The following is a 137,600-nucleotide window of genomic DNA, read 5'->3' on the forward strand; positions in this document are numbered from 1 at the left end:
TGCGCCACAATATTTCAGTAGACGCATCGATGGAAGCACTCGTCTGTCCCTAATAGCTTTCCATTTGCTATATTATTTATGTCGGCTGCCCACTCGTGTGTCGAGCCGGAGATAAAATCCAAGCTCGTTCCCCTTTTTACAATGAATCTTTTCCGATTACAAATAGCATCGAGAGAGAAGCTTAAGGGGGTAGTGGAGGGGATGGAGCACATATGGGAAGAGAGTACTGTGCTAATTTCTCCTAATGGCCCCAATGCAGCTCCACTGTACTGCTTCCATCATCAAGGTAAAAAGCACAGGAACAATCCTGGGCGAAAGAAAAAAAAAATTCTATGCTCGAGCAGCTGTAATTTTCTTTGCCCTATTACATTTAGTAATGAAAAATCCTTTTTGATGGCTCAAGCTCTCTTTTAGGGGGCCTGCATCCAAATGTGCCAGAGGCTTGAGGATGTGAGTCATTAAAAGGAAGAGAGGGGAAAAAAAGAGGAAATTGAACTTAAACTATATGAAAGTTTGGCTTTTTCTTTGTCTCATCTGGATGGAGGAGATTATTTGTGTGTGTGTGAGGGTGCTTTGAAAAAAAAGGAATGAACTAAGGACTCCTTTTGGTTCTTAATGGAGTTTGCTTTTAAGTTTTTAATAGTAGCGCTACTGTGGTTTACATCCCCCTCCCAAAAGATGAAATAATAGTCGGCATTTCATAGGCTATAGATTGTGACACAGAAGTATAGAGCCAAAGGTTTTTTGTTTGTTTGTTTTTTGTTTTTGGGGCGGGGGGGCAGAACATCCAGCAATGGTAACAACAAACTCAGAATTTGATGCAAAGCCATTAGGAGTATTACAAAAATGCTTCGATTGCGGCTCCGGCCTTCCTGTGTGGAGACTGTATGTTCTCCCCGTGAAGCGTGGGTTTTCTTCTGGTACTCTGGTTTCCGCCCACATTCCAAAAACATGCATGGCAGGCTGATTGAACGCTCTTAATTGTCCCGAGGTGTGAGTGTGAGGGTGGATGGTTCTTCGTCAATGTGTGCCCTGCGATTTGCTGGCAATTAGTTCAGGGTGACCCCGCCTACTGCCCAAAGACAGCTGGCATAGGCTCCAGCACGCCCGTGACCCTTGTGAGGGTAAGCGGATTACAAAATGGATGGATGAATCAATAGATAGATAGAAATGGACCAGATGCCACTGGAGGTACCAAGGACAAAGCGAAGGCTCAGCGGGATCCACCCTTTTCCGTTGCCGGTCCGTCTCTTTGGAATGACCTCCCGCGAAACATTAGGCAAGCCACCTTTCTGCTCATCTTTAAAACTCGTCTTAAAACACATTTTTATTCTTTGACTTCTGACTTAGCATTGGCTTGTTTTACTGCTTTGTGCTTTTATTGTTTTTATGTTCTTAATTTAGTCTTGCAACCGTCTTTGTTGTTATATGAATATTTTTTTGCTACATGTACAGCACTTTGTATGCACATGTGGTTGTTTTAAAGTGCTGTATCAAATACGCACCGCTGAGTTGAGTTGACTTCAGTACTTTCTCGGAATAGTTGCATTGGAAAAATTAATTCTATAAGTCGAGACAATTTTGACGTGTATTTCTTGTACAGAAACAGGACTTTTCGCCCATTAACTTATTCATTTTCACAATTTTTCTCTCTTTTCAGCATGCTCCTTGTATAAAAGCCATAAGGTTTGTAAAAATGTTTTTTTCCTTCCACAATTAAGGAGAGACAATTAATCCTGTCTGTGACCTTTCAGCGAAGGCTCAGGTGAGTAATCATTAACAAGGCTAAATGGAATAGCCCATTATGGCACCACAGGGCAACTCTGAAAGAATGCAGACAAGCGATTGACAAGCCCACAATGCAACGGGCCGCTCCCGCCGCGCGTGCTCATATACGACCAAGTCATTACTACCATTTGAATACCAGCGCGCCGGAACAGCCAAACAGTCGTTGAAAGAGACGAGCGCGAGGTAGCGCATGTAAAGAGACCAATGAGTGATTTTTATGACAAGGAAGAGAATGGTTTGCTCCCCCACTTGTCCTTTTTTTCTCGCTCTCTTCCACAGAGACGAAGCTACCTGACAAGCTGGTCATTAGAGAGGTAATTTGACAAGCTGTGCAGAGTGCTTTTCTTTCTTACACCTCTCCAACATCACCACCTCTTGTTTCTTTCCTTACTTATTATTATTAAGCACAAGAAAAGAAATCAGAAGGTGGACAAAAAGTGGAATGAAACTAAGTTTCAAGGGCATCTGGATATCATTCTTGTACTCTCACCCTGTATGGGCCTTTAATACATAAGATATTCCAGCGAGGTAAAGAGATGAAAAAAGTGATCAAGTGAGAAGGACTTTGCTAAATTTTCCCCAATTGCTATTCCTGATATAGCGGATTTTCTTTTTTTAACCAAACCCTGTAAACCACAGATGTCAAAGTCACGGCCCGGGGGCCAGATCTGGCCCGCCACATCATTTTATGTGGCCCGCGAAAGCAAATCAAACATGGCATCTTCCATGATGCTTGCTAAATTATGTACCAAAATTACAAATTTTCATATATAATAAATAAGAGATTTGGAAGCATTTTCTTGTTGTGAAACACCCCATTACAGTAACTTAAACAATAGTTGAATGAACTGTTATTCTTGACTTCGTAATATGATTTCAGTCATAATAGCCCTCCAAGGGAAATGGTAACTAAAATATGGCCTGCGACGAAAATGGGTTTGACACCCCTGCTGTAAACGATTGCCAGTCTGACCACAGAACACATTCCACAAAGATGGCCAAAATACATCTTTGCAGACAGATTGGGCTCATCTCCAGTCTTTTAATTGCAACGTTCCTAGCTCCTCGCTTTTCAAAATTCGGGATGGGAATATTCATTGACGACGGCCTGTCACGCGCTGAAATGTAATGCTAGACGGGGAGTGGATTGCGATAAGGACACCTTTTACATTGACACATTGGAAGCAGTCATTTGAATTTGCTATGTAGAAAAAGGAAAGATCAAAATGGAGGGAAAGATCAAAATTAGACCGGTCAAATGAAGGCAGTTTGTTTCCCCGAAGTGAGCAATCACAACATCGTTAATTACTGGATTGTCAAGAGGACTGCCGACTCTTAAGAGGACTTTGATGCTGGAGTATTATAATTACTCTGTCTGGATGGATGAAGGATGTTGGCTGCATTCAACAATGAGCTTTGTCTCGTGATGGCAAAGATATGTTGCTTTTGGTTGACACAATACGTCGATCACTACTTTAGTTGTGTAAAATATAATTCATTAAATCATTTGTGTTCAGACAAACTCTTCTTGGTGTATTGTAGGTCAAAGCCTTTGACTCTAGCTTAGCTTGCTAGCTGCTAACAAAGAGAAGATTTCTTATCTGGAGTAACATCAAGTGTGTTGTGGGAGGGAAACATCTAAAACCTGCTGGATACTGGCCCTTGAGTTGACACCTGTGAGCTAGGAAGTTGCAATTAGAGAAATGAGATTAGCCCATTGTGCTAAAAACACTTAATTTTGTCCAACAAGAACACTCACTTCTATAGTATATGACCAAGGTGTAGAATAACCAAGGAAAAATCCTGATGCAACACATTGTACAAGTATGGCCTCCATGTAACACAAAAAGTGTATTCTAACCAACTCAATTCTTGATCAATCAACAATTTGGAGAAGATCATCAGAAAACTCTATACAGTATTTCTCTATTTGTCCTGCGACAACATGCCACATTGACAACAATATGTTTTGCAGTGCAAGCAAGATTAATTGACACTACTATCATTTCAAACGCATGAACAAAGCATGATTTACTGTCACTGTCTGTCATGTTTTATTCATACAGGAGATTACTGCAGTTGATTTCTCTGGTCACATTTGAGAGACTGTATTATTTGTGGCATCATTTGCCGGTCTCACCTGTGTGTGTGTGTGTGTGTGTGTGTGTGTGCGTTTGTATTCATGACATCTCAGGACAATTTTATGATAACACACCTTCACAATGAGGACCTGTGGAAAAATGAGGACATTTTTCGCGTCCTCATATTTCCACGCAGTCTACACTACTCTAGAGCTCACGAGGATACTCCCACACCAAAAATAAGTGATGTCCTGAAAGAGCACAATTTTCAGAAATTGTGTGTTTAAGTGTGTTTAACTTTCGACTCACTTTTCATTTGGAAAACTAGTGGCCAACTTCGGTACTTAACACACTTTTAACACACTTTCAGTGACGTCATTGTGCAGGACCTCAAATGTCATCTTTTTCGGACTGACTCACACATTTTCCCCGCCCTCGTCCTGATAAGTCACATCAATTAGCAGTCACACAAAATCCAACATGTGAAGCAGCCAGACAATCCTACTCTCAAACACGACCACGCGTGGATGACCATCGGGTAAGCAATTCCTTTTCATTTATCTTACCGTAACATAGAAGTTGTTCAATATAACCGTGTTTAACAGTGCCCACCAAAGGTAATATCATTCAATAAGACAGCTAGCTAGCTAGCTAGCTCGATCGTTAGCATGCTAATAAGCTTCCAGTAAAAGTAATGTGGACATGTCCTGCAGGCAAGGTTCTGGAAAACTTTTCTAAATCTTTAACAACACAGTCTGTGGAACTTGGTTTTGGTACCATATGTTTATTTCAGTGCAGTATTTGTTTTATTCGATTGCAGTTAATTTGAATTAGTTAGTACAGGTAGCCTAATGAAAGTGGGCCAGGCACTTCTAGCATTTACGCTAAGCCCGGTGTATTTACACTGTTTATTCTTGTGCTGATTCAATTGTACACCGTTTCAATGAAAAAAACAAACAAACGTTTGCAATGAAATTATAGCAGAATTCAGCTTTGTTGGTACATTTGGTCAAGACAATATTGTGTTACTCTATTTTAATTTTACATTGTTATCTGCCTGACAAATGGTTTGCCCGAATCTATTAGTCTGACCAGCAAATGTTTGATGAAGTGAATTTTTGTATTTTTGAGGAAGAAAATAATATTCCTTTGGCTCAGTACTTTTTGAGCCAAAATAAGTGCTGCCATAATATTGTGCTTGCTTGTCTGGCTGACTTCTTCTCACTTTCCATTGTAGATGTTTACTGGTGGTGATAATGTCACAAAGAAGAACCAGACTGAGCCCTGAATCTGAGGCTGGTCCTTTTATCTGGAGTCAACAAGCCTTGTTTGAAAGCCCAGTGGATCAATGATTATAAAGGTATGCTATCAATCTACCTGCTATCTAATTCTTATGGCTACCGCAAGCACATGACAAGAGCTGCAACCAAAGCCTGTCACAGTGACAGATTTTATTCGTACATTGTATTTACCCCAAAAATGTCACAATAAACAGCATATTTTTTATGCCATTGATCATATTGGAGCAAAAATAATTGAAGTACTTTTGAAGAAAATGTTTAGCAGCCATTATCATTCAATTATTGAGAATATTGTATTGCCATGTAGAACTAGGAATATCTTGGAATGAAAAAATAGAAATAGAAATTATTCGGCTTCTGTTAAAATATTGTGCTTCACCAAATATCACAATTCATAAAAACGCATACCATCCGTAATAGTCGAGGAAAATTAGATGCCTTTAAACTTCCTTCATAATGCTTATTTCACCTGATTGAAGAAGGCTGTGGTAGCTGTTTGACAAATCCACATTTTTATCAGCAATTTGTACTGCCCATCAAAAGTCTCTACTTAGTTGAAAACAACGAATGGTCACCGGAATTATTTTTCAGTCATTACATTGTTTTAGTCTGAAAGAGTATGTTTCGGGTGTTGTCTTTATTATTTGAACTCAGTCATGTCTGTTGTCCTGAAATTGTTAGCTATAAGAGCTGTACAGTGGTAACTACCATAAAGAGCCGGCTTGTGCTGTGTATGAAGTTTAATTTATTCAAAAGTCATGTAACTACGACATATTTCTGACACTCTATGGTTGCTATAATGTTGATTTTCATGATTTCAGTCATGCCCTCATACTTCCCAGTTACTGTAGAATACTTTTTAGAATATTTCTGATACTGTAATGTTGCTGAAAAACCTGAGTGTGATCAGGTGAAATGACTTTTGTCTGGACCTAACACTGGAGAGCCTGTGTTCGAATGTCCCGTAATGGCACCGTAATGGTGTTATGTTGCAGACACCAAGTGACGGGATCTTGACTGAACCTTCTGGAGACCAAGAAGGGAGTGAGAGATCCACTTCATCCTTACAACAGGTTACTACTTCTTATCATGATATACTAGGTTTGAGTTTTCAGCTTTCTTTGACAAACACAGGAGAAGTTATAAATCAGAAACATGGACTCTCCATGATTTCAGTCGTCATGTCCTCATATTTCTTTAGACCTGAAAAACCTGAGTGTGTTTCAGGTGACATGACATTTGTCTTAACCTAACTCTGGAGAGCCTGTGTTCGAATGTCCCCATATTGCTGTTCCACAGAACTGAACAGTGTTAACTTTCTATAGTGTGGTATATTCATCCCAAACTCTCCCGTGAGCAATGTTCAATGATAATTAATATTTATTCATTTCTTAACTGGTCAAAATGAAAAATGGTGAATATTTTGACACCGTAATGTTATGTTGCAGACACCAAGTGACCTGACTGAACCCTCTGGAGACCATGAATGGAATGATAGATACACTTCATCCTTACAACAGGTTACTACTTCTTGTCATGATATACTAGGTTTGAGTTTTCAGCTTTCTTTGACAAACACAGCAGAAGTTATGAATCAGAAACATGGACTCTCCATGATTTCAGTCGTCATGTCCTCATATTTCTTTAGACCTGAAAAACCTGAGTGTGTTTCAGGTGTCATGACTTTTGTCTTAACCTAACTCTGGAGAGCCTGTGTTCGAATGTCCCCATATTGCTGTTACTCAGAGCTGAACAGTGTTAACTTACTATAGTGTTGTACATTATTCCCAAACTCTCCTGTGAGCAATGTTCAATGAGAAATAATGTTTATTCATTTCTTAACTGGTCAGAATGATGAATGCTGAAACTTTTGACACCGTAATGTTGTTATGTTGCAGACATCAAGTGACAGGTACCTGACTGAACCCTCTGGAAACCAAGAATGGAGTGAGAGATCCACTTCATCCTTACAACAGGTTACTACTTCTTATCATGATATACTAGGTTTGAGTTTTCAGCTTTCTTTGACAAACACAGGAGAAGTTATAAATCAGAAACATGGACTCTCCATGATTTCAGTCGTCATGTCCTCATATTTCTTGAGACCTGAAAAACCTGATTGTGTTTCAGGTGACATGACTTTTGTCTTAACCTAACTCTGGAGAGCCTGTGTTCGAATGTCCCCATATTGCTGTTCCACAGAACTGAACAGTGTTAACTTTCTATAGTGTGGTATATTCATCCCAAACTCTCCCGTGAGCAATGTTCAATGATAATTAATATTTATTCATTTCTTAACTGGTCAGAATGAAGAATGCTGAATATTTTGACACCGTAATGTTATGTTGCAGACACCAAGTGACCTGACTGAACCCTCTGGAGACCATGAATGGAGTGAGAGATCCACTTCATTCTTACAACAGGTTACTACTTCTTATCATTATATACTAGGTTTGAGTTTTCATCTTTCTTTGACAAACACAGGAGAAGTTATAAGTCAGAAACATAGACTCTCCATGATTTCAGTCGTCATGTCCTCATATTTCTTCAGACCTGAAAAACCTGAGTGTGTTTCAGGTGACATGACTTTTGTCTTAACCTAACTCTGGAGAGCCTGTGTTCGAATGTCCCCATATTGCTGTTCCACAGAACTGAACAGTGTTAACTTTCTATAGTGTGGTATATTCATCCCAAACTCTCCCGTGAGCAATGTTCAATGATAATTAATATTTATTCATTTCTTAACTGGTCAGAATGAAGAATGCTGAATATTTTGACACCGTGATGTTATGTTGCAGACACCAAGTGACCTGACTGAACCCTCTGGAGACCATGAATGGAGTGAGAGATCCACTTCATTCTTACAACAGGTTACTACTTCTTATCATGATATACTAGGTTTGAGTTTTCAGCTTTCTTTGACAAACACAGGAGAAGTTATAAGTCAGAAACATAGACTCTCCATGATTTCAGTCGTCATGTCCTCATATTTCTTCAGACCTGAAAAACCTGAGTGTGTTTCAGGTGACATGACTTTTGTCTTAACCTAACTCTGGAGAGCCTGTGTTCGAATGTCCCCATATTGCTGTTCCACAGAACTGAACAGTGTTAACTTTCTATAGTGTGGTATATTCATCCCAAACTCTCCCGTGAGCAATGTTCAATGATAATTAATATTTATTCATTTCTTAACTGGTCAAAATGAAGAATGCTGAATATTTTGACACCGTAATGTTATGTTGCAGACACCAAGTGACCTGACTGAACCCTCTGGAGACCATGAATGGAATGATAGATACACTTCATCCTTACAACAGGTTACTACTTCTTGTCATGATATACTAGGTTTGAGTTTTCAGCTTTCTTTGACAAACACAGAAGAAGTTATAAATCAGAAACATGGACTCTCCATGATGTCAGTCGTCATGTCCTCATATTTCTTTAGACCTGAAAAACCGGAGTGTGTTTCAGGTGATATGATTTTTGTCTGGACTTAACTCTGGAGAGCCTGTGTTCGAATGTCCCCATATTGCTGTTACACGGAGCTGAACAGTGTTAACTTTCTATAGTGTCTTATATTAATCCCAAATCCTTCTGTGAGCGATGTTCAATGAATAACAATGTTTATTCATTTATTAACTAATCAGGATGAATAAATTTGAATATTTCTGACACTGCACTGTTGCTATGTTGCAGACACCAAGTGTTCCGATCCTGATGAAACCTTTTGAAGATCAAGAAAGGAGTGGAAGATCCACTTCTTCCTTACAACAGGTTACTACATCTTATCATTATATACTAGGTTTGAGTTTTCAGCTTTCTTTGACAAACACAGGAGAAGTTATAAATCAGAAACATGGACTCTCCATGATTTCAGTCGTCATGTCCTCATATTTCTTCAGACCTGAAAAACCTGAGTGTGTTTCAGGTGACATGACTTTTGTCTTAACCTAACTCTGGAGAGCCTGTGTTCGAATGTCCCCATATTGCTGTTCCACAGAACTGAACAGTGTTAACTTTCTATAGTGTGGTATATTCATCCCAAACTCTCCCGTGAGCAATGTTCAATGATAATTAATATTTATTCATTTCTTAACTGGTCAAAATGAAAAATGGTGAATATTTTGACACCGTAATGTTATGTTGCAGACACCAAGTGACCTGACTGAACCCTCTGGAGACCATGAATGGAATGATAGATACACTTCATCCTTACAACAGGTTACTACTTCTTGTCATGATATACTAGGTTTGAGTTTTTAGCTTTCTTTGACAAACACAGCAGAAGTTATAAATCAGAAACATGGACTCTCCATGATTTCAGTCGTCATGTCCTCATATTTCTTTAGACCTGAAAAACCTGAGTGTGTTTCAGGTGTCATGACTTTTGTCTTAACCTAACTCTGGAGAGCCTGTGTTCGAATGTCCCCATATTGCTGTTACTCAGAGCTGAACAGTGTTAACTTACTGTAGTGTTGTACATTATTCCCAAACTCTCCTGTGAGCAATGTTCAATGAGAAATAATGTTTATTCATTTCTTAACTGGTCAGAATGATGAATGCTGAAACTTTTGACACCGTAATGTTGTTATGTTGCAGACATCAAGTGACAGGTACCTGACTGAACCCTCTGGAAACCAAGAATGGAGTGAGAGATCCACTTCATCCTTACAACAGGTTACTACTTCTTATCATGATATACTAGGTTTGAGTTTTCAGCTTTCTTTGACAAACACAGGAGAAGTTATAAATCAGAAACATGGACTCTCCATGATTTCAGTCGTCATGTCCTCATATTTCTTGAGACCTGAAAAACCTGATTGTGTTTCAGGTGACATGACTTTTGTCTTAACCTAACTCTGGAGAGCCTGTGTTCGAATGTCCCCATATTGCTGTTCCACAGAACTGAACAGTGTTAACTTTCTATAGTGTGGTATATTCATCCCAAACTCTCCCGTGAGCAATGTTCAATGATAATTAATATTTATTCATTTCTTAACTGGTCAGAATGAAGAATGCTGAATATTTTGACACCGTAATGTTATGTTGCAGACACCAAGTGACCTTACTGAACCCTCTGGAGACCATGAATGGAGTGAGAGATCCACTTCATTCTTACAACAGGTTACTACTTCTTATCATGATATACTAGGTTTGAGTTTTCATCTTTCTTTGACAAACACAGGAGAAGTTATAAGTCAGAAACATAGACTCTCCATGATTTCAGTCGTCATGTCCTCATATTTCTTCAGACCTGAAAAACCTGAGTGTGTTTCAGGTGACATGACTTTTGTCTTAACCTAACTCTGGAGAGCCTGTGTTCGAATGTCCCCATATTGCTGTTCCACAGAACTGAACAGTGTTAACTTTCTATAGTGTGGTATATTCATCCCAAACTCTCCCGTGAGCAATGTTCAATGATAATTAATATTTATTCATTTCATAACTGGTCAGAATGAAGAATGCTGAATATTTTGACACCGTAATGTTATGTTGCAGACACCAAGTGACCTGACTGAACCCTCTGGAGACCATGAATGGAGTGAGAGATCCACTTCATTCTTAGAACAGGTTACTACTTCTTATCATGATATACTAGGTTTGAGTTTTCAGCTTTCTTTGACAAACACAGGAGAAGTTATAAGTCAGAAACATAGACTCTCCATGATTTCAGTCGTCATGTCCTCATATTTCTTCAGACCTGAAAAACCTGAGTGTGTTTCAGGTGACATGACTTTTGTCTTAACCTAACTCTGGAGAGCCTGTGTTCGAATGTCCCCATATTGCTGTTCCACAGAACTAAACAGTGTTAACTTTCTATAGTGTGGTATATTCATCCCAAACTCTCCCGTGAGCAATGTTCAATGATAATTAATATTTATTCATTTCTTAACTGGTCAGAATGAAGAATGCTGAATATGTTGACACCGTAATGTTATGTTGCAGACACCAAGTGACCTGACTGAACCCTCTGGAGACCATGAATGGAGTGAGAGATCCACTTCATTCTTACAACAGGTTACTACTTCTTATCATGATATATTAGGTTTGAGTTTTCAGCTTTCTTTGACAAACACAGGAGAAGTTATAAGTCAGAAACATAGACTCTCCATAATTTCAGTCGTCATGTCCTCATATTTCTTCAGACCTGAAAAACCTGAGTGTGTTTCAGGTGACATGACTTTTGTCTTAACCTAACTCTGGAGAGCCTGTGTTCGAATGTCCCCATATTGCTGTTCCACAGAACTGAACAGTGTTAACTTTCTATAGTGTGGTATATTCATCCCAAACTCTCCCGTGAGCAATGTTCAATGATAATTAATATTTATTCATTTCTTAACTGGTCAAAATGAAGAATGCTGAATATTTTGACACCGTAATGTTATGTTGCAGACACCAAGTGACCTGACTGAACCCTCTGGAGACCATGAATGGAATGATAGATACACTTCATCCTTACAACAGGTTACTACTTCTTGTCATGATATACTAGGTTTGAGTTTTCAGCTTTCTTTGACAAACACAGAAGAAGTTATAAATCAGAAACATGGACTCTCCATGATTTCAGTCGTCATGTCCTCATATTTCTTTAGACCTGAAAAACCGGAGTGTGTTTCAGGTGATATGATTTTTGTCTGGACTTAACTCTGGAGAGCCTGTGTTCGAATGTCCCCATATTGCTGTTACACAGAGCTGAACAGTGTTAACTTTCTATAGTGTCTTATATTAATCCCAAATCCTTCTGTGAGCGATGTTCAATGAATAACAATGTTTATTCATTTATTAACTAATCAGGATGAATAAATTTGAATATTTCTGACACTGCACTGTTGCTATGTTGCAGACACCAAGTGTTCCGATCCTGATGAAACCTTTTGAAGATCAAGAAAGGAGTGGAAGATCCACTTCTTCCTTACAACAGGTTACTACATCTTATCATGATATACTAGGTTTGAGTTTTCAGCTTTCTTTGACAAACACAGGAGAAGTTATAAATCAGAAACATGGACTCTCCATGATTTCAGTCGTCATGTCCTCATATTTCTTCAGACCTGAAAAACCTGAGTGTGTTTCAGGTGACATGACTTTTGTCTTAACCTAACTCTGGAGAGCCTGTGTTCGAATGTCCCCATATTGCTGTTCCACAGAACTGAACAGTGTTAACTTTCTATAGTGTGGTATATTCATCCCAAACTCTCCCGTGAGCAATGTTCAATGATAATTAATGTTTATTCATTTCTTAACTGGTCAGAATGAAGAATGCTTAATATTTTGACACCGTAATGTTATGTTCCAGACACCAAGTGACCTGACTGAACCCTCTGGAGACCATGAATGGAATGAGAGATAAATTCTCAAAATTCTCAAATTTTCAAAATTCTCATTATTTCCTGGAATATCTTATTTTGATTATTTTATTTTTCCATTTTTAATAAATAATGCCTTCTTTTACAGGTGGGAATAAGAGACGCACGTGGACAGATTATGAAGTGAAGGCTGTTGAGCGACATGTTTGATTTCATAACAAGCCATAAAGTTTCAGGTAAAACGAGCTGTGAGTCCTGTCTCCACGCAGAGCCAGCAGCTCTGAACGACAGAGGCTGGGTGTCCATCAAAAACTACATCCACAACAGGATATAACTGCATTAAAAAGGGAAATGAATGGCTAGTCCATTGAAATGCGAGCACGTCTGGGTACATTTCAGTTCAAGTTAAGTAAAGCAATAGCAATGGTGCATTTAGGGTGGGATGGTCAATTATGGATTTCATATTTGTTGTTGGATACTGTGTTTCACGTTTGTTGTTTCATGATCTTCAAGAGCAATTTGGAAAATCCTTGAAGATGTATGAACATGTAAATTATACTGTATATCAGGCATGTCCCGATCTGGGCCTGGAGGGCCACTGTCGTGCCTGTTTTCCAGCTCTCCCGGCTGCATCACACCTGTTTCAGATGATCAGTTCATCAGTCAGCTCTGATGCAGCATTAGAACATCCTGGGAGAGCTGGAAAACAAAAAGACAGCGGCCCTTGAGGACCGACCTTGGACACTCCTGCTGTATATAAACGTACGTACGATATACAAACTTCTCACAAAAGATAGGCTTATTAGGTTTGAGGCGATATTTCGGAAAAACCCTAAAACATTTGAATTCATCCTATTTCAAGAATTTCAATACTTTTTGAGAAGTTGCTTTTGTCTAACGGTAGCTAAAGAAGTTGCTACACACATGGCACAATATATGGCCAGATTCATTAAAAATTCTTCATCGCAGTATTCACATTTTGACATAATCTTCTTCAGTTCAAACAACCCTCATCTATTGCAGTGCTTTGTGTCATGGAGAGGAGGTGGCATGTTTTCTGTGTTCATAATTTCATATTGTCAGCAATTAAAAAATAAGAAAGTGGACTGACCACATATTTAACCGTCTCTTCTTCTTCACAGCTTATTTTACTATCTTGTATTATTAATGTGAATATTTGAGGGATGACGGGTATAACGACTGTTTGGCACATTCGCCTCACAGTTCAGCAATTGATATTTGAATGTTTGAATCTGGGCATCCTTCCTTTGTAGAGTTCTCCCCATGCCCGAGCATGACAATTGGACACATGTGCCTAACATATACTGTTGGTATGTAACATGAGTCAATTTAAAAATACACACTTTACTCTTAGCTGGTCTTCATAAGTCATATATACTTGAAAATGATGTGTATCCAGGGGGCTCAAAATTCACAAAAACATGAAATGGTAGTGTGTTTGAGGTGACTGTCTCCATAATACACAAAAACCTGTCAATGTCCTCATATGTAGTAGTTTTGTCATAAATAAAAAAAAAATTACGTCCTAGCCAAAATCTGAGTAGATGACTGTCTTCCTGATTTTTTTTCATGGTTACCATATTTTTTTGGAGCCTGTAGGACCACGGGAAAGGCATGTACCCATATGTCGGGTGAACAAACGGACGTCCTGAAAATGCACCAAAACACGTATGTGTGTGTGTGTGTGTGTGTGTGTGTGTGTGTGTGTGTGTGCGTGTGTGTATGACTTAATGTCTTCTGCTTGATGAGCCCAGATACAAAAGGAAAGGTCACGCATACATGCAGGATGCCATCTGGAAAAAGAGGCATTTAAACTCAAAGAAGGGAAGGAATTTTGGTTGTCACATAGTTTTGGATGTATGCGGCTTCAAGATACAATGAGAGATAATCGTTGTAAATTGGGGGTTTGTGCAAACTAGAAACATGTCCATGTAAGTGCAACCTAACGGACACACATTGAAGTAATGTTTGTTGACTTACACATTCTTCCTACTGCTCAGAGAAAAAAAAACTGAAGTTGTATTATTCTTTTTTAAAAAAGTGACAGTATGACAGCATTGTTTTCACAACTGCAATCATCATTTGCACTTCACTCTCAAGTGTCTCCTCACTTGTCTACTTTTTTCATCTTATGGGGCCTCAATATGGTTCTTACTTGTAAACATCTGAAGAGGTTTTACAACCTAGCTTTGCAATATTCTTTGCTAGGAATGTGATTATAATCAGTATTGGAAGAGTGGGGCAGATTCTTTTATTTCGCTGTAAAGTGACAACAATTGGATTTGATATGAAAAGAAGAACGCGAGAAAAGATGTGAACAGTGCAGCTTTTTTTCTCCCAGGTATCTACCGGATTAGAAGACCACATTATTTGAAAGAAAATACCTCAGTCTATATTTTAACAGGGAAAGATGCATGTAGGGTTTAATTTTTGAGAAGGTGAGTCGAACCCCTTCCGCATCTTTCCTCGCTGTTGTTTTGGCGGCGTGTTTTGGGTCATTTCAGGGGTGGGGGGTTTACCAAAAGTGGCAAAGTGTGAAGGCCAACGCATGGAAAATGAAAGGATGCACCACTATTTCTCCATACAAAAGGCAACTATTAAACTCAATGTAGGCTGTGTGCGCATATTTTCTGGACACCTGGGTAAGTGGCCTTGTGGGTCTCAAGGCTGCAACACAGGACATTTTGTTGCCAATCAAAAGTTGTGAAATTCAAGTTTGCACAAAACTGATATTAAAATATAAAAGGAAAATGTTGTGAACAGATTATTGGATATTGTTATCGAGTGAACCCCCGCCCTCTTGTGGTTTGCTATTTACAATTTCACCAATGTATATATTTTTACAACGAAACCCATCCCAACTTGATAAACTCACCAATTGTAATTTTTGGGGTGTTTTTTTCCCCCCTGTAAGGCACCAAGATGTCACAAGATAGCACCAAATCCCTTCAAGTTGTAATTGGTTTCAAAGAAGTACTGTACAATAAAGACAGCTCAACCAGAGACGAATTTCTTTGAACGTCGAAGGAGAGCTAAGTTAGTGGACATTACAGAGAGTCCAAGAATTTGAAGCCCACGTCTGGGTCGCACCAACAAGTTTTCATTTATTCCAAGATTTACTCTAATCAGAGATGAGTTAATCCGGTTTAACTCGGCTCCTTCTTCATCACGACCAACCGATTCAGAGTCCGCATCACTGCTGATGCTGCACAGATCCACCTGTCGATCTCCCACTCCATTCTCTCCTCACTTGTGGACAAGACCCAGGGATACTTGATACAAAATATACTCGAGTCTCTATATGACTTTATTCTTAGGAGATTTTCCTGTATTCTGGGTTTTAATTTCAGGAAGGGGGTTTGCTTTTTTGCAATATTGGGATTGTGGCAATGACAATGAACTGTGCAATTAACTGTCTATGATGTCAATCATGTCCATGTATACTCTTTGTGAGCGGACGTCTCCCTCGCAGAATACGATGACCTGCGGATGCTTCTTGAGAAAGGCTCTTAGTGGTCATGGCCGGAACAAAGCTAGCTAATGCAAGATGTCTATGGAGAAGGTCCTAATGCGCCTTCAAGGGCCCTCCACCTGCGCTATGCGGCGTAGGTCGCCATGGAGATTTGCCCGTTTTAGCAACAAGAGACACTTCGGCAAGAAAACTGTCTCAGCTATCACGATTCCATTTAGCCACTCACAAGGGATCATGTAAACATATACGTACAGTACATATACATACTGTACATACATATATATATATATATGAAGATATTTTTTATTTTTATACACACACACACACACACACACACACACACACACACACACACACACACACACACACACATATATATATATATATATATAATATATATATATATACATACACATACATACATATATACACAGTATATGAATAAAAAACGTTATCTGAGTCGCTTCATCCTCGCAAAGGTCGCGGGCATGCTGGAACTTCTCCCAGTCATCTTGGGCAGTAGGCGGGGGAAACTCCTGAACTGGTTGCCAAGCCAATCGCAGGGCACACATAGACGAAAGACCATCCGCACTCACACTCACACCTTGGGTCAATTACAAGTGTTTCATTAAGCTGCCTTGCATGGTTTTGGAATGTGGGAAGAAACCGGAGTAGCTGGAGAAAACCCACGCAGGCAAGGGCAGAACATGCAAACTCCACACAGGGAGGCTGGAGCCACAATCGAAATCTGCACTTCTGCATTATGAGGCCGACAGGCTAACCATTCGACCATATACTGTGTATATTTTTAGGTTTAATACAATTTTACTCTTGAAAATTTCCTCTAGTTTGGATATACGAAATATTTAAATCATCTTAGGACTTTTTATACCCTAAAATGTGTATTTTGTAGTTGTTGTATTATCACATGATTATTGTAAAATGATACATTTACAGTGTCATTCCCTTCAGATTCAGATTTATATTTTCAGAATATCCTTAGAATCTATTCTCATTTTTAAAAATTTACCCCCATGATATTAAACATTTCTTTTGGGTAAAAATGTTATTTCTCTGAAAATATGTTTTTTTTTACTCTTGTTACCCTATTCTCCTGAAATGTTCATTTTGTCCTCTTAGCATTACATCTTTCTCATAAATCTGATTTATTTTCCCATAATGCAACCAAGATTAGATGTTGCTTGCTCCCCACAACACAGCCCCATCACCCAACCACATTATTTCGGCAAAATCACAAGTTGCATTCCTCCTAAATGTCATTTCCAAAGGAGGCTGAATCATTGTGAGTGCAGCTGCAGTCTAAAAACCTCAGTACGCTGTACAATCAATAGATTTCACGCTGAATGGAACATGAAGAACTTTAAAACGTAGATTCTTGTTGCACCAAAAATAAACCAACAAAAACAACCCTACATTTTGGGGCGAGCCAGTCCCTCTCAAATGTCTACTCGTGTGTGCGTGATTGCACAGGATGTTTACAAGGGTGTTCTTCGGATGCATTTGGTAGCTTTTAAAAGGCCTTTGGGGGGTTAAGTGGGTGGTTTCAAGATAAATGGGAATCATGCTCTGCTGCTCTGATCCCAGTGCGGACACAAGTGTGCCCTGGCTGGACCACCTGCCTTGCTTCCACAGAATGTAAATAGAGTTCAACGTGGACGTGTGCAAGTGTGTACAAGTGTGTGTGCAACTGTGTGTGTGTGCACGCTCACAGCAGGGGAGAAGTCGCGCAGAAACTCATGTACCCTTCGTACACGGCTCGAAACGCACGTATGTTCTGAGAAAAGGATAATGTGATGTGTACGCGTGTGTGGAAGAGAGGCCGCATTGTTTCTGGGAATTACAAACGAGCCGCTGTTGCGTTTTCTGGTGTTTCTGTTAGGGATAGCAAAGGTAATGGCGGTAGAGGATCCAAAAGCGAATGAGGGGGGTAGGGGATAGGTGCAGGGTCAAGTGGTCCGTGGAGGAAAACGCAGAGCCACGCTGTGCAGGGAGTCAGACACTAAAAAAAGACAAAGAAGAACAGTTGAGTATCCACAAAAGTACAAAAATGGTAAGCCAGTGTACTAACAAAGGCCTCGATACCACCCATAATGCATGAATAATCTGGCACCCGCTCTCAAATCAGCAGAGCTCTTATACGCAAGAGGTGATTGCTGATCAGCTGCAGGTGTGGGAGCAGTCTCCGGCCCGGCCTGATAATAAAACTAAAGAGAGACAGAAGGTCCCTGGAATTCAACTCTCCAAAATAAAAGCACGTCGGGGTGGACCACCATCTCACAGCATGGATCATAGACTACCTCACAAATCGGCCGCAGTACGTGAGGTTGCAGAGCTGTGAGTCGGACAGGCTTCTCTGCAGCACTGGAGCGCCGCAGGGGACTGTTCTGGCTCCATTCCTGTTCATCCTCTACACCTTGGACTTCAGACACGCCACTCCAAACTGCCACTTTCAGAAGTTCTCTGATGACTCTGCGATTGTTGGTCTCATTACAGAAGGGGGGCGATCAGGAGTACAGGGGACTGACAAAGGACTTTGTGGACTGGTGCCAGCAGAATCTCCTCCAGATCAACCCTAGGAAAACTAAGGAGTTGGTTGTGGATTTCTGCAGGAAAAAGTCCTTACCAGCACCGATGAACATCCAGGGTATGGACATAGAGAGGGTGACCTCCTACAAGTACCTTGGTGTTCTTCTGAACAACAAACTGGACTGGTCTACAAACACGGACACCCTGATTAGGAAAGGACAGAGCCGACTCTTCCTACTCAGGAAACTGAGGTCTTTTGGCATTCAGGGGTCGCTCCTTAAGACTTTCTATAACTCGGTGGTGGCCTTGGCAATCCATTATGGCATTGTCTGCTGGTCAGGCAGCATATCAGCCCGGGACAGAAAGAGACTGGAGTGACTGGTCAGGAAGGCCAGTTCTGTCCTGGGCTGCTCCCTTGACACTCTGGAGGAGGTGGGCAACAGAAGGATGCTAACTAAGCTAAAAGCTATGATGGCCAGTCCCTCCCACCCCCTCCAGCCCGCCCTGACAGCACTAGGTAGCTCCTTCAGCCAGAGACTGTTACTCCCGCACTGCAAGGAGAGATACCGACGCTTGTTCCTACCGACTGCTGTCAGACTGCTGAATAAAAATAACAACAATAATAATAATAATAATTAAATGATGTGAAAAACAATTGTAAATAGCACGGCAATTTATCCATTTTGTATTTATATTGCACTTAATTGAACGTTGTTTGTTTGTTTTTTCTTCTTTCTTCTTTCTACCCACATTCTTGCTGCTGGAGGCTGTAAATTTCCCCAGTGTGGGACAAATAAAGGATATCTTAGAAGGAAGCGAGTCTGTGAAAACACATCACAGTTTAAGTATAAATGTCTGTACTGTCTCCTATACCACCAGTCCGTTTGCTTTCCCAAACACGGTGGTGAGCGGTCAGGGCCAGCAAGGCCTTCCCTGCTGGGCGGGACACCGGTAGACGCACTGACCTACATTTACAACCTAAATATTGATATTTGTTCAATGTAATTGCATTGATTTATTCATACAATACAATACACTACATGCTGATTTATATAGCGCTTTCACAACAGCGGCAGCTGTAACAAAGCGCTTAACAAAACAGTTAACATAAAGTAAAATAATAAACACAACACATAACATAAAACACAGAGAGTCGTGCAGTCCTAACCACTTTTCCGTCACACGCTTTGTTGTTTGAAGCAGTTTGAGATGAAAGAGGAGAGAATCAAAGTGTCCTTTAACCAGTGGATCAGAGACGTCATGCTCAAAATATGCACACGTCGGCTACGAGCTAAGTTTCAAAGTCAACAAGAAGCTGTAGCATCCATTGACGAAAAAAAAGATTGGTTCACTTCTCCTGTCCCATGGAAATCCATTTCAATTCCAAGCGGCGACTCTCGGTTCCAAATACGCATCGGTGCTCTGCGCCAACGCTCCTCCTCATCCTCAACTTCAGCAGCCATCCATCCCGCCGCACCAACGTATTCATAATAGTGGACAGCACTGTTTCAAAATGTAAATTTCCCCAGTATGGGACAAATAAAGGATATCTTAAAATATCTTTTTCTTGCTTTTGTGAAGGATCCTCGGAAGATGATTTTCATTTCTTTTGGAATTGCCCATTCTCCAACAAATTGCGGAAAGAGGTTTTATTTCTGTTTTAATAAAGCCTCATCTTTCCTTTTGATTTGACCTTTATGTTATTAATTTTGTCATACTGCTAAAATGGCATACACACAAAAGTTGATGGACTTATTGAAAGCCTGCATTTTTGAAAATTAAGTCAAACGATATATTAATACCACCATGCATGTTTATGGAATGTGCGAGGAAACCGGAGTACCCGGAGAAAACACACACAGGCGCAGAGAGAACATGCAAACTCCACACAGGAAGGCTGGAGCGCAGAATCAAACCCTGGACCTCTGCTCTGTCAAGCGGACGTGCTAACCAGTCGACTGCAATGCATTTTTTTGTAATATGGTGTTCTGTCTATTTGCCACAGATTGAATGTGACTTGTGGTGATGTAGGTCGTTTTCTGAATAAATATGAATGAGAAAAATTGTCTGGCTTTCGTTCTTTCTCTTTTTTTCTCTCTCACTCAAAATTATATCCCTTTTAGTGTCTGATTTCATATTTTGTGTTCACAGCAGTTCTTTCTACATCGATAATAATAAAGGCAGTTTTAACATTACTGAAGCAAATTTTTATGTCGACATTGGCACTGTTCACTAAGCTTGGATTTTTTTATGTTTAAACAAAGTACATACTGATCAGTTTTTTTTAAATTAAAATGTCAGGAGTAACCGTTGCTAAAGCCCCTATCCCACTGAGCGGCGAAAAATAGAGACTGTTGGCAACCGTAGCAAAATGCGTATTCACGTCAGAGGTTGTCAGGGTTTGTTGAAGGTACATCGATTCATCCATCCATCATCTGAAACACTTATCCTCACAAGGGCTGCGGGTGGGCTGGAGACTATCCTTGCTGATTTTGGATAAAAATGTTGATTCAAAATCACACAGGAACATTTTAAGAATCAGCTGCAAATGTATCTGGTGGATTATCGACTTGCAAGTTAAAATAAAAAATAATGACTTGGCTATGTTTTCTATGGACAATGGAAAGGATTGTGAAAATTCTGTGATAAAAGATGAACAGGACTGAGGATGCCTGCAATTACACACACGCGGAAAATTACAGGACTGCACAAATCAGCCCAGTGATGTTCAAAAGTTGTCAATGCACCAATCAGTACCTCTCTAAAAAGAAGTGAGGATTTTAAAATAACTGCTACACCCCCTGCCTTATTTCTCGTGCTGTTTACAAATGAAAAGTCGTTGCTGAGAGGTGATGCTTTGAGTAAAACTGATGGTGTGTCTGTGCTCAGCCATGTCTCTTAAACAATAAACAATTAATAGTGTGATCTAAAATCAAGTCATTGATAAGGAAGGACTTATTAATTGATCTGGCATTAAAAGGAACCATGAGATTATTGTTTCTTTTCCTTGTTATTGTTTTGTTTGTCTGGTTCGTGATGATATACTGACAATTGTGTATGTTTTATATTCTTCGTGTGACGACAATATCACGTGCAGGTGCAGGAGTTGTTGGTTTAGTCCGTGGTGTTGCTCGCAATGACTATGGATAAGTTATTCGTTATTGCTCCTCCTTAAGTTTATTTGCAGTTCATCACTGTTAAAACAACGTCGTTAAAAATATTAAGTTATATTTTTGTTTAAAAAAAGAACTTAAAAACACGTTGGAAATCCGCATCAAAAATACTTTTAGGGCCACATGAAAGCTATCTTAAAATTAAAATTTGCAACCACACAGAATCTATAGGAGTCTAAAATCCCAAATATTTGTTCTTTCCCTCTACCTTTTCCATCCATGTTTATTTGTCCATTTATCTTTTCATGTGTTCTAGACCATCTCTGTGTGTGTGAGAGCATTGAATGGTTCCATATTTTGTCCAGCGCACGTCTCAATGAACCCGTGACGTGAAATGAAACTTATGTCAAGCAGGCCCCTGTGTGATGGTGAGACTCTTTAAGAAAGAACAACAGCGACACCCAGTGGCCACGTATGTTTTTTTGTGTGTGCAAAACTCAACTTCGTCAACTCCAATGCTATTTATTACCTGTATCGTACTTTGCGCGCGCATACATTTATTGTAACCGATTGGGGACTGTAGCTGTCCCTCAACTCAATGAAAAGCCGAGTCGATTTTCGATGAGTGTTTCACTTGATTGGTTGGCAGAGGCGTAGTACCAAAAACTGGGCACCTGGACATATCCTCATGAGCCACCTCCCCCACTTGTTGTTGACACATTTTCAGAAACAAAAACTATGGTGATGACTATGTGGACGCATATACTATAATTAATTTGGCTAAGGGGAAGGGAATTCACAGGGGCGCATAACTATAAGTAATTGTTTTCAAGTTATTAAAATTGGAACTTAAATTGTGGAAGGAATTGAAGGCAGAGATAATATTTCTAACCATTACGTAAAACAAGCAAATGGTACAAATGGAAACAAAGTGTGACTCTCTCTCTCTCTCTCTCTCTCTCTCTCTCTCTCTCTCTCTCTCTCTCTCTCTCTCTCTCTCTCTCTCTCTCTCTCTCTCTCTATATATATATATATATATATATATATATATATATAAGGGCGGCCCAGTAGTCCAGTGGTTAGCACGTCGGCTTCACAGTGCTGAGGTACCGGGTTCGATTCCAGCTCCGGCCTCCCTGTGTGGAGTTTGCATGTTCTCCCCGCGCCTGTGTGGGTTTTCTCCGGGTGCTCCGGTTTCCTCCCACATTCCAAAAACATGCATGGCAGGCTGATTGGACGTTCTAAATTGTCCCTAGGTTTGAATGTGGGCGTGGATGGTTGTTTGTCTCTGTGTGCCCTGCGATTGGCTGGCAACTGATTCAGGGTGTCGCCTACTGCCCAAAGACGGCTGGGATAGGCTCCAGCACCCCCCGCGACCCTAGTGAGGATCAAGCGGTTCGGAAAATGGATGGAATGGATATATATATATATCCGCAAAGACTATGCCAGTCAGGGCGTAGAACCACTGTGTTTTTCACTGGCCCCGGGGACTTGTCGGCAGGATTTGTCGGTAGCGTTCATGTGTAACTGCTGCATTAGAAGAAAGCAAAAAGCTACTGGAAGAGTTTTTACATGTGGATGACCCCCCCTCCCCACACACACACACACGAGATTTTAGTAGATTTATATATACAGTATATATATATATATATATATATATATATATATATATATATATATATATATATATATATATATATATATATATATATATATATATATATATATATATATATATATATATATACAGTATATAATGGTTAGAGTGACATTAGCATATAATCATATAACAAGCTTGATTATTACATTTACATTTCAACAATCTAATAACCAGCCAATAATGTAATATGGTATTATCTTATTGACCAAAAGTTACTATGCTCTAGGTTTAGGACTTTTATTGCGTTATTGATCAGTTATTACATTAAAGGCCTATGACATTTTTTTTTTAAAGTGCAAATATATGACATTATGGGTCATGATTATGTTATGGGCTGGTATGACGGGGCTTCTACGGGCCGCCTACATACAGTACTTGGTCCTCTCGGAAAGTCATCCCATTTTTCTCCAAAGTTCAATGCCGCTGTTGGTTGGTACCGTCCGTCAAAGCAGCATCAAATCAGCCAGCTACAGTTGAAGTGTGACAAAGATGGCTTGAGTAAGCAGCACCCTTGCAAACTGCTCACACTGAACTCCTTCAAGGTGTAGTTCCATGGCTCATGCACCTTCACGCTGACAATCAAACACACACATCCACTTATGATAGATGAACAAAGACAATATGTATCGATATAGAGTAAAAAATGTAGCGTAACCACACATTTCATACCTATTGTAAAGTTGTGTACAGCAGGTGAGCAGTTGTGTTGCTACTGTCACATTAGTGCTGTTGAATGTGCTGCTGAGGTAGTGTGGGCACTCCAGTTCAGGGATGTACAGTGTGCCTGCAAGCGCAAGCACACACACACCAACACACACACGCATCGACAGCTCATATATGTACTTTATAGGAATAGAACCATATAGAGACAAAACAGACGCCACTAAGACAATAGAGCCATGTGATCTCTTCCAGCCATTTGGTGAAGAAAGAAAATCGAACAATGAATGGATTATCATTAAATACATTCAGTAGTTTAGTATATTGCTGCGTAGAATAATGTATACATGTATCAATAATTTTGATACATGCATACGAAAAAAAAATAACACATGTAAATTTCTAACAAGATGGCGTCTGGCTGTGAGTGGCAGACGGGTTGAGAGTCTGCTTCTCTGGTGAAACCTGAGATTTCCACCAATGCCGATGGTAAAATTATCAAGGAAGATGAGTTGTTAGAATTTCGAGTGATTAAAATGAAGACAACGATGCAACATAAGCTTGTGCTTTTAGCCATGAACCACTTCTCAGAATGGATTGCAAGCTCAAAGAAAGTGCTCGGCGGGGCGGTGCTCATACAGTATAATGTGGATGTACTGCCCCCTGTGTCTTTTAACAACAATTATTTCTCATGTCTTCTTGCTAAAATTGAGAAGCTGAGTTTAGACATGGTTGCTTAGAAGCAGGGAATGAATGAACAGGTGCTACGAAATGTGTAATCCCATGGTAATAAAGACTGCTTCCCTGGGCCCTCCTAGATTCCTATTCTTTGCCCGTGCCCTCGGTGAATTTTACACGAAGCAAACTCTGAATGAGAATCATGACGATAAAAGATAAAGTGCAACAGCTCTGATTATAAGCTGCAATTGCAGACTGCTGAGCGCTAACAACTTCCGGTGACTAATCACGCGCCATCGTAAATTCAAGATGTAAAATGGGCTCATCAGTGACGGAGGGACGCACCTTTTTTGTTGTTCATATGCTTTGAACTTGAATATGTAAACCAGTAAATATCATTAACTTTCTGCATTGTTGTTTTTGTGAATTTAAGGACAAGCACTAATTCATTTGTAATGTGAAGACATATTTTCTTATCTTTATTGTTTTCATTATTATGTTTTATTTGATCGGAATATTGTTCACTCATTGTAGTTATTGGCTGTTATCTTCCAAACAGTTGACACAATATCTAATCCTAGGTAATGATAACTAGTTAATTCAAAGAACAGACACTAAGTGAAGGGACAAATGGAGCCCAGATTTATTCATATCTTCAGTCTAGTCATATTAATATGACATATGCGTGTGAATATTCATGCAAACGTGTCCCCAATAGGGTGATTCAAATCTAACTGTAGGAAGTGATGGCGCATACCCAACAGTTTGTTTCCCACTTACCAAGAAGCCTCGGTTGACATGTGTGGAATCATAAATGATATTAATTGTTTGGAAAGTGTGAACTATGAATCAAGCAAAGGCAGTCACCTGCGACACAGGCCGTCACAAAACAGGAAACGCTGCCTGCAATCAGGGATCGGATGCCACAAGAGGAGATGTCGCTTTGTCTCTCCGGAGCCATTGACGCTGCAGCAATAACAATAGAATAATAGTTTCTATTTTTTTGAAGTAATGAGTGAGTTGTGGTAGTGGCACTTACTTATTGCTGCTATTGACATGCCTAGCGAGGCAAAGTTGGAAAAGCCGCAGAGGGCATATGTGTCGATGGTTTCAGAGTGGACCTGTGAAAGAGAAAGCCATCATGGTCGTGTTCTGTCTGTTTTGTTTGTGTATCAACTCCAGCCGACGCATCTGTTCCACGTTTCCCCATCAAGCCTCGCCATGTATTTAAGGACTGTCTCAGCTCTTGTCGGTTTATTGTCCTTGCTAGTTGTTGTGCTTCAAGTGTTGTATTCAGACCACAATCTTTCATAGTCTTTCTTTTTTTGTCATAGAACTTTGTAAGTATTTTGATTAACTGTCGATTACCTTCAGGCGGTATGCAAATGTAACAACCATGAAAGTGTGAGCTGAATTTGCATTACCTGCCTACATAAACATTTGCAGTTAAACCGCTAACAACTAGCCGGCAACCGCCGGACAAAGGCTCTATCGTGTCATCTTTTGATCATGTACTATTGCAAGTTGCAATGATGTTCACGTTATATATAGAATCATAACTCAAAAGGATTTGAAGGCATATTCTTTCTCAGGAGTCCATTTTTAGTTCACTTGCATTTTCTACGGTTTCACATTTGTTGTTGAATAAAATTGTTTGAAATGAATGAGAAAAATGAATGTCAATAACACGTTGAATTTCTCTATAATTATCTTTGCTGACAGTTCCAATGCTTTAAAACTGGCAATTTAAAAGCAATTAAAAAATATGTATTTTTACTGCATCCCACCCATCAGTGAATGGTTGTCTGTCCGCGAAAAGCATGTACCTGTCTAAACCGTTCCGTGACGCAAGAAAGGTTGGGGACCACTGAGTTAGTTATGTTGGTTTTTAGTATTTGACAATAAGATATGGGTTAAATGTAGGATTTGACAGTGGGAGGGTTGGGTTAGATATGGGGGTGAGGATGGGGGTTAAAATGAGCTGGGTATGGGTTATGGTATAAAGAGAGCAAAAAAAAAAAAAAAAAAAGGAAATAAAAACCACCCTTACAGAAATGTATTGTTTTACGTTGTTGATACTCCGGCCCGCCAGCCTTGCGCTTCTTGATCAACACCGACAGCTTCTGATAGGCCACAAACTCATTAAGGAAGGTCTTAGTGCCCACCAACTCAGCCACCATGAAGCTGTCCTCCCACGAAACTCCCATAATGAACGCCAAGGGCATGAAGATGTACGAGCACATCAGCTGGAAGATGGCGAAAGTTTGACTTGACTGGACTGTACGGTACATACAGTCATTTGAACTCATTTTATACGCGTCCTTTACCGAGAAGCTGAGCTGCGGGTAGTCAAACATGCCCCCCAGCCAAGAGATGGTGGCGTCGAAGAAAGCCACCAGGGCCAAGAAGGACAAAAGGTTTGACCACCACATTGGCCACCAGGCTCACTGCAAAGATGGCCCCTTGCGACACTGCCTCTAGCATGTTGGTACATTCCCTGAAGGAAACAATGAATAAGATAAGATATCCTTTATTTGTTCCACACTCGGGAAATCCACAGTCTATAGCAGCAAGACAAAGACCCCCCCGCCCCCTTTGCCATTGGCTACTCACACATTCACGTATTCGTACTTTTATTCCCATGTGGATCCTTCCCTCAGCTATTTACATTTGATTGCAGTTTTTCAAAGACCATTATTAACTTTGTCTGAATTTAAGATAAGATAAGAAAACCTTTATTAGTCTCGCAATGGAGAAATTCCCAATTCACAGCAGCAAAGTTACACATCTAGTTTTAGATAAATTTACCTGTTGAAACATGAATTATAACTGTTATAGGGTCTCACGTAATTTCGCCTCTCACTCTACACATTCAATAAGGTGGTAGACAAGAAGACTAGACTCATCATTAATCTACCAGTGGTGTCATTGAAATGATTCAGGTATTTTTTTTTTTCGTACGGACGCTATCTTCAGCTATCTGCTGAAAAACTCGCCTGTTTTTTCTGCTCTTTGTAAGATGACAGGTGTAATTAGAAAGTAATAATCAGTGTCAAGGAGGAAGAATATTAAAGTAATACATCTCAACAGTTAAAAGATCTTTTTTATTTTGGGCAAAAGAGAAGTTAAGTCCAAGTTATGGAGAAGAGGACATGTTCATAAAATTTAAAATATTTGGGCGTTTGTTCTAATATTTGCAGCAGTTGAAATTGACATAAGTAGAGATGTCCATTAAATGTTAAAAAAAATAACATAAAATTATATGATATTGAGCGACCTGAGGCTTGTTTACATGAAGCATCCCGGTCACATGTTGGGAAGTAGTTTGGTTGGTTCCTACATCTGCCTGACGGCAAATAAGACGACAACTTTTTTTTTTTAACAAAACGTGAACAACGTTAATGCTGTGCGGATATTGATATGCCTCTGAGATTTTAAGATTGCGTTTGGAACGTTAATACAGTTCGATTTTGACGTCAATTGATTTTGTCCTCGGCGTTTCTGTTTCTGGCCAGAACATTTTCGACATGGCCAGCGAGGCGGGAGCAGACATCAACGATGCAGTCATCAAGTGCGTAGCTTCCACCTTGCAGAAACAAGGAAAAAATGACTAAATAAACCTGCACAGCCCAGCAATCCAAATGTTAATACAGCACTAATAAATATAATGATGAAACATCTAATACATCATTATCTTAATTTAAGGATTTGGATGAAATATGAGCATTGTAATCGTTATTTTGTTTCATGTATTCTGTCACAGCACTTAGTAAACATTTTTTTTAAAGATGCTATAATATGTATATCATAAATATCATCAGGTTAATGATGCCCTATATATTTTTTCAGTTTATTTTTCAGAAACCAGAAAATTTCAGAAAAATGAACCACATACTGATGATATTATATATTTTATATTTGTTAATAATTTCATTCCAGGGTGTAGAATTGAATGAACTGTTTAACTAAGGACATCGCTGATTTTAGTAGAGGTTGCGCAGTATCCTGAGATGTTTAAGGTTTAAAAAAAAAAAAAAAGACTTGGAAATCCAATACAATTAAGATAAATTCCACTTATCTCAAGAGTTAATTTATATTTTGAAAGACATTTAGGAATCTTTCACAACAGTTACATTTTATCTTTGGAAAACTCTCATTTATGCAACAAGTGCATGTTTCTGTATTTTGCGCATGAATTGTTAAAATTCCGTTGGGAGTCAAGAACATGATTCTGGAATGACCAATCTAGCAAGTGTCCTGCTGAAGAAATCCAGTCCACTCATAAGACTGATGGCTTCCATGAGCACATTGTTGTTTTTAGTATGTTTTTTCCCCTCATGTGTGCATTCCAAGATCTTCCTCACCCCGAAGGAGATGAAAACTCCCAAGAGGGTGCCGGCGATGCTGGCGAAGCCTCCCGTCATCACGGCGTGGATCTCAGACAAGGTGAGCTCATGGATGTAGGGTCGAATCAAGAGGGGGGTCTCTGTCTGAAACAACGATTTGACGTGAAGAGGATTAGGAGGAGGTGGGGAGTTGGTGGTGGCGTATTGTTGTCATGGCAACACACCTGCCCCAAGAAGATATTTGCAGCTGTGGCCAGCGATTCGACCGGAGACGTTCCCATGGTAACCTGCATGATGAAGCCGATCTGTCGACAGGAAACAATCTTGGGTGTTGGTCGCATACTGTGCTTTCTTCCTCAAACGCATTGTCCAGTGCTACTGCTTTCTCACCTTGAAAACTAGCCACTGCATGAAGCCCAGGTGGTAGAGCATAGAGACAACAGCGCTCAGAAAAACCAAGATCGGCATCACCTGCGTGCAAAACGTCACATGACTTTTATCACCTCGGATGACAAAACGTCATGATGCACGAACCTTGAAGATGAAGAAGTGCATCTCGTATTTTTCTCCAAAGACAAAACGAGAACCAACATCTGTGTAGGATAGAAAGATCTGCAGAAAGGACATTTTGTCACACGTTCGGGCGGCCACAAACTCAAATGAACCTTAAAATGTACAGTACCAGTCAAAGGTTTGGAAACACCAGAGGTGGTTTTACATGGTGGAAAGGGGTAGGAATTTTTACCGACTCCTTTGGGCAATGAATCTATTAATAATGATTTCAAAATGTTATCACAAATCCTTTGCGTACGATACACACCGGATGTCACGTGACTGATCACCAGGTGCGTTTGTTCACGCAGCCATGCTGGCAGAATAATAGCGATGGCAGGTGAAGGATTTAATATGGAGAGAATTGATAAAATGGGTGTTAATCAGTCAACATTCTGTCCAAGTGAATTCACATCACACTTTGATGAAAAGGACAAAATGACATGTGCAATCTGAACAGGTTGAATAGTACACGTTCCTAACAAGCGCCAGGAGTGCTTTTTACAACTACGGTGAAGGCCGGTGAAGGCCGGATGTGAAAGCTGGAGGTCCTGGCCTGCTCGCTCATCGGTGGGCGTGGAGACTGCTCGAGGTGCAAATTTTTCAGGTATCCAATTGAGGGAGATGCCTGGAGGCATACATGGACAAATGATAAAATCACACGCAGCTCTGTGCAGGAGACCCGCACCTTGGCCGAAGTGGCCACCTAATGATTATTTTTTGGTTTCACAGCTTAGGAAGTCCCCCCCGGAGGCAAACCACTGAGCATTGAGCGGGATGGCCCATGCCTTGTTCCTTTGTAAAGCAAAGAGAAATATTTTGGATAAATAAACAGTACATTCAAACAAATATGAGTGTTTATTTTAGTTTCCGCAAAGTGCTTTTTGCTAATTGTACCCGTCTGATTTTGCTACCTTCTACTTTGAAAAAAAAGAAGCCCTGAGGTAGATCTGCGGTCTTGCTGTGTCTTTGAATAGCCACAGACTGTGATGACTTGATTCCACAACACTTGTTCTATCCTTGTTCACGAAACCTGTTAAACTGTATTAGGTCATACAAAGAACCACAGGCGTGTGTGTGCGTGCGCGCGAGCATGTGTGTGTATATACCTCAACACGTTGGCCGAGCCAGTTCAGTGCTTTAAAGCCAAAGGAGGTCCTGAGAACAAGAAGCCCAAAGGCAAACTGCAGCCCAACTCCACAGAACAACACTTGCCAGGACCACTAAAACATATTCAGACAATACGTTTATTGGACTCACTTAGATCTAGAGTGGGCTAACATTTTTTTTTTTATTGTCATTTTGCAAGTGCAATTTCAGGTATTAGGAGTATAATTAAAAATTGAGTATTAAGAAGCAACGATGACTTCTTTTGGGAAATGGCTTTTATTCAATATGAAAATGTATGCTGATTGTTGATAACATCTTTCCGAGTTTCTGTTTTGCGACCCTATCCAGTAGCCTTGATACTAAAATAAAACCGGACTAAATCAAGAAGTCCAGAAGTTCCTAAATTATTTTCCTTCATTATTCTGACATCCGGGATTGTCTAAATGAATTCCATATCAAAGAATTCACTTAAATTTCATCAATTTTTCTGGTATGAGTAAGAACTCAATCAGCAGCATTGTGTGTGTGTGTGTGTGTGTGTGCACGTGCAGGACCTACATTGAAAGGATGCTTGGAGAAAAGCATCATGAGAAAGATGAGGAGCAGCAAACCAAAGAAAGACACAAGTTGTCTTTGTCCTCGTTTGGCTGTGTCCAGTACCAGCCAGCACACAACGCCCGCCAGCACACACGCGTAAATCAGCCTGCAGAGGAGAGCCGCAAAAATCAAACTACTGGATCATAACTAAATAAATCTAGAGAAGGGCTGGAGAACACATTTGTTTGACCTACTCTATGCTATGTGTGCACTGCTGTTACTTGAAGGGGAAGAACACAGCCACATTAATGCTATTTATGTATTTGGTGTTTCCCATTCTGTGTTGGTTAAGCTATGTGGTTGTATTAACATTATATTTAGCATTAAACATCTACCAAACTGTTGTTTGTTGTGAATGTTAAGTGGGTTGTGTTCATTGCCACCGGAGGAATTGGATCTCAAATTTGTGCTTGCAAGTTGAAACCAAAAATTAGTCAAACGAAGACCCATACAGTATCTGGAAAAAACTCGTAGGTCAAGTCCCTGTTTTCTCAAGGCGCCACTGTATTTTTCAGAAAACAAGTTGCATGTCTCAAGAACACAGGTACCGGTATTTATTTTTTTTGAAGAAAAAATATGTTGATTTAGAAAAAAGTTAAATATTCGAGAAATATCTACCGGTATACATTTTTAAGATAAAAGAGAATACTTTTTTCGGAATATGTCATCAAATATCTTTGTTATATATATATTTTTTAATCCAGAATTCCATTTACCGGTATGTTTTCAAGTCATATTTTCAAGAGAAGTATAATATTTTGAGGAAAAAAGTGGAAAAATAGTTTAAATGTATACAAAAGTTGAATAAAAAGAAGAAAAAAGTAAAGAAAGAAATAACTATACTATATAATAACTATATAATAACTATATAATAACTACACACACACACACACACACGCACATTATTATTTTTCTTACATTCTACCACTTAAGATTGATCCCATTTACAACCTGGTCAAATGCATCCATTGCACCACGTGACAGAAAAAGGACAGGTAAGGTCTTCAAAGACACGTGGGGTCACTTCAAAAACAACACTTGGAAGGAATGAATTACCAAATGAATCACTACCCTGATCGATTTTTCTCCACACAGCACCATCTGCTGATGAATCGAATTTGATTTTTCTCATCTGCTTGGTAATACTTTGCTCTACAGTCAACATTTCTCTGATGTAATTTCTCACCATTTGATCCGAATCCAGTGTCTGCTGAAAGCCCCCTGACAGGAAGCAGCCCCTCCCATATCCGGTCACCATAGCGCCCCATCATCCAATCCCCGACGACGAAGAAGAGCACCATTAAGGAGACTGACCAGCATCTCAAGAGCCCGACGGAAGTTCAGCACGCAGGACACGATCTCTGCGGCAACCCAACCTGGAACATATGATCAGCTAATACTTGCTTTCTTATAGAAGGAGCACCCCCCCGCACCCCCCCCCCCAAAAAAAAGGTCAAAAACAACCCAAATTGGTTTAGTTTTAATCCAACCGCTGGATTATTATAGCACCAACCTAACAGTAGTTAACCTGACCAAGCAGGATGAGTTGGTCGATTTCGCTCAACAGGCGAGTTAAATATTTTACCCAAATTGTTTGTTCACATGAACTACCATTTTTGGGTCAAATAACAACAATTTCAAATCCCATACATATTTGTTGTTCAGTAATCTTGCCAAATGCTTGATTACATTAACCAATATGCAAAATGTATTCGAATAAATTACAATACAGTACAATCCCCAAGAATTTCAATTGCATTACATTACGGATACCTGTATAACCGTTCAAATAACCGATAAAATACCCCCAGACTGTTACACCCGCGCTGCAAGAAGGAGAGATACCGACGCTCGTTCCTACCGACTGCTGTCAGGCTGATGAATAAAAAATAACAATCATAATAATAATAATAATTAAATGATGTGAAGGAAAATTGTAAATAGTACTGTGATTTATCCATTGTGTTCATATTGTATTTAATTGAAAGATGTTTGTTGTTTTTTTTCCCTCTTTCTCCTTTCTTCTTTCTACATACATTCTTGCTGCTGGAGGCTGTAAATTTCCCCTGTGTGGGACGAATAAAGGATATCTTATCTTATCTTATCTTATCTTATTTGCCAGGTTTGGTCGCTCAAAGCATGTTGTCACGTCGCGTGCTCGCCAGCAGGTGGCGGGAGAACCCGCCACCTGTTCGGCACACCTGCCCGTTATTTCGGGCTGATTACGTGCCTTTATTAGGCGACTCCGGCAGTCATCTCACTGCCGGAGAATTCCTTACCGTGCCATTGCTCGCTATTTGCTATTCTCGTCGTTCGACCATTTCTCGCTGCACTATTGCCTTACGGCCCCAATCTTCGCGTACTTCACATTGTGATCTAATTGTTATCTCGGTAGTTCCTCGCCCTTTATCGTTTCGCGAGCGTTTTCGGTTATCTTCCTTATTTTTTCCTGGTTCTTATTTGACCAGCGCTTTCTGTTACCGTTTTCCCTGTTCGGGCTCCTTTTGTTATTTATTAAAATCCCTTTGTTCTCACAAGATCTTTTCGTTGTCTGCTTCTCCGGGGATCCACCTCGTTTTTTTCTGTTGTGCACGAGGCGATTTCTCATCGCCTCGGGCCCAACGTGACAGAATTCTCCGGCCACCATGGATCCCGCAGACGCCGAAAAGATCTTGTCCGCTCTTGCTCGACAAGAGCGGCAAATGAGTCAGCACAGCCAAGCCCTTACGGAACTCAACGGCGCGGTCTCCATGCTGGCTCATCGGTTCGATGATCTCGAACCTCGCCTTATTCGGGTGGAGGAACGAAGACCACCTTCCGGGCTTCGTCCTACCATCCCGGAGGCTCCCTCCTCGTACCCTACTATGTCGAGGGAGCCCTCGCTTCCACATCCCCCTCGTTACGGGGGTGAGCACGGGCAGTGTGGACACTTCTTACACAACTGCTCGCTAGTTTTTGACCAACAGCCGTCCTCCTATGCCACTGACGCCGCCAAGGTGGCTTATATCATGAGTCTCTTGACAGGTCCGGCGGCATCGTGGGCAATCGCGACCAGCGACGCTAAGCCGAATCTCCGCACCTCCTATCCGGATTTCGTGGCAGCCTTCCGTCGGGTGTTCCACCATCCCGTGCGGGGCAGAGAGGCGGAGGGGCGGCTGCTCGCCCTGCAGCAGGGAAGGCGTTCGGTCGCTGACTACTCCATCGAGTTCCGGATCCTGGCCGCGCAGAGCGGTTACGACGATCGGGCCCTGTGTGGACTGTTTCGCCGTGGCCTGAACTCATTACTCAAGGACGAGCTGGCGACCCGCGACCACAGCACCGATTTGGAGGAGCTGATCGACCTCGCCCTCCTTATGGACAATCGCCTGAGGGAGCGAGGCCGGGAGCGTGGAGGTGATCGGTATCCGTCCCGCCGCACCACGTACCGTGAGGAACATCGTGGGTTCGGTGATCACTCCCGGGACGAGCCGATGCAGCTGGGCGGCAAGGACGGTGGTGCGGAGGAAGAAAGGCGCCGTCATCGCGACCGTGCTACAACAAGCGGCGCCCAACCATCCCCCCGCGCCGCAACCAGCCATCCGGGATCGTCCTTCCACGCTCCTCCCGAGTACTGTGAGTCACGGCCCCGCGCGTCGCCCCCCGAGCCTAGGCGAGTCGATAAGCGACCAGGACATCCTAATAGACTCGAGCTCGAGGCGGAGGTATTCGGCGAGTCCCGGTCAAGACGGGTTCGGGCCCTGGTGGATTCGGGAGCCGATGATTGTTTAATGGACACTAATCTCGCGTCCGAACTGGGGTGCTTTTTAGAGGAGTTGGTTGTGGCGAAGCGGGTGCGTGATCTGGATGGGCGCCTCCTGGCGGTGGTAACGCATCGAACGGAGCCGTTAAAGCTTTCATTATCCGGGAATCATATTGAGCATCGTCGTTTTTATGTTATGCGGTCCCGGAACGCCCCGATCATCCTCGGTTTACCCTGGCTCCAGACGCATAACCCGGTGATCTCATGGGCGCGCCCCGCTATCGATAGCTGGAGCCCTTATTGTTACCAGCACTGCCTGCGGTCAGCCGTCGGGAGGCACGAACGCGTCACGCCCCCCGAGGAGATCTGCCTTGACGGAGTGCCGGAGTGCTATCGGGACCTTGGGGAGGTCTTTAGCGAGGATCGCGCGCGCTCCTTGCCCCCACACCGCCCCTACGATTGCGCGATAGACCTGCAGGCGGGCGCTCCGTTGCCAACCTCGCGTCTGTATCAGGTATCCCATCCCGAGCGTGAGGCGTTAACGGAGTATATTAACAGCTCGCTCGCTGCAGGTCTCATCAGACCATCACGCTCACCGTTAGGGGCGGGTTTCTTCTTCGTAGGGAAGAAGGATAAGTCCCTACGACCCTGCGTAGACTATCGTGGACTAAATGAAATTACAATTAAAAATAGATACCCGCTACCCTTGTTGGACTCCGCCTTCGCCCCATTGCAATCAGCCACCATCTTCTCAAAATTAGACTTACGCAGCGCGTACCACTTGGTTCGCATCCGAGAGGGCGACGAGTGGAAAACCGCGTTTAAGACCCCCCTGGGCCATTTCGAATATCTCGTCATGCCTTTTGGCCTCACAAACGCACCTGCCGTCTTCCAGAACCTCATTAATGACGTGCTCCGGGACATGATCAACATCTTCTGTTTTGTTTATCTTGACGACATTTTAATTTTTTCTCGTTCTCTGCATGAGCACCAGCAACATGTTCGGCTGGTGCTACAACGTTTGCTCGAGAACCGGCTCTTCGTCAAGGCAGAAAAGTGTGAGTTCCATGTTCCCGTCATCTCCTTCCTGGGGTTCATTATAGAACAGGGCAAGCTACGGGCGGACCCCATTAAGACGCGTGCGGTCACTAACTGGCCGGTCCCGTCCAACCGCAAGGAACTGCAGCGTTTCTTGGGGTTCGCCAACTTCTATAGACGCTTTATCCGGGGTTACAGCCAGATGGTGCTTCCCCTAACCCGCCTTACCTCGGTCAAAATCCCTTTTAAGTGGGACCCTGCCGCGGATGCGGCGTTCGCGCGTCTTAAGGCGGCGTTCACTAGTCCCCCGGTTCTGCAACATCCTGACCCTGACCACCCTTTCGTCGTAGAGGTGGACGCCTCGGACTCAGGGGTGGGTGCGGTGCTGTCCCAACGCTCCCCAGTCGACCAGAAGCTGCACCCCTGCGCCTTCTTCTCCCGCCGACTCAGTGCCGCCGAGTCCAACTACGACGTGGGCAACCGGGAACTGTTGGCTGTAGTAACCGCCTTACAGGAGTGGCGGCACTGGCTCGAGGGGGCTAAGGAACCCTTTACTGTTTACACCGACCATAAGAACCTTGCATATCTCCGCTCCGCAAAAAGACTTAACGCCCGTCAGGCCCGGTGGGCCCTCTTCCTCACCAGGTTCGACTTCGTCCTCACCTACTCCCCCGGGTCTAAGAACACTAAGCCTGACGCCCTTTCCCGGCTCCACGAACCTGCGGGGTGGGACCATTCCCCGGAGACCATCCTCCCGACCCAGTGCATAGTGGGGGCCGTCCAGTGGGAGGTTGAACAGCGGGTCCAGTCCGCCCTGGTGGGGGTGCAGGTGCCGGCAGGGTGCCCAGCGGGGAGGCTGTTCGTGCCTCCTGCCCTTCGTTCAGAGGTCCTGCAGTGGGGTCACGGATCCAAGGTGGCGTGTCATCCCGGGGTGAACCGGACTGTGCAGCTCGTCGCCCAGCGTTTCTGGTGGCCGGAGCTCCGCCACGACGCGACGGAGTTCGTCAAGGCCTGCACCTCCTGCGCCTGCGGCAAGTCGTCACATCAACCTCCGGCAGGACTGCTCCAGCCGCTGCCCATTCCTCCCCGCCCGTGGTCTCACATCGCCGTGGACTTCGTCACGGGCCTACCGCCTTCCCGGGGCCGGACGGTCGTGCTCACGATCGTGGACCGCTTCTCCAAGGCCGCTCACTTTGTGCCCTTGTCCAGGTTGCCGTCGGCGCTGGAGACCGCCAACCTCCTCATCCAGCACGTCTTCCGTCTCCACGGCATTCCGGCGGACATCGTATCGGATCGGGGGCCCCAGTTTGTGTCCCGCGTCTGGAAGCGGTTCTGCCGGTCCCTCGGAGCTACGGCCAGCCTGACCTCGGGATACCACCCTCAGTCCAATGGGCAGGCTGAGCGCGCCAACCAGGATCTGGGGGCGGCCCTCCGCTGTGTTTGTCTCCACCGTCCGGCATCCTGGGCCGACCACCTGCCCTGGGTGGAATACGCCCACAACACTCTCGTCTCCTCCGCTACAGGCAGGTCGCCGTTCATGACGGCCTACGGCTACCAGCCACCGCTGTTCCCGTCCCAGGAGGGGCTGGTGGAGGTCCCTTCCGTGCAGCGCCACCTTAAGCGGGCCCATCACGTGTGGAGGGAGGCCCGGGCTGCGTTGTCCCGCACGGCGTCCCGGAACCGGCGGATCGCTGATCGTCGTCGGCGCCCGGCGCCCTCATATGCGGTGGGAGAGAAGGTGTGGCTGGCTACGAGGGATCTTCGCCTGGCCGGCTCGTCTGCCAAACTGGGGCCCCGATTCGCTGGCCCGTTCGAGGTCGAGGCCGTCATCAGCCCCGTCGCGGTCAGGCTCCGGCTGCCGGCCTCCATGAAGGTCCACCCCGTGTTCCACGTCTCCCTGCTCAAGCCTGTGTCTTCCAGGGCCTTGGCGCCCCCTCCCGCTCCGCCGCCGCCCCCGCGGGTGGTCGACGGGGACCCGGTGTACACGGTTCGTGCCATCCTGGACTCTCGGCGCAGGGGCAAGGGCTTCCAGTACCTGGTCGACTGGGAGGGCTACGGGCCGGAGGAGCGGCAATGGGTGCCTCGCTCCTGGATCCTTGACCCGTCCCTTCTGCGCGACTTCCACACTGCTCATCCGTCCAAACCGGGTAGTCCGCCGGGAGGCGTCCATTGAGGGGGGGGTACTGTCACGTCGCGTGCTCGCCAGCAGGTGGCGGGAGAACCCGCCACCTGTTCGGCACACCTGCCCGTTATTTCGGGCTGATTACGTGCCTTTATTAGGCGACTCCGGCAGTCATCTCACTGCCGGAGAATTCCTTACCGTGCCATTGCTCGCTATTTGCTATTCTCGTCGTTCGACCATTTCTCGCTGCACTATTGCCTTACGGCCCCAATCTTCGCGTACTTCACATTGTGATCTAATTGTTATCTCGGTAGTTCCTCGCCCTTTATCGTTTCGCGAGCGTTTTCGGTTATCTACCTTATTTTTTCCTGGTTCTTATTTGACCAGCGCTTTCTGTTACCGTTTTCCCTGTTCGGGCTCCTTTTGTTATTTATTAAAATCCCTTTGTTCTCACAAGATCTTTTCGTTGTCTGCTTCTCCGGGGATCCACCTCGTTTTTTTCTGTTGTGCACGAGGCGATTTCTCATCGCCTCGGGCCCAACGTGACACATGTATTATGCAATGCCAAAGAATCTTCAATAAAAATGTGATGCAAAATATTTAGACATAGGTATCAATAATTTATGGAAAGGGTATCTGTGATTTTATCATTCTGTATCTAACGAAAATAAAAGCTAAAAGCCAAAGCGAGAGCACACAGATGGCGCCAAAATCTATTTGTGGCTGTTCTAATTAATTTTAATGAAATATGGCTATTTTTGTGTGATAACCAGCAGATGTGAGGCTTCGCCAACGTCGTTAGAACAGCGTGAGCTAGCATGCATGAAACACTGTACACGTCAATTGCGCTACATTTACATTTAAAAAAAACTAAACAATTACGTGGCTAACTACTAAGCTAACTCCCTTGCAAATTAGCTGATAAACTATCAAAACAAACCCCATCTAGCTAGGAGGCAAGCTCATCCATTAACACAGGTATGGTGAACACTTGGGCCGATGAAACAAGCAAGCATTTAGTGTGTACCTTGAGAGATCCAAGGCCCCTGGGGCCACCCTATCGTTTTATGCTCGTTACTTTTAAAACAGAGTTAACATCATTTCAGAGTCACAAGTAATATTTGACAGAGATCACTCACATGCGACGACAAGAAACTTTAGAAGCAGTTCCAACGTGTCTCGGTGTTGGATGCAAAAGATTTTAGTAGTGCTACTTTCCTCACCAGCAGTCTGCACACACCAAGAGAGATATAAAAAATAAGGTGAAAACGGAATTCAAGGTAACAATATCAGGCACACCATATCTAATGACATCAAAAGAGAAAAAAACATTTATAAATGTATCATTTATCATTTTTAAATATGTACAGTGATGCCTTGAGATACAAGTTGAATTCACTCTTTCTTTTGGTTATATTATTGTACTCAATTTTATCTAATTGTGTTCTTATTCTGTGCTACTCCTTTCCCAATAGTTCATTTTATTTTTGTTGTACATGCTCAAATTCCCATGAAGATTAAAAAAATAAATGTGCACATAATATCAACTGGATTTTGTTCTGTATGTGTGTTTGGATCAAAGTATTAACCTTTATTCTGGCAAATCTAACTCAAATTCCCCTAGTGTGGCATCTTTTCTGAAAGAGTTTTTTTTGGGGTCATTTTCTTTAAAAATAAATAAATAAATAAATAAATAAATAGGCATGGGGCCGCTGGATGCGTTTGAGATTAGCGCAGGAATTCCTCCCGAGTCGCGATTAATTAATTCATTCATTCATGCATCTTCCGAGCCGCTTGATCCTCACTAGGGTCGCGGGGGGTGCTGGAGCCTATCCCAGCTGTCTTCGGGCAGTAGGCGGGGGACACCCTGAATCGGTTGCCAGCCAATCGCAGGGCACACAGAGACAAACAACCATTCACACTCACACCTAGGGACAATTTAGAGTGTTCAATCAGCCTGCCACGCATGTTTTTTGAATGTGGGAGGAGACCGGAGCACCCGGAGAAAACCCACGCAGGCCCGGGGAGAACATGGAAACTCCACACAGGGAGGCCGGAGCTGGAATCGAACCCGGTACCTCCGCACTGTGAAGCGGACGTGCTAACCACTGGACTACCGGGCCGCCATGATTAATTAATCCCACAATTTATCCAGAAGTAAATAAAGATCGGGGCAGCACGGGAGTCGATTGGTAAACACACAGGCCTCACAATGCAGAGGTCCAGGGTTCGATTACGGCTTCCCATGTGGAGTTTGCATGTTCTCCCCGTGCTTGCGTGGGTTTTCTTCGGGTATATTCCGATTTCCTCCCACGATCCAAAAACATGCATGGCAGGTCAATGGAACACTCCAAAGTCTAAATCGTCCAGAGGTGCGAGTATGAACACGGATGGTTGTTCGTCTAGGTGTGCCCTGTGATTGGCTGGCAATAAGTTCGGGAGGAAGCCCGCCTTCTGCCCGAAGACGGCTGGCATAGGAGTTCCCAGCCCAGCTCATTGATGGTCTGCACCGTTTGGCCTGATCTGTGAGCCCTTGTGTGATGCAAGATGACTCCTTCTGACTGATGACTCCTGCGTTTGTTCTTAATGACTGCCTTGACCTGGCTCAGCAGTTCACAGTAGTTGGCACAAAGTTCGACAGTCACGATGAAGTCAAGAGTGTTGTGAGCGACTGGCTGGGACATCAGTCCAAAGATTTCTACACTAAGAGAAAATGGAAGCTTGTGCAAAGAAGGGAAAAGTGCGTGACAGTGCTGGGAGACTACAGTACGTTGAAAAAATGTTTCTCCCTGTCATAGAACTTCTTATACTCCAAAATTCACCTTATTTCTTGAATGACCCTTGAACATATACAGCATACATCCCCACCAACCGCGACTGATGAGTGGGTCAAAATATTACATAGTTCAAAATTTCCATTGCTCTCTTCATTCATCAAGGTTGAATTTATGACATAACTCTTGTATTGCATCCTATGAGATGATGATGGTGTCACTAATAAAGTGAGTATGTAACGTTGAAAAAAAGGACCCACAAACTGTAGTTGTGTCGGTATGAATTTTTCTCAGCATCTTCATCAGTGTTGGAGTCCATGTCTACGTACACTTCCTCCTGTAGCGCACACACACGCACACACACACACACACACGCACGCGCACACACACACACACACACGCACGCACACACGCACACACGCACACGCACACGCACACGCACACGCACACACACACACACCCACACACACACACACACACAGCCTCAGGACAATGCGTTAAAAACCTTTGAAACGATCTTTGTTTGCACAAGGTTTTGGCTTGCGTGTTGACACTCGAGGCAAATGAATGTCATCAGAACTATCCTGTCTGTCACATGAGCAAGAAGACTGGACAAAAAGTTGTACTTTTGAGGAGAAAAGCGAAATTTGTGAAAATAGTAAAAAAAAAAGTGGTAAGAAGGAAATATCAGTATATTTTCAGGGGGAATAAAAAATGCATTTTGAGAGAAGCCAATAAAAGTTGTACATATTTTGTGAAAAATCTGACATATGTTTAGGAGATACAGTTCGGAAATGTTCTTTTCCCGAAAATAGGCTGCAAATGTAAGACAAACAAAACATTTTCAAGGAAAAATTACAGTATGTATTTACAATTCAGGCAAAAGTGTAGATTTCGGAGAAGACACTATCATACTTTTGAGAAAAAAAACGTGTAATAGTGTTCTTACCCGGGCCTCGAAGGCTCTGTTGTATTTTCCGCTTTTGTGCCTCCCAATCATCTCCATCATATTTGTGTTCTACTTTATACACGAGCAGCACAGGAGGATCCACACGCACCTTTCTCCATTCATCTGCTCTACCCTCATCCCACTCGGGTCGCTTACGTTCCACCTCCTGAGCTGTCATCAGCAACCGCAAGAGGGCAGTGTCACATCATTTCACAGTAATTGTCAAACATTGAGCCAACGAGTTCACCTTCCCTCATACAAGGCCATGCCATCATCAAGCACAGCACACCATTGGATACCTAGAATAACATCCAAACATAATAAAGTTCCATCCATCCATCCATTTTCCGAACCGCTATATCCTCACTCGGGTCGCGGGGGCTGCTGGAGCCTATCCCAGCTAGCTGTCTTCAGGCAGTAGGCGGAGGACACCCTGAACCGGTTGCCAGCCAAACGCAGGGCATACATAATAGAGTTAAATTATAATTACCGGTGTATATATTTTAATATGAAAACAGTGTAACTAAATCTTTCTGAAAACACTATCATTTTCTACAGCCATTCAAAAATAAAATGAAGATTTAAAATGTATTTTAAAAAGCAATGATTTCAATTCAAGATTTCACAAAATAGGGTAAAACACAGATTTCATAAATTGTAACATATGCAACATGTCATCTCGTGTTATATTTTTAAATTGATGATTACACCGTAGCAGCTCCAGCACACCCGCGACCCTTGTGAGGATAAATGGATTCGAAAAATTACATCATAGGTACTCCATAATATTCCATTAAACCAACTGAATTAAAATAGAAACAAATACAAAAGCCATTTATGTTTGCATAAAAATATAAAATTATGACAATTTCTATTTAAATAATCAATAATATTTGTCATTAATGATTTATCAAAAATATCTGTGTGCCCTGCGATTGTCTGACAACCGATTCAGGGTGTCCCCCGCCTACTGCCCGAAGACAGCGAGGATAGGTTCCAGCACCCCCTGCGACCCTTGTGAGGAGAAAGCGGATCAGAAAATGGATGGATGGTTGGATGGATGATTCATCAAAACATTTATCGAAAAGTATTGCAAAAAAAAAAAGTAAATACTAATGTGGGGGAAAATAGGTTAGATTAAAAATCCAAATAAAATTATTTGGAAAATCTCTATTGGAATAATCTATTTTCATCATTTAAATGGACTTACAAACAACTGCAAACAGCACCAATAAAATCCAAATGAATATACATTTAAATTATTAAATAATTCCACGCATCTAAAATACTTAATATCACTCTTGGGGGAGCAATTATCTTTTAAAAATAGCCTTCATGCATGAATGACAGATATTAAGAAAAAAAATCTCTCTCACCAATGTACCTAAATGATATGGGCAGGAGAAAACTGCCCTAATGGGTCATGCCCGCACTTTGAAGCGTAAAGCCAGGCATCACACCAATTCAAACGCAATCAATGCTAAATGAAGCCCAGAGATGTGATGGATGACTTGTTTGCAGGAATAGTAACACATGACGAGACATACATGTGTGTGCGATGCAGCTGCCGGCACGACTTCAATTGGCGCAATAATTGCAAAGTGTTATCACCGAGGCCCTATGTGATGGACGGTCATACTTCATTATGCTTGGAGTAGCAGTCACTACTCAACAGGAAGGACACGACGTCTTGCAATATTCTCTTGTTGTGACAACCTTTTAATTAGAGCCATGGACACACATCTTGTACTATCTTTGTATGTCTCTTTCTCTCTCTCTCTCATTCTCACACACACACACACACACACACACATACACACACACACTGGATCCATAATTACACTGCTCTATTCAGCAGCAGTGTCCGTGCGTCACCAACAAACGTCATGTTAAAGTCACAGCAGCAGGAAGAGGTAGGAAGAGTGTCGATGTGTGATGTCACTGGCTGTCAGATGCAAGGTGAAACATGGTGCACAGTGGATGTAAGAGGCAATAAGATTTACCTTGGTTGTAAGATACCAAAAGCAATCTGGTGAAAAATAAGGAATTCGGTAGCGATCTATTTTTTCCTCATTAGACAAAAGTTAGCATTTCAAAGGAAATGGACATTTTGTGGATAACCATTGTTTTTGTGACTAACATTTGATTTTTCAGTGATTAAATACAACATTTTAGGCAAGTGTTTTGTCCTATAAATAATGCCATGTAAAATAAAAAGTAATATTTTCTTGATGTAAAAATGTACACGTTTAAAGGGAAAAATAATACTTGTATACTTTCAATAAAAAAATGCTCTACATTCCAGGAAAGAGGTAATGTTTTTTTAAAGGGGAAATCCACCCTCCATCCATCCATTTTCTGAGTCGCTTTATCCCCGCAGGTCTCTTGCATTGTCGCGGTGGGTGCTGCAGCATATCCCAGCCGTCTTCGGGTCGTAGGCACGGGACAACCTGAACCGGTTGCCAGCCAATCGCAGGGCACACAGTGACGAACAACCATCGACGGTCACACACCTAGGGACAATTTAGAGTGTTCCATCGACCTGCCACACATTTTTTGGGAGTGTGGCAGGAAACGGGAGTACGTATGCAGGCACGGGCAGCACATGCAAACTCCATACAGGAAGGCCGGAGGTGGGATCAAACCCATTACCTTTGTGCTGTGAGGTCAAAGCACAAACCATTTGCCACCGGGCCGCCGGGGAAGTCAACCCCAAAATGTATTTTACAATCATAAACTGTATGCGCGGGTGTCCAAACTCGGTCTTCAAGGGCCGATGTCCTGCCCATTTTTCATCTCTCCCTGCTGCAACACATCTGATCAGGATCAGGATTTTGCCTCTTCGGAACTTGCTGACGAGCTGATCCTTTGAATCAGGTGTGTTTCAGCAGCAGGGAGAAATGGAAAACAGGTAGGTAGGACATCAGCCCCCGAGGACCGAGTTTAAACACCCCTGTAATCTGTGCAGTGTTACTAGTCTAAACGTAGCATTCTGATTAATATTCTGTTTGTTTTATATGAGTTAAGCAGTAAAATCCACCCATTTTTGTCCATCCCTCCATTTTATAGTATCAACGAGGAAAATGCACGGGAAGTCATAAATTTATTGATTTATTGTTTAGTAAGTAAAATTGCACTATAGTTTTCTCCAATACTCTCTCCAGAAAAAAATGATTGTTGGAGCGCAAAAAAAAAAAAGATTTTTATTTCAATGGCAGAATGATTTTTAGGAAATTGATTCTCCTTTTGTGGCAAGTTGGTATAATTGTGTGCTTTGTTTGGCAGGAAGATGTATTTTAGGACTTTTAGTTTTTTTGTTTTTTTTTGGTGGTGGGAGTGATGGTGGCAGAATACATTTTGTGGAAAAATGTCACTTAAAAAGTTCCAATAGGAAAATAGCACATTTGAGGATATAGAAATGGATCCTATTTTGTATTGAAACAAAACCGTCTCATTGTGGCTGCTCTACATTCAAATGTGACCTCCTCCTCTTCCGTCTCTTTCTTTCTGACAAGGACATTCCTTCCTCACTCAAGGCGAGTCCAGTGCAGACAGATTTTAACCCTTCATGTCACACTCAACCCTGCAGACTGGACCGATGCAAGTTGATTGTTCTATGGGCAGCATCTTGGGTCTACCATGAACACGTTAATGCATCTTATCGCAAATGCGAGTGGGGAGATAGCTTTAGAAAAGTAGAGAGGGTGTTTTTGTGGCAAATTATCGCTGGAGATCATTTTGGTGGCTCAAATCAATATCTCACTGAGCAGCGACCAATTGTTTTTTTTTCCCCATCAGCATTCGTTAAAGGTTGCAAAGATGTCTGCACAGTTTTTCTTGTGAAGAAATTCAGAATGTGTTCAAAATTGGATGGGAACAAAACTGGCTGCGAACCTTAATTGCATTGATTAATGACATTTCTGTTCATTTCAGTGGAGAAAATGCTTTTCCATGAAAGTTTTGACTCACACCTGTGGCAATGGAGCAAAGTAAATTTATATCTCAAACACCACTGAATTTTTTCAACATTTTAAACAAAATGTAGTATTGTGACGGATAGAGGGAAACTAGTGTCTTTTTGTGGCAAGCGGGTGGGTGGGTTTGAGTCATTGTTTGAATTTACTGTATGTTTACATTATGGAAAAGAAGGTTATGTGGGGGGTGGGGTGTGGGGCGGGGGTAATCCAGCTCGGAGCCCTTCACCTGCAGACTGCACAATCTTAAATGCAAGTTGACTCTGACGTGAGCTGGTTTCTTGATCCATCCAATCAGGGGAGAGGGGGAGAGAGAGCTCCAGCTCGAGTAGAGAGAGAAGAACGTGTGTCTTCTTGGCACAATGCACTGAGTGTGACAGTGTGATTTCAGCTGCACTGAAGGAGGATTTCACAGGCTGTGTGTGAGGGGGTAAAAGGACCAAACTGATCATTAGCTTGTCTTTTTTTTCACACCTTGTCTGGCCTTCTTGTACACCCCCCCACCTTAGGATATTGTCTCTTGAGTCCCCACTGCAATCCCTTTCCCTTGATTACTGGCTGCACTCATCCCCACAGCCGACCTGGGCTCGGGCCGTGGGGGCTGCTCGGCGCGCCTTGGCTGAGATTTGCAACCCGACATGCGCGAACATAAAACCGGCGTTCGTGGGGCTCGGTGGTCCCAAACGCCGCGGAGTGGCTATAATGGCTGGATGTTGTGCTTGTGGCTGGTTGTGGCCGGGCTGGAGGTGGGCTCCGGAGACCTGCGGCTATCCGCCGAGCCATGCCCGTCCTCTTGCGCCTGCAGCAACACCAGGATCTCGTGCGTGGACCCGGAGAGGGGCATCGCCACCTTTCCCACCCTGCAGAGCGAGGCGGAGATGGAGAACATCACGGACATGTGAGAGCTTTTTTTTTTTCTTCGGGTTGTTCGTGCGTATTCCTCCAAATACCTACCCGCGTCTCTTCTGGCAGCTGACATCAGCAGCTGGAGCAATTAAGCAAATATGTATATTGCTGCCTTTATATCCTATTTTTTTTAGAAGTGTCGGTATACATTGAAAGGCGTGTAACAAGGCACCGGCATTGCATAACAGGCTCATTGTCGTTTAACGCATTATCGTTTCGAACGGCTCACAGTTCTGGGGGTCGGGATTCGAATCTCGACTCCTTTGTGGATTTAGCGGGCTCTCAACATATTTGGATGTTTTTTCTCCAGGTATACCAGGTTTCTCCTACGTATCTAAACCATTTATGTTGGATTCATTTGAGACTCGAAATTGTCCAGTGGTGTTTTGTCTCTATGCTCTATGATTGGCTGGCGACCAGTCCAGGGTGTAAAACCACTATATAATATACTATATAAATCACTACAACCAGAAGTCATGATAAGCTCCAGCTCACCCGCGACCTCATAATGAGGACAAGCGCTATAGAAAATGGATGATTTCTGATGTTCCTGCTTTATCTGTATAAATTGAAATGAGCAGGGCAGTGTGTACTGTGACTGTCCAAATATTAGCACAGTCTCTGGATGGCTGTGATTGTCTGTTTATGAAGTCCGGCAACAGAGATGAGGAATAAAAATCAATTTGACAATGCAAGAGACAGGCGGACAGGGAGAGAAAAAGAACATGTATAGTGCCGATCGGGATCGACCAATTTACCATTGATAGAAAATGGTAAATCAATAGGACAAGCGTCATCACAGGATATGTAAACTGGTGTAAGCGTCTCCAGCAGAGATTGGGTGCCGTTATCAGACTTGGCACAAGATAAACAGCCTTGTCGGTGGTCACCTTATGTCAGAGATAAACAGAGTATTTATTATCCAAGGCCTTGGATAGGTCCTTTGGAGTTTGTTGTTTGTATTACTCATCTTATTTACATTATTTTAATTTGCTTTAGGATTATATATATGAGCACGTGGGCTCTGATTCCAACTGCTGATCATTTCGGGTGGTTCACCACTATCCTTAACTGCCCCATTCTGTCATCTTTCCCAAACCTTTCAAGCCATAGTGTATTATATACAGCCATTAGATTGTTGCTCATGTACCAGAATTTGGAAATAGCTTTCAGCTTTTGTGTAGCCTTCCCCAAACTTGTTAGGCCAAGCACCTTTGTCAACATCCTAGCAGAGTTGGAGCACCACCTCTCCGCCACACACACACACACTTAAAAGCAGCTTCTCATCCATATAAATGCATCACATTCAGATTTTTTTTTTTTGGGGGGGGGGAGTATGACAATTATACCAGACCATTTAGTTTTGCGCACCCCGCTGCAGGCAAGTTGTACAAATGCATTTTGTAATGCAGATTAAATTCCATTTGTCCTCTGTGGCCTGTCATCAATCCACAGCAGCCTTCCCCAAATTATTTTACCCTCTTCAATATGTTGGCACACCCCCTTCTTGTTAGAATCCAATATGTCTGTCCTCAGTGTTCCACTGTGTGGCCCCTCCCCCTATTGTTTTTGCTTGCCTTTTCCTTAATTCAGTCTGGGCTGGGCGTCTTCCCAATCATTGCACCTGTCTCACCTACACACCTGCCAGTCTTCGCCTCATCAGCCACTCTCTCCTCTGCAGCATAAAGGCCAGTGTGCGTATCTACCAGTTGCCAGTTGGTCAGCTTCTTTTAACCTCTGCGCTCACCCTCAAAAATGCCACTTTATTTTTTTTTACATATGTAAATATAGCCACTCAAACTTGGGGAAAATATGTAAGTATGTAATTATGTAGAATCTCTTTCAATCTCCCACACCTCCTGATTGGATGCCACATTTTGGGAGTCCTCCAATTGACGTAGTGGACAAAAACCTGGTGTTTTGGGGTATGCTGTTGTCATCAACAACTATTTCCCCAAATTTGAACAATACGTCTCCTTCAACATACCAGCGGAGATGGTGCACCGACTTCTCATCTGCACACAATATCAAAACCTTTGATTGCCAAGATATTTTGTGGGGAAATTATTGTACCAGGCCGGTATCATGTTCTTAAACTTGCGCAGTACCATTTTGGAATCATTGCTGTTAATTGTACTTTTGCATTTTGGAATGATTGACAAAATCCAGGCGTTCTCTGGGGTATGCTGTTGTTATCCACGGTGTTTGTTTCCCAAATTTTAAAACCGTGCACCCACTTCGCTTCCCTTCCCTTCTCACCCGTCCGTCCATGTCACGTGAGGAGCGGAATTAGGACCCAGGAGCCGACATGACACGGATGTTGACTCGTCAAAGTCTTTATTGTGAAAATACAAAGTAAATACAGAGAGCAGCGCTGGATGCAGAAGACACGGAAGAGCTGACACTCCGGTCGAAAGTGCGACGTACTGACAAGCTGTCACTAAGTAATCCAAGTTTATATACTGTGAGACATCAAGCCTTTATGACAGAATAAAGATGCAAAGCATGTGTAAAAGAGCCACAGCAACTGCCTAGCAGCTAAAACAATGAGGAACAAAAAGTCACAATGGTACACACTCGGGTTGGATTGGGGGGGGGGTCACCTCTGGTTTACACGCATATTAACTTTACTCTTTGGATTAGATTGTAAAAGTGTACCTTATGATTTGACCAGTGAGCATGCAGCGAGCATGTCATGATATTTACGAAACGTGCCTTAATTGGACTTTTAATCATATCCACTAGCTATGTTCAGGAAGCATTTGAAATGAATGACTTGTTTTTTCACTGTGGTCGCTTACTATTCGGATGCCCTTGTGAGTACATAAAAGGGACAAGAACATTTATTTTCTTTATGTTCTGACATTGATCCGTCCAGAGTGTTCTCAAGTGTCAACAGTAAGAGGTTGTTTATGGGTTTGACTCACCCCAAATGCTCTGGATTTTTCTGAAGAAGTGTCTGCTAGGCTTTTCTTTGTGCTCTATATGCATGCATGCATCTGTCCTCCCAACGTTCATTTTTACACGTCGAAATGGTAATTATGCTACCTTTATCAGCGGTGCTTTGTCTCGCTCGGGAATGTTTGCCTGCCTGAACAAATGAGGCGGCCATCTGACACGCTGTTTGTATCGCCCGACAGCTACATTGCCAACCAGAGCAGCTTCTCGTCCATCAGCGACAAGGACCTGCACTACTACAAGAACCTCAGGAACCTGTGAGTCTATTGGAACATTTTTGATGGAGGTCACTATTGTGCTGAAATGATTATAATGCATAGGGTTCACTTGAGGTAGTACTGCGTAGCACTTGCGCTGTACAGTTCTGAGGTCACCTGAGATAGGCTCCAGCACACGCACAATGCGAGTGAAGAATTGCAGGACACAAAAGGATAGATTTTTAATCAGAAAAAAAGTATTTGAATTTGCATTGTTAATGTCTTCTACATTTTTTATTGTATATTTTCTTATTCAGTATTGAAAGAGGTGAAGCTGCTCCTGCTCCGACGCTCATAGTGAGTGACTTAGGTAGAAATGAACCAACTGATATTGGCGTCTTTAATAACAAGGTCTCGTATAAACTGCAGTGCATTTAAGGTCAAATTAAAAAAACAAAATCTTGTTGCTCTGCCAGATTTACAAAACAGGATTAAGAGGGGTACCTAATAAAATGGCAGATGAGCTTGCATGTACAAAAGGAAGTTGAAGTTTGTCGATCACAGTCCAATTGGTGTATAGTTTGAGATTTCTGCAAAGGAAGGCACTTCTGTCTGCTCCTGTTCCTGTACATGTTGCCACTTTGTGTCAGTCATGGTATTGGACCCAAGTGGACAACAACAACGAATGGCAATCAACTTTGTAGAAGTGTTTCATGTAACTCAGAGTACAATCCAGACCCAAGTTTATTGTTTCTGTTCCTGTACATGCAGTATAGTCACTGCAGATCGGCAATGGATCCAACTGAACAATGGAAAAATAATGTACACATATTTATGTGAATAAAAAGGTCTTGTGGAACAGACAATTTAGACGAGACTCGAAGCAAATCCAATAAATCTTGTGCAGGCAGAGGTACAAACCACATTACTGGGCATGCGAGGATGGACCTTATAAAATGGCAGGTGAGAGTCTGTGTTAAAATGAGCCTCAGCCAAGCAAGATGAAGTATGCTAATCACAATATAGTTACACTGTAGTTTTGTACAGGAAAACACTTAGACGGACTGTAATCACACCCAAACACACACTCACAAGTGGAGGCTGAAATCAGCTTCATAAAGCATCTGATGTGACTTACATTTCAGTCCAGTTCACATTCCTTACATAAATTCCAAAAAAACAACGATGCAGGCAGAGGTACATCCAGTAACAACAAAGCACATTCACAGGTTCAGTGGAAAACAGTTCTTAACATGAAACATGAGTCCAGTAAATGGCTCACTTAATTGAAGTGTGTGAGTAAAGGATTGGCTGACCACCAGATCTGGAGGGAAAAAATGACAATCACTGATTGGACACGGTCCGAGTAGGCGTGTCCCAGCAAGGGTTTTTCAAGAGGTATTTTTTAGGAGTCACTTTTCTACTCGTGTTAAATATGATGTTTGTTGTATGTGTCAGAACGGTGACCAACAGCAGGCTGACCTACGTCTCCAAGCTGGCCTTTCAGAACAACGTCAAATTACAATATCTGTAAGTACCTCACCTCTGAGTCATTTCAATGTTTTTGAAATCTTTCCTCAAAAGGTACGCTAGCATGCTGTCCAACATCGTCGCACAGAAAAAGACCTTTCCAACATTTTAGTCGTATTTCAAATGATTTCTAATTCATTGAAGTAGCCGTGATGGGGAAAGAGTTCACTTAAAAAAAAACGTACTGTTCCATCAGGAAAAAAAATGGTTAGCAACTTAAATTTTCTCACCGCACAGACTTGAAAGCGTTAAAACTCTGTTGCAAACCAAAACAGCAACACCTATCAAAGCACATAAGTCTCTCAGGTGTTTTGGAGTGTGTGTGTGTGTGAGTCTTTCTGCATGTTGTAAACGAGTTACCTTCACTTACACCGTCGTCAGCGTTCTGGTAGAGTCTGACGTGTGGTCGTCCCACAATGTTGTGTGCATCCTTGTTTTTGTTCTCTGGAAGATTGCCAATCAGAAGTTTCCCCCAGTGTGACCTTTACACTTTGTTTTGAACCCCACTTTTCCTTTTCGGAAATTGTAATGCAATGGTGACATTGTTTAACACACCTACTCCCATCTGCAGTTGAGTAGCTGAATGAACCTCAGAGTTTGCAGAAATACTATTTTATCGCTACAAATTGAGACTACACTAAACAACTATCACTATTATTGGATTCAATAATGTTTATTGTGAAATTTCTTTGTGACAATTAATATCCCATTTGACTCTCAGGAATCTGAAAGACAACAACTTGTCATCATTATCCTGGACCATATTCCGACACCTCAACATCTCCTACATGTGAGTACATTCATGGCTAGTCAGGGTGGACATTCAAGGTAAAATGATACACTGTCACTGATGTGTGCTGCAATATAATTCTGCTCGAAGATGAGAAAGTGAGTGCAAGTTGGCACATCGTGTATCCTTGTCTAACTTGCACAGAATCCCCCCACCCCCTACTTTCTAGTCTCGCTCTGCTTTTCGTATGTCCTTGACTGTCTGCATTAAGTATGCTCTGTGTGTGTGTGTGTGTGTGTGTAGGATCCTGACAGGAAACCCACTGCACTGTTCCTGTGAGAACATGTGGATCAAGCTGTGGCTGGGAGAGGAGGCGGACACCCAGGAACTGCGCTGCATCGAGGACGGTGGAGGACGCAGCCTGCTGTCCAGACTCAGACTTGCCAACTGCGGTGAGGATCAACGCACATACATGCATGCACACACACTCACACACTAGTGTTACACTCCGGACCTATAGGTGGCAGTAATGTGTGTAATATACTGACCTGCTTTGCAGACTTTTTTTGACTCGACCAAAGCTGACTTACTAAGAGGTTTTATTTAAAATAGAAGTTGAACATTTCATAAAGGTTTAAATAAAAATATGAATACATCCACAAAAAATATTTTTATATGGTGCAGTGTAAAGGGCTTTCTTGCATAAAGAAAACATTCAAGGATGACATAAAACTACTGTTAAGTGCAAGACTTCGTGTTCAATTTTTTTTTTTTACAAAAATCACCACACTCAAATGATTTCAAATTGTCAAAAAATCATTTGCCCTACCCACATAATATAGAGCAGCATAAGACCCAGTGGAAGCACAACTCATGTCCGCCATCTAGTGGTGATTGGGGAAATTGCAACTCAAATCTACAGCCAACCACAGCATATTTGATTTAGTCAGCATCTTTTTTATCCCAGTATTTTGAACATAGTTTGGACTTTTCCCATTTTTTCTCTGGGAGTTTTTTGTGTATTGAATATTTATCTGCGTATTTTGTCATATAGGATTTTTCAATATTTTTCTGGGATTGTCCTCTTCATTTAAACCCCATTTTGGGTTTTTTAAAAAATATTTGTCAAAATCTTCCCCATAAAACAAAAAATATTCATTATTATTTTTTAAAAGTACATATCTCTCTCTCTCATCCTATATATATATATATATATATATATATATATTTTTTTTTTTATGAAGTAATCAAGGGTGACGAGCGGAAGGTGCAAGGCTCCAATTGTGCACACACAGGGCCGACTACATCATTCGAAAGGGGAGATATTCCAGTGTACATGCCAATGTCATGCACAAACTCAGAGTCTAATTTCTGTTTCCACATGTCAAGTACTCCTCCTCGGTGTGCGCTCTGTATTGCCCTGATTTTGATGCAAATTAGGGACGCACCGAGGACTGGCTGGGAAAATTCCATCCCACAAAGGCGCCAATAACATTACACACAATTCCACCGGCGCAAAAGGCTAAAAAAATACCAAAAAGAAAACTGCACCCATGCGCTCAGATAGATTTCACTTTGCATGAGACTTGCGCCCATAAGTAAAATATGGCCTCCACATAAGGTAAAATCAAGTCAAGAGTACGCACCGACCTTGAGTTTACAACATACACTAAAGTAAATGTTGTGATGCATTGACTCAGTTTTATTTTGTCAAGTGGTTCAGACATATTTTTCAAGTAGACTATATCGTTCCACTTCAAAAATACAGTATGTGTCTGGATCGAGATTTGTTTTTGTGCGATTACTTGACAAGATGAAATTGAGTAAATTCAATAATCATTTTTTTTCAGTGTGCAGATGCGTCCACATCTAAATTTGTCTTCAAGGTTGTTTATTGCTATTATTTTTGGTTAGCAACAGAGTCCAAATAGGCTAATCAGATTTTTAAAAAAATATATTCATGATGGTGATGGTGAGATGATGTTTATTATGTTACGTGGATCACACACTGTGACAAACTGGAGCATGGTATTCTTTTGAGTGATAGAGAGTAGTTATGTATTTTTGAAATGTATCTATAATTGATTTTTTTAATAATAAATTGAATCAACTTTTTCACATTTTGGATTCGTATTAATGCATTGCAGAGATGCAATGTCAGGTATTCACCGAAACAATGTGTTATCTATGCAATGGATAATATTTAAGACCTAAAAATAAAATGGCTAGAACATTCAGATGATCACTGGTAAAACACAAAAAAAGGCGGCCTGCAGCAAATCGTCGTGTTATTTATAATACGAGTGAGTGTAATGTCAACTTAAGGACCGCGCCGAATCGCCACAGACCACAAGCCTCTTTGTGCGCTTATCACTCTGGAGTATATAAACGTCTGCCTTTAATTGACTTTATGTTTCTTTACCCCCTTTTACCAACACAATGAATTTTTCATGAATCGCTCTTATTTTAGACACTGTTCATAAACAGGGTCCCATTTCGTCTCGGCCCGGTCAGACCCGCTGACGTGTTTGATTTGCATTTGGAAACAATTGTTCCCTTGGGAAATAAGGGAGATAAAAATAACACTGGTCAACAACAAATTTTAATCAGATATGCCTTTATGTGTCCCGTAACACATTTTTGGCACTGATTCAAATTTTTATTTTGATTTATTTGAGAGCGCATTAGGTTTTAACGAAAAAAAATAACGATAGATTACCGTTCCTAGTCATAATTCCAAAATATATGAATAAATGAGAAGTATAATAACATTGACAGTGATGTGTAATGATTCAGTGATGACTTATGATACACCCAATATGTATGGTATTTGTGTAGAGTATTACCAGACCAAATCCTCTAGGCACTCTTCCCTCCACTGTGCAGGAAATAAGAATGTTATTAACTTTAGGACAACTGTTAACATTTTTGCTCGTCTTTTATATGGAAAAATAGTTGCTCTGGGTCATAAGTCACTAAATATTATTTAAAAAAAAATCTCACTAATTTGGTATTGACATAGACACAAGTTGTAGCTCTTGGTTTCTACTTTGTTCATATTGTACTAGCGTCCACACGTGTGCACTATATATAATAAAAGCACAACTTTCAAAATTAAAGTACAGCAATTAGACATTTTATTTTGGCTGCATGGTCTTTGACTGTGGACCCCGGGCCGGACTTTGCCGACGTCTGCACTACACCATCAGCGATATCCAACATTTACCACACTGTTTAAAAAAAGAAAATACTGTGATTTTGCCCCTGGAAGAGACTTTTAATAGCAAAATGCATGACATGGTCAGCGATTGCTCAGAGCAGTCGGAATGCAGAGAACATAAACATGCCTGCAGGAAGCAAACAGTGTCGTTGATAATTCCTATTGATCCGCTCCCCGCTCCCTCCGGTCCATTAGCGGAGTTTATTTTTGACATTAGGGGGAAGCCCAACACTCCTCCCTTTGGCAGAGTGACACATGAAGAGGCAGGCAGGGTCTGGTCGGTGCCTCTGGGCTGTCAGGGTTACACAGAGGACTTGAAAAGGTCCAGATGGAGGGTTAGCCTTTGCTTTGTCAGGGTGTTTGTCTCCTCGCATGTTCTACTGTCCGTCTGCCCACTTGTCAGTGACAGAATGGCAACCGTGCCCTCAGGCCTGCACTGATCGCTCACATTGCCTCACTGTGTTTGTTACTGAAGTTGCACTTTGAAATAAACAAGCCAAGATCTTCAATTATCTATAGTGTCAGTCCTCATAACATACAGTGTTAGTTAAAATTACTGACTGGCAAATGATATCTAAGACAGTAAAATCCATGACTTTCATACAGGGATGGACAATTGGTACCCTACGGGATGCAAGGATATATTGAAGTACATATATACACAGTGTATATGCTGTTATATATATATATATATATATATATAATATATATTATGAACCTAGAAAATTCTTTAAAAACTGCTGATAAACATTCATTATATATGTATTTCACAGAAGACAGGAAAAATGGTAGAGGACACTGGAAAAATCAAAATAACAAATACAAAAAAAAAAGGAAATACAGAGTTACAGTATGTGCTCCGCGCATGCTGAACTGCGAAATTGCAGCTGTCGCTGTAATTTTAAGTTCTAATAACACCAATCACCATTAGATGGCGAACATGACTAATTTGCACTTACAAAATGTCATTTATCTTCTGTCCTGTGCTACAATGTGAGTAGGCCTCATGTTGTTTTTTTTAAAGCAATAAAAAAAAATATATATTTTTTTGTCCCTTCTGCATTTGCATAGGCACCAAAAATGGTTCAATTTCCATCTTGTAGTCGTCCCTGAGTTTTAGACAGACATTTTTACCCATTGGCCTATATGCTGTGCACAAAGACAAAGCACAGATGTGGGCAGTAAACAACAGAGCAAAGCCACTAAAGAGACCAGTTAGCTTCGGTATCCACAGAGCACATTTATCCTTTAGCTGAATTTCCTGCCGTCTGAATTGAAAGAGCGCTTGGGCTAAATATAAGTAAATTAAACCAGTGCGATGCGAGGGCCCAAGTAAAATGCTTTTTATGACAACATGGGAATTTATTAAAAGGGGGTAGGGAAATAAAAGCACAAGGTACAATGATAAATGGGGATGTTATTAAAGCAGATGTTTAATTTGATTGTTTTGTCAGCTAACTCATTCACTCCCAAAGACGTTTTTAAACGTCTTTTCAGACTTGGTCCAGAATTGTCAGGTAGTGAATGAGTTAAGAGTAATGGCATTAAGTCAAACCGTATGGGTGCTCTCATACGGAAGGTCTACTGACCTTTAAACACGTAAACTTGTTTAGAAAGACCAATTGGGTTCAATGAGGCAAATTTACAATGAAATGAACACCGTGGACAAGAGCCCAATTGCAGCCTTTAGATAATGGCTAGTGTACTCTGAACTTCCTCAAACAAAAAAGCACTGCTGCCTAAGTATATACTATCTATCCCACTAGCAGTTTTCGGTGTACCATCTGCTTAAGGAAATCAATGCCTCACATAGACACTTCCTTCTTCCTTCCCAGGAAAATTTGATTTCATAGATGCTGTTGTTAATTTGAACTTGTGTGTGTGTGTGTGTGTGTGTGTGTGTGTGTGTGTGTATATATATATATATATATATATATATACACACACTTTCATCTATAACTGCTTCAGACAACAAAGTGTATGCAGGAAAGTGGTTAAGATTGCACGATTGTCTCTGTCTAATGTGTTGTCTTGTATTATTTTGTCATTTTATGTTAACTTTTCTTTTGATCACGGCATGGGCACCCGCAGCGGCTCCTCTCGTATGTTGTCTTGAGAGGGAAGAAATGTCATCTGTATCCATATCTGTGCTGTATGTTGCACATAAGGTGTTGCGCATACAGCACATTTGACAATAAAGTTGTACTTGATATACACACACACACACACACACACATGTATAAAGGTATGTATACTCTATAATTCATTTGCTGTGCGCTTTGTGAACTAGGCCTCCACTGTGGCTTTCCAGATGTTTACACACAGGCTGCAGGTGGGCTGTAACTGAGCCAAAACGGAGAGACACACACACACACACACACACACACACATACACGCAAAATATTCGCTGGCTGAGCTGGCATGCTAATTAGCCCGTTCTTCCTTCTGATCGCTTCTCAAAGCAGGGATTACAATCACCAGAAAGTCACGGCTGGTTGCACAGCAAAAAGCCAAGCGTGGAAGTAATTTCCCATGTTCCTCAAACTACAATGGCCTTCGTGTTTTGGCGTATAGGCACTTTAATTGGACAAAGTATGTATTTTAGGATGGGTGTGAAGATATGTGCTTCAAACATGACAGCTGGCACCACTAAAACGATGTCTCTTACCGTCTCTGGCGGTGATGGAACGGGTTGCCGTGGTGATAAGTGGGTTGCTGTGGTGACAGGCCGACGGACAAAAGGACCTGATAAGAAATCTGTCTGGTTAAATGTGCAATTGCTGTCAACGCCTCGCCATCTCCTCTGGCTGACTGGCTTCGGGCCTGTGAGGACTGTCTCTTCATTTTTATGTGGTCCGAAATAACTAATGCATAAGGTGGACATAACTTTCATTACCTGATTGGGATCTAGGGATGGACAAGCAGCTTGGTAATGGCACTTTTACAGTGGAACCCTTTATATGGCACTGATTAAAAAAAAATTATGAATAATTATGACCGTAGTGTAATTATAGTGCTGAAAATGCAAGAATCATTCTATGGATTCATGACATTTTTTAACTTTGAGGTGCAGGTTTTGCTGTAGTTGTGCCATCATTTTAGTGCATATTGACAGGATTCTTATATACCTGGAGAGCCCACTTTAATTTGATGTGATGTTTTTAAATTTATTTACATTCCCCGAGGTCAAATTCAATCAACAACCCGATTAAATAAATTCACTGTTGATTTTTTTTATTTTATTTTTTTACTACATTTACCCTTGCCAGGACCACAATCTATAGACAGAGACAAACTCGTAAATGACATATTGTCTTGTTTGGACTTTGGCGAGATTACAGTGAGTAATAAGGTGCTTGATTTAGTCATCTGTCTTTTGTTGTCTGGTCTTCTGAGATGAATCAAATTTGTCATGCACGCATCACATCTTTGTTATCCTCGTTCATGTGCCTGCCGCGCGTGCACGTACACACTCACAGAGGCACACAAAAGTAAGTGTGTCCAATTAGTTTATTAGCAGTCCGCTTGCCGGAGAAATGCAGTGGTAATGAGCGTAACTGCTTGTCTGTGTCTCTTTGTTTGTGTGCGCAGTCACAAATGAAAGGCGAGGGCGCCGAGTTTGAATCCAAGGTCTTTCTATTGACTCCTGTGTGTGTGTGTGTGTGTGTGTGTGTGTGTGTGTGTGTGTGTGTGTGTGTGTGTGTGTGTGTGTGTGTATGTGGAGGGGTGGGGGTGGGGGGGGGGTGTCTACGTGCAAAGTGTTTCAATGGGAGGGAAAAAAAAATCTCAAATTCCCTTCTCCTCCATCTCATCTTCCTCAGAGCTTCCCATGGCGACACTGACGGCGTCCAAAGTGACCGTCAAGGAGGGTGAGAACATGCAGCTGTCCTGCACCACCTCCGGAGTTCCCTCGCCCGACCTCATTTGGAACATGACGCTGGTCACAAACTACGAGGTCCGTACACTCGCAACCTCAGCCCCCGTAACACGCCCATAGACATAAAGTACACGTACCGTACGTAGCTCAGTCATGAAAACGAGCCCAATGAAGCATCGTTGACTAGAGTTATCGTCAGTAAATCAAACTAATGGTTCCAGGGTTCGGAAATAAATGGTGCTATTGTAAGAATAATTGCTAATGTCTTTTCGGAGGATTAATTCTACACTTTGCAGCACATGCGCTTGTCTGATAGACTGGTATTTGCATTTGGGGTGTTGTTTGAGCATAATTGAAGATTACTCCATATTGAAGAAGCACTGAAGGAATTATGCGATAGAAAATCACCATGATGACTAGGAACATGTATACATTAGAATCAGTTAGATTTGAAATGAGTTACACCAAGGTCGTATTGTGTGCGTGTGTGGTTTTTTTTACTGTACTGACAATGTTTCAAGTAACACTGAAGCAGTTTTCGGTGTCATACCGAAAGTAAGAATAACTGTACGGTACACGGATCAACAATGTATGCAAAAAATGAATATTCTCATGAGTGCAAAAGACTATTGAGCCGCACCCATTTCGACTAAAATGGGTTCACGCTTCATTCCGTTGACAGATCGCGACAGCAGGTCAGATCTCCACCCTATGGTTGTCCAACTTGTCATCGTTGGACCATAACAGTAAGATCAGCTGCACCGCACAGAACATCGTCGGCGAGAAAGAATCCTCGCTGCTCTTGGACATACTCTGTACGTTTGCCCTTTTTTTTTTTGTGGTGCAAAAATCCAATTAGATGAAAGTCTTCCATGCAGAGCCACACAAGAAAGATCTTCTATGCATTTAATGTTTCACTCGTGCTAACCTTCTTTTTTGTCTGCTGCTGCTGCTGATCTATCTCCTCAGTTCCTCCGAATATCACCAAGCTGAGTGATGCCATCTCAGACCACCACTGGTGCATTCCCTTTAGTGTCGCAGGTAAGATCGGGATTGCACTGTTGCCTGTCATTCACCACGCACTATTGAGTGACCAAGTGGAATTATTGACACTGACTTTAAATGATCATTTTTCAAACAATAAAGCTGCAATTTAATGAGTCAAAAGCAATAATAACAAAGAGAAAAGGAAAGTGGAAATTTGAAAAAGAATGTTTTTTGTAATGGGCGGCCCGGTGGTCAACTGGGTAGCACGTCAGCCTCAGAGTGCACAGGTGCAGGGTTCGATTCCAGCTTTGACCTTCCTGCGTGGATTTTCATGCATGGCCGGTTAATGGAACACTCGAAATTAAGGGTGTCAAACTCATTTTTGTCGCGGGCCACATTTTAGTTACCGTTTCCATTGGAGGGCCGTTATGACTGAAAACTATTAAAAGAAGTCACAAGTAACTGTTGATTCAACTCTTGTTTAAGTTACTATCATAAGGGAGTTGGTCACAAGAAAATCAGAATCGGAATCATCTTTATTGCCCAAGTATGTAGAACACACAAGGAATTTGTCTCCGATAAAACACTGTGCATTAGTATCATCATAAACGAGGACAAATAGGTACGGAAGGACATTTTGTAATGTAAGTGAACCGTATGCGGTGGTAGCATCCAGTGACAACTGTGAGACAATGTGCAAAGTATCAAGCAGAGCTAAAGTGATCAGTGGTAGAATACAATACTATGACAGTTGTACAGTTGTTGCAGAAAATAATTGAACCGCATTGAAATGCTTAAAATATGTATTTTATTTATAACATATGAGAAATAAAATTTTTGGCAGACAAGAATTATGAAAGTTGGCAAGTTTGATCTGCTTTTGCGGGCCACATAAAATGATCTGGTCGGCCAGATCTGGCCCCCGGAACTCGAGGTTGACACCTGTTCTCGAAATTGTCCCTCGGTATGATTGTGAGCGCGGAATGGTTGTTCGTCTATATGTGCCCTGTGATTGTCTGGCAGTTGTCAGTTGAGGGTGTCCCCCGCCTGCTGCCCGAAAACAGCTGGGATATGCTGCAGCACACCCCGCGTCCCTCATGAGGGCACGCGGATTGCAAAATGGATGGATGGATGTGTAATTTTATGAGGAATAAAGTCATAACCTTGTGCAAGAGCTACGCATTTTTCTGAAAATTAAGTAATCATCTTAAACAAAAAGCTTTTAAAGTTAATTTCATTCACATACGATAATGCTTTTATTCTCATGCAATTGCATCCCAGTCCTTTTTCTGTCATAATACTCTGACTTTTGCCTCATAAAATTTCCACTTCCTTGGAAGTCATTCTACTTGAATCCAAATAATCATTTTACAATTGTATTAAGCAGTTCAGGGATTTTAATGGATGGATGTTTAGGAGAAATGTGAAAGGACAGATTTTCAGAGGCCAACAAATAATGTATATTACTGACTCGAGAAGGATTTTCAGAATGCCGAAAGCAAATCTTTGTGTTTCCTAGGCAACCCCGAACCTCACATGCAGTGGTTTCTGAACGGCAAAGCGGTGATGGAGGACAAATTCATCAAGACCATGATCTATGAGGTGACCGAACGCGAGTATCACGGCTGCCTGCAGCTGGACAGCCCCACCCACCTCAACAACGGCCTCTACACGCTATTGGCCAAGAACGACTACGGAACAGACCAGAAGCGGGTCGAGGCCCACTTTATGCATAAACCCTGGGACGGTGAGGACCCACACTTGACAGGTCATTATGTCGCACACCGCTTTTGAATTCTGCAAAATCCAAAGCCTTCCTGCAAGGCCTTGTCTGTTTGATCTGACTTTCAAGTCATTCTTTTAAATCTTTGTGCAGGAACTGACAAAGATTCGTACTACTACGGTGAGTGAAGTGTTTTCTTGAATGAATGGTTCATAAAAAATAAAGTTATAATAAGTCATAATCTGTAAAAAAAAAAAAGTAAGCAGACTCTTGAGATAATAAAGTTATCACTTTACAAGAAAAAAATGAACAAGTTAAAATTTTCACCAAATTTTACCTGATTGCTCGACATTTTAAGTCATTTACAAGATAATTCTTTTTTTTTTTGAAGGGCAAGGTCAGAATTTTATGAGCATAAACGTGCACCTAAGTCTCAGACTGTTGAGAATTTGGACGCCCCCTCAATAAAATGACCACTTTAGTTTTGTAATGACTTTATTCGAAAAAAAAGAGAATATTAAACAACACTTTTTTTTCAATTTGATTTATTTTCATGTGGATTTTTTTTTCTTCTGTGTTTTTTTTCCAATTTCGTTTCGGTCCTCATCATTAATGGCAAATAAAAACTTTTCTGCTTTTGTCCTTCAAGTTGTTTTGGCAAGGCGTTGTAATTTTTGCAGCCTTGCACTGAGGATGACGGTTGACACGACTGTCGCTTTCCTCTTCACGTTTAATTTTATGTCCGTTTTCTCTTCTTTTTTCTTTGCGGCTTTGCATGCGTGTGGTTATTGTGCTTGTGTGGTTAATAAGCTGAATTCTGGCACTCACAAACTTGATAGATGACATCCTTTATTTATTAGCAGCATGGTAAGGAAAAACGGTGTTGAGATATTGCGACTTTTTTGTGGTCTAATTTATTTTTCCTTTTTTCTCTCTTGCTGCTTCTTAACATCACCTTCTCTGGCTGCAGACTTCCCCATAGGTACTGCTACAAATACGTATTGATTTATTTTTTATGCCACCCTTAGTATGTTCTCTAAAAAAAAGTCATAATGATCATTCCCTTGATGAATGATGTATTTATTATTCTTATTATTATTTTATAAACAGATGGACCCACTTCAGACCCGCCAGAAGACAGAGTCGCAGTAAGTCCTCAATCAACATTCCACCAGCTGCGTTGGCGTGTCGTAAATTCTGCCCAAACTGCAGGTGTATGTGGTGGTGGGCATCGCTGCCGTCGCCTTCTTCGGTTTCCTGATTATGTTGGCCATTCTCAAGTTTGGCGGAAACTCCAAGTTTGGCATCAAAGGTAAGACTGCGCTCATTGTCCGTTCTGTTATGAGAAGACGCGAGAAGAAAGTCCCGATGGAGGGGTCCAGAATGGATGGCTTCATGAAGACAAAATATAGCCGCTCTCCCGCACGGGGATACTGAAGAAATTCTATTTCTTATAAAGTGGAACACCCAGGAAGTTGTGCAACTGGGACCTTCTCTGGAAAATTTTACCTCTGTTAATCACAAAATCAAAAAATACACATCAACCATGGGATCGAAGTTCAGTTCTCATTTGAGTTTAGGTCTATTATTCTTTCTGCTATTACGGTATATTGCATTCGGTGTGTTGTGATACTGGGCTTTGCATCGCGCGGTTTATTACCTTTCCTTATGATACTTTAGCCTACGGTGCATTACGTTCTGGTTCTCGGTGCATTGTGTTGTGGTTGCATTAAGGTATGTGATGATGCATTACATTATGTTGCTATATGTGGAGTTATGGCATGTTGCGTTATGATATGTCATACCATGGCACGATGCATTTCGGCAAGTTGCTTTATGGTTACCGCGCAGCGCATTATACTACGTTACCATATATTGGGTTGCGTTCAGGTCTGTCATGTTAAACTACGTTGCGTTACAATAATTTGTGTTCTAGCATTTTGCATTACGCTGCATTAGAATAAGTGGTTACGGTAGGTGGCGTTATGGTATGTTTTGTAATGGTGTTTAACGCTACATTAAATTGCATTTCGGTGAGGACTTTGCGTTGGTCTCTGTTATAGTGTGTTGCTTTGTAGTGCGATACGTTACGGTGTTTCGTATTACGGCACTGTTACCCTAGATTGTGTTTAGCTGCATCCTGGAATGTGAAGTTAAGGCAATGCATTTTTATATTTAGGGGATTCACTTTTTTTTCTCAAACACTTGTTTTAATCAATGAGAGAAAAAAAAATCATTTGGTTTCAACATGGAACTGACTATTTCTATTTGGATCCCGAAAGAAAATTGAGTTCCAGTCTTTGAGGTTCCACTATAATTGCCACCCTTGTTTTTGTGGTTTGCTGCTCTCATTGGAATAACACAGTGTTCATAAAAATCATTAAAAAACAACAGAGGCTGCGTCTCCATGAATCCATCCAGTCCAAATGGTAGGTGGTAGTAACCACTGGGAAACTTTTCTTATTTCTTTCCGCTCAATATTACTGAAGTTTTTGTCAGTGGCTCTCTATGACCGTTTGCTTCCTTCTAATGTGACGTAGTGTGTAGATTTGGCTCATATCTTGTCTTTCTCATTCTTTGTGAACTAAACATAACTGCTGCACATAACATGCATGTGTTGGCTTTGCGACATGATTCATACAGTATTGGCTTTCAACACTATGTAACCCCTCAAAGCTTTTTCAAATAAATCATGTGTGCTGGAGTCTCGGCTATGACAGTTGAAGTGCAGTATTTTGGTCTAGATTGATTTACAGCCCTCCAGGGAGAGCTGCCGATCGTGACAGATGGGCCATGAGCTCTGTGTTTGTGTTTTTAGTCTCCTTCTTTCACCAGAAGCTTACAAATGTGGCCATTCGGAATGAAAGACGTTAAAGCTGCCTCAGTAATGTCTACATATGGGTGGGGGGTGGGGGGGGGGGGGGGGGAAACATTAGCGTGAATTGTTCCCACAGGAGATATAGCGCATGTTGTGATGTCAGAACCAAGAGTGTCACAAGGTTTTATGGATGCGGGTAAGACCACAGAAGGTCCAGAGGGTATGAGCCAATGTTGCCAATGTTGCACAAATTTCACATCGAGCTAAATAAAAGACAGAAATTGCTTTTCAATGTTAAGATACAGATTTAACAAGATACAATCCTGTGTACAAGCTTTAGTCCAGCATTACATTTCCAGTACTGCTGGATCTCTGTCCTTCGCTGACCGATGCCCATTTTGCTGACGACTGACCGGGGATTTCTTAGAGAACATTACAATGGGAATTAGAAAAGTCCCACCTGAACAGTAAATGCAGCAAAAAAAAAAAAAAAAGCCTGGTGATGATAACAACATGTTTCTATACACTTTCACTCTTTATAAATTGGGAAATACAGACAGCTCTTCACAGATTATGCTTCAAAAGCAGGTTGGGATGAGTGAGGTGGATCACTTTCCTTTTTTTCATTAGTAAAATGAGGTGTATTGTATTCAAACATTACATTTCAACAAACGACAGTTTTTTTTTCAACTTTTGAGCTTGTTAAAAAGAACACGGAGTCAAAAAAAAAGTAATATCATCATCTGTCAAATTATGGGAGTGCTTCAGCCCCTCTAAAAATGGGCTGGACATGGCTATGGACCAAAGACTTTTGCACCGTACTGTACATTGACGACTCAATGGTGTGACAATACATTTTGTTTGGGTTCCAGCGAGGAACCAGAATTTACATTTTCAGGAACAAATACTCCAAATGGTGACACACCATGCATTAAATTGCCAACTAGATCGTAAACAATGTGAAATGGAAAGTTCTCTGAAAGATACAATCAAAACTGAACATTGCATAGCTTACAGATGCACTGATGTACCACACACACACACACACACACACACACACACTAACATCAGCGATGATGGCAGTCAAGTTGGGAATGTGTGAAGTGAGCGTTTCGCGCCGTGTCTTCTCAACGGATGTGTATGAGGGGGGAAAAAAAAGCGCTTTTTGTGTGTTAGTGTGTGTGAACCATTTCCCTGCTATCGCTGATGTTTACATTATTCATCAGTTCCACGCTATTGTGCTCCTCTCTCATCAATAACAAATGGGCAACATTTGGTAGCAGGTTGCTTCTTACGATATGCTCGATTCTTGATACACCTGGATGGCGCTTTTATGTCTGTCAGCAATGTTGCGTGCACTTGTGGGTTTTATTGTGCGAGCGTGTCTGAGTGTTATGGCAGAAAGCTGCGAAAGTGACATCCACCAAGGATGCAACCGGCATGCTGTGGAACTTCGCAGGTCGAGCGCAATCTGTTCCAGTGCATAGCAAACAATGGGAAGCAGGTACTTTATATGTACGGTAATTCCTTGTTTTTCGCGGTTAATAAGGACCAGATCATCTCTTGGCTTGTGCATAGTTAACTTCTCACCATTTGAGTGACAACTGTAGTCATTTTTTGTGGTGCTATTTGACACGTCTGGAGTCCCTCCCAGAGCGGGAAGTGTTTAACCGTCTGCTTCCAGACTGCGAATGAATGGTGCTTGCTCAAAGGCATAACTGGCTATTTTAACCTTGTCACACTCGGTAAAAGTTCCATAAAATTTGGATTGTATATTCACTCGTGGATGTTAGATAACTCTTCATGGAGACATTCGAGTATGAGCCCATAACACCTAGTGTGTATGTGTGGTCACACTGCAGCTTTGTTTACTCTTAGGCTTTGACATGATGTGATGATAAAATTTGGGAAAATTCCGTCCAGCTCGCTGAGAGACTTTCAGAAATGGATTTGTTAGATTTCAAATGTTATGGTTGGACAGGGGTGGTGGTGGGACAGCCCGGTGGTCCAGTGGTTAGCGCGTCAACCTCACAGTGCAGAGGGACCAGGTTCAATTCCAGCTCCGGCCTCCCCGTGTGGAGTTTGCATGTTCTCCCCGGGCCTGCGTGGGTTTTCTACAGGTACTCCGGTTTCATCCCCCATGCATAGCAGGCTGATTGAACGCTCTAAATTGTCCCGAGGTGTGGGTGTGAGCGTGGATGTTTGTTTGTTTCTGTGTGCGCTGCGATTGGCTGGCAACCGGTTCAGGGTGTCCCCTGCCCACTGCCCGAAGACGGTTGGGATAGGCTCCAGCACTCCCTGCAACACTTGTGAGGATTAAGCAGAACAGAAAATGGATGGATGGATGGACAGGCACCTCAGTTTCTACCACCGCAGTTGCCTTGAGATTCGAGTCCATTTTATTCTTACTCAATACTCATAAATCAGACTACTTGTATCATATTTCCCCTAAAATTCCAACCAATAATGTAAATGACTAATGTAGATTTAAGGAAACGGCAGCTCATAAAAAATATATGCACATTTCAAGTATAAAAAAAAGTTTTATCTAGGCTTTAGTTAACCATACCATTAAAATAATGCCTATATGACCAACAATCAAATGCAAATCCAAATATTTGGAGTTGTGATAGAGGGGCGAGCCGGTCAAGAGTACAAAAAGACAGGTGAGAGAAAGTGAAGTTGCGGAGCCAACGGGACAAATAGCGGAAACGAGGGCGTATGCTGAAGTTGACGTGAAGAGAAGCTTTGGCTGTCCACATGCCATCAATGATTCATCATTAGCGGAGGTTTCGGCTTTCTCCTTGTTTGGGGAAGTTGCACCCCCCCACCCCTCACTTTCCCCGACGCAGCCTCAGTCTTGATCGATCGATGTGACACCCTCAAGGTCATCCCAACTCCACCGTAGGCCAGATGTGCTCCTGAGCATGCTCGGCACACACCGCCCCCTCGCTCTCTTGCTCTCCCATCAGACAAGTCAGCTATGGTTTGTCGATCACAATGGCCTTGCTGCATAAGTGGATAACGTTGTGCTCTCTAGCCAGCCGATTTCTATCGCGCTTCTCCTCGTGCAGGTTACGGGTGAGCTGGGATCTATTTCGGTTTATTTTGGACTTGGACCATTCATACTCGCACCTATGGAAAATTGAGAGGCTTCAGTGAACCAAATATGCATGATTTTGGAATGTGGGCGGAAGCTGGAGTATCTGGAAAAAACCCATGAGCACATTCCAACTCCACACATGCCCAGGTGTGAATCCCCAACCTCAGAACTCCACTGGAGGTTCTAAATCACACGTGTCAAACTCAAGGCTCGGGGGCCAGATTCGGCCAGCCACATCATTTTATGTGGCCCGTAAAAGGCAAATCATGTGTCGTGACTTGATCCTTCTTGCTAAAATTGCAATAACCTTAAGATATTGCAAGCATTTTTTTTGTTACCAATCAAATTTTGAAAATAAATTGAATAATAGTTGAACAAACATTTTCTGGATTCTGATTTTTGAATCTAGTTTTCCATCAATTTTTGTGTAAATGTAATGATATGAGGTAATCGTACATTAATGTGGTTGCACTCCTAACGGGCCTTCATGCTTTTATTTACAAAATACTTTAGTGTGAATGTGAATTGTTTTTTGTCTGTTTATATGTGCCTTGCAATTTGCCCCTGACCAGTCCCGGGTGTCGGGTGTCCGACCAGTCTTGCCCGAAGTCGGTTATGATGCTAATGAGGATAAGGTGAATAGAAATTTTCAGGCATTCTTGAGACTTCTTTGTGGTTCTATTCATGATAGATTACTACTGCCGGATAAATTTTCTGTTCCCGATGGAAATTGGCTTCACGCCGGCAATATAAAGTATGGCAAAGTCCTTAAAATGGCAATCAAATCCACCAGTCTTCATTTAAATTCATGACATGAGTCTATCAACTGCACTATTTTTGCCAGGAGGCACTCATCATGCTTATCCAGCATGGCATCCCCGTTCCCCCCCTCCCATCCGTGCGTAAAGTGTAACGAGGAGGCGTTCAAACTACTGCCTGCGTAAATGTCGGCGCTGCCAGACGGCTTCCGGCTGCGTCAACAGGATTTTTAATTATTTTTTTTTTAACTGACAGGTGTCCTCAACAAGATGCAATGATAATAAGGCTTTAGCTATTGATCAAGTCCTTGTTGCACACACACACACACACACACACGCACACACCCACAAATGGAACCATGCTGCTTCCCTGAATGTGTAAAAAGCGCTGGCAAAGATAAGTGCCAATAACATTTAGTGTGGCTGTTTGTTTTTGTGCTGTAGATTTGGAGGCCAGTGGCAAGGAGTGTGTGTGTGTGCGTGTGCTAGTGTGCACGTCTGCGTGTGGCGGCAGCAGCAGTCCTGAGTGATTGTGGACAGCACTCTACCAGATAGAGGTTTATTGATCGATCGATTGATTGCATGCCCATCAGGATGTGTCTCTCATCTTGGCCACGCCTCCTCATCATTGGCTAATGGTAAGCATCTCTGCTTGTGTGTGTGTGTGTGTGTGACTGACAGTCTAAAGATGAGTGTTAAGAGATGGAGACTCGATGAAGTAGAATAGAAGTGATCGAGGGCAGACAACGCATTATTTAGTTAATTTTTTTTGCTTCTGCATGTTCGCTCAAGGGGCACATCCTGAAAGACTTCCGAGAACTGTCACTTGGATTTACCTCTTGCAGCTTTGTTTGTGGTTCGGTGCCAAAAATTGAGAGCCCGTTATTTGTTTTGCCTTCCACTGACATCATCAGCTACCTAAAAGTATGCTGGTGGGCAAAGAAAATGCAGCTAATGAAACAGGCAGATGGTGTAGTCAGAATGACAACAAAAGCATATGGTAGGTTTTGGAAGACAGCTCTTCGGTTTATACATGATCCCTCGAAGCAGACCAGACAGGTTTATGGCTAATGTTTAGTCATCAGAAAATGAAGATATGATGCAAACCTGAGGATAAAGCGGTTCAGATATGGCTGAATGGATCAAAGGAACTTAAAAAGAGACACCACAACACGATTAGAAACTCTTCACTCGGTTGTTAAATTTTTTGGACTATAGTCTGACAGAAATCAACTATGCGTGATTGTAGTAGACCCTAAAAATCATGGAGGCGGGAGAGCCAGGGGAGTACTGAACAAAATGTAAAATGAACAAATGAACAAAAAACACTTGCAGGGGTACACCGGAAGAACTTGATCCAAAACACAAAGTCCCGGAAAAAAAACCCATAAACAAAAATAACAAACAAAAAACACAGTTAAAAAAAAAAACGTGACAGAAGCACAAAACAAAGTGACAGCAACGGAAACAAAAAAAACATGGCAACGATCCGAACCCAAGTTTAGTGTTAAAAAGTGTAGCCCTCTTTTGAAAAGAAAAGTACGAATGACATGATGACCAATAGGTGCGAGACTGGAGGAGAAGCCCTCCAATACCACCTGCATGTGACTGAGTAGGGGGGTTGTCGTTCTCGGCCAGGTCCGGACAGATGCCCAGAATGCTGGAAAAAGAAACGTTATTATGGTCAAACAGCCACAAGTTGTCCCGCTGCAACATTTGCCTTGTCTCGCGCACTGAACGAATCAAACGCCACAGGATGGCTTGGTCGACATGCTGATTGTTTGACTTGCCTACAAAAATGGTGAGAATTCGTAGTTTGGTCTGGAAGAATATTTATTTGTGACACCAGTCCAGGGACATTTCCGACACACATCGTAAAGGGAAGGCAAATTTAGAGTCCTGTATCAAAAAATGGTGCTTTTGGCCATCAGAAGTTTGATCCTGATTTATAAATCTTTTTGGAAATGTTTGAATTTGGCGTGAATTGTCTCATCATAACCGGAACATTGACATCTGTTCATTATCCGAAGGGTTGAGCCTAGCCCAGGCCAGATTGGGCAAACCCCAAAAAAGAAGCCTTTAGAATTTAGTGTGGCACTGCCTTGGTCACCTTCTGTTACCTCGTTGAATGCAGTTACCATGGCAACCCCCACCATTGCCGAAAAGGAAATCCTTATCACAAGCAGAGTGAATTACTGCCTTCAGACGCACAGACAAGAAGGCATGAAGCGTCACCCGGGGAGGATCCGGGTGTCAACAAAGGACGTCAAAGCCCCCGTGTTCATTACCCAGGATCGTCTCAGCTGTCTTTGCGGCTCTCAGTTATCCAGTGAGTCATTGCAGGGAAAAAAATATTATTCACTCCTTCCATTTATGACTGGCAACCAAGAATCTGCATAGACAAAACAATTTGTTTCTTCCTACTGTGAATATGGGAAGGCCAGCGCGTTAGAAGGCAAATCTGTTCTATATTACTTGGGAATATTTACAAGCTTTGCTCACTCCAAGGCAAACAACAAGCAGATGCTCACCTGTTCTCAACCCCAATTGATCATCTGTTATGTCCCACTACGAAGACATTACTTCTCTGGAACGTAAAAATACATTTTTTACAGGAGAATACTTGGACCAGAACTCTGGCTTTGCTACTCATACATGCTGATTCCCATGAGACGCACGTATTTTATCTCCAATGCAACCCGAGACTGTTTCTTTACATTCTGGCACTTTTATCCTTAAAGGGACAGGACTCCTTAAAGATTGCCTCATGGTCTTTAGGAAATTCTGTGGCTTAGTATGTGTCACTTGGGGAGTTCTTCAGAGGGGGCCTTGTGATTTCAGAAGTTGGGAAGAACAGTTGTTGAGACTCTAAGGTGCTCCCACGTCCCTCAATACCCCATCACCCCCCTCGCCAAGTCCTCCTATAGCGTTGTGGTAACGAAAGTCATACATGACACTGGCCCTGCAGTTTGGTGGGCAGAAATTTGTAAGCTTGCTGACAGGGTGGACAATGACAAGGTGGACATTTAGCTCATGTTTGCACTTTATGGGCGACATGGTGGATCTTGACTGAGCAACATGAGTTGATGAGGAAACTGACAATGTACTGTCATTTAATGCACATTTCTAAAAAGGTTCACACACTTGATCGCACGCTCGCGACCCATATTTGACAACAATGATACAATTTAAGAATAAATATATATTTTTTCACTCTTCACTCAATTAAAGATTGTATTTGTTTATTTTTGTCATGAGCAGAGCTAACGGGGCTTACAGCTAAGAGAGCTAACGGGCCATATCAAAATCACATACATTCAATGAAAATGCTATAAAATGAAGGAAACACATTTTAAGAAACGTATAATTGTATTGGCATGTGTGCAAATGCTTAACTTCTTATGCAAGGGGTTTTGAGATTTTGTTATCCTGTCACCATAATTGAGTGATTCTGTTATGGACACCAAAGGCACTTTGTAGTGACATTGACCTTAAGACACGGGGGGCACTGTTTGTAATTGTGGGTGGAAACCACAGCATTTCCTCAGATGTATTTTTTTATTTTTTGTATGTTCAGGATCAACTGCTGGGTTCCAACAATCTTTGTTTAATGCTGTACATGCTGCCGTTGTTGTGAAAATTACTGCATAGCAAATCAATTTGTTTCGCTAGTGGCATTCTTTTGAACTTGCCTAAGTCTGAAATTTCAGAATTCCCAGTCACCAAGTATGAGTGACAGAAATATATGTATATATTTTTGGGGGTTGCTTTGTTGACTGGTAAACTGATTTCCCCACGCCCCCCAGTTTTCACCGAGTAGAAATGACCAAGCGGGCAGCAAGTTGTTGTTTTTTGGCTCATCTCGCAATGTCCTTTATCACCAAGTGTCAGCCGCCTGGAGTTGTTTTCTTACTTGCGTTCTCCTCCTGACAGACGTGACAGCCATTACTTTACCTCGCCTCCACTTCATTTGCCACAGCACATGCTCCTTAATTGCAAATTGAGCAGACGCTGCAGTGGAATTGTTTTTTTTTTTTGGTTTTGCTTTGGAGTTTTTTTTGGGGGCGTGGGGATGGTAAAAACGGTCTACCACATTTTTGCAGCTGCTGACTGGAAATGTAATTCGTACGTTCCCATTGTCAAAATATTCCTTCATCCATCCATTTTCTAGTTCGCTTATCCTCACTAGGTTCGCTGGCGTGCTGGAGCCTATCCCAGCTGTCTTCGGGCAGTAGGCGGGTACCAAAGGCTCAGAGGATCAGGGTTTTTGTTGCTGGTTATTCCAAAGGCAGCAACCATCATCTTTCAACCGTTTTTGTTTCAATATATCTCATTTTAACATTATTTCTAGTATTTTGTATGCAGCCGTGGTTGTTGTTTTTTTTTTTCTTGAAATAAAATTGAGCAGAATTTGTCAGCGGTTCTTTTTCCGGTTTGAATTTCTCGCTTCTTCCGTGCTGATGAAATGCATTCGAAAGGTGTTGCATCTCTGACTTGGTGCCACCTCTGCCGGAACTTTGTTAAGATGGCGCTAATCCTCCAAACCCGGTGCTTTCGTATTGAACTGCAAATTGTCAGGGAAATGCAACAAAGAAAACATGCGGCACAGTTGGAAGGGGGAAGACGGTAAAGTGGACTTGTGTGTCTGTACCAGAGTGACGTTGATGGGCTTTGTCGTGGCGACCGTGTGAAAAGGTCACCACACCCTGGCTGTGAGTAAATTGTTGTTTTTTTTTATATACTAAACAAACACGCTCTTGACTGCCACACGGCTCTGCTGTGAATTTGTCAAACGCGCTCAGAGTGACATTGACCTTTGCTGAATAATTGATGTTTAATATACTTGACATTATCACTCACTGGAAGTGACACTTGCTGCTTGTTCTTCCCTGTCTCTGTACAGTACCTCGGCAGCAACAGTCTTGGAAGAGGTAATTTAGGTTGCCTAGTTGTGAGAATCCGAGATTGAGTTTATCATTAGATTGTTCCATTGTGCCGCCGTAAACGGGGATGAAACAAGTTTGCATTGGTTGTTCATTCGCAAGATAACCCGAACCTTAACTCTTAACACTAACACTAAACTTTAACCCAATGCTAACTCTAACGCTAAACCTAAATGGGCTTCAGCATCTACAAGAGGATAACCACAGGGGGTCTTCGGTTTTCGGTTTACCACATGCAACATTTTGATGTGACAAATGGCGCGTAATTGTACTGCGGTGTAAAAATATGCTTAGTTGTTGTTATAGTGACCTTTTTCGTCCGTTTTTTTTCTGTATTTGTGGCCTTAAATGGTTTTTCATGCAAATATTTACTGCAGTTGTGACATCCTGAGGTGACCGAAAAATCTGTTCTGTAATCGCGGCGTTTTGAGGAGACAAATGACGAGCAATGACCTCGTTGCACAGCAGCGTAAGAATACCTGATCATTTGGTACAAGATGGCACACTCAGGCTCCGCCCATCTGACTGATTTTTCCATGATCGTTTTCTATTTCTGGTTTATTTTTAAATGTTTGTCAAACAGATTTTTTTCCTCTAATTATGACTTAACTACTACGTAACGCTTTCGGGGACAGCGTTTACTACAGCGGACAGCTTATCGTATTAAGTGACAGGGTGCATGAAAGGGTTAAGCGTAGGTCAGTGATAAACTACGACACTTTTAATTTCTGACTTGTATTGAAAATCGGTTTACATTGTCACCGTGGGAAGGGAACACCGTTGTAAACCGAGGACCCCTAAATTCGACGAACTACAGTCTTAAGTTCCATAGAGTGTTACGTCAATAACAAATACTAATACATACAGGCGCATCTCAGCCGCACTAACCTCACCACAGTTTTATTATTCTTTTTTTACTATGATCATCGTTGAATGTATTTCTATTTCTGTTCATATTTTTTTGTTATGTTCATTTTGTTGTTGTTTCCCTTCAGGATGTGTGAACATCCCAGTGGAGGCGATCTCACACTAATGGACGCGGACACACACGAGGCTAAAAGAAAGACTGAAACAATTCTTGCTTGGGCATTGGAAAGAGGGCAAAGAAGTGGTTACAGTACAACTATATACAAACATCAACAACAAATATATACAACATAGTCAAGTACCCAGGCCCGGAAAACCTCATTAACCAATCACAGCGAACCGTGAAACCTAAAGGCTTCACCCATTGACTGAATTATTTACACCTGATTGGCCATTGACCTATATCTCCCACCCACACACGCTCTTCTGACCTGCACCCACTCCCCCCATTTTCCTACCTGGTGCCAGTGAATACGACTGCACAAGCAACTGCTATTAATCTATTTTCGTGAGATTTATGTTGGTAACCTTAACAATTGGTATCAGCTTCCTCTGCCATTCAACATCTTTTACATCTCTGCGAGTGTCTCAGAAGGTGGAATATAATGACGAACTTCATTCTCTCAGATCAGTGGCGGCTGATGATGATTTTGCGATGCTGCATTGCCATCCAGCCGGCTGAAATGCCTTTAGAGTGGAAAAGGCAACGGTGATAGTCATCGTAAATATGGATGACGGCGTGCTCTCAAACTGCTAGATGGCCATCATAAATAAGCTCTGGAGTTACTCGACATATACCGTGTCTGTCAAAACATCCCGAGTATCCGCTTCAGGACAGCCTTTCCTCCCTCGTCCATTTGCCGGCAAGTCTGCTGTAGTCAACATTTTGTTCCACTCGTAAATCATGAAAATGGTGATTTTTACACTACGCACAACCCAAGCGAATGTGACGCTTATGATCTGTAAGTGCTAATCTTAGCAATATGATGATTGTGTACGTTACAATTCGTAAAGGAGAGGGAGCAGAGGGGGGAAATAAGAAAATCGTTACGCAGCAACATATTTCCGATAAATTCCCAGTTATTAGGCAGATTCATAACTTTCAAGTCCGTGGCGGGGACATAAATTGTTGCTCAATTGTCGTTAGAGTCATTCTAAACCATCTGACGCCGACACGTTGACACTAAGCTCGCATCGTCATCAAAGCACCGCATTCATATTTTACGCTGAAATCGAAGTGACAAATTCAGACTCGCATCAGTGAAAAAGCAACCTTTTATTGTTAATCAACTGCTCAAAACATGACCTTAGTAATCAAAGCTTGTCGAAAACAAAGCGAGATTGATTGGCTTTTTCCTCATCACTTGCTTTGTTATTTATCAAATGGCTTCGGAAAGAAAGACGTTTCTTCGATTGTTTAGTTGCATGCTGTTATCGGGATGCGGAAGGATGCTCAGTCAAAATCATTCCAAAGTGGTTTTTCGTTGGACAACATCCTGTCTGATGACATCAAGATGAAAATCGTACATGCCCACATGATTTCGTCTGGCACCTCCATTTGTACACATTTCTAAAAGTCTTGTCATTGTTTGACCATTTCTTGTCAAGTCATGTTTCTGTACTTTTCGCTGCAGAGTTTCTACTTTTTTGGGGACTGACTGAAACTGAAACGGAGGCAGATGTGAGGGGAATATTTGATTCCTTAGATTGCGGCGTGAAGATGTTGTTTATCCTCAAGGCCCGGGATGCCAAGCGACACATAATCCATCTGCTAACGTGCTAATTAGGCCCAAAAACCTAATCATATCGCAAACTCATCATACCTATTATTTGAGCAATAGAAAGGTGATTTAAACTGATTCAATTATACTCCAAATGACAAATTGTGTCATTATGTTTGTGGGTGTGTATCAGAAGACATCAATCTTTTTTTCTTTTCTTTTTTTTTACGCGCAATGTCAAATTTGTTCTCATTAGGACCCGGGACAATGTCTGCAATAAAGTAGCACCCTCTAACTAGTAGCAAGGCAACGAATTGGAATGTTTTTGTGGTCAAATGTCACACTTAGCATATCTGCCGATTGTGGTTTGTGTTTGTTTCTTCTGTCAGGATTTTCAACAGATTCCACAGTGTTAGCTGGCGATACAAAGCAACCAACTGCTGCGCTACGATTTTGACGTTTAGCCATCAGTCATCCTATCTGAGTCTAGTTGAGTGTTTTTTGTTTTTTGTCATCGTGTGCTCCTAATGCCAAAGGCATAATCTCATAACATATCTGCCGATTGTGGTTTGTGTTTGTTTCTTCTTTGTGAGAGTAGTTAATGATTTTCAACAGATTCCACAGCGTTAGCTGGCGATACAACGCAAGAAAATGCTATGCTACGATTTTGACGTTTAGCCATCAGTCATCCCATCTGAGTCTAGTTTTGTCTGTTTTTGTGTGTGTGTGCCCCTAGTGCCAAAAGCATAATCTCATAAACCAAGGACCACTGTAACATAAACATAGAATGTGCCTTAAAGAAGAAAATGGCTAGTGTATATGCTACATACACAATGGTATTCATCAGTGGAAAGTGAGGAATGGGTGAAATGTTCTTGATACTAATGCATTCATTATTATTATTTTTAATAAGCTTGGGAGACTCCCTGAATGTTTTGAACCCCTGTTAGCATCAATCGATTCCACAAAATTGACAGAATTATTAATGATGTCTTCATTGATTAGTTCCATCCTTAGTGGAAATGCGGGCCACATGAAAATTTATTGTGGCGCGCTAAACTGAGCTGCAATACTTGGTAGAAATGTGACTTAAAGAAATGAAAAAAAAAAAGGGATCAAAAGTATTATATTCTACTTCTATTGTTTGGCCTGTAGTTTATATTTTTTATGTACTTTAATTATCTTGTTTTGTAATTCATTTATTTGCACATAATTGTGAATTTATCAGTTTTGATTATCGTGACTTGTACTCTGTTTTTTTGAGAGAAAAAAATAACACAAATGAGATTCAAAAGTTTTTACTGTGTTGTTTTCTGTTTTATCTTTATTTGTCCTGTTCGTTGAATTTGTTCATATCTCATTTTATGTCTTCATTGACAATAGTATAAAAGTAGTGTGCTACTCCCGGAAAAGCAAGCAAACATTTACGCGTCGGAATTTCAAGGACTTTTGTGGCTCTAGAGCGCCTCCATAAACTGCAGATTGTGTGTTTTAAAGCTACCTTCGAGGGGCTTGTATTTGCTTATTTGAAACATCTTCCTTCCTTTTCCGGCATTTCTTTCAATAAAGGCAAATGTTTATTAGTGTTGTGTGTGTGTGTGTGTGTGTGCGCGCGCGCGTGCGTGCGCGCCTTTATATTCATTATTGCAGTTTGAACATTTTTTACCCAGCGGCGCCTTTCTTTACGTCTCCAAAATTCACACAAATATGCCGCGGCATCATTGTGAAAGTGAAAAGCGTTGCTCGTTAACCAATATCACCTGTCTCCTTCAAAACACTGTTGCCATCGGCGACGAGTGCACAATCTGCCTCAGGCTTGCACCGAGTCTGTTGATATGCTGTCGAGTAAAAAGTTATATAGCGTGCATCTTGTAGCATCTCTGAACAGTTGTGCTGTTGTGAATCGATGAAGGAAATACTGCTTGCCTTGGTATTTTATTTTTTTTTAAACTAAAGGTGTTAAGAGTCAAAAGCAGAGGTCAGTGCTGACTGGTGCATTAGTTCAGTGTGCGGAGTTATTGCAGTTGCTTGCGGCAAAGCAAATGTGTCTTTTGGGTGTTGTAATAATTGATGCAGTGGTTGTGTGGGTTTCCTCTTGGTGCCCCTCAGCAGTAGCATAAGTGGTCTCTATGTAATTGTTTCTTACCTGGTTTCTGTTCCAAGCAGTACAGAATGGTTGAGAGGTGGTAAGGTATGCATTTTTGGAGCTTCGAGTACGACCCCAGTCATCTCTACTCTGCTTCATTCTGTTGTCCACCTCAAAATAGCACGGCGGTAAACTAAAAACCACGCTGCACTGAATGCATCGGTGTGATTGATAGATGCTTACAAACACCAACAATGAACAATACCACCACTCTTATGTTTTTAAATCTGTGCACAATACGGAGATGCGTTTATTGAAGAGGAGACGAAAGGCTGCTGCAGCAAAATGGAGTCAGTAACCCTTTCAGGGACATCGGTTACTACAGTGGACAGCTTATCATGTTATCAGGTTACACTGTTAAAAAAGCTGCAGCCTGCAGACCTCACCACTGGTACACCTTCATACCACATTATTGATTTCAGGATTGGTTGTGGGAGTTGTGACGTTGCGTGTGTGTGTCATTTCTCGCCACCAATCCTGTTGCAAGACAAATCTGCTTAACCATTATGGGGTCAGCTTAGCATATTTAAAGCCCCACCGGAAAAGTACCCCAAGAAGAAATCAGACTTCAATCACTGGAGATGTGGGCTGGAATTTATTTATTTTTAAATTGCAAGTCTCGAACCGAGGAAATAAAACGAGGAGGATGTTGAGAGAAAAGAAAAACAAGAGGGTGACTCAAGCAAGTGGGGTGGTGTCGAAGTGAGAGATGATAGAGTGGAAAACATCAGGAATTCGTCCTGATGAGAGGAAGAAATGACTATTTTCATCCGCGGGTGTGTTTATAGCGATGTAGAAAATGTGAGAGGCCTCTGCATCAGGGCCCAAGTGGAGGAGGCCGACTCATGTCGTCATTATCTAACCTTTTGCTGATACCAGCCTTGTGTGTGAAACATGAATACTAAAGAAATATGACAAATGTAATTGTTTGTGTATGAAGGCCAAGATCATAAAATCTTTAACCATTCGGTTTATGCGGAATGTCACATGACCAAATTCGGCAAAGAGGTGAGCGGGATTCCCACGTGTGCTGGCATAACTAGCGTTAACTACTGCTTGATGAAATTGGACCTGAATTTACTAAAATGTCATTTTCTTATTGCTAGCGCTGTCAAAAAGAAGTTGGGTGTGAATTTCAAAACATTGAACGCAGCTATGGTCGTGTCACCGTACTGTTGACTGTCAAAGCACTCACAGTTGGAAATTCAACACGATGGCCATACTCATTTACTTTTATTTTAGTGCCTTTCCCATGTTTGTTCCAATTAGCATCGGTTTGATAGGACTTTGTATTATTGACCAACATTTGTATACAAAGTACTTTGAGTGGTATATGGCACTGCAGTCTGTCTGTTCTTTTTCACAGGGAGCAATGTGGACTGAAAATCTACTTGGTTTTGTTAGATGCTTGCGCTAACTATAAATCTATTCAAGCGTCATACTTTGAGTTGTATATGGCACTTGAGTCCATCTGTTTGTCATTTTTGACAAGGAACAATGCGAACGAAAAATGTACTAGGTTTTGTTAGCTGCTCACAATAAATCTGTTCCAGCATAATTGCCTTCGAGGTAACAAATGCAGCGTCCTCACCCCAAATCCCCTCCCTGCGCTGAAAAACACTTTGAAGTCAACTTCAATTTTTAAATTTCACCATTATTCACTAATCACTGTCCTTGTTCCTCCCTGGACATGAGACATGCAAAGGTCCTCTGAGAGTCTATCTGACAGGGCCCGGTGTTCTGAAATCCCACAATAGCCTCTCAACATCTATCGCCCCAGGCAACAGGCGTGGCAAATGGCTACACTTTGCGTGCAGTGCACCCGGCGAGCCTGAGGTAGATCAATGTCGTCGCTCAGAGTCTTCGGGCCGTAAAACTTCTGATCCAATGTCCCCCAAGGCCCTCACAGCAATCACAACAGCTCCAAATTAAAGACTTAAAAAAAACAAAAATAACCTGTTAACCTACACGGCCCAGTGAGCATTGTAGCTGGCTCACAGTCACTGCACAATCTAATCAGAGCCACAAAAAAAAAAAACTGTTTAAAAATTGTTGCCTTAACAAAAGATACTAGTGTTTGCTTTAAATTGATGTGCTGCACTTTCCAGAACCTAAATAATTCCGCCCACCGTATCCGGCTGGCAATACTCAAGTGAATCTCAATTTCATTCCCCTCTCAAGAAATTGAAGCCACAAAGTGTGGGTGTTCACAAATTACAATAAATAGTATATTTTTAAGTCGACTGTTTATCATTTTCAACTGTCTTTTCCATCACTGTTATTCATAGCTTCCGAACAGGGTGTCTACTATTTATGAAAAGCCATCTGTTCTTTTTTTTTTTAAACTAAGCAGCTAATTGCATTGTTGAGCACAAACCTCTGCTGAAACAGGCAAGCAAGGATGGCATCGCGCTAATTTGACAGTGCGACTATTAACAAGATGTACTGTGATTAAAGCGCCACCATTGTTCGACCTCGTCTGACACAACGCAGCTGCTCTGTCAAACGACTGTCGTCGTCATCTACCGAGTAAAATGCCTCTTCGCTCGAGGAAATTAAATCCCTTAACCTGACAAGGATTCGTGGAAAACAATTAAGAACTGACAAAAATGACGGTGTTGACCAACAAGCTTTAAAAGCATGAATAAGAAAATTCCATCTCATACAGCACTGGCCATTAATGTTATTGGTTATGAAATGCATATGGAGAAATGTAAAGAAGAGAATTATTCTTTTGATTTTGAAGAGTACGCATCCCAAATTTAAAGAACGTAAACATTTTATGTCGCATAGTGGCCTCTACTCCACCAGGTGTCATATCATCTAAACCAGTGTGGTGGATGTTGTTGCCGTTTCCGAACGAAGCAGTAGAGGTCGCTGTGGCATGCCGAGGTTGGATTATACTTTTGCGGAAGGCTTTTTTTCATTGTAGTGAATCTAGCTGCGAGGCAAGAGCACAGAAAAAGATTTCGTATAACGGAACAGGGGAACCTTTCGTTGTAGGGGGAGCAGAAAACTGGGCATGGCTTTCATGCATGAAAGTGTTTTCACACCAAGGGGGTATTTTCACCCATGTAGGTTTCATTGTAGAGGAGTTTCACTGTACAAGTAAACAGCTCCTTGAAATCAGCGGTACCCAACCTTTTTTGTGTCACGTTTCAGTTGAGACAAGTTTGTGCTGTTTGCGGACCGGTAACCATTTCTTTTTAAATTGTCAGTTTTAAAGCGCTTGTAACTGGCAACAAAGGTAATTATCAAGTCATTAAATTATTTTTCATTGAGTTCAAACAGTGCTATTCTGTTCTGCAACAAATGTAGAATAAAATAAAATAACACAGTGAACCATTAAGAAATGGACCAATCAGGAATAATAAATACGCCTTATTATGCAAACATCATAATTTTTTAAAGTTAGAGCCTTCATAAGGCGTAAGTATCGATGCTATTTGTAAACGTGACTGATCAAAAGATAACACGATTGATTGCTGCTTTCATCTGGTGGCTGGCTGCTGGCTAGTTATTGGCGACAAAACTGCTAATGTTTACGCGGGCAGGCTGTGCAAACTCTGCTCATATTTTCATGCTTTCCACTTGATCACTTGGGTGCTGCTTGTTTAAATGATTCAACAGGTTTCTTGTTTTGCCTTGTTTTTGACAACATACCATGCACAACAGTTTCCTCCTCCACGTCGCTCTAGAGATACCGCCAGGGGAGGAACTTCTCCTGTCAAAACAGCTTCATCCTTTGGAAGTCATGGCTGCTCATCAGCTGCGCGTTTAGCTGTACATTTGCTGACTGCTTCTTCTTTCATTTATTGGTGGATTTGAAAAACAATGGTAGAAAAATCTTTCTCTGCGTGGCCCGGTCCAAAATGGGACGAGGCCCAGCATTGGTCTGCGGACTGGTGATTGGGGACCCCTTCTTTAAATGATATTTCAGCGAACTCACTTTATGGGAGCAATCATTCACACGGACAATTAAGAGTTACCGGGTAAACCCATTTGAACTCCATTTCTAACCAAAACAACAGCGCCTTGCAAAGTACCCGAGCCACCTGGACCATTGACAGTGGATGCAGGACAACACTGATGACTATCTAGTTTTTATTGACACTACCTTAAAATAACAGAAAGCATATCTTCAATACTTGAACAAATAAACGCCTGCCAAATCCTCATCTTCTTTTGATGTTGACTCAGTGCACTCGCTTTGTGCTGTGCTTCAAATGCACAGAAATCCCATTTGAACACAAACACAAAATGCAGTCGCTTGGATCACAGTGTTACATACGGTACCTGAAATGCAAACATGATGGGAAAGAAAAAAACAAGGAATGTATTTTTCTAAATACTAAAAGTATATTTGGATTGGAACCGCTTTTGAAAACTGTCCAAACTGTTTCAACTGTTTGAGTTCGGTCCTCACGTCTCCCATTCAGTTCGTCATGCACAACTCAAGATTGAGTGGCTTGACTTACGACTTGCTTGACCCTCATAATGACGTGACTCAACTTGCTTGAACATTCACGGGGACTCCAGTTGACTAGCTTGACCTTTAACACGGTAAATTGGGACTTGCTTTGAAAGTTGGCAGTGAAGACTCGAGACTTACTTGGCCACGCACGTGCAGGATGTGATTTACTCCCAACTCAGCTGATGGAATGCTGATTCATACTATCGTACACTTTGACTTGCTTAACATTTGAAGGTTGAGAATAATTCATTCTGGGAACATGTTCATTGGCTTCCACGATAGCATCTTTTGACCCCATAAGCTGCATTTAGGGGGTACGTAAAAAGAAAAAAAAAGATGTGTGTGTCTGACTTTAACACTCAATCGCCACCCAGCTTTCAGCCATGACCGCTGATGATTTATTGACAGTTAAATGGAGGATTCACCACCCGACAGACCAGTTTAAACATGGCTTCCATGTCTATTAACCTAACCCCACTTATACTTTCACCTCACCCTTGCATCTTCTCCTTCATTTTTCTTTTTTTTAACCAAGCGACGCCACCTCACTCTGCCTTCAGAGACGCACGCACACACACACACACACACACACACACACACACAGCCTCCTTCTGCCCCTCGGCTTAACCACATTTCTAATGATCTGACCCCGAGACCTCTGTATGTTAATGATCTTCAACTCCTCCTACAGACACGCACATGCACAACAGAGAATATCCTACACCTGTGTGTGTGTGTGTGTGTCTCCTTCCTTTTGTTACACAAAGGCAACCTCAGAATGCTAAACAAATGAGCAATTAGCCGGCAGACATAAACAAGCAGCCCGGGTTTCTTGAAGGAATTAGGAACAATGTGTTTGTTCTTCGTCCTTGAGAGAAATTGGATTATCCAAAATGAAGGCCTTTATTATCTTTTGGCACTTGCAAGGTATCCGAGGATCCTTAATCCTTAAACCTGATGTTGAAAGACTTAACAAATACCGGTGCCTCAGACACAATAATACATTGTTATATTTGCACATAATACATAATATAATAATATAAATATATTTGCATCTTAGCATAACAGATCGAAATTAAACGAACCATCAAGAATTGTTTTTTTGGGGGGTAGTGGGGGGAGCGGCATCTAAAAATAATATTTCTGATTGATCATCCAGTTTTTTTAATATATTTTTTTCAATTACTTTTTTAAATGGCTAATTATCATATTTAGTTGAGATGGCTTAAATATGATCGAAGTGGGTCTTCAAGAGTCTTAACATTGCAGGCACTCTGACATATCACCAATTGCACAACTGATGCGCAGTTAAATTCAGGGTTTGTCATTTTCTCTCGTCTTCTGTGACAACAGTTTTCTGCATTTGGGGTAAAATTTGGGTTGCAGGTGATGAGTCAAATTGGGTCCAAAGTTGGAAAGAGAAACTTGTAATAGAATTAACAGGTCTTTTTTGAGTTGGTGGTCTGAAATTTCAGATTTCCCAGTATTCATATACAAATTTAAAATACAATTGAGCTCACAGACCCACACAGAAGCACTTAAAAGTGCCATGGTGGTCACGGAAGTCTTGCACTCCAAAGCTTAAGGTCCATGATTTTTTTCTGAAATAAAAAATGGGGCCCTGGAGTTTACTTTCTTGTGGTATTTCCATCGCTGTTCATAATTAGAGCCGGGCGTTTGCGCCGTTGTGGGAATGACCACATACTACTTTCTTTCTGGTTAATGGAAGCAGCTTATTCCCTTTAAATTCATGTGTCCGGTACAGATGGCCGGAAGGTGCTTTTTGAAAGATATGAAACATGATAATAAAACAATATCAATTGATTTCTACAATGATGATTCAGAGGGTTCGTTGCACACTTTTGTGATATTTCTGAATGAAATACAATGCTATCCAACACACATCCATGGAGCTCCTTCTGCCTGCATCTCGTTCAAATCCACCAAAATCACGTTAGGCTACCTTGCGCCAAAATTTAGGCCTCCTTTTAGCTGGCTTAACGATTCACTTCTTTCCAGCCATCAAAGTGTCAGGTGTCCTCGGGGAGTGTAAAAAATGTCTGCCGTAACACCCAGCACGGCACAGTCTGCCAAATTCCCTATTCTCGCAAAAGAAAGACTTGCACCTGCACGACAATCAGGTTACACCGTTTTTTTACAAAGTCATCACGTTTTATAGATATATCATTTAGGTATTTAATATAGTGCATAATCACATGATAAACGATTGAGTCTGTCGCCCACTCCCTGTGGTCATATTCATTAAATGAGAGGTCTTCAATTTGATCAAAGTGGCCTTAAAGTATACCATTTCTCTTCTTTAAGCTAGCAGCTGGCAGCCCCCCCCCCCCCCCCCCCCGTCGCTGTTCTGTATGAAAAGCGTTCATACAAAATAGGCGAATGGACTTCCAGCACGACAACAACTGCAACAACACACAGCTTTTCTATAAAAACATCTACCGCTGGGCTATTTTCATTCTGCTCCCCTATCGAGGCTTCGTCAATCCCCACGAGTCATTGACATGCGCACGTCCACGCCAGCTGGTCAAGCTTGGACCGCACAACACACACCCGAACACACGCTTTATTCTCGGCCACGTCCCCTTGGCTGCAGCTGGATGTTAAAATTCATTTGAAGCGGCCGCATGAGAGGAAAGGCATCCATTGTCATTTTATGCTCATGGGAAATCAATCCCCGCTCATAATGCACTGGCCTTGAGCCATGCTGATGTTTTTAATATGGATGTGCGTTTCTGTGTTTGAATAATTTTTCTCTGTCTGTGACGTGAACCAAACTGAGTTGAATTTTCTCCCCACTGCCAATTTTGCGATGTTGTTCGTAGGCTCACGCTACTCGCACACAAACTTGGCAGCAATATCGAGACGGTGCACGAAGATACAAAGTTTCTGTTTTCACTGTCTTAATTACATGCTAATGACACCTGCACGCTGTTGCCAAAACAAACCCATTTCCCCCTCCGTCACAGGGGGAGACTCGCTCGCTGTTGCATCTTGTCACTTTCGCAGTCTTTCTTCAAGTTCACGCTGCGGTTTAGCTTTGACTGCCTGCTGGGTGTTGAGTATGGAGGAAGGTTATTTTAGTTCATGAAAACTAATGAAATAACCAAGATTAGAATTGAAAAAAGGGGGGGGGGTTGTTAGCAAAGTAAAATTTAAAACAAAAAATGTTTTTTTTTTTCCTCCAAAAAAGCCAAAACCACCTGAAACTACACTTTCTGTTGATAAAACTAACTAAAGCGAACTGGAATTATCCCAAACGTCCTTTGTTTTTATCTTATATCTTACATGAGGTCTTGGGGTTTATTAGATATTCTTGTACACCTTTAGCTGCAGAAAAAGGTAAATTGTTCGAGAATTATAGTTTACGACACAATGCTTTCTTTCTTATATCTTGCACTTGCCAAATACTCCAAATATAAAAAAAACCCCTCAAACTTACACCAAAACTAAAATGAAGCTTTTTTTTATGTTAAATATAACACTCGACAGCAAATTTTAATCAGAGATGGCTGCATGTGTTCCTTCATGAATTGTTTTTCGGAGTACATCAGGTTTTTCACTTACCGTATTCATTTTTAGCTTAGTTTACTTGCATCTCTGATATACAAAAAAAATAGTAAATATTTGTTGACCAGTCTAATCAAAAACAAAGTTGCTTTAAAGACCAATTAAAACTAACTGAATAAAAAAAATAAACATCACTATTTGATGAAATGCAATTATTTATTTAGACTCCAGTCATGCATCGAATGTCACACGGAATGAATCTACCCAACAGGTGTTGGGACATTTTGAGTGACAAAACGCTTCCCCACAGGAACCCGTTTGGATCAATACCATAACTTAAGTGCCTCTCCTTAAGTCTTCATCTCCTCCATCTTGGCTAATAACAACTTAACAACCTAATAAAGTCGCCCATGCACCTTAGACAATTAGAGTGGCTGTGGCGGCCATATGCGGTGTGTGTGGTTCGGCACGCCATCCTCATAAAGATACGATCCGCTTGTCTCCACTCTCATTCAGGACCGTCCTCGGTCATCAGCAATGACGACGACTCTGCCTCGCCCCTCCACCACGTCTCCAATGGCAGTAACACGCCATCCTCCTCTGAGATGGGGCCTGACGCCGTAATCATCGGCATGACGAAGATCCCCGTCATCGAGAACCCACAATACTTCAGGAGCTCCAACAGCTTGCTCAAGACAGACACCTGTAAGTAGCATACCGAGACCAACCCCGAAACCGATTATGTCCAAAGCTTGACCCCGCCGCACATTTTTTTTAGTGGCCCACTTGACACACCTATAACTATTTGCCTCATCACCTGTATCAGAAAGTTGAGATGCAGCAGTCCTTCCAAATAAATACAACATAACCTATTCACAAAAAGTTTGAGATATTCAGCTTTTGAGTAAAATTTCAGGATGATCTTAAAATGAGTGATTCATTGTTGCAGTACGTTTTGCACTATTTGGTGTTCTCCAACAAGGAGCTGAATGGCAAAATTCACCACCAAAGTTTGATTCATGAATCTCTACGCATATGCTGGTTCAAATAGAATTGGTATTTAAACAGTCCAATTCAACATTCACATTTTGACCCTACGAAACAAAGATAATGGCAAATTCGTTGACTGAAACGTCCTTGCCATTCGAGGAAGTGGCCACTGATATTATGGTTATATTGTATGTACAGTGCTGTGGAATAATATTTGCCCCCTCCCTGATTTCTGTGTTCTCTGTCTATTTATGACATACAAAGGTTTCAAGTCATCAAACCAATTTTAATATCACACAGTGACTACCCAAGAAAATACAACATGCAGTGTGTGATAAATATGCAAAGAACACAGAAATCAGGAAGGAGGCAATTTTTCATTGCACTGTAAATGGAATGAGATAATTTATTGATGGATTGTTTTTAGCATGTTGTGAGTCCTCAACTGACAACCCCCATTTTCATGAGCAGGTACATTGTTTGGTGCAGAGAGAGATGCTTTTACACGAGCGGCAGCGCTTAAATTAACTGTGAACGTTGTTTCTAGGTTGCCGTGGTGAAATAGTGGCTCCTGTCATGGCAATGACCTTGTGGAGTATCAGCCAATGTCTGTTCTGAGGGACGATTAGAAATAAGGAACGCACATGTGAGCAGACGCTCGGCAATGTTACCGTTCATAAAAATGTAACGTAACTTACCTGGTACTTGTGATTGGTTCACACTCACCGGTTACTTGAATCGTAAAGCCAAATGAGCATGAATACACGCACGCACTCGTGCGCACACGCTCCGTTATTGACCTGTTCCATCAATGTGACATTATGATTATTGGCAAGTCATAAAAGCTCTTTCAGGCTGCGACCTTGTGTAGCAAATTAGCTAAGAGAGGTGGAGTGGGGTGGGGGTTGTAGTGGTGGGAGAGGGGGCGGGGGGTTATATAAAAATGGTAAATGGGGGATTGACCTTTTAAGGCCTGCAACACAAGCGAGCAATACAGTAGGATTTACGACATGAGAGAATAATAAAAGCAGCCAGATCAATGCCGGTCAATATTGTGTGTGTTTTGTGTATAATACAGCCATTAAAAGTAATAAACAGGGCGCTTACTGACGGTTTGATTGTGGTGCATATGGACCTATATATATTTTTTTTTGTCAGCAGCTTTGATGAGGCTGCAGTATAATGCACTTAAACATGGCAAGTGAGAAATGTATTTGATCATCCACTCTGCTGATATGCTGTAAATGCCTCATTAACATTAACAACACCTTACTTGACAACGATGATGTGGCATGAGTCAATGTATGGAAACACTCAAGGTTTACAGTTGCTTTCCTGTGGATGCGATGCAGGTTGTAGGGGTGGGGGGAAATGTTACAGTGGGATGGCCAGAGTGACAACCCCTCAGTGAGGTGGTGGCCAGAGTTGCAGCCCACGCCTGACAGATGAGATATTAGACGTCTGCAATCAATTCGATGCGGATGAGTGAGAATGCTAACATGAATGTTAAAGTGAATAGGAAGGAATTTGTATTTTTTTCCTTCTTGACCTCACAGACCGCAATGATATTATCCCACATAGAAATCGCTTACATTCGGGCTAGTGGTACTACATTTCCCATGATTCTTAGACACAGAAGCAGGAAATAGTCCTAGTTCCAGTATAGATGCCTGCTAGCAATGAGATTAGGATGAGAATGAAAATGTAAACGTAATCGGAAGGAATTTGAATTCAAGACGACCAACAGAAAAGCATGACAAGGCGCACTGTTGACGTTTCAGAAAAATAAAGCAATTTATCTTATCATCTGACAAATACAATAATTAAATGTGCCCAATTAAATGGCAAGGTTCGACTTCTGACACACACGGTAGCTCTCCAAGAAGTAATGGTTGAACTCCAAACTGTCGCACATTTGGAGCCTTCCACTGTCTATTATTATGTTGCACAGGCAAAGAGCAGCCGTCCAATTTTGTTGATATAGCTTTTATGTGCAGTTTTTATTTCAGGTCGGGTCGTGGAAAGATTTGGAACAGAGATTGCGGAAGGCAATTCAGGAAATAAGATGTTGATGAAGGGGGGGAGTGTGTCTGTGTGCGAGTGCGCAGATGGCCACATATTGTAAAGGGAGCAGGAAAAATAATTGAAAAAGTGTAGGGTGCTTGATGGGAAATGACAGAGCAGGCGCTTTTAGACATTGCCGCAAACAGAAAAACAACTGACGCAATTAGACTGCTGGAGTTGAAGAATGAGTGAGATAATGTGGCGGGGTGCAAATGATGGAAGGGGGAGGAATGTTAATTAAAAAGCAAGAGGGAGTAAACAACGGGGCCAACAGAGATCTTCCATAAAGACAGAGTGTGACGCAACAGCACCTTTTACACTCCCTGTAAAAGCCAGCATTTTTCTGCTGTGTGCTTTTGCTAGGTTACGTGCAAAAAGCAAAGGAAGATGAATGTTCTATTCCAGCTCTGATCTGGCAATTTTACAGGATCTCTGTTGCAAAGAGGCTCAAGTTTACATGTCTACATCCAGTTTTATCAGTTTTACTGCAAAGGAATGGTTAATAATTGGGTATTATGCATTTCGAGCACTAGAAAAGGGACAACGGCTATACTGTATCAACAATTGGATGTTTTTGTTGATACTCTGCTCTTGCCTGTGCAACACATAAAACAATGATCAATGTCAATACAAAAAGGGTTGAGATACTTTCACTCCCTGATTGAAAAGTGGTACAAATATGGCTTGGAAAGCAAACATCTTCAGATCAGTTATTTACAAAACGCCAGGCAAAAACCACATCTGAAAGAGAACATGGACTAAAGAAGGCAAAAAATGATGAGGACGCAGTTAAAAGTTAAATGACCATAATTTTTATTCTTTATTATTATTATTTTTACATTTTGCGCAACTCTCATTTATTGTGCAATAATCTAATTGTAACATGTATTTGTTACATGTTTTGATGAATTTTTATGCTTAGGGAAAATGTTATGTCTGAATTTTGGGGATCTTGGAACGAATTGGGGCATTTACATGGAAAACACGTCTCTACTTACATTTTCTAGTTAAGAAATGTTTTCCAGAACCAATTAATTTTGTAAGTAGAGGTCCCATTGTATAACATTTGCGATCGTTGACCCCGACTGTTTTCCGCGCAAACTCTGAAGGAAATTTGCTCATGATGTATCCCACACCACAAAGACAATCACTCAAGGTAATCTTTCAGCAATGTGTCATAATCGAGCCTTTGGTGACTTTGATAAGAAGGCTGCTTGGAATGCTGAAATTCGGCTAGCTTAATAAGATATCCTTTATTCGTCCCACAATGGGGAAATTTACTTATTGGTATTTGTTCACCCCGCTTCACCTAGCATACCGCTACCTCACGCGCTCTTTCTCACTATTCTCACAAGCATGCGTTTTTATCCTTCTATCGAAGAAAAACCTTCAGGCATGTTGCCAGTTTTGAAATAAAGACACCAACACATCCACTTAGCCGCCACCCAAACCGTTTAACCAGCTGATTGCCTCTCCGCACTATTAAGCAATAAGCACTGAGCCACATGAAGACTTCCAAGCTTCGCACTTGTCTTGAATCAACATCTCGCATTGTGAACTCGGTGATGTATGGACACCGCTTGAGGTTGTTTACACATCTTTAAATTTGTGGCGCTATTGGGCCACTGCCCGCTACCACACAGCATATGTATGCTAAGAATGACAATCAAGAACGTCCGATGAAAAGCAAGTTATTTTATCTTGCCTTTTGCGCGTGGCTTCTTTCTATCCAAAATGAACTTCACCCCTCATAGATGTCAACTTTCACTCAACATTGCCCCTATTTGCTGTCTCTTATATCATTTTCAAGTGCCTCTTTCACACACATACCGACAGTCACATTTGAGTTTGTCTTCACTTGCAATCATCGATTCTTGGCTTTCTCTCAAAGATTATCCTGAGTGATTATCATATCGGGTGGGATGTTTTAAAAATGTTTTTTTTCCCCTCTTGGTCTGCTGAGATAACGGCCAAGTTTGAAAACCAGATGTGCTTACCCTGCTTTAGATGATTAGATGACATCAGATGTAAAAACGTATCTAAAATTGTGATTTTGCAGACAGTTTAAGGGGCTTCTCTCATTCTCACTCTCATTCGCCCTCAGTGTAAATCGATGCAGCCTCTAAGGGACCGCTCGGATCTTAATGTGATATTCTGAGTGGACAGCTTTTCTTCAAATGTGCTTCCTAATCACATCATAGATATATCTCGTCGCGCGCGCGTGTTTGTGTTAGGGTTAGGGTACCCTAACCAGCGGTACATTGCCACGTTCTTAAGGGCTGTGCAGAATAAAGGGAAACACACATCATCACGGTGAGATGTTAAAGGTTCTCTAAACGATCTGACGTGGAGTCACAGGTTGCCAAGCAACAAAGCGGGTTTGCCAAGTGATTCAGCTGTAGGCGAGCAGAAGGCAGTGAAGGATAACGCACGCACAAAAAGATTCCCCAAATGTGATCAAATAATACCTTTCCCGATGTTTGGAATAATGATGAGCATGATAAAAATGGATGGATTGGAAGTGGAACATTGGAGTGTCATTCTACTCCAAAAACGCTGTCTGAAGAAGACGCAACGTAACATTCAGTCATCGGTGCTCTTCTGTCTATGATTTAGGTTTCCATGCTCATGCTATTTTTCACTAAGAGGACTTTCTTTCTCCTCCTCCTCTAGTCGTCCACCACATCAAGAGGCACAACATCGTGTTGAAAAGGGAACTGGGAGAGGGAGCCTTTGGCAAAGTCTTCCTCGCCGAGTGTTACAACTTGTCACCTGACCAGGAGAAGATACTGGTGGCTGTCAAGGTAACATCAATGACATAGAGTAAATTGAATTTTAAGGTGGATTGCTTATCTTATGTTTAATATTCAGTCCTGCCAACCATCCATTCTCTCTATTGCCCTTACTGCGCCGGAATCGAAGAGATCTGCATGTCAAATCAAGCTGGCAATTGAAGCCGCCTCGTTGTACACAAATAAAAGCCAATAACGTTGTTCTTGACGGGGGATGTTATTGTGAGCGTGGCAATGTTTTTGCTGCAGAACTGCATCGCCGCAGCATGTTCGGGAATATTAAGCAGTTTACTGCACTGACTCCAACATGCACTCTCCTGAAAAATCTGGACATTCAATGTGTGTTACACACCTACTTCCTTTGCTCAAAAAGTCATAACCCACTTCTAGTCTATCAACTTGCTGCAGGAAAATCCCAAGCGAATGGTGGCAAAGGGTTACTTTTTTTTCAAATGAAACTACTATGCTCTACTCACTTCAACATCCATCCATCCATCCATTTTCCGAACCGCTTGATCCTCACTAGGGTCGCGGGGGTGCTGGAGCCTATCCCAGCTGTCTTCAGGGAGTAGGCTGGGGACACCCTGTCTATATATATATATATATATATATATATATATATATATATATATATATATATATATATATATATATATATTAGAGCTGTCAGTTTAGTGCGTTTTTATTGGCATTAATTTAAATGAATTTTAATGGGATTAAAATTTTTCTCGCGAGATTAACACAGCACACGTCACAAGCGGATGTTACGTTGCTCTATAAATACACCAGAAACAAAACAAGAAGCGCGCTGCAGAAGTACATGCCCATGTCTGTTTTGCCAGCCACGGCAGCGCGAGACACCGAAAACGGATACTTAAAGAGTTTATGAACGGAATGTATACTTATTAAAAAGTCGCCATATTGCTCCACTGACAAGACCAAAGTTATCTGTTCTTCTCTCTCTCTGTATCATACAGGTATACGATGTATGCCACTGACGCGATTGTTAGTTGTTTGGAACTATTTTGTGTGGAAGGTTACAGTGTTCTGTGTCCATGTAAATAGAGCGGGTGGAGCTTCTCTGTGTTCGTCTGACAGTGACAGTGTGCTACAGTGGTAGCGACCTAGCAAAAGTAAAATGTCTCCAGTGTTGTCATCGAACCAAGTGTAGTCATTCGAAATGAGGTCTACACAAAACCGTAGAAAGACTTCCGCGCAAGAAGGACCAATACAATCAACATAGCCTGACTGTGTTAAGGGGAGTGACCCCCCCTCCCTTTCAGAATGGTTTGCCCCTGCAGCACGGGGGAAGTGCGTGTGCTTGTTTGCACGGCCGGCAGTTTCCAATACAGCGGCACATAATGAACACTGGTCTCCGGTGTCTCGTTATTCTTCAACAAACATACAGAAACAGACTGCTGTGTTCAAAGCAAACTTGAGAAAAAGGAAGTATGCAACCATGGTTTAAATCCACTATAGGCTGAGTACTAGTGTACCTTAGATGTGCACTTTACAATGTTATATTGCTCTGTTTTGATTTCATAAAAAAAGCTGTTAAAGCAGCTGTTGTGTGACAAAATATTTTTTTCACCGTTATTGATGGACAGTAATATTGTGTGAGAGATTATGTGTGAATAACTGCACCAACTGAAAAATGTTCATGTAAAATTGAAAATCGAAATTGTTATTTCAGTAAATATTTGCATTTGGCACATAGAAAACTGATTCATGATTCCATGTTGATGAGAGCATTAAAATGGGGAAAAAATAGGACAAAAAAATGTAAAAGGAAATTCAGAAACGATAAAAAATTAATTTTTTAGTTGATTTGAGTTAATTATGACAGTTGCATTTTTAATTAGATTAAATATTTTAATCGTTTGACAGCTCTAATATATAGGTCATTTCCCTGCCGACTGCCCGAAAACGGCTGGGATAGGCTCCATATATATATATATATATATATATATATATATATATATATATATATATAGTTCCAAACAACTCCATATATATATATATATATATATATATATATGGAGCCTATCCCAGCCGTTTTCGGGCAGTCGGCAGGGAAATGACCTATATATTAGAGCTGTCAAACTTCAACATCCATCCATCCATCCATCCATTTTCCGAACCGCTTGATCCTCACTAGGGTCGCGGGGGTGCTGGAGCCTATCCCAGCTGTCTTCAGGGAGTAGGCTGGGGACACCCTGTCTATATATATATATATATATATATATATATATATATATATATATATATATATTAGAGCTGTCAGTTTAGTGCGTTTTTATTGGCATTAATTTATATATATATATATATATATATATATATATATATATATATATATATAAATGCCACTTCAAGTATCTTCATCTTCCTAACCGCTTGATCCTCACTAGGGTCGCGGGGGGTGCTGGAGCCTATCCCAGCTGTCTCCGGGCAGTAGGCGGGGGACACCCTGAATCGGTTGCCAGCCAATCGCAGGGCACACAGAGACGAACAACCATTCGCACTCACACTCACACCTAGGGACAATTTAGAGTGTTCAATCAGCCTGCCATGCATATTTTTGGAATGTGGGAGGAAACCGGAGCACCCGGAGAAAACCCACGCAGGCCCGGGGAGAACATGCAAACTCCACACAGGGAGGCCGGCTGGAATCGAACCCGGTACCTCTGCACTGTGAAGCCGACGTGCTAACCACTGGACTACCGGGCCGCCCCACTTCAAGTATAAATAGTTAAATAGTCATCCTTCATTTTCCAACCCAGTCTTCGTCTGGTCTCGCAGTTCACTTCCTCACTCGGCATTTTGTCGCCAGCAATCCGTCGAATTCGAACCTAAGCCCCAGACTTCCGAGTCGAATTGAGCCAGTTTGCCTCCACCAGCAAATCCACATGTATTCATCCATCTCTCCATCGGGGATGTGAAACTCAATCTGACAGAGGAAGTCATTAACAATACATGACCTGCAAGAGACCCCCACCCCCAACCCCCAAGTATAGTTCATATGCTCCACTTTCTCTTCACCTGCATTACCTTTATTTCTTCTGTCACAAGAGCAAATTATTGTATTTTGGCAGCAGCACGATACTAGTTGAACCTTCATGTCCAAGTTTTTTGCGGTGCGAGTGTCTGCACAGTCAGTGCCCTACTTTGTTGTTGCCAACCAAAATTTTAGTCTCAAGCAGGGTTACTATAGTTAATTTTTAATTTCATTTTGACTTTTGTTGTTTAAATTTGGTTAGGTTCAATTAGTAATCGGAACGGGTAAGTTAATTTTATTAGGTTTTATTTTCGAAAATGTTTTTTTTGGTTTAGTTTACCAGCCTTATAGTTCATTTTAGTTTGTTTTTTTTACATAAGGAGTATTTGTAGAATACAAAAAAAGTTACAATAAAGACTGTGTAATAAGGTAAACTATAATTCCCTCACGATTGTTCACTCTTTCTTCTTCTATACGGCCATACAGTCATGCTGAAATAATTACATTTCAAATCAACCCCAAAAGCTCATGTATGAAATTAATTGACAGAGATGAAGACAAAGGACATTTTTGTAAGGATACTTTTACTTGGTTTCATAATTGTAGTTACCTCTCGGTCATTTTTTTTAACATAGACCAATTTAAATTTGATTTTGTTCATTCTAAATGTTTTTTTTTCAGTTTTAGTTTCAGTTATTTTGTTCATTTGGACCAACTATTATCACCTTGCTCACAAGCAAACTTCAGGTACACCACCGCTCCGGTGAAGTCGGGGAAAAAAAACTAAATAAACAGAGGAGCGTAACAATTAGAAGTGGGCTTTCAGCTGATTATTGAACAGGACAAACAAGGAACATACAAAATGAAAACACTCACAAGGAGCATGAAGGAGACGCTCTCACTCAGCAGATCTGTGACATTCGGATGAATAACACGACATAAAATGGATTTCTTAACATTTTTCTTATCATTTGTTTTATATTTATATTTTAAAATAAGGTGCTTTTGTCAGATATGATGATGATGATTATTATTATCATTATTATGATTATTGATGTTTAATCGTGGGTTTTTGGGCAGAGGGCAGGAAAATTTTGGATTCGTTTCAATGAGGAAATTTTGATTATACAGTACTAAGATTGTACACGTGTACCCCAGGTTGTACTCTTAAAGCTGCTGCTTCACTAATGTGCATTCATCATTAAATAATTGCAGTCAGTCCATTGATTGGACTCCACTGAGATTTTTTTTCCAATTAGTTAATGTAGCACGTTCTCTCTCTCTTTCTCTCTCGCCTCCTCCCACTGCTGAAATGCTGAGTCACCATTTCTCACCAGGGTTTCTCCTCCTCCTTCTCTTCCTCCCCCCCTCCCTTTTTGCTCCATTAACTATTGGCACATTAAATGAGGCTGTCGGAAATAAATAAAATGGCTTCAACCAACATATGTAATTGTCAATCAAATAAATAGTTTTTACGTTGAAATGTGACGCCAGGTGCTCGTAGCACCGTATTTCTACCATCTGTCGGATCGTAGTGTATCGTGGAAATGAAATACAATACAGAATGTATTGACTCAACTGCAGACGGTACTAAAGTGTCTATTAATGCCAAGTAGCAACACCACCAGAGAACTTGGTTCTTCCCCTCCATGTGGTTATGACTCACCCAAGAGTTAATAGAGTCAAAGTCTATTAACGAAGAACGAAGGCTACTATTTGAGGAAATGTGTTACTTTACATTATTATTTCAGGTTGTGTGTTCATTAGCCATTACATCACGGACTGGGAGACACCTTACAGCAACACTTTTTTTTCTTGATAATGCACCTGCTGTAGTTGGGGCATTATTAGAGAGGAGTTCCTCATTTGAAGAAACAAAGTATTTTATTCATTTTTAACTTGGCGGATGTTGACCAGCAATCCAGTCACATTCCAGAGGTTCCTTGAAGCAATTTTTTTTGTCTGTGATACAGGGAGAGAATTTGTTTTTGTTTTGGGGTTTTTTTTTCTTTTAAGATCATTTATCCTGACCCTGTGTTAATTTGGCATTAAATTGCAAACTGGAAGATCTATAAAGGAACACTATTTCTCTTTGTGCATAACACACCCAATGATTCATTGGGGCAAGGTGTTTATGAGAGTGGATGCCATACCTGGTGATTATTTGGGGCTTGGCGTTTATCAGAGCGCAGGCCACTATTGGAGGGAAAATAGTTTTTGCAAAAAGATTATTTGATTTTTTAAAAAGTGCACCCTCAAACCGGTTGTACAGGCACATGTGGCATATCTCCGAAACAAACCCAGGCTAAACTTACTTCCTTTCTGTATCAACTCATGATACTCCTTTGGACTAATTATTTTACTGCTTTCCGATTTGAACAGATATCTGGCACCATCTTGTGGCTGATTCGGGCGTTTCAGGAAGACCACATGAAAAATTGCACGTTTGTTCAGCGAATAGCTGAGTGACAATGTGGCTTTAAAATCTCCACAGTGACAGGATCTTCATCACATCTTCACATTAACCTTTGCTGCATAATCTTTGCGTTTAATAAACACCCAAATTACTCCAACGCTCTGTCATGTACGCTACACGACAGAAACACGTGCACGTCACAATAACATACGCGCTCCAGCAGAGCTAATGATCCTGATTTATTGTAAGGCTATCAATCAGTCACTGGCCCATAACGCTGAGGCAAGACTCGTACTGTATTATACTGTACTGTATATACTGCTTGGTGGCATTGATCACTGGCTCTCTTTAACAGCATACAGATTTACACGCGCGCACACACACACACACACACACACAGGCTTCCCCAACTGCGGATCATCAATCATGAACTCTTTCAATAATGCTTCCTCCAACACATGTAAATGTAGTTGCTACCCCCCTGCACCCCCCACCCCCAGCCCGCAGATGTTGATTGTTTTTATTTGCAGTGGGAGCCAAATGCACCACGTGTACATTACTTGTATTCATTGGACCCAGCGCATGGACGCTCAGACGATGCACTCAGGGAGTCATCACATTTGATTGCTGTCACCTTGCGTTGTCATGACGATAAATTTGCTCCGTGCAGCACTCATATACTATTATAGTCTATACTATTATTGTCTACCTGCAGCAATGACTTTTTTCACTTCTCGTTTCACACCGTGACCAAGTCAAGTCAACTTTATTGTCAAATGTGCTACATGTGCAACATATTTTCCTCTCAACCACAGGACAGAGAGGAGCCGCTGCGGGTACCTGCGCCTGACCACGTCAAAAAAATCGGATTTTTCTGTTCTATATTTTTCTTTTCACCGCATCATTGCTCAGGTCTCGTTGGACCGATCCGATATTGAAATAAATACACAAATGCAGCCGGCAAATGCCACGCTATTTAATAAATCATGTTTTACACTTTCATGAATGTTTTATGCTCTCAATGCAAAGCACATTAGCGGTTTTCGAGCTGTTGCTCAGGATTTCTCATCATGAAACGTGAGCTCGATTTGGTTATTAATTAAGAAATCCGCAGGGTGAAATTGGAAAAACAAAAAGGATGTTATTACATGAATACATTTAGTATTGTGGTTATTTTACAGTGGAACCTTGAAGGTTAAAATTTGTGTTAACATTTTGCTCCACAGAAAAGAATGAAAATGGAAATGACACTTTAATTATCAAACCTCCCCCCAAAATAAGCTTTAAACTGCAAAGGAAACTTTAGACAGCCTACTCCCAGATTTTCCATATAACATCAACATCAATATTTCCATCTTTTGTACGGTAATAATCTCCATTGTCAAGACCGTTCGCATTACAGCCCATAATGGTCTCGGGTGAGACTTGATTGTTTGAGAACAGGTGGGGGCGGGGTTATGGTCCATCTCATTTTCTGGCATCTCAGCATTCCAGCTGCCGCGAGGTCATCGTGTCATTTTTTTCCCCGCCCCCTCTGAGCCTTTTTAGCAACTTGTCCTTGTGCCCCAGACCTATATTTGTAACCAGACCTTTTGTTTCTTTATTTGTGGAAAGAGGAACATATATGCACGACATTTACAGTAGCAAGACTATCTATTATTCATGTAGGGCAAAAGTGATTGCATATATTTTTCCCTGCTCCGAGGCGAGATGCATACATAGCCGGCCGGTATCATTTTCATTTCCTGTGTCTCGCTTATGACAGTCGACGTTTTCAATCTGTCACAAACACATGTGTTATGTAACCCTGGCTGATGGGAATGATGACAGATTGGATTCGAGCGAAGATGGGAATGTAATCAGCAAATAGGGGGGTCTGAGCATGCAGACCCTTTTCAAAGTGCTTTGTTTCTTCTTTGTGGTTATTCGTGGGCGAAAAAAAAAAATAAACTAAACTAAAAAAAAAATATTTTGACGGTTTTCCCGTAGTTGAAAACGAACCCCGTTGGTGAGTGACTGATGATGTTTTTTTTTTAGAATTCAACCCTTGAAGCCAGTTTTACTTACCATCATAAAAATAAGCTTAAAAATGTCTTTACTGGCATTGTAATAGGTAGAACAAAGCTAAACATGCTCCAAAGGTCCTGGAACGAAAGTCTAAAGGTATCATCGTTCTTGTGCAGCAAAAAAAAAAAAAGATAGCTCCAAGTCATCCTCTGGGCCGAGGTGTCAACCCATTGAAATGTTTTCCTCTCTGCCATTCTGCAGCTTGCAAACCCCACGTAGATATCAGGAAGCTCTTAATGGAGCATTGGTAAGAGAATGCAAACAATTTCTGTTGTTGTTTCTGAGGCAGCTTTGGTGATGGCACACCAGGTCAGATCATCCTCAACGTGTCCGCCTTGTAACTGGATATTGGAGACGCTCTCCACGTAATGACTATTGATGACAAGATGTCAAAAGCCCCCCCCCCCTAAAAAAAAGCGAAGCGTCGAAGCGGCCATTTTATGACTTTTGACCTTTTCCATCCATCCCACTCTGAAAACAATCCTAGGCGCGCCACAGGCATAACTCTGATCCCGATACTCTGTACAGTATCCTCACATTGAGCACAACTCTCAACTATTCATCGCCGCACGCAGCAATTTCTTCTCATAATCAATCCGTGCTAGGTCTCATTTACCGTAACTCATTTTTACAAGGCGGGAGAATTTCTTTTCCTCTCCATTCAGTAGACATGACTAATTGATCTTTGTAAGTGTGGCAGAACGTTTTCCATTTGTCAGTTTAATAAAATGTCACCATGCGTGCGTGCGCGTCTGTGCTTTTCTGTTTGTGTCAGACACTTAAAGAGGCTAGCGAAAATGCTCGCAAGGACTTCCACCGCGAGGCCGAGCTCCTGACCAACCTCCAGCACGAGCACATCGTCACCTTCTACGGCGTGTGCGTGGAGAGCGACCCCCTCATCATGGTGTTCGAGTACATGAAACACGGAGACCTCAACAAGTTTCTCAGGCAAGGATTGTCATTTTTTTTTTTCCAGACTGAAGTGATGCACACTGTGCACAGCCTCTTTCACAAAGAGATGCCACAAAATGGTTGCAAGACAAGACCTGGCGTGTGTGCACTTGTGCCTTTTGCACAGAACCCAATGAAGCAGCATATTGCCACTCGTGAGTGCACTTTAACCCTTTCAGGGACAGCGGTTACTACAACGGACAGCTTATCATGTTATTAGGTTGCAGGATGCATGAGTGTGTTAACATAACAGCATTCTCCCATCCATTCCCCACAAATTGGATGTTGTTATGCAGGAGCTGCAGGGAAGGGAACAACTCCAAATTTCCTTCTGCTTAACCTTCCGTGTGCCCGACAGTAATAATGTTGTCCACGCAAGCATTAGTGAACATGAAGGACAGGACAACCCTTAACAGGCTTCTCCACATTTTCTCCCATTTAGGGCTCACGGTCCAGATGCAGTTCTGATGGCAGAAGGCCAGACCACCAGACCAGTGGAGCTGACTCAGTCGCAAATGCTGCACATCGCCCAGCAGATAGCGTCCGGAATGGTCTACTTGGCATCACAACACTTTGTGCACCGCGACCTGGCCACCAGGTTTGTCACTTATGTCATGACTGTATAACACACGAACCATTAATAGGCCCAATAAGGGCTTAAAAATACTGACCGCCCTCGCTGGGTTAGTTTGATTTAAATCAAAGCACAAGAAAGTGAATTTACTTCAGAACTCCAAATTCAGCAGCATTTAATTTCAATGTGTCTTCAAGCCAATAATTTTAATACATTCAATAAGTCCCATGATTGCACTTTTCATACTGTAGCCCAGGGGTGTCAAATTCATTTTATGTCGTGGGCTACTTCGGAGTTATGGCTTCCCTCGGAGGGTCGATGCAAAATCTCAACGTTATTTATTACCCATGACAATTTGACATTTCGGTACAGATTTCAGCAAGGATCATGAAAGTTGACACAGATGATTTGCTCCGGCGGGCCACATGAAATGACGTGGCGGGCCGGATCTGGCCCTCGGGCCTTGACTTTGACACCAGTGCTCTAACCCAAGCATTGCCATGAAATAAGGTTTGAAACTAGAATCATAGCAAGTAAACCAGCCTATTCCAAAATATTATCAGATCATTCTTACAACAAATGCTAACCTACATAGCGATACTCTCTCAAATTACTTCCCATTACATGTGATAATACAGAATTCTTAGCGAATACTAATACCAAAAATAATCCCAGTTCAATGTGCTACAATAGTAATTGTCATAAATATGTACGCTTTTCCTATTATAAACAACCAAATCATTCATTGTAGCAAATGTTCCTGTTTTAATGTTACCTCTAGTAGGACCAACAATTTTTTGTTTGTAATCCTCGAAGATGCCCGATCTGTTGTAATAAACTATTATCTCATATGCTGGTCTGACAGTTCCGCAATGAGCATGTGATTTTCAAAAGTAGGATTTAGTTGGATCATGAGGTCTGTTTTAAAATGGATTAAAATCAGACCATTTGTTTGAATGTTAACAGACATAGTAAATGAGGAAACACAGTCTAGAAAATGGATGGAAATTGAATTGCCTGCACAAAATCGGACTTTTACTTGCCCTTTAAAATGTTCAGTATGTAGCTATTTCCCGAATTGAAGCCGGACGCCACAGCTAATCCATAAAACGCAGCTCAATCTGCAGTTGAACCAAATGTAAAAAGTTACACTGCAATTTCCGAGCGTCAAATCAATACCTGACTATCCTGACTAGCCATGTTTCTCGACTGACGTGTTTTGTCAACAGGAACTGCTTGGTGGGCGAAAACCTGCTGGTGAAAATCGGAGACTTTGGGATGTCCAGAGACGTGTACAGCACTGACTACTACAGGGTAGGTGTATGTGTCCAACTTCATTTCTTTTACACTTTTTGACCCCACACACACACCCTACACTACCTCCATGATGCATGAGGCCCCCCTTTTGCTCCCCCAGACCTGCATGGGTGATTACTTGCTAGTTACATTCCACAGATGCCAACAAACATTGCATTAAACTGGCAACCAGCTTTTTTTTTTAAATCAAATAAAAATTAAAACAATTCACCTAACCTCTAAACTTGACTTACCATGAGTAACTGACGCTCTTTATGGTGCGTTTGCAGCCAATAATAACCGTGGGTTGTCTCGAATCAAAGTGACATGCCAATAAAATGTCATACACACCGTAGGCAGTATTTTATAATGATAAGAATAAGAATAATAAAAATAAATTTTATTTGTGGGCGCCTTTCTAAGAACTCAAGGACACCTTACAAAAAGCAGTTAAAAAATGTTGCCACAAAAATAATAAAAAGAAAACATTCTACTTTTTTTGGGGGGGGGGGGCGGTCTCGTAATTGAAAGAATGCAAATGGGTGACATTTTTGATGACGAAAGGAGAATGGTTTGCATTAAAAAAAAAAGAATTGAGAATAGCTGCCCACTTGACTGCCCGACCATAATATACAGGGTCCATTGTACATTTATTATTCTGCTTGCAGTTTGTAGTTGTAGTAAAATTTCACCGCATCACAGGAAGATCCGTTTCCAATGTCCTCACATGCCCCAGTTAACTGCAATTGGACGGGAAGAATTGACAGAAGTGCAAGCCCAATGTCGTGTGTTTTTAGTGTAGTGCGTTCTTTATATTCATTCACTGTGACGTATGAGGAGAAATAATAATGACTTTTACTCAGTGACAATCATTGAGATCGCGTAACGAATTAATTGAAATGCAGCTATTTTCATCTTTGACACTGTGTAAGTAAATGTGCCCTTAACAAGAGGAGATCCGAATACACAACTTACACAGCCAATCCGTGTGGAAGTTTCTCTTTTCAATTGTCTAAATGTTGTCCCAATTAAATTCAATAAGGAATGTCAGTATTGTGCGGAATGAAAGGTGACGTGCAAATACGAAGATTCCCCTCTGGCTTTCTTTTGCACACTGTGACGGCAAACGATCGTTCCCCACAAATTTCCCCCAAGCCCCTTGTGTTCCACTACTCGCCTCACATCCCCTCTTCTCTTCAATAGAGCTAAGTGTGCTGAGGCTGTCGCCATGGCAACGCACAAAGGCAGCGCCGGTGAGCCGCTGAGTTGTGTCCAACGTTTTCTCGGGAAGAAAAGTAATCAGGGAACTTGTGTTTAGTATGCTTGGAGCAGCACTGGAGATGGCGGGGGAGGGTGGTGTGTGTGTGTGTATGTGTGTGGGCGGGGGGGTTCAACGGCAAGTGAGAGCAAAGGAGGCCGAAGTGTTGGATACCGGAGGGGATGAAAGCAAGCTACAAATAAATATACCCCAGCTGAGAAAGAAGTCAGTGATAGAAGGATAAAGAATCACACGGGGAAATGCACAGTGCAGCTGGAGAGAAACGCATCAGAACAGAGCAAAAAAACAAAAATGATTGCATCTCTCGTAAATGACACAAAGCACGGGGACGCAAGAAGAGGTGTGAAAATTTAATCGTGGTTTGGCATCCAGGCGAGTCAGCAGGACGTGTGTGTGTGTGTGTGTGTGTGTGTATGTGTGTGTGTGTGTGTGTGTGTGTGTGTGTGTGTGTGTGTGTGTGTGTGTGTCTGTGTGTGTGTGTGTCTGTGTGTCTGTGTGTGTGTCTGTGTCTGTGTGTGCGTGTGCGTGTCCGTGTGCGCATGGGTGGGTGGGTAAGCGTGTTCACTCATGAGCTTACGTCAGAAAGAAGCCAAGATGACTCATAAAAGAATCAGCCTCCTACTTTAGTGTGTGTGTGTGTGTGTTTGGGTGGAAATAGAAGCAACGCGTAGGACTGACGAAGCTGTTTTAACGTCACAGCATCCGCTTATACACAAAAAGCTGGCAAACGCTTTTGATGCCTCCATTCTCGGATTTATTCCCGGGCTCCCCTTTCAAACCTTTTTTTTTCTCCATATTTTCCAGCCAAGTGCTCCTAATGCTCCCCCAGGCAGACAGTCTATAGACCATAGGTCCAGACCCAGATGCCTCTCTGTACAAATCAAGAACTTGTATTTGATGGTTTTGGCGAACAGTTTCTCATTTTTCCAGCACCGCTTTTGTTGGCTTTAGGCTCTTCTTATTTTACCCAGAAAGAGCAACAAAACGTTTTGGAGATTTGCAGTAGTATCAATTGAACATTCACAATGTGGGGGCGAGTATTTATGGTAGTCTTACCAGTGTAACTTTTGGGGGATATGTGGAACTAATGTTTAAACTAGAACAATAAAAAAAAAAAAAATTACAGAACTCTAATGTCAAACTTTTCAACATGCATAACAGATTGAAACTTACCTCAACTTTTGAGGGATTTATGGTCGTCTTATTTTAACTTGCTCCACTTTTAGGGGGTTTTATTTTAACTAGCGCAAATGCAATTCAGATGGTTTTTCTCCCCGAACGGCATCGCGCATAAATATGAGCAATAAAATGAACTGATTTGGTTGCCTTTTCCTGTTCACAAAGCAAATACAGAACCCTTTTTTTTAATTATTATTATTTATTTGTTTCTATTCACGGCAAACAAAGAGCATCTTAATGAAGAAGCTGAGTGGAAGGAGAACCACACTTATCCCCCCCACCCACCCCCATGAAGAGCACACACAGCTGTCAGACACATGACACATAAACACCAGGACGATACGCTTAAACACGTGTTAAGCAAACATTTTACAAAGCTTACAGAGATTAATTTCATTTTGTTTGCTGTTTTACTGTATCTACTGTGTGATAATTGTGTGTGGGTCGTTTTTAATTAGGGGATTTACGCTCATTAAAATTGCGTATTTAATCTTGGGCTGGCTGTTATGTAAGATTCTTTTTTTGTTTTTTTAGCCCATGAGTACTCCGGTAGAGTAATCACAATATATTAATCGAATGCATCAGGAGAGCAACTTATTTCCATCTCATGAGAAAAAGAAAAAAAAACACACACACATACACAAAGGTGCATAAAAAAAATAAATACAAAAAAAATAGTTTGGGTTTCCATGGAAACACCCAGGCTAATTAACGATTTTATCACTTAAGCCACACCCACTTTTTTTTTTTTTTTTACTGCCCATGTTGCCATAGATGTTCCAGCCTCCAAGTGGTCACCGTTGAGTGGCACAAATCTCCTCCGCTGCTGCTCTTGACCCCTCCCTTTTTACTCGAGTCATGCCCGGAACATTTAGGCGACCGAAGGCGACGAGAAGGAGGGAGAGGAGAGAGGGAGAGGGAGAGACACAAATGTCAGAAATGTAGGACTCATAATGGATAAGATATAAGATTGATGGGTAGAAAAAACAGTCAAGATGGATCAATGATGGAGGGATGATAGAGTGCAGAGAAGATAGATATACGGCTAGATCGGGCATAATGGAGAGAGCGATAGTGGGGTTTGATGCTCGGTCAAAAATCAAGGTATGATAGCGATACGCATATTAGTTTGAAAGCAACGGCTCAGTTCACAGGCACACCACTAAACAAATATGCTACAAACACACTGAAATAATGAGAGTCTCGTCTCAATTTATGCCCTGTCGGACTTACCGGTAGTCTGGGCCAGTTTAGTCGAATACAAAGCAGCTAGACTCGCCATGACCCCATGACTTGTGTTGAATGAATGGCAACAGGTGGAAACGCAGCTTCAATGGATCTTCTGTCATCTCGTGGAAGAGCTTTTAATTGTTCTGGATGTTACTGTGCTGTGTGCCGCTAGCATAGATTGATGAACAAAGATAGTATTATTTGTCGTCAATGTTTAGCTGTATTGTATTGTATTGCCTTTAAGATAGCTCCATTTAGTGGATCCATAATGCAACCACAGCCACTATTGTAGCTTCTATGCGCCATATAATGCCGTGCGCCCTATATATGAAAACACTTTTGAAATAGGCCATTCATTGAAGGTGTGCCTTATATTCCGAAGCACCTTATCATGCGGAAAATACGGTACCTTGTCACCCTCGGTCCGATTTTTACAAAACTTAAAGATGAGCCGAAATGACAAATAGTAGAATATAATGCATCTGTGGATCCTGATTTAATTTAGCATAATTAAGGCTTAATTAAGTCTCTCTCATCCTCCAAATGACACTTAATCCCCGCATCCACTGTCATAAGGTCTTTAAATGCGACATAATAAGTAAACAACATTGCAATAGTTGTCAATTTTGTAATTGGTGTTTTGCGTTTTAGTACTTTTAGTAAAGAAGAAGAGGAAGCGCCAGCAACCACTCAGTAGGACGTTGGTGGGCCAAGAGGGGAGCCACGGCTGTGCGCTTTGGTTACCATTCTTTATTTAATTCAAATGTTTTTGTTTGGAATTCATTTTACGGTTGAAATACTCACTTGAAATCTTTCACATATGGGGTTGAATGTGTGATACTAATTCGCACATCCTCATGCAAAACCAATCAGGTTACTTCTGCTGTACATTGCAGAGTCACCTTTGGAAACAACCATTCATCCATTATAGGGCACTAATACATAACAATTCAGCCACACTCACATCTATGGGCAATTTGGAGTCTTGAATGCACCAGCCAGGGGGGTTGGGGGGGGGGGGGGGTCATGAGCCGAGATTCAAACCCAGAGCCTCAGAACTGTGAGGCAGACATGCTGACCATTATTCCACGATGCTCTTTACCTTTGGCAACAGTAAAACTAAATTTTGCCATTTCCTAATTTCCCCCCCAAATGATCAGAATCAACACACAACGCCTCGGACCAAGAACAAAAGATTTAGCGGGCGCACATGTTGCTGGTGTTACTGTCATCCATTACATTGGAGTTTTCCTGATATTGTATCATGCATTTAAAAAAAGTACTGGATCGGCACCAAAGGATAATGGTTTCTTTAGTGGTTGGAGGCCACACCCCTCGTTGAAGTTGACTGGAAATCAGCTCAGGCAATTGTGCTGCTGGTAACATACAAACAAAAGATTGAAACCATACACAGGCGTAACAAACAATCATACGAGGTGGCTGAGCACTTGAGTTATAAATATTTCAGATCTTCAGGGAAAATAAGCAGCCATGATGAATAAAACAAAACATCTAATGGGTATGACCAGGTTGAGACACGTAAGTGAATAAATGATGTTTGAGAGCAAGAAGAAGAGAAACACGTTTGTGCTCCACGATGAAACACAACAATTCTATCCCAAGATAAAGAAAAGATGCAGTATATTATTTTCACAATGGCGTCCAAGCTAGACAGCGGTTAGCTAGCAGACTTCCCGCAGAAGTAAACCAAGGAGGGGGGAGACGCATTAAAAAAAAAAACGCTACGTTGAGATGAGGGGAAAAAAAGCAGACTTGACAAGAGAAGAAGAAGAAAGGTTTGCTTGTGAAGACTTAGCGCTCCAGAGATGGAGGCAGAACCTGATGGCTATCTATGTGACCGTCTACATTTTATGACGCCATTAAATAAGCCGCTGACTAGCACAGAAACGGGCCAAATGCGGCGCGCAGGCCATTAATAACGGACATAAACCTCGGAAAATGGACTGTCCTATCGGCGGGGTGCGACGGAGCGAGGACTGCCGGCGAGAGTCATGCTCACGGAGAGCAATGGAGGAGAAGCCTGATACGAGACAAGATTTAATTCACTTTTGTGCCGGTTGAAGAAGGAGAAAGACTCGAGCTACATCGTCATAGAGCGCACACTAAAATAAATAAACTGTTTCATACCCTCCGTGTGGATAGGCTTTTTAATACATTGAAACGTGTATCGCGGAGACGATAAAATATTATTCAATTTCGAATAAAGCACATAACAGTGGTGGGTGATGCATTTCGGACCTGGGCCTTCAGTGAGGACTTGCATGACCTCATCCACCTCGTAGTACAACCTCTGTCATGTCGCAATATTACCATATTGGCCAGAATATGAGACAGTGTTTTTTTAATTGAAATAAGACTGAAAAAGTATGGGTCGTCTTATATTCAGGGTCTAGACATTATACCCATTCACGACGCTAAATGGCGCCAGATATCATTGAAGCGAATGCTGAACTTGACTCCCCAGGCCAACGTGAACCCCAGTCACGAAGAATAAAAATAAAAATAGCAGTGGCACGAAGAAGAAAAATTTAAAAAAATAGCGGTAAGAAAGAATAGAGAAGAAAATAATAGAAGAGATAACAGAAAATTGAGAAACGTAGCGACAATCCGTAGAAAAGTGGGTCGAAGATCGGCCAGATTAACCGGCAGCTGAGGAGAAGTTATGATGTAATTTACATTTTAAAAACCAGAAGCCATTCATTTACGAATATGATTGCACTTTAGTTGACATATTTAAATGTTCAGATATTAAGATTTGAATAACATGCTTTTTCTCTCAAATATATTGTTAGAATCATTTGTTTCAGATTTGTTTCAAATTTGAGTCTTGAAAAAGAGGGGTCGTCTTATAATCAGGGCCGTCTTATATTCAGGCCAATACGGTACAAAATGGCAACTGTGTGTTGGTGTGCCGCTGGGACATCAGACACAGACTCACGCATACACACTCATCACACATATGCAACACATAACCTTATCAAGGGCTTCGTTGGCTCTTCCTCCAAACTCTCTCCTTCCTCTATTATGGCACACCTGCAGAATGAGGTATGGAGGCACCCCACTGTGATTGCTACAAAGCCCGCCCTGTGCAGGAGGGGCTGTAATGCACGCTCTTGGACAGGAGAATATGTGAAGGGGATTTTATATCATTTGCATGTGTTGATGAGCTTGCATTTACCCCCCCCCCCCCCCCCCCCTCCCGGACAGTTGTTTAATTCAAGTGTTGTACAGTTTCATGCTAATAATGTGACACTCTGTTGAGGAGGTCAACCTGGGGTGAGGTAACATGTTTTCGTCCAATTTCGTAGTAGCACACACAGAATCAAGACCATCACGCAAACGCGCCAGTGACCCTGATGAGGACAAGTGCTATTGACAAAACCTTTCAGCAATTATCATGCCCATCCCTAGTTTAATAAGGGCAAGTGCTACTGTGTGACAGTCGCCCTAACGGAGCAAAGATGTTCTCCAAAGGCTCATTTGTGATTTTTAATGAAAAGAGCAAAAGTCCCTCGGAGTTTGTGATTAGCCGCCGATTGCTGCTCTGGACTGGCCGACACTGCTGTTGGTTATGACGATAAATCATAATTGGATTATTTACACTGCTAACTTGAGACAACCCAATTAAACAGCTTTTGACGCAAATGTTTTGCAATGAAAGTCATACGCTCGTGCGGGAGCGCGCGTGTCACTGTCTCGCACTTTGAATATTGAATGGGACATTTAACTAGCCAATTTTTACCTGCATGCGTCAATCGCTCGATTCATTGAAATATACTTTTATTGCCAGTCATGGATTCATAACATTGCGTTGATAATAAATATTGGTGACACTCGGCTGATTCAAACTAAGTGACGGTTTTCGTTTTCGTCTGAGCAGGAAAATGCATTTCACAGGATAGTTGGGGCAACAAATTGGGGCCTACTAGGTGTTAATCTGGCTTTGACAAACAATTCTAATTGATTATTTGGCAGTAGCGCTGGCTTTTATGAGGACATGCAAGGGAATACCAAGAATCCAATTATAATCAGGTCACACATTGTGGGGGTACAGGACAAACCTGCTTATGTTGCTCAAAACTAATCCAATTTAAGCCTTTCGGGGGTACAGCGGTCACTACAGTGGACAGCTAATCAGGTTACAGGGGGCATGAAAAGGTCAAGCATAAGATTTTGCTTTTGTACAATTTCTTACTAAACTCTAAAATAACACTTCAATGTGAATAAAATGTATTTTGTGCAGTTTCCTGCAGTTGTTATTCATAGTTGTTGTTATTCGAACATCATTTGCCGTTTTGGACGATATTTCACTTTTTTTTTTGTCCTGAGCCTGCCTGAAATGTACGTGAGTTTGATTTGAATCGGGTGCGGGGCTTTATAATAATACAACCTAACAATAATTCTGAAGCCCATCAAATTCCACTTCCTTAAAATTGTCAATAAGCACTTTGGGGGAGTGAAACATTTTGCAGCCTTGTTGAAAATGCACTCATCCACTTGATAGATTCACATTTAAATTGACGGCCGTGCAAATTTGAATTTCCTCCACATCTCATCAGCACTTAATGTGTGTGTGTGTGTGTGTGTGTGTGTGTGTGTGTGTGTGTGTGTGTGCCCTTAGGTGGGAGGTCACACCATGTTGCCAATCCGCTGGATGCCGCCTGAGAGCATCATGTACAGGAAGTTCACCACGGAGAGCGATGTCTGGAGTCTGGGTGTGGTCCTCTGGGAGATCTTCACCTATGGCAAACAACCCTGGTACCAGCTCTCCAATAACGAGGTAGAGTGCGCCATTCTAACTCCCATCTCACCATCACTGTGCCGCAGACTTGAATCGGAAATATGACCAAAAGTAATGAAGTGTAATTAGTCCACAGCGGATAATATTTGGACGGTTGATTGAAGAAGCTGATGGATATTCAGAAAATAATAAGCCCAGACGGAAGCCCGCTGGCTTTGACGATGTGAATAAATGTATGAATGTCTCTGCACTTATGCTAATGTTTCGGGAAATGGTTTGGTTTCTCACACGTAAAAGGTTTTTGGACATTTCTATAAATTATTGTGACTTGAGTTATATAGGACAAGAGCATTTTTAAAATTAAAGTTATGACAGCTTCTTGAGTTAAGAGCACATATGATAATTTTGCTCACCGGCATGTGCATATTTATTTTGGTACAATGGTTTACTGTTTTTATGTTTGAATTTACTGATTAACGCGTACAATTTCCAATTGTTTGGGAAATAGTCCACTTGGACTGCCGCTGTGCCATTTCCAACTCAATTATTGTGACGTATTTAGAAGTTTGTACAACGGCACACGTGCTCATTTTGATGGGAAATGGTCCACTTTGAACATAGGAATAATGCTTTTGGATTCTGATTCGCTCACACAGGCTTTCCTGCTAATGTTAGGTTACAATTTGTTGTCTGTTTCACACAGGTGAAGAGGTCGTTTTTTTAATTTTTAAAAATTCTTTTTATTTTTTAATTTCTCGTCGTTCTTTCCCAGGAAGGGTTAAAATGTAATGTGTGTGGTTTAGTGCCATTTCCTACTCATTCTACATAAGGAGTAATTAATTCATTCGTTCAATGTCAATTGTTTAAAAAAAAACAAATCCAATGTCAATGTCATGAGAGTACTTTTGTAGAGTTGCCTGTTTCCATTTTGGATTCATTTGCTTTTCTTTTGGTAACCGTTTGACTTTGAAAGGGCATTTGAAGATGACATCCCAAAAGCTCACATGCTGACCACACATTGGGGGTCTTTTAAATATTTAATACGCATACAAATCTCCCCTTTCTTTGGTCCTGACCCAGTTTTGAGGAAAGGCTGTCATCTCGAGCCCTTTAGCCTGGCTTTTTTAACATTTCTGACCTCTCTCATTATTTTCCTGCCTCTCCAAGTCACTCTGGGTACATCCATGTTTAACCTTTCGGCCTCCACCTTCCCTTTTACGTCTTTCAACTCCTGACCTGAAAGGGATCTGCTCAGGAAGTGATGAGGTTGTGTTAGTTAACGTTTGTCTGGCGCAATGGTCGACTGACGACACAACAGTCACATCATCTAGCAAAGTAACACTGGACTTGTGCTCCTCACACACACACACACACACTCTAAGTTGTCCCTAGGTGTGATTGGGAGCACGAATGGTCGTTTGTCTATGTGTGCCCTGTGATTGGCTGTCAACCAGTTCAGGGTGTACCCCACCTATTGCCCGAAAACTGCTGGGATGGGCTCCAGGATGCCCACGACCCTTGTGAGGATAAGTGGCTTGGATAATGGATGGATGGATGATATTTTGCGATTACTGTATACCGTTTTTTTATGATTTTATTTTTTGTCATTTTAATGATGGTGAAGTATACTGTATGTATTTATCACAGCTTAATATTTTTTTATCATAATCACTTCATGATTTACAATATATTTTGATAATTCCATTTTTGAAATTGTTTTAAATGACATGATTGTCTTTTGGTTGTTTTCATTATGAATCGTTTCCTCTTTCCCGCAATTCTATTGTAGATGCACACCGTATGAAGGGTTCACCGGATGTGCACTTGCAAAGTCTTTTAGGGACCTAAAACAAGATCTGAAACAATATTGCTGACAATGCTCATTTTTGATTGACACTGTCAGAGAATTGCAGCATTCATTTAACGATATGTGCCAAATGGAGAAATTGTTTCATACATCTCTTGAATTAGACAGCGTAGCCTTACTGAATGGAGTGTCTGATTTCAAAGCATCTTTGAAGATTTTTGATCTCCTACAGGCGCCAAAAAGTGACGTCGGATCCGTGTGCTTGTCAGTTCCGATTGCTTCCGACTTCATCACGCGGGTTAATAATTCATAGATGCTGACTTTTTTTTTTTATGCCAATCCTGCGCCGCGAGGTGAAGCGCATGCTCCCATCACCTTCAGCGAGTGTTCATCTCCCATGTTTGTCGACTCCCTCCCTCCTTCTCACCCCCCCCCCCAACTTTCCCTAGGTGATCGAGTGCATCACCCAAGGCAGGGTGCTGCAGCGCCCCAGGACCTGCCCCAAAGAGGTCTACAACCTCATGCTGGGCTGCTGGCAGAGAGAGCCCCACATGAGACTCAACATTAAGGAGATCCACGGCCTGCTCCTCAACCTGGCTAAAGCCTCGCCCGTCTATTTGGATATACTGGGATGAAGGCGGAGGAAAATGCAAGGTGTCGCTGTACAGGATGTGAAAACAACTTTTAAAGGCAATCAAAAAAGAAAAAAGAAAAAGAAAAGATGAATCTTTAAACACCTCCTTCCAATGTTTCCCTTCTCATCTTTCCTGAAAAAAAGGGGAAAAGATCCTTTTGAACGCTTTGCTGAGTGACTCATTTCAACAGGGAATGCTTCTTGGAGCTTTTCCATGTAAATATGAAACTGTATGAAGGTTGCTGTTTTTTGGGGAGGATTTGGCTCCATGCGATATGGAGCGCAAATGACGCCGTTACCGCTTCCTCTCTGTTAATTAGCTCCTCCTGCACACACACACACACGCACAGATAAACGGGAGCATATACACACCAACACACGCTCATTGACTAACACCATTTCATCGTTCAGTGGCGGCCCACAAGGAAGGTTGATAAAGGATGGATATTTCGACAAATTTCCTTGGTCGAATATTGGCAAAGTAACTTATTATTTATTTATTGAATGACATTAATATTTAAAAAAAAGCTGTTCATATTTTAAATTGTATATATTTTTATGAATTTTATTTATATTTAATTACTCCATTAATTTGACCCTTATCTAGTGTTGATCTAAACACTCTCCCAACAAAGTGCACTGAATGAAATAACGTTGGTCAACAGGGAGAGGCTTTGTGAATCCCTCAACATTATTTTGGACACAAGTTCAAAAATATCTTTACTTTTTTTGTAGCACATCCGGGCTTTGAGATATTTTCATATTTTATTTTGAAATTTGACCTTGTTTGAGCTTGTGCAACACATATTTGTCCATGCACAGGTGCCGTGGAAAAGTATTTGGCCCCTTCCTGATTTCTGCATTTTGTATTTCCTTGGGTTCTCTCTGTGTGATATTAAAAGTGGTGTGATGAACTGAAATCTTTGCGTGTGATAAATATGCAAAGAACACAGAAATCAGGGAGGGGCAAATACTTTTTCACGGCACTCTAATTTATATATGATGTTGCAGAAAAAAAAAATCCACCTGGTTCAGAACCCACCTAACCCTTAATGCATGTTTTTATAGATTACATAATATTATTATTATTATTAATGTTTTGTTATTATTATTATGATTACAAATAATAATAATAATAATCGTCGCATTTGTGTTATTTAAAATCGGATGTGCTCAAGAAAAAAGAAGGGCAGATTCTGCATCAACGCAAAATATAATCTAGAGAAGTTTACTTGCATCTCTGATTAAAAACTCATTTGGCAAGTAACTGTCATTTATTTAATTAAATGTAATGTTTATGTTTAATTTATTAGATTCTATATTTAATTAATTGTCGTAATTGTTCTCATTTTTGTATTTATTTGATTACTGCTACTTATTTATTGTGTTTTTTAATTGATAACTGAAATCACAAATTCCTGAAGAAATAAAATTGAAGTTGGATGCAAAAATTCAACTTTGAAAAGGCCGAACAGACAGAATAAGAACCTGAGGCTCAGAGCGAAACCATTTTGGACTCTTCTTGATCAAGTAAAAGCTCGCCGACGTGTTGACTCGCTAATACCGCTGAGGCGGTGCAGTCGTAGCGATGTGCTATTTGCCAGCCGGGGGAACCTCACTCCATTCAATTTCTGCCAACCTCCAATCTACTTCTGCGTTTATCCAGTCCTGCAATATTTATCTGAACTTTTTTCTTTTTTCTTTTATTTTTTTTTTCACTTCTCTCCTATTCTTGTTTTTGATCTCTATAGCAGGCTCAAACTAAATAGATGGATTTCGGAGGGCCATCCCCAATTGTTAATCTTTTAAAAAGCATGACCGGGCTTGCTGTGCAACATTAGAGCTTTTTTAATAAGGTGTAACACGATGACCATCCAAAGCCTCCGCCCCCACCTCCCTCCCCCCACACTTTGAAAAGTAACAGATGCTTCAATTTTGCTGTGTCGGGGGGTCGATTGATTGACATGGTTGCCTCACGTTCATGGCTATTAGTTTCAAAGGGGGTCGTTGTAGATGGACCTCTGAATACAAAACCTCAGAGGAAATGTTCCTAATATACGATAATGCACATTATTATAGGGAAGAGATGTAATTCCATTGAGCTCCTCATTAGTTTAGCCTCTTAACAATGAAATATTTTGTACTGAGCAAACACGAACCTGAGACTTAAGAGCTAAACCTCACAACTGCCAATATCCTCCCTTATAACTCTGCGCTTGTCAACTAGTGAAAAAACATCCTGATGACAAGAAGCTAGAACACATTTTCCCAAGTTTAACCCTTTAGTGCACCAATAATGATAACCTGTGACCTGATAACATGATAAGCTGTCCACTGTAATGACCGTTGTTCCCGAAAGGGTTCAGGGAAAGAGCTAACTTTGCCAGCATGGGGAACTTCACTCCCTTCACCTTCCATCAGCTTGGATATTTTTTTATTTGTTTTACAAAATTCAAAATGTACCACCGTTCCCGCTAGTTCTTGTCGATTTGCCATTTCTATGGCAGCACATATAGCAGCAAAGATTTGTTTGTTGCGACCACTTTTGCCAAGATAACTAAAGCTTAACTCTTACATTTAAATTGTTGTTGTTGTTTTTTTTTTAATACATTTTGTCAGCTTTCTGTTTTACAGTCTAACAAATCTTTGCCACCCCTTTCTCTGCGCAGTTAAATACGTGGCAGGTGCGGTTCTTCTGGTCAACTCATATTAAATGCTCAGGCCTCTTAGCACTCAGACATGCTTCAAAACTGTGAGTGTGTGTGTGAGTGTGTGTGTTACACAAACTGTTTACCTTCTCCCGCTGTCCCTCCATCTTTACACACACACACACTCACTGAAAGACACTCACAACGGTCCGAGGAGGAAATTGAATTGTGCATGTTTTATTATTTGAGCGCTGCAGTCCTCTGTAATGGTGTAATGTATATTTCATTACGGGGGGCCTAATGGGCTCCATTAGCGCGGGCCTCCTCGCAGACATTCAAGACTTATTGTTTTATGGCACAGGAGAAAAGGGGGGAAAGGACGACAGAGAGGGATGAGGAGACGTGGTGTGGCAATGGGAGAGAGGAGTCGAGGGCTTGGGAGGAAAAGGTTGCAGGCGTGACGGTGTAGTAGACGACTAAAGGTGGGGTGTCGCCTCGGGATAGTGACCGTCCTCGAGGAGTCGGTGAGAGTGAGCATCCATCATTTTGCAACACAGTCACTACACACCAGGAGTGGGAAAAGCATTTATCATTTGGGTTGTTTTTTTTTCCCTGTCCTTTTGAGTTGCTTTATGTCTGAACTGTTTTTTCATGGTACAGAGGAGTTTGATACACAGTAAACCAGGCTTTACACGGTCAGGATTTTGGAGTAGTCGCTGAGGGTGTCTTGGTACACTCGCCTGACTTGTGCGCGGGCTTCGTGGGATCAAATCCCACTGAGTGACGATGTGTATGTGGGTGTGAAGGGTTGTTTGTCTCTGTGTGCCCTGCGACTGACTGGCGACCAGTTCAGGGTGTAGTCTGCCTTCTGCCTGAAGTCAGCTGGAATAGGCTGGATAGATTTTGGAGTAGATCTCCAATCATCAATCAGCGAGTTTGAAAAAGAAAACGAGAACCAATCACCAATCAATAACCGATCAAAAGTCCGCGAAAAACCAACGGTCATATATAATTCACGTCCCCAAAAATGATTTGAAAATATTGAATAAAAAAACAACTGGACATGCTGAGAAAACTTGGATTAACGATGGCAGCATGGAATATCTCCGGAATGAGGAAGATTGTGTGTGTTGTAAGGTCTTAATTTTGATGAAAGCGGTCTCAAATAGAATATGGGCCAGCATGTGATTGGCTGGCGACCAGTTCAGGGGGTATCCACATCAACTGGGATCGGCTTTCGCTCATCCTTTACCCTAATGAGGTCAAGCGCTATCAAAAATATCTGGTGGACAGAACAGGACAGGAGTAGTGAGACAGGCAGTGATTAGTGGTGGTTGGGGCGGGGGTAAATATTAATTTAATTCATTGATCTCATTAAATCATTCATTTACTCGTACACTTTGAATTGCTAGTAAAATGAACATTTCACTCTACCTTTAGCACTTTCTTTTTTTTCGATTCAAATATTCGTAACTACTCAAAAAAACAATATTAAAAAAGAAAGCTGTGCGTGTGCCCATTCCTGCTACACGCACACGCACACACACAAATTTACATACATACACGTCGCCTGCATGCTACAACGAGAGTCACGCTGTAAATACAACATGCATGAGAGGAGTTTTTTTTTAATTATGTTATAATAAAGGGTAAAAAAAAAGCATCAAATCATAACCTCAGGCATTTGGTGTCCAGAACCCTTCATTGTAACAACAATAATAATAATGTTGATAAAAATGATTGTATGATGTGGAATTAGAGGTCTGACTTCATTTAATGACAAGGGCACTTGATGCTATTGATGTTTGTGTACTTAACTGGATGAATTGTTTCACTGGGTTGATTTGTCGTCATTTGGTACATCGTCCTCTATACGTATATGCCGATACCGTCCATGAGTAAGATTGGCCAAGACTGATCCTGATCACATGTATCAGCTGCACATTTTTCACTTTCAGAGAAATGATCAATTTAACAGTTGATGAATTAGTCAATTATTTCCTTGTTTCATTGATTAATCAGATTGGAAAAAAACTAAATCCATCCAAATTTCCATTCTCTACTTGTACAACGTACAAAAAAACCAGGACATTATTTCAAATTGACGTACTGCAAAGTACGAGCTGCGGGTGATCAGTTTTGTGATCAGCAGTAAAATATATCAATATATATGATGTATATTCCACAGAAATCAACCGATCGGTGGCTGATCGATCAGAGCCCCACTGATATATGTATACTGTATACTGTATACTGTCTTTGTTTTCCACGGTTGCCTTTTGCAGCCCTAAGAACTGATGTTTTTCAAGGTGGTCGAGCGTTAAAGATACTCCGCACAACCACTCTGGGCAATAATGCAGAAGGCAGAGTGGATGCTTGGGTTTAAAAAAAAAAAAGAACAAATCTCCCCCAGCTTTCCATAAAAAGAAAAATCAGATACAATACAATACATGCTGATTTATATAGCCAACACTGCTTTGTTACTCAAGCCAAATGTAAAAGTGTAAAGTCCAGCGGCAGTGTTTCGCTTATTTGTCCTTTGGTGAGCAAGATTTTGGTATTCATACCAAAAAAAAACGTGGATGGAGGAATTTATTTTTCTTATTTTGTCATTTTGTTGACTCAAAGTAGACTGTTCCCCGTCCCACAAAGTACCGGTATGTGGATGGTAGAGTTTTATCTGGTCGAGTCCAAATGAATAATGTCTTGGGTCGTTTCCATTAACCAGGATTTCGTTTTGGTAACTAAAAAAATTCATGATTTTTTTTTTGCACTTTTTCTTTTTTTTTAAGTGATAATGTAAGCGTTGCCCCCTCCTTAGAATCAAAATAGTATGGTTGCATCACCTCTCATGCTGTTTTTCCACTGTTTTACTTTTTTTAGGATTTGGGGGGGTGTAGTCATTATGCAACTGTCAATCCCTACCCTACAGAACCCCCCCCCCCCAATTTATTTCCACTTCAGTTTGTTAATGCTTATTATTTTCAAGATGGTCTGCCAACTTACAAACTCCATTGATATTATCACAGGTTTAACCACGTTAATCAAAACAGAAGTGCTCCGCCCCAGAATTAAAAATGGTTCAGTCCTATCATTTCCAATCCACGAAGTAGCCTCCCAACGAACAAACATAAATACTGAACACTCCAATGTTTTCACTTTTGTTTTAGGAATTATTTTGTCTCTTTTTTTTTTTTTGCAAAGTGTTCCCCCTGATAAAAACATGTTAGAAGTGTTTCCCTGTCACCTTGGATCAAGAAATGGCCCGCTCCTGTCCTGAACCAGGACAGGAGCCTGCCAGCCTGCAAACGAACACCCACTAACGTGACGCCCCCGGATTTCCCCCCACCCTGTTTCACTTTCGTGGACTGTCCAGCCTTGGTGCAGGTCTGTACTTTACTGAGTGACATGATGGTTTGAATTGTTTTGAACAGTCAAATTGACAAGGGGATCAGTGGAGTTGTGTTTTGACTCAAGAAAAACTGAGCTGAGATTACTGCTGAGAGAGTGACAATCAACAACTTTGGACTTTCGCTCTTCTTTAAGTGACCTATTGTACCATAGACTCCTTTTCACTTCTATGCTGCCTATACTGTACGTGTGTGTCTCTAGAAGTGCTTCTTTTTCTTCTGTTTTTTTGTAAAAGGGAAAATCAAAGTGGTGAGGAATAAACAACAACAAAAACACGTGTATAAATGTGAATAAGCTGCTGAAAGAAACAGAGTTGCTCACTTTGTCCGACATTGTGTCCCCATGTCCTTTTTCAATCTAATCAAAACACTCAGACACAAAATGGCGTGCCGAGAGCCATATGAGATCACTTGCGTAACAAATGGTATAGAAAAGTGGAGTTCCACAATGTGAACTCATAAGCATATGACACATTTGAGTTGGGAAGTAGGGTTCTAACAAGCAAACATCCACATGCTGAACAAAAATGTCAGCTTTTTATTTGCATCTTCTTTTTATAGACGTTTTGACAGGTTTATGAGTGATGGTAAGCTAAAGGAGAAAATACCATACAATACAATACATTTTTATTCATATCGCGCTTTCACAACAGCTACAGCTGTAACAAAGCAATTTACATAACAGTTAACATAAAATAATATAACACAACGGACAGTCATGCAATCTTAACCACTTTTCCTGCATAGGCTTTGTTGTTTGAAGCAATTCTAGATAAAAGAGGAGAGAATCAAAGTGTCCTTTCATCAGCGGATTCATACAGAAAATGTGCACACGTCTGCTGTGAGCTAAGTTTGAAAACAAACAAGATGTAGCTTCCAGTGACGAAAAAAAGAGACTGGCTCACTTCTGTCCCATGTAAATCCACTTCAATTCCAAGCGGCGACTCTCAGTTCCAAATGCGCATTTGCGTTCCGCGCCGCCGCTCCTCTCTCTTCACCCTCGGCTGCACAAGCTATTCATCCAGCCGCACCAATGCAGACTATCCAACAGCGCCGACATCTTGCTGAACAAAACCGGGCTGTGAAAAATGCTGCCCGCTAGAGGTGCATAAAAATACAGGTGCCCTAGGGCTGTCCAGCGGCAACAATCGACAGTCAAATGCTAAGGATGCCACTATACTGAAACCATCCATACTTCAATTTTGTAACCATTAGTCAAAGTGAAAATGAAAAAAGTGATACTGAAAGCAATACCTGAGTAAAAGTATTTTTACAGAAATTAATGTAGGTCGAAGTTTGTTAGCTTGTTAATTATAACTTAAAATTAAAACTTAAAATTAAGTTACAAGAATTATAACGCACATGAAAATTCAACTTAACTGCATTACCAAACTATTTGTAGCCCCATTACACTACCAGACAAGTTAGACATTTTTTTGTCATTCACAGTTCAATGAAAAAAACATTTTTTCAAACTTTTAAGACAATCGAGCTAAAACATTTCCTAAAATACAGCGTACTATATCTTTCTTTATTTGATAGAAAATTGAGAAATGTTACTTTTCACTTCTTATGATGGAAAATGGTCTCGTACTTGAACACGTTCAATCAAAAAAGCTTCATGAACCCGTTCATATTTTGGGCGAATATCAACTGAATGTTGCGTATTTTTGCTCTGTCAAGGAGCTTATTCTGGGTCCAGTGAACAGTTTTTGAACGGCAGTTTATTTTTGTTCGAGAGTGCCTTGTTATATAACAAGGAGAAAACCCGACTGTACACCCTGTAAATGGGCCTTAATTAGTCAGAAAAGGACACGATTTGGCAACCAACACACTCAAAATTATTTGTTTCAAACTTCAAAGCGCAACAGTAAAATTTATTTTTATTAAATAAATAAAGAAAAGATACAATAGCTTAGAAATGTTGGACACATATGACTGAATTCTTTTTTTAAAACCCCTAAAAATGCTATAGTTATTTGTTCCAAATTGTGTTATATTTTACGACACGATGGCGGAAACCTCCTGTGTCCAAATATGGTTGATTAAATTATTTTTTTCAACAATCGATACGATTGGTCAGTTATTGACGATTCTTTGCCAATGCGATGCTAATGGTTCGCTAAACGTGCCATTTTTGTTGTGACTTTGTCAATGAGAGCATTGTGTGTGTAAATTCTCATGAGGACAGCCTTAACCTAGTGTGTGTATGTGCGAGTGGTAGTGGAGTGGGGGAAGGGGGGGGGGGGGGGGATGGGGTTGAATTGATTTGTTGTCACTGATCACCACTTTATGACAAATGACCTCCTGGAGGAGTATTGATATGGTGGCTACACTGCTTTATTAAAGCCTCTTTGGACATGCATCTGCAATATGATACACTATGGTATGATATAAAACCAGATTGACTTGCGCTATGAACTGCTAGCCTCCGTTTAGGCTGTAGAAGTAGAGCTGGCATTCACCATAAAGCTCGGTTACCATTCTTGTTAACATAAGAAATATGTATAGTACTGCAATCCTTCGACTGTATTGTGTACGACAGTCACTTTGCTGCTGTGGTTAAAAAATTTGTGAGGAGCGGCGCACACATCGCCGGGTCCGTTCGAGTGAATGAGAGCAAGTCTGGTTTTTCAAAACAAAGCATTTCCCCCCCCCCCCCCAAAAAAAACAGCTTTAAAAGCTAATTACATCTAAGTGAATAAAAAAATAGTCTAAACAAAATAAAAAAGAACGACAATGACACATCTGGAAACAATTACAACCCTGGCTCGCGCAGCATCACATAATCGTAACGGACTGAAGTTTACTCCAGAGACAGCCGATGATGCTTCCGTGTGTCTTGATCCATATCCCTTAATCACCTCGTCTTTCACAACCTTTACATGACAGCGTTAGTTAACGGAGCGCAAATACCACAAAGGTCGTGCTTAAGATTACATTTGAGCTTCAATGCTTCCTGCATAGCTGATGGATGAAACTCTACTTTGATAAACTACTGACAGGAAACCTTTTTACTCTCAGGAGCCATTCCGATTTTTAGTCCTTTGAGGGTCATGATAAATAAAAGAATAAAAAATATAATGAGCTTATGTTTTGAATTGTTTCGAAGGGTCCGAATTTCAAGTACATGTTCATCGGAGAGTGCTTGCATTTTTGACTGATTTTGAACCGCTTTATCCTCACAAAGGTCGCGGGGCATGCTGGAGCCTATCCCAGCTGTCTTCGGGCAGTAGGCGCAGGACACCCTGAACTGGTCGCCAGCCAATCGCAGGGCACACAGAGACAAAAAACCATCCGCACTCATACCTAGGGACAATTTAGAGTGTTCAATCAGCCTGCTATGCATATTTTTGGAATGTGGGAGGAACGCACGCAGGCGCGGGGAGATGTCCTTTCCTATATTGGAAACGAAAGCACCTTTTTATCGCTCCTTCCCCTGATGCCATAATCTAAAAAAGGTGAAGGAAAAGATGGGATAAAGGTGAGCAGATTTGACTTTCCGTAGAGGCCCAATGTTTTCCAGCTGGCTTGGGAACCCCCAGGAGGAGCTGGACGAAGTGGCTCGGGAAATGGAAGTTTGGACTTCCCTACTTAAGCTCTTGCCCTCGCGATCCGACCGCAGCTAAGCGCAATGAACGGATGAATGAATTAATCAGTAAAGTGTCATTACCATTGTAGTTGCAGTTATGTTGGTGAGAGGATGTGAGCAGTGCAATTGTGGGTACTTTTGCCGTTCTCGATGTGGGACTTGGCATTTTTCCGATTGCAAGTGCAGCTAACTAAAGCTTGCCGTTGCTTTAATTCCACCCTGGTCCTCTCATCCTGAAAGATGCGACAGCTGTGGGGAAGAAAAACTGTTGAGGGCAGGAACAACACGCGCGCGCGCACACACACACACACACACACACACACACACACAATAAAGCAAGAGACTGGCGCTGATGCTTAGTAATGACGCCAGCTACAATTATGCAGTCATCAAACCACACGTGCTTATTAGTGCTTCAACATGCCCCGTGCACCTGTGGGTCACATCAGCAGCCACACCACGGGGAGAATGACTGTTTGTGTGGGTGCGTGTGTGCATGTGCATGTGCCTACAACGGCACAGCAATGAATGCGTGCCGTGTGTGGTTTACATTGTGCATTATCCCAACAACACACACCAATACCATTTCTTGACTCTGCTCACACAAAATGTCCTGTTTTGTTGAATTACAACTTCTCAGAAAGATAGGCCTCATTATTCTCCGCCTATTCCATTTATTGATTTTGTTATTCCGTTATTGAGTTATATATGATCGATAGGGAGCATTTAGTTAGAATTTTCAAAAAGTGAAGGAATTCAAAAATAAAAATACACATTTGCAGACAGAAATATATTTGGATATAAAAGATCGACACAACCCTCACAGGTTTTTGTGATATCAATAATTAAGACTGCTTAATGTGACCTGTAGTCTGTGCAAATTCATTAAAAATATATATTTTGAAGAGAAGGGAAGTAAAAATAAAAACCTACTGAGATAATGTGGTTGCAAACGTACTCCTGCCTTTTTATGACTGGGGATGTGGCTGTGTTCAGTGTTAGTGCAGTGTTATGATACTCTTACTACAATGCTATTACACTCCCATTTCTATGAAATTGCACTATAACTATAGTGATGCATCGCTGTGACAAATGTATCACAGGATAATTACATGTCAAATTTTTAAATTTGACAAAAAAAATAAATAAAAATAAACAAGTATGCGGGGATTTCGAGGCTGAGGAGATGTGAATGTGTTCACAAACGATATTGGGCTTCATAACTGTGCCCTATGGTGAGTGCCCTCACCATACAAGAGTGAATGCTCATGTCAATGGACAGTGCGAATGGAAAAGGCCGGAAAAAGAAGGACAAACTGGTGAACTGAAGTCATTCCTCATCCCGCTTGGTCTCCTCTCGCTCTCCTGCTCAAGTTTCCTCTTCCAGCCAAACGGAATAGCCAGCAGCGTGATCAAGATTTATGAGCTTGGAAATATAAGACACTTGTTGTCGGGCGGAGGGCGGGGGAGCAGGTGGCGGGAAGACGGCGAGGGCGAAGATGACACCACAAGGAGACGGAAGGAATAAAAACAAGTGGGACAAAGAGCCAGGACGTCGGCGCTCCCTCAAAATGCCATCATGATCATCGCCTTTGATGCCAATCTGACATGCCATTTGGATGCTGTTATGTCGTCAAAAAGCAAGCAAGTGCGGCAAAGATAAAGGGCTAAATGGAAGACATCAAACATGGGGAAAAGCGCCACATCTCCGAGTCCATTAGCTAACCTCGTTTGATAACGCACTTATTTCTTGTTTTTGTTGGGGGGGGGAGGGGGTTCTTGAAGACAGCACATGAAAGCAGCAAGCAGCAGTAGTAAATGGGCTCGCTTTTCAGAAGTAAATAAGTATATACTAAGTAACTACTGGCCCATGTCAAACCATCCATTTTGGGGCAAAAATCATTGAATGGGCTGTTTTTCCAAATGATTCACAAAATGAGTGGCTGAACCAGAATTTTCCAAATCACCACCTGAAAAACGGAGCTCAAATGAAAAATTTTCTCTCTCAACCAGACACAGAAAAACGTGTCCATGCTTTTATTTTCAGTAGACTCCATTACTGTGATGGTGTCTTGACAGGTATGATGTTAATTTAAAAAAAAAATTAAATAAAAATCATTCAGGCAGCTGCAACTGATCCAAAATCCTGCCGCCAGAGTCGTGACAAACACCAGGAAATTGGACCATACCTGTCCTCACATCACCACACTGGCTTCAAGTGAGTCAAAGAATAGATTGAAGGGTTCAATTTGCTGACATGCTCTGCCCATATGCAATGAAAGAAAAACACATTTATTTATTTTGTAAGTTAGCGTCGCCCAGCCATCCGGTATAAATCGTTTACATTTGGCAGTAGTCAGACCAAATGTGCAGGACGAGTCTATCCAAGGAAGAAAATGACAGTAAAACAGCAGTTTTTTTTTTTTACGGAGAGTCATCAAACTTCACCAACATGCTCCAACACAACACGACATGACATAACTTAAGATGTTAATATTCAACACAATGCTTTGAGTGTCATTTCTGATGTCATCGTACGTGTGTTGTTCAGACTATTCCCGTTTCCCCATTTGCTCATTACATCGCAAGCTGTCCTTGTCCTATCATTTGGGATATCCCATCCTTTCAAAGTGTCTCGAAGGAAAGTGAGGAGCGGAAGAAAGCAACAATGAACAGCTGAACTTAGCGACATTCGGAGAAAAGTTCACCACAATTGAATATTTCCAGGTGTTAAAATGTTCTTCACAATAATATAATGTAACATGCAGTCACACTGAACAGAAAAAAAAATGACTTTGTGTTATTCGATATTGTGTGGTCTGGTAATTGGTCATTTCATGTAACTAGCAAACGGAATGTTTGCATTAACTACGCGGATAATAAAAACTTGAGGATAGTTTGATCTGGAACAGATTATTAATAATCGTATATTTACATCTTTTAAAAACAGATTTTAAAAAATCTATTAACATTTCTTGAGTTTTTATCATGGGGAGAGTTTGACGTATAATTTCTTTTTTTTTTTTTTAAACTTTGTGATGATGTCAACGTATTCTGTGTACCAACTATTTTAGAAACAGATTGAACACTCTTTGCAAAAAGAGAAACTTTGCTTGTAGGACAGAATTTTTTTTTTCCTTTCCACTATTTTCTATGGGGCCCGGGGGAAGTCTTTTGAAATCTGACGAAACGGCGTTATATCTTTCAAGCTCCACAATATTCATGACCGTAGAAGGCGTGGGAGTGTGGAAGGGGAAATACAATCAATGGAATAAAAGGGCACATCATACGTAATAATAAAGCGGCTATTTTTTAAAAATAAATAAAGCAGGTTGCAGACAGCGCCACGGATGCTCTTGATGGAGTCTCCAGCAGAGCAGTTATGACGGCCCAGCGCCAGCCGGCGTAATGAGCTGACGGACAGATCAATCCCTCCTGCTTTGGGCCGCGCGATCAATAGCTTTGTTTTGACATCCTACATTAACACAAAACTAATTGCCACCATCGCTAAATGCTCTTAAGAAAAACAAACACATCACGACAATCAATGACAACATTGGTTAGTGCTTTGGTTACGATTCAAACATGTATGCCACATGCATGTCAGATGGATGTGTGTGTGTGTCTTGAGACCTGGGATCTGCGGTCGTGGTAGAGCAGCAGATAGATTTGAAGGCCTCAGCGGAGCATTTGACTCAGTGGGTTAAAACCACCTTTACTGTTTCAAATAGCTTCATGAAACCTCTCTAAATGTTTATTTGTTTATAATAATCTTTCTGCTGTACCACGTGATCTCTTGGCTGTTATGAGCTCAAAGAAGGCAGTTGTCAGCGTCATTAAAATGTACCTGAGATTTTTTTTTTTGATTAATTGTCACTTGTTTATTTCAGTCCTTCCCTCCTCCAGAAGCTTACTGCACCGTAATTGAAAGTCTTTCCAGTTCTGAAGTTGGAGTTCACGTCAAGTCAACATTTGAATCCATCCTCCCGGCCTTTGTGAATGTTCTGATCCATCTCCTTGATTCCATATTGCCTCTTGCTATTAAAACAACTGAATTATTCATCAGTAATAATGATAATCAATCGATAACACTCTTTCTTAGTGGGCTAGATCGTTTAATAATTGACAAATCCTGAGGGTGTGTGTGTGCGTGTGTGTGTGTGTGTGTGTGTGTGTGTGTGTGTGTGTGTGTGTGCACGCGCTCGCGTGTGTGCACGCATGTATGTGTGCGCATGTAACTCAGACAAGGGTCATGGCGGTTAATTGAGCGCTTTGCTTCTCGGGGCATATGAAACGAGCGTCATTAACGGAGAGTTTAATCAGCCGCAGGGAAAAAACAAAACAAAAACGTTTAAAAAGAACAGCATTCAAGACAAATTACAGATTTGGTTCAATTATTATAAAATAGAAGATAATACATCGTTGTAATGTATAAATCATTCATCTTCCGAGCCGCTTGATCCTCACTGGGGTCGGGGGGGGGGGGTGCTGGAGCCTATCCCGGCTGTCTTCAGGCAGTAGGCGGGGGACACCCTGAATCGGTTGCCAGCCAATCGCAGGGCACACAGAAACGAACAACCATTCGTACTCGCACTCACACCTAGGGACAATTTAGAGTATTCAATCAGCCTGCCACGCATGTTTTTGGAGTGTGGGAGGAAACCGGAGCACCCGGAGAAAACCCACACAGACCCGGGGAGAACATGCAAACTCCACACAGGGAGGCCGGAGCTGGAATCGAACCCGGTACCTCTGCACTGTGAAGCCGACGTGCTAACCACTGGACTACCGGGCCGCCATGTATAAATTCAATCACTTTTATATATCAAGGATCGCAATAACTCTTTGATGAGCAATTTAGCGAAACAGTGACTTCATTTGAGGAGCAATTTATTAATTTTGAGTAGCAATTTTTGCAGGTTAATGCCAGGGACATGAAGTAAGTCTTTTATTAAACATTAAAAACTGTATATACAAGGGTGTGTGAATGAAAGGCTGCACATCTTGAATATTTCAGTATTGGAGTATCCTACTGAAAATTCCATAAAATAATCATGTATTCAGGTAAGGCAGCGCAGTGGTCGACTTGTGATCACTTCCGCTTCACAATGCAAAGGAGCAGGGTTCGATTCCGGCTCAGGCCTTCCTGTGTGGAGTTTGCATGTTCTCCCCTGCGTGGGTTTTCTCCGGGTACTCCGGTTTCCTTCCACATTCCAAAAACATGCATGGCAGGTTTTTGGAATGTTTACACCCAAACAGAGCATGTGCAAACCGGACGCTCCCCTGATTGGTTTTGCCTGGTTGATGTCTGTCGATATTTCTAAAACATGCCAGCATAATTTCATTGTACAAATCAGGGGGGTCAAATTCAATTTTGTTGTGGGCCACATTTTGGTTTCCCTTTGAGGGCCAACCAAATTTTAAAAAGTCAATACTAACGGTTTATTTAACTATGGTTCAAGTTACTCTCATGAGGGGTTTGGTTCCAAGAACATGCTTACAATATGTGTTTTGTTTCAAGAAATTAGAAAATTTGAAAATCTGGAATATCCGCCAAGTACATGGGCTTAGTCGACTCATACCGCCCCACAGCGAAGAGATGTGCCTTATTTATCTGTTGCCGTGGCAACACTTCGAAAAATGGAGGTCCTTTGAGGTCACGGATCTTGGCTTGTTATAAAACTGCTTGAAACATCCTGCAGCACGTTTCATTGTAGATTCATAATTCAGGTTGGGAGATTAAAGAATAAAAAAGTCATACTTACAAACTCCAAATGTTATTTGTTATTAAATAACTCATATAATGAATAAAGGAACACAGATTTATGTTTATTTAGTTTGTTTAAAAAATTACTAAACACATCCAACATACCCAAATATTTACATTCTGGGGGGTCCATATTTAAAATATGCAATTACATTTAGTTGAATGACATAGTTATAGAAAATAGACATATACAATAATAAATAAATTAAATTTCCAATTTATGCCCAAGGAGATATTGAAGGGAGGAAGATCAACATTAGTTGTCTAGAGAAACATCCTACAATATTATGGTACATTATAGTGGGTATTATTATTATTATTATTATTATTATTATTATTATTATTATTATTATTAACAAACAAAATATAAAAATGTATCCAAATAATTCTTTATCAAAAATAGTTTTTTAATGAATTTGATTATCAATTAGTTGTTGATTAAGTGAGCAATCGTTGCACCTGAATTAAAATCTTAATTATAGAATCCAGTCCATGTAATTACATTTCTAAAGCTTTGATTCACAACATCAAGCTTTTCTCCAGGACGAGTATTTAAATTGTGGCTTGAAGGTCATGCATATCGGTCTGACAGGCGCCCAGTCATCGACTGGCATCACCCAGTGATCTGACAGCATGAGACCTGACCGGACGCTGACACAGGACGATTTGATCTGGTGTCTTTGATGGACAGCTGACATGAGACGTATCATATCCTGCATGTGTTGAGATGAATTGTGAGACTGCACTTGGGTTTGAATTGTGTGTCCCTCTGCAGAGACACATCCGGTGTACTTCCTGTTTCTTGTTTTGCTAGCCAATGATAATTTGATACACTCCGGAGACCAACGCTAACAGGATGGGAAATGACGAGGAAGTCAAGCTCAAATCCTTTAGGGTGTACTTTTACACAACAGCGATCCCATAAAAACAAGAATCTTTTTTTTCTTTGGATTTATAAAAAGTTTCAAACACTGTAATTTGCATAACAGGCCAGCAGTTGGGGATGTGATCTGGCCAAGAAATACAACTTCTCAGGTCCACAGCTCTAAGGTCTAACTTCATTTAAAAAAAAAGAAAAGAATAGACAAGAAAGAATAGGGGGGAAATAGAGTATTCAGCTTTGTAGGGAAAAAAATCCCAATCTTGATTTTAAAAATACAAATTTGCTAAAATGTATCATATTTGCCTGTCGTGTCCAAAATGTATGTCTAACAAGTGTAGAAATGAGTGAATCACTGGTATTTGTAAGTTAGTGTAAAAGATAGCAAGCTAACTAATTAACTAACTAACTAACTACCCAGTCAGCAAAGGCATCTGGCTTGGATATGGCATGAAACTGACACAGCTGGCCTTGAGTCGGCACTGGCATAATGCATGTGGGCCGAACACGGCCCAGGAGTGGCAAAGGAGGCACTGGCTTGACTCTGGCAAACCAGATGAGGGCCAGTTGAGGAGTGAAGTATTTGGGCCAGAAATCAATTTACAACTCCGGCCCGTATATGGCCAGCCAGTATTGAGCCACCCTTAAATGCAGTTTCAGATTAATTTTTTCAACACACAGCCTTGTTTTACAATTGCACACCGATGCAGAATTCCATTGATCACATACACACACACACACACACACACATGCGCGCGCACGAGGTTCAATCAGGCTCGCAGAGTAATTAAAAATGAAAAAAATGCATACAAGACACAGAATTAATATTTTTAATAAGGTGCAATTCATTTAGTATCCGCTAAGGGACACTGTTTTGACCAGAGAAGAAGACAACAGCAGCCTCAGTCCGTCACTGTACCCATGACAGCAGACGCTATCTATTGCACTCTCACATTTACACATTTAACAGCACTCTCCTTAGTTTGAAAGGTGTAGGCAGGGATTACATTTAGATTTTATATGCACGTGTAAATGGTTTAAAACTTCCTTTCTTCATAAATCTTGTTTAATCATAAAATGCATTTCTATATTTTTCAATACCAATTACTTGTTAAAGTTTGTACAATCAATGGGATCAGTTGCAATGCATATATGTGAATGATAAAAGTAAATTGTACATTTGTTGAAAGAAATGTAAGGTGCTTCATGAAATGCTTTGTAAAATATACAGTACTAGCTGGTTCGCCGCCCTCCGGGCGGCTCATCAGCTAGTTCCTGCGGAAGGCTGGTAAGGTGGTGGTTCGCCGCCCTCCGGGCGGCTCATCAGCTAGTTCCTGCGGAAGGCTGGTAAGGTGGGCCTTCGGCCCACAAAAGTGTTGTTGCTTGGTTCAACTTTTTGTTCATCTTCATTGCTTATCGCGAAAATAAAGAGATGTTTAGCTCTACTAAATAACTAACAATTTCATTGCAATGCTTGTGGGTAGACAACATTTTTTCGCTAAGATGCCCGCGCGATTGTAGTGAGCCACTGCCTGAGCGGCGCGCAGCGGCGCGGTGAAGTAGTTACGTTTTGAAAAGGGACAGACGGAAGGACAGACCGCGTGCGGGACGACGCGCAATATATATATAGATGTTCATTAAATTTCAACATTTTCCAAATGTTCTTGTGCTTCTTTATACCAAAACAAAGGAAATACATATTGTTTTGGTTGTTTATAGCGAAGTATGGTATCATTTTAATGGTCCGGCCCACTTGACATCTACCGAGGCCGTATGTGGCCCACCATGTGAAATAAGTGATGTATAGTAAGGCATTTTTAGCTGAAGAAAACGACCATGTATAGTAAGGCGTTTTTAACCGAAAAAACGACCATGTATAGTAAGGCGTTTTTAGCTGAAAAAAACGACCATGTATAGAAAGGCGTTTTTAGCCGAAAAAAAGGGCCATGAATAGTAAGATGTTTTTCGACGAAAAAAACGACCATGTATAGAAAGGCGTTTTTAGCCGAAAAAAAACGACCATGTATAGTAAGGTGTTTTTAGCCGGAAAAAAAAACGACCATATAAATATAGTAAGGCGTTTTTAGCCGAAAAAAAAAAAAAAACGAACATGTTTAGCAAGGCGTTTTTAGACAAAAAAAAACGACAATGTATTGTAGGGCGTTTTTAGACGGAAAAAAAGTAGAGTAAGGCGTTTTTAGACGAAAAAGTAGGGCGTTTTTAGACGAAAAAAAACGACCATGTGTAATAAGGTGTTTTTAGCCGGGAAAAAAACAACCATATAAATATAGTATGGCGGTTTTAGCCAAAAAAAAACCCCGTGCATGTTGAAGTAAAGGCCTTTTTGGACGAAAAAAACGACCATGTATAGTAAGGCGTTTTTGGACGAAATTTTAGGCGAAAAAACGACAATGTATAGTAAGGCATTTTTAGCCCAAAAAAACGACCATGTATAGTCAGGCGTTTTTGAAAAACAAAAAAACAACAATGTATAGTCCGCCGTTTTTAGCTGAAAAAAACGCCCATGTTTAGTAAGGCGTTTTTAGCCGAAATAAAGGACCACGTATAGTAAGGCATTTTTAGCCGAAAAAAACGACAATGTATAGTCCGCCGTTTTTAGCTGAAAAAAATGACCATGTTTAGTAAGGCGTTTTTAGCCGACAAAAAACGACAATGTATATATAGTAAGGCGTTTTTGGACGACATTTTTAGCCGAAAAAACAACCATGTATAGTAAGGCCCTTTTGGATGAAAAAAACGACCATGTATAGTAAGTCATTTTTGGACAAAATTTTAGCCGAAAAAACGACCATGTATAGTAAGGCGTTTTTAGCCCAAAAAACAACCATGTATAGTAAGGCCTTTTTAGCCGAAATAAACGACCATGTATAGTAAGGCGTTTTTAACCGAAAAAAACGACAATGTATAGTAAGCCGTTTTTTGTTTAATTTTTTTTTAAAAGACCATGTATAGTAAGGCGTTTTTAGCCGACAAAAAACGTCCATGAATAGTAAGGTGTTTTTAGCTGAAAAAAAATGACAATGTATCGTAAGCCGTTTTTAGCCCAAAAAAACTACGATGGATAGGAAGGTTGTTTGTGAATTCTTCCTTGGTGTGAGTGCAAAGCTATCTGGAGAAGAGGATCAGAAAATGAAGGGCCACGCTTGTTTCTGAAAACACACAAGAAGCCCGGAGCCGGAATCAAAACCTGCACCTCTGCACTGTGACACAGACACACTAACCATTCGACTACCAAGCCACCATTAATGTTTCACATAGTTCCGATACAAGACACTTTTTTTTCAAAATACAAGCATGAATAGTTGAGCTTTTTTTTGTGTGTTGGAAGGCATTTTTCACAATAAAAAACGACCATTTAGAGCAAGGCGTTTTTTTACAGCCAATGTATGTCCATGTATTGTCAGGTGTTTTGTGAATTAATAATTGGTGTGAATGAGAGCGAAAAAATGGATGGCCCCACATGTTTTTGAGAAGAAATCGCCAGAGATAGAATTGAACTTAGCACCTCCACACTGGGATACAGACCCACTAACCACTCGACTAGCTGTCTGTACGTGAACACTATGACACTTTTTTTTTCAAGACACCACGAGGCTTTTTTTCTTTGTAAAGAAAGGCGTTTTTCACAATAAAAAACGACCATGTCCAAAACGGAGTATTTTTGCAGAAAAAAATGCTGATGCATCATTAGGCATTTTATGAACTGGTCCTTGGTGTGAGTGAGAGTGTGAAGAGAATAAAAGAAAGGATGGCCACACATGTTTTTGACAACACACAAATGGCGTGAGCCAGAATCGAACCCTGTACCGGGACACGGACACACAAACCACTTTACTAAAACGGCTGTAAGGAACATCTTGCGTAAACCCTATGTGAGAACGTAAGGTTTTTTTAGCCGAAAAAAAACGACCATGTATAGTAAAGCGTTTTTAGCAGAAAAATACAACCATGTTCAGTAAGGAGTTTTTCGACGAAAAAAAACGATCATGAATATTTTGAGCTGAAAAAAACGACCACGTACAGTAAGGAATTTTTAGTCGACAAAAACGACCATGTATAGTAAGGCATTTTTAGCCGAAAAAAACGACCATGTATCGTCAGGCGTTTTTGAAAAACAAAAAAACGACAATGTATAGTCCGCCGTTTTTAGCTGAAAAAAACAACCATGTTTAGTAAGGCGTTTTTAGCCTAAAAAAAACGACAATGTATAGTCAGCCGTTTTTTGCCGGAAAAAAAAAACAACCATGTATAATAAGCCGTTTTTATTTGAAAAAAACGACCATGTTTAGTAAGGCGTTTTTAGCCGAAATAAAGGACCATGTATAATAAGGCATTTTTAGCCGAAAAAAAACGACCATGTTTAGTAAGGGGTTTTAAGATGAAAAAAATGACAATGTATAGTAAGGTGTTTTTAGCCGAAAAAAACGACAAAGCACCGTTTTTTTGTTAAAACGCCTTACTATTTATGGTGGGGTTTTTTTCTCAAAACACCTTACTAGTTATGGTCATTTTTTTCGTCGAAAAACGCCTTACTTCACAAGGTCGTTTTTCATCGAAAAACGCCTTACTATACATGGTCGGTTTTTTTTCGGCTAAAAACGCCTTACCTGTACTACAAATGGTCATGATTTTTCGCTAAAAACGGCTTACTATACATGGTTGTTTTTTTCATTGAAAAAAAGCCTTACTTTACATTGTCGTTTTTTTTTTCGGCTCAAAACACCTTACTTTTCATGGTCGTTTTTTTCGTCGAAAAACGCCTTACTATACATGGTTGGGGGGGGGGGGTTTCCGCTAAAAAGCCTTTGACTTGTTTGGGCCACTGCAAGAACGTCATTCATTGAGGTATGTGGGCCGAGTGTACTGCCGTGTCCGCTCCAGAGCTGGGCCAGACCAATATTTCCGACTGGGTAGCGAGCTAACTAGCTAGATCGATCGATAGATAGATAGATAGATAGATAGATAGATAGATAGATAGATAGATAGATAGATAGATAGATAGATAGATAGATAGATAGATAGATAGATAGATAGATAGATAGATAGATAGATAGATAGATAGATAGATAGATAGATAGATAGATAGATAGATAGATAGATAGATAGATAGATAGATAGATAGATAGATAGATAGATAGATCGTTTCAAATAATGCTATTCCACATTTTTTACATTTTATGTTGTGTTTTGCCAGTGCCAGTTTTGTCTGGCCTTTCCTGCAACTCTTGTAGCTTTCATGTGTTCGAAATGTGAATGTGTTCAAGGTCACGGACTCATGGCTGTTTAAGCCTATTTTGATCATCTTGTATGACATTGTCACAATTGTTGTTTTGATCGTGACAGTATTTTTCCAGTTGTCAGTACTATGAAAATAATCACACACTGGTTTGAAAAGCTTCCACATTTTTTAACAGTCACATTTTCCCTCTCGAAAACACTGTTGTATTGTTTCTACCCTAAACAAAATGTTAATAACAAATGCTGAAGAACATACGACCCTAAATTACTCATCTTGCGCTAAGAAGGCTCAAACATAAATGTTTAGTTGAAATCCTTTTCAGTTGTCAGACCTACTGAAAAATACCAATATGTTATCATCATTTTCTTTGCTTTTTTAAACTGGTGTCAGATAAACGCATTTAAATTCACTGTTACGTAACGGATAGATTTCCATTTCCTGAATTGGCACCGCGATGTGAGCTACTCCTTTGGTTTTAATTAGTGTGGATGGCCACCTCATTTGCATATGCCAGCCAGCGGGGTGTCTCGTTGGAGGAGAGCTTTGAAAAGTGCTAATGAATGAACAAAAAGTAGCGGATAACAGACAGGATGTGAGTAAGTGCTCCCTGGAAATAACTAAATAAATAAATACTCTGTCACCGGTTGCCACAGCAACGAGTGGTGCACGTTGGCTCGGCTCCCAACGTAGCCAATTACGTCGTCGGTGTGTGCGTGCGCGTGTATCTATTGGACTGCCATTGAAATGTAAAATTGGAATGATTTTACATTTCTTATGATACGCACTCGCAACCATTTTGATGCAAACAGGATTCGTCCACACGTGCACTTGTACACATGTACTGTACGTGTTGCCAAGTTCATGCCATGTTTGATGAACGGTTTTTCACACATACTGATGTTTGCAGACGAAAATGGAATGAAGCAATGCTTCCCCTAGTGGCACCTCATGACGCACGATGTCAATGATTTATTTTCATGTATTACTTTGTTGCTTTATGGTCATAGTTATTTTGTTTGAGTTATTATGTATTCTTTAGATATTCCTTTTTACTTATTTATCCTCTCGTTCCCTCAGATCTTTGTCCTCCCTCCTCTGCGGTTCGTTGTCTCAGCCGCTCAGCCCCTTATCTTAGTATATCCATCCATCAATTTTCTGATCCACCTGATCCTCACAAGTGTCGCGGAGGGGTGCTGCAGCCTATCCCGGCCGTCTTCGGGCAGTAGGCAGGTGACGCCCTGAACCGATTGCCAGACGATCACGGGGTACACACAGACAAACAACCATCCGCGCTCACACTCACACCTAAGGACAATTTTAGAGTGTTCATTCCCCGGAGAAAAACCAGGTAGGCCTGGAGAGAACATGCAAACTCACACAGGAAGGCTGGAGCCGAGATCGAGCCCACGACCTCTGCACTGTGAAGTCGACACGCTAACCACTGGACCACCGGATCTGTTTTCGGCCACAAATTTCGAGTTTTTTATGCCTCGGATTACCACTGAAATTCGGTTCTCGGCCAAACTGACCACACTTAAATGCGCCATTTGACTCCTCCCGCCTTCTTTACACTCGGAAGTGACACTCCCTTGGGTAGACGAGGAACCGACGCTTCCTCGTGTAGCGTTCCATTTTAAGCAGATGTGTTGAATAAAGATTTTTTTTTTTAAAGAGCGTTGCCAGCCTTCTGGAACGGATTATGGTCGAAAACCGAGGTCTGACTGTACATCAAAACTAGGAATCAGGAATCACAAACAGTACAGAAATACATTTAAATAAATCAAATGAACTTTAAGAAACTCTTTTCATTTGATTTTCACCAAGACCTCATCTTGGTTGACAAGTCAGACTCGTCCTGCCCCGTAGCCTCTGCGTTTCACACAGTGATGTGCGCGCCGTCATGGCAGACAACAAGGTGCGCTGAAGGAATTTATCCAAAGGGAAGATGCTTTTTTGGGCTGTAGGCAAAGCTCTAGTGAAATCAAGCAACACACACACACATACACACACACACTGCAGGCCTCTTGTTCCTTGCGGTCTTGTAGTTTCTCACAGGAGCCATTGTGTCCCCTCAGGAGGACCACCAGAGCGCTTGACGAGCAGCCAAGTCGGACCACTGCACTAATTGGCCCGCTGCGAGCTCCCACACTGCGTCACAACTTTCACACATAAAGGAAGATTGATTTGAAAGCAAATAGCGGGGATTCAATGTCTTTCTGAGAACAAGTTTGCAGTTTTCTGTACTTAAATCAAAAATAATTCATGGATGATGTGAGAGGGGATTTGGATGAGGGGACGAGGGGGCTTGGAAATGCAATAGATGTGTGAGTGGGCGTGGGGGGAGGTATGTTTGTCAAGTGCACTTCAGCAATTGTGATTGGCAGAAAGGAACGGAACCTTTTTTTTATCCGTTGCTTTCTTCATTCCTCAATGAGGACCTTTTGGAGCCTTTTTGTCTTGTTCATTGTGGCAGCAAGATGCATACATTTTTTTTTCGCATACTAATCTCACACACACAAAAAACATTTTTATCCAAATACTAAATTAACTTTCTTGTCCATTTTTATGCGCAATTCATGTTTTTTTTTTATTTTGGCATTCGAAAGAATTACAATAATGACACCCTTGCCAATGGAGGAGGAAATCAAATAATTAAGAATAATTAAGCATAGGTCCTGCAAAAATAAACAAA

The 137,600-nt window shown here is 41.4% G+C and overlaps 3 protein-coding genes and 1 long non-coding RNA gene across 22 annotated transcripts; 3 read left to right on the forward strand and 1 right to left on the reverse strand.

Moving 5' to 3' along the window:
- Nucleotides 1-5,188: 5,188 nt before the first annotated feature.
- On the forward strand, nt 5,189-13,284 carry LOC127601945 (cell surface glycoprotein 1-like). Of its 17 annotated transcripts, none has more exons than XM_052067667.1 (13): nt 5,189-6,243; nt 6,619-6,690; nt 7,069-7,146; nt 7,522-7,593; nt 7,969-8,040; nt 8,416-8,487; nt 8,867-8,944; nt 9,320-9,391; nt 9,770-9,847; nt 10,223-10,294; nt 11,564-11,635; nt 12,015-12,092; nt 12,468-13,284. In XM_052067667.1, the coding sequence occupies exons 1-13, from the start codon at nt 6,157-6,159 to the stop codon at nt 12,519-12,521; spliced, it is 957 nt and encodes a 318-aa protein (XP_051923627.1). In that variant the 5' UTR covers nt 5,189-6,156; the 3' UTR covers nt 12,522-13,284. The 17 variants fall into 17 exon arrangements, with proteins under 17 accessions (XP_051923627.1, XP_051923626.1, XP_051923632.1 ...); XM_052067666.1 differs by lacking the exon at nt 10,223-10,294 and adding an exon at nt 11,117-11,188; XM_052067672.1 differs by lacking the exons at nt 10,223-10,294; nt 11,564-11,635 and adding an exon at nt 11,117-11,188.
- A 10,229-nt stretch (nt 13,285-23,513) lies between these two features.
- Nucleotides 23,514-42,013, reverse strand: LOC127602021 (solute carrier family 28 member 3-like). Its single transcript, XM_052067832.1, is given in 22 exon segments — nt 23,514-23,862; nt 23,960-24,074; nt 25,496-25,594; nt 25,668-25,749; nt 26,679-26,703; nt 26,705-26,874; nt 26,956-27,048; nt 27,050-27,125; nt 28,090-28,214; nt 28,993-29,118; nt 29,199-29,279; nt 29,365-29,445; nt 29,509-29,586; nt 30,636-30,749; nt 31,195-31,339; nt 32,420-32,447; nt 32,450-32,543; nt 32,545-32,609; nt 39,272-39,331; nt 39,334-39,362; nt 41,167-41,243; nt 41,856-42,013. Coding segments are annotated over 22 exon segments (1,941 nt in total). The 5' UTR covers nt 41,916-42,013; the 3' UTR covers nt 23,514-23,744.
- A 4,166-nt stretch (nt 42,014-46,179) lies between these two features.
- ntrk2a (neurotrophic tyrosine kinase, receptor, type 2a) lies at nt 46,180-119,718 on the forward strand. 3 transcript variants are annotated; one of them, XM_052067820.1, is made up of 20 exons: nt 46,180-46,727; nt 49,876-49,950; nt 51,349-51,420; nt 52,142-52,210; nt 52,454-52,602; nt 59,192-59,325; nt 59,930-60,062; nt 60,217-60,288; nt 61,754-62,002; nt 62,111-62,137; nt 62,928-62,939; nt 63,068-63,105; nt 63,170-63,269; nt 86,832-87,020; nt 92,043-92,173; nt 100,415-100,587; nt 101,033-101,188; nt 102,394-102,484; nt 110,791-110,949; nt 113,167-119,718. In XM_052067820.1, the coding sequence occupies exons 1-20, from the start codon at nt 46,468-46,470 to the stop codon at nt 113,350-113,352; spliced, it is 2,475 nt and encodes an 824-aa protein (XP_051923780.1). In that variant the 5' UTR covers nt 46,180-46,467; the 3' UTR covers nt 113,353-119,718. The 3 variants fall into 3 exon arrangements, with proteins under 3 accessions (XP_051923780.1, XP_051923781.1, XP_051923782.1); XM_052067821.1 differs by having other exon boundaries at nt 102,394-102,478; XM_052067822.1 differs by lacking the exon at nt 62,928-62,939.
- Nucleotides 65,465-74,621, forward strand: LOC127602032 (uncharacterized). The gene is made up of 3 exons (XR_007962691.1): nt 65,465-66,279; nt 73,540-73,567; nt 74,575-74,621. It is a non-coding gene; the product is annotated as an uncharacterized LOC127602032 (long non-coding RNA).
- Nucleotides 119,719-137,600: the final 17,882 nt, after the last annotated feature.

Source organism: Hippocampus zosterae, chromosome 6 (assembly GCF_025434085.1).
Source record: "Hippocampus zosterae strain Florida chromosome 6, ASM2543408v3, whole genome shotgun sequence".
Lineage (NCBI taxonomy): Eukaryota > Metazoa > Chordata > Actinopteri > Syngnathiformes > Syngnathidae > Hippocampus > Hippocampus zosterae.

Coding starts and splice junctions, on each gene's coding strand:
- LOC127601945 (XM_052067667.1), top strand. CDS start 6,157: ATGTTGCAGACACCAAGTGACGGGATCTTGACTGAACCTTCTGGAGAC. Junction 8,041..8,415: donor CCACTTCATTCTTACAACAG/GTTACTACTTCT, acceptor GTTATGTTGCAG/ACACCAAGTGACCTGACTGA. Junction 11,636..12,014: donor ACACTTCATCCTTACAACAG/GTTACTACTTCT, acceptor GCTATGTTGCAG/ACACCAAGTGTTCCGATCCT.
- ntrk2a (XM_052067820.1), top strand. CDS start 46,468: ATGCGCGAACATAAAACCGGCGTTCGTGGGGCTCGGTGGTCCCAAACG. Junction 51,421..52,141: donor AACGTCAAATTACAATATCT/GTAAGTACCTCA, acceptor TTTGACTCTCAG/GAATCTGAAAGACAACAACT. Junction 101,189..102,393: donor CACCGCGACCTGGCCACCAG/GTTTGTCACTTA, acceptor TTTTGTCAACAG/GAACTGCTTGGTGGGCGAAA.